At 37.0% G+C, this 144179-nt stretch overlaps 4 protein-coding genes and 1 long non-coding RNA gene across 5 annotated transcripts in view; 2 read left to right on the forward strand and 3 right to left on the reverse strand.

Moving 5' to 3' along the window:
• LOC141325134 (serine/threonine-protein kinase 32C-like) overlaps positions 1-45008 on the forward strand; it is a 219652-nt gene extending 174644 nt beyond the window's left edge. Inside the window, exons 4-12 of the mRNA XM_073833623.1 lie at positions 10199-10372; positions 24601-24638; positions 24896-24985; positions 26295-26398; positions 27833-27949; positions 35220-35345; positions 38247-38375; positions 38917-38984; positions 43966-45008. Of these exons, the coding sequence (XP_073689724.1) occupies positions 10199-10372; positions 24601-24638; positions 24896-24985; positions 26295-26398; positions 27833-27949; positions 35220-35345; positions 38247-38375; positions 38917-38984; positions 43966-44167 (1048 nt within the window). The 3' untranslated portion in view covers positions 44168-45008. The remainder of the gene's footprint in view (positions 1-10198; positions 10373-24600; positions 24639-24895; positions 24986-26294; positions 26399-27832; positions 27950-35219; positions 35346-38246; positions 38376-38916; positions 38985-43965) is intronic.
• LOC141325107 (uncharacterized) lies at positions 12334-13473 on the reverse strand. Its single transcript, XR_012353730.1, has 3 exons — positions 13077-13473; positions 12568-12601; positions 12334-12408 (listed from the first exon to the last, which is right to left on the reverse strand). It is a non-coding gene; the product is annotated as an uncharacterized lncRNA (long non-coding RNA).
• Positions 45009-51390: 6382 nt separating the features above from the next.
• On the reverse strand, positions 51391-65776 carry LOC141325110 (placenta-specific protein 9-like). Its single transcript, XM_073833607.1, has 5 exons — positions 65692-65776; positions 65546-65613; positions 57963-58033; positions 51945-52109; positions 51391-51612 (listed from the first exon to the last, which is right to left on the reverse strand). Exons 2-4 carry the CDS (start codon positions 65604-65606, stop codon positions 51972-51974), a joined length of 270 nt encoding a protein of 89 aa, XP_073689708.1. The 5' UTR covers positions 65607-65613; positions 65692-65776; the 3' UTR covers positions 51391-51612; positions 51945-51971.
• A 19529-nt stretch (positions 65777-85305) lies between these two features.
• On the forward strand, positions 85306-111552 carry LOC141325135 (L-threonine ammonia-lyase). The gene is made up of 11 exons (XM_073833624.1): positions 85306-85513; positions 89809-90163; positions 94584-94700; positions 98873-99114; positions 103032-103197; positions 103374-103473; positions 103549-103624; positions 106321-106446; positions 107415-107582; positions 109406-109463; positions 110779-111552. The coding sequence occupies exons 1-11, from the start codon at positions 85410-85412 to the stop codon at positions 110875-110877; spliced, it is 1611 nt and encodes a 536-aa protein (XP_073689725.1). The 5' UTR covers positions 85306-85409; the 3' UTR covers positions 110878-111552.
• Positions 111553-116108: 4556 nt separating this feature from the next.
• LOC141326092 (transmembrane protein 254-like) lies at positions 116109-120113 on the reverse strand. Its single transcript, XM_073834789.1, has 4 exons — positions 119932-120113; positions 117974-118077; positions 117841-117900; positions 116109-117292 (listed from the first exon to the last, which is right to left on the reverse strand). Exons 1-4 carry the CDS (start codon positions 120016-120018, stop codon positions 117169-117171), a joined length of 375 nt encoding a protein of 124 aa, XP_073690890.1. The 5' UTR covers positions 120019-120113; the 3' UTR covers positions 116109-117168.
• Positions 120114-144179: the final 24066 nt, after the last annotated feature.

Raw genomic sequence — 144179 nt, forward strand, 5'->3', positions numbered from 1 at the left:
TAGTTTTAGTTAACTATAATAACCCTTTATATACAATATTGCCATACCATGTACAAAACAATTTTTTATTTTTTTTTTTCGTTTTTTGGTTTTTTTGGACAAGAAAAAAAATTGTCTGAAACTTAATGACCATTTAATCAAAGAAATGTCAGTATTATTTCCGTTGGAATTAATGGAATTTCATCAAACTCATGATTGTATGAAGTTTGTACAACCTACATATTTATTTCTAACAAAACAACACAAATACTTCTAGAAGTTTTCAGATAAAATAAATTCATTTCATTGTCAGCTGCCGTTTTTCATGCTGCAATGGTTTGTCAGTAGACAAAAATGTTTATCAACACAGTTCAGTCCAAAAAGATATGGGGAAAAGGTGAAATATATATTTTTATAAACATTTTTTGACACTAATAAGACACAAAACTAATATGACACAAAACAAAACACCTAATGGGATTCCATATATACCTGGGTCAAAAATGACTGAACATGAAACCTCTATAATTTCTTGAAACAAAATTGTAAAATATAAAATATAGCTGCAAGGGGTTCAAGCACTTTAAGGCATTTAAGCACAAATGAAAAAAGACACCATGTAGAAGCCTTTTTTGCAAATCCAGGTAACTTACCATAGAAATATTATGTTTTTTAACATTTATGACTGTTTGGCGCCAGCTTTAAGTCATTTAACCCCTGTGCATTAATTTAAAAGAGTTACACAAAGGTTCATAAAGAAAAAAAATGTCCATGTTCAAAAACTGTCATTAAAAATTTGAAGCTTGGGAGTACAGACTGACTCCCTCATTTTAAAGAAGACCCTTGGCAGATTGTTGTTGAAGTAAAAAAAAAATTGTAAAAAATTTAAACCAAAAAAGATATGGAGGTTTAAGTTTATGAGCAATTTTTTATATAAAATATGTATTTTAGAAAACATTTTGAACTCAAAAATCAAAGCCATAAATCTAAACAAGCTGTGTTCCAAATTTGAGGTTGATATTTAAAAAAATTAGGTTTTAGTAACATTTTGTTTGGGAGCAGTACCAAACTTTTATATGCCAAACTTAAAAAAAAAAAAAAATGGCCCCATCTAGTAAAAAGTAGTCGACACTTACAGTTTGAAGCTAAAAAAATTGCATCATTTTATTGTTAAATGGCCCTAGGATTAAAAATCTCCCATTTAAATGGTTTCAATGAAGACATTTTTGTCCAAAAGGTGCTGAGAGGAACTATTTTTTGTACAGAGTGTAAAATAAATTTATTAAAGGAAATGAGGGTCAAATATTAAAAAAAAAAAATGAAATTGCCAAAAAAATAAATAAAAAAATGGCCATAAAAATGCCATAATGCATTTTTAACAAGTAGGCCATTTTCACGTTTTATATATTTTCACATTTAATATATTTCTGTATCTTTTATATATTTATAATTCTATAAAATTAAAAATGTTGGCAGCAATAAAATAAGTTTTAAATTATTAATATTTTACAATTAGCAACAACAATTCAAAGCAGTGTTACACTTATATATATTTCGTCACCTTAGAATTATAAGGTTCTATCTGCATTCTCAGCACTTTCGAGATATTGAGCTTCAAAGTTCTTGCATTCCATAGACTTCTGTAGATAGAACCATTTTTGTTTTCTAAAAAAAGGCTCAAAATTTACACAGCTTACAAAAGAAACATCAAATAATGTAAATAAATTGTCACAGAATAAGAATATGTGAATAACTAAATTTTGACAAAAATGTCAGATAGAACCTTATAATTCTAAGGTGACGATTTGTTCAGAGTTGTTTTGGATATTAAAGGAAATGAGGGTGAAATATTAAAATTCCAAAAAAAAAAAAAAAAAACAAACACCTGAGCCAAAGTGTATGCAGTTAGCATTAACACAGGCTAAACTATATAAAAAATAAAAAATAAACTAAAATGGAAAAAAATGTCCAAAAGGTTGCACAAGGGTTAAGCACATACACTTAACAATTATAATGCATTCAAAAAAGTAGGCCATTTTCACATTCTGGGTCTGTTTGGACCCGAAGAATCGTTTTATTATTTTTTTATTTTCACTTAATGTTTTTTGTGTATTTTTTTATGACTAGTAATGTGGTCAAACCTCTAGAACTAAGTATTACAGTTTGTGCATCATGGCCATTTTCTTTAGAAAATATAACAAAAAGCTATTAAAATAAGCTTTAAACAAGAGCAATAGATGTTCTGTCTTAGTTTAGAGAAGTGTGTGTGTTCTTGAAGGACAGTATCTCTTTTGTAAGTCAGTGGTGAGCAGTGAAGTATGTGACGTAGGGAAGGACAGTTTGACATTGACAGCTCCATCTCATATATATGTGTGTGTATATATATATAATTATTTTATTTGAAGCAGGGGGGGATTTTCTCTTTCTCTCAGAAGCTGCTTTCATGTGTCTCTCCTGAACACAAACTGAGCTTTGAAGAGCTGCGTCTCTGAAAGTCAGAGGAGCTTCTACTGCAGGCTGGAAATCAAGAGGGTTTCCTCTTCCTCCTCCTCCTCCTCCTCCTCCTCACAGGAAGCACAGAGTCTCTTTAAGCCTTTAAAATGTTCCGTCTGCACAAAGTTGTAATTACTGTATCCATTTACCCGCTCTGAGTCACGAAGCAGCAGGAGAAGGGCTCTGTCACATAAACACACACCGTCAGGAAAACACAATCAACACCTTCAAAACACTGACGACTCGCCAATGTCTCTATATCAACTAGTTCACTATTAAGTTATAGTACTTCATTGGCATGATTGTATTTAGCAGTGTTATCTCAGTATCATTTAGATATAGTTAGATTTTTTATTATTAATTTGTATATTTTTGGTTTTCATTTCAATTTTACTATAGTGATTTTATTGTGGTTTATTATTTCCTTTTAAAAAACGCCTATTTGATTTTCATTTTTGTATTAGTTTTAGTTGTAGTTATTTCAGTTCACCAGTTTAAACTAAATAAAAAGGATACATTTTGTGTTGGTAACTGGCAAAAAAAAAAAGGGGAGTTTTTATAAGTTTGAGATTTTATTTCAGTATTTTTCAGTTTTAATTTATTTAACCCTTTCTATACAATATTGCCATACCATGTAAATTTTATTTTATTTTTGTACATTTTAAAAATATAAATTTTAATATTTTATTTAATATTTTATATATTTTTTAATATTTTTTATTTTTTTATTTAATATTTAATATTTTTATATTTATTATATTTAATATTTTAAATTTAGCTAAAGTTTTAGTAATTTTGCTGCTTTTGTCACATATTATTTTTTTAATATTCCTATATAATTCTATAAAATTAAAAATGTTGGCAACTAGCTGCAATAAAATAAGTTTAAAATTATTAATATCTTACTATTAGTAAGTTTTAGTTATTTTGCATAATATCTTTAATTAGTCATTTTTATATTTTGGTTTTCATTTAAATTTTACTTAAAATGATAGTAATTAAAAAAAGTATTGTGATTTATTATTAACTTTTAAAATATGTCTAAATAATTTTCATTATTATACTAATAGTTCATCAGTTTAAACTTAATACAAATGAGAAATGCTGAAATAAAAATAAGTTTGAGTTTTTTTTTAGATATTTAATTTGTTGTTGTCTTTTATTTTAAGTAAATATTTCAAGTTTTCTTTTTACATTTAATTTTATTTTCAAAAAAATTATTAAAATAATTATTTTTTAAATATTTTATTAGATACAGTTCGATTTTTTTATTATTAATTTGTATATTTTTGGTTTTCATTTCAATTTTACTTATAGTAATTTTATTGTGTTTTATTATTTCCTTTTCAAAATATTTCTATATGGTTTTCATTTTTGTATTAGTTTGAGTTATTTCAGTTCATCAGTTTAAACTAAATAAATAAAAATTAGAAATTTTGTGTTGTCAACTGGCAAAAATAAAAATAAGTGAGTTTTTATAAGCTTGAGATTTTATTTCAGTTTCAAATTTCAGTTTCAAATTTAATAACCCCATACAATATTGCCATACCATGTAAAAAACCAAGTTTTTATTTTTTACATTGTTTTATTTTTGAACAAAATATTTTAAAAAAATGTATTTTAATATTTTATATTATTTTAATATTTTAAATTTAGGTAAAGTTTTAGTAATTTTGCTGCTTTTGTCACTTATGACATTTTTTTATATTCCTAGATAATTCTATAAAATTAAAAATGTTGACAACTAGCTGCAGTAAAATAAGTTTTAAATTCTTAATATTTTACAATAAATTTTACAATATTTTTACTATTTTTTTTAATTATTAGTAAGTTTTTGTAATTTTGAATTTTTATGTTTTTGGTTTTCATTTCAATTTTACTTAAAATTATAGTGATTTAAAAAATATATTGTTTTTTATTATTAACTTTTCAAAATATGTCTATATAATTTTCATTTTTATTGCAGTTTTAGTTATTTTAGTTCATCAGTTTAAACTAAATAAAAATGCTGAAATAAAAATAAGTTTGATTTTTTTTTTTAGATATTCAATTTGTTATAGTCTTTTATTTCAAGTAAGTATTTCAAGTTTCCTTTCTACATTTTTTTAAAATAGATTTTTAACTATTAATATATTATTAATTATATCTTTTATATCTAGAAGTTTTGTCACTTTTGTATTTTTTATTATAGTATGTTTATTTTTATATTTTTATATTACTATTTTTATTTTTTATTTCAGTTTGTTATTTTAGTACAAGTTAAAAGAAAATTGTTTTACTTTTTTAATTTTATTGTAGTTTTTATTCATTTTATTTTAGCTTTAGTTATTTTAGTTCATCTGTTTAAACTATAGATTTATTGATATATATTTTTAGATATTTTAATACAAGTAATAAAAAAACTATATTTTTTAAGGTTTTAGGTTTAGTTAACTATAATAACCCTTTATATAAAATATTGCCATACAATGTACAAAACAATTTTTTTTTTTTTTTTTTTTTCAAATTACATATTTTAAATTATTATTATTATATTACCTTTAAAGTTTTGTCACTTTTTTGTATTTTTTATTTTTTTTTATACAGTATGTGTATAGTTTTTATTTCTTTTTTATTTTAATTTTTTTAAATGATAAATGCTGTGTTGGCAACTGGCTGAAATAAAACTAAGTTTGAGGTTTTTTTTTAGATATTTTATTTCAGCTAATGTTTATATAATTTCAAGTAATGAAAAAGTTTAGTGTTTTTTTTTTTTTAACAGATTTTACAAAGTAGTTAAAGTTTTAGTAATTTTGCTGCTTTTATGTCCATAGAAAGCACATTAAATGTAAGTAAAGTCTACTTTTAAGGTTTCAAGTACGTTTTTGGAGGTTTAAATGTCAAAATTTGGTTGAAATAATGTTACAATCGTCATTCAGTGTAACAACTAATTAGTATTTGAGGTGAAAGTAATTCATCTTTTAATATGTCATACATTTATTTTCGTTGTAAATATGCCTTACAAGATTGACACTGAATGTCATTTTAGTGGTGTCTTCTGTAAATCAGGGAAAAATGTATTATATTTATTTTTTGCTCAGAAAAACAAAAATGCTCTTAAATTAAACAGAAAACGTTTTAATATTTGTTCGGAAAAACAACATTATTGTATTCATTTTTTCAGTTATTATTTATTTTATTAAAAGTAATGTATATTTTTTGATAGTTTTAGTTTTACTTAACTATAAATATAAGGTTTTACATAGAATATTGCCACACCATGCACAAAACATGTTTGTTTTTTTTCTTGTCACATTTTATTTTATGTACATATATATGTGGGTCAAAGACAAAAAAAAGAGTTTTTTAAAATATTTCCAACAGAATAAAAGATTACCATTTACAATTAGTTTAGAGCTGTTTTGGCTTGTAAATGGTAATCTTTTATTCTGTGGGAAATATTTAAAAAAACGTTGGGAACCAAACAACTTTGGACCCCATTGACTTTCATTGTGGACCAAGAGATTTCTCGAAATATCTGTTTTTATGTTATATTTCAGGGTGGACTGAGTTCAGGTTTTACTCAAAGCATTCAGCTCTTTATTTTCTCCTTGATTCTTTCACATGGAGAGACTTGATCTCGTCCAGCGTCTCTGTCGTAGAGGACGCTCGTCTCCTCTCTGCTGGAACTTTCCTCAACTTCACAGCTCAGGAAACTTGTGAAGTGCATTCGGGACGTTCCTTATGAAGGCACCTTGTGAAATAAGGCCAGCGTTGAGGCGTTGACTGTGGCACATTCAGGAGAAATACTCTGAGGAGCGAACCAAAGTGTGTGTGTCGCCTGGAGTCGCTCGTGAAGCGCAGACAAGCGCTCAGTTCTATTTGGGACACTGCGAAATTTTTGACGAAATGTTGTACTCCCTCTGTTTTCCTCTTTATGTGTTCCTCTCTCTCTCTCTCTCTCTCTCTCTGCATCCCTCGTCTCATTTGTCATCATGGCCTGATTATTTCAGCCTCTCGGACTCTTTCCAGTCTGCTAACCTTCCTCCTGGTGCTCCCGCTGTGGTGTGAGAGCGAATAAAGGCCGTCTCTCCCTTCGGTCCGGCTCGGGAACGCCTGTTCTCTTTGTAACACGCTGCAGGTTTAACCCACTTGACAACTATTGTCCTGTAGAGGCTTTTAGACCATACGTCTCCGGCTGAAACTTAAAGGAATAGTTCAGGCAGTGTGCTCAGATGAGTTTGTTTCATCATCAGATTTGTAGAAATGTGTCATTCCATCACTGTCTCACCAACGGATCCTTTGGAGTGAATGGGTGCCGTCAGAATGAGATTCAAAACAGCTGATAAATACATCACAATAATCCACAATAATTCACTCCAGTCCATCAGTTAACATCTTGAGAAGACAAGTGTTAAAACTTAAAGCTGTTTTGAGTTGTAAACGTTGCAGATGTCTCTCCTGATTCAGACCAGTCCACTTTTTCACTGGAGGAAGTGTTATTATGGATTATGGACTCAATGTAATTGAGTTAAAGTCATCTTAATGATGGATTTGTTTGAGCCTTTGTCTTCTCAAGATGTTAACTGATGGACTGGAGTGTTTTATTGTGGATTATTGTGATGTTTTTATCAGCTGTTTGGACTCTCATTCTGACGGCACCCATTCACTGCACACTCAAATGTACTCACCCTCAGATCATCCAAGATATAGATTAGTTTGTTTGTTCATCAGATTTGTATAAATGTGTCATTCCATCACTGTCTCACCTACGGATCCTTTGGAGTGAATGGGTGCCGTCAGAATGAGAGTCCAAACAGCTGATAAAAACATCACAGTAATCCACAATAATTCACTCCAGTCCATCAGTTAACATCTTGACAGGACAAAAGCTGAAACAAATTAATTACTAAGACTTTTTTAACTCAAATATGAGTCCTTAATCCATAATAACGCTTTCTCCAGTGAAAAATGGTCTGGTCTGAATCAGGAGAGAAATCTGCACCATTTACAAGCCAAAACAGCTCTAAATTTTAACACTTGTCTTCTCAAGATGTTAACTGATGGACCGGAGTGGGTTATTGTGGATTATTGTGAGGTTTTTATCAGCTGTTTGGACTCTCATTCTGACGGCACCCATTCACTCCAGAGGATCCATTGGTGAGACAGTCATGGAATGACACATTTCTACAAATCTGATGAACAAACAAACTCATCTACATCTTGGATAATCTGAGTGTGAATACATTTAAATGTGCAGTGAATGGGTGCCGTCAGAATGAGAGTCCAAACAGCTGATAAAAACATCACAATAATTCACTCCAGTCCATCAGTTAACATCTTGAGACATCAAAATTTGTTTAGAGCTGTTTTGGCTTGTAAACGGTGTTTGATCTGTGCAGATTTCTCTCCTGATTCAGACCAGACCACTTTTTCACTGGAGGAAGCATTATTATGGATTATGAACTGAATGTATTTGAGTTAAAAAACATCTTAATGATGCATTTGTTTCTTACAAACATGCTGCTTTTCACTTTAATATACATTAACTGACTGGTTTTGGCCATTTAGACCATAAAACAAAACTGGTTTGAGTCAGATTTGCTGATCGCTAAAAAAAAGTGTTGTCTAATCAGAGCCGTACTCTCAAAGAAAATAGGGTACAGTGTACTGTGTTAATATGAAAGAATTTTCCATACTGATTTTTCACAGATGTTTTATCCATGCGCGTGGCATTGCATTTTATTTTAGAAAAGTTAAAGGAAATGTCTGTAAATGGAAATGTAAAAAGCAGATAATGTCCTGGCAGAAAATGTCTCTGTTTTTCTACAGTTTTCCATTTTCTGCTTAAACCAGCAGGTTCTTAAAAACAATATTTGTCTTAATTCATGCAGAGGAGATCATTCTGTCATCATTTGCTCTCCTCATGTCTTCTTTAGCAGCACAACAGAAGATATTTTGAGAAATGCACTCTTAAAAATAAAGGTTCTTTATTGGCATCAATAGCTCCATAAAGACCTAGAACATCCATAACCTTTCAAATGCAAAAAAGGTTCTTTATAGAGGAAAAAAGTCCTTTAGATATTTAAAATGTTCTTCAAAATGAATCTTTTAAGAACTCTTCACTGAAAGGTTCTTTTGGGAACTAAAAATATTCTTCAGTGGCATCACTGCAAAAACAACCTTTTTCAACCTTTATTTTTAAGAGTGTCTTTGGTTTTATCCCAGTTTTGTGCCCATCCTTCTTCTAAACATCTTCTTTTCCAGAAGTCAGTGGATCGTACAGGTTTTGACTAACGTGAGGGTGAACAAATCATGATTTGTGTGTGAAATGCTCTCTTTAATCGGACTGATCTGTGCTTCTTAGACGTTAAAAAGTCTCAGAACGGCTCCTCATGCGTCTGTGGTCTCTGCGCTGACCCTGTGATCTTTAATATTCGCCGTCTGACTGAATGCACCGCTGTCTTTGTCAGAGTGAATGGAGAGCGGTGAGATCTATAATAGATGTGCTGATGATTGGCTCTCAGACCTGTGGCCTCTACCAGACGGGAAATGAGCTCTGAAGTACTCTGATAGGAGACTCTCTCTCTCTCTCACACACACACACACACACACACACACACACACACACACACACACACACACACACACACACACACAGTGCTCAAAGCATCTCATGAGTATATAATGAGAACGAGGGACACTCACAAATATTCAGTGTGAAATGGAAAATTCATTCCTGTGATCAGCAGCTGAGCCGAACCACTCGAGACGCTTCAGCACTGTTATTTCAGTAGCACTCGCATGCTATTGTACTTTTATTATATTTTCCAATATTCATATTTTGGATTTAAAAATATTTTAACTGTTTTCATTAATATTTTAGTTTTTAGATTTATTCATATTTTATTTTTAGAATTATTTTGCTATTTTTGTTTTGTTTTTGTTTGTTTTTAAATATGTATAGTTTTTATTAATTTATGTTTTTAATATCTGAATAAAGAATTACATTTTTAATTTTAATTTTTTAAATTTTTTTTAATTTCGGTTAAAAGTTGTAATAATTTTCTTTTTTATTATCATTTTTATTGTTTTATGTATATTTTTTAATATGTTGGTATAGCTTTTTTATTTCAATTTTAATTATGTTAAGAGTTTTAACTATTTTAAAATAATAAATGTCCATTTGGCATCCTAAATCAAAAAATATTTTTCTTTAGATTTAAGTTAACATTTATTTTATTTTAAGTAACATTTTTTTAGTGGTTTTAGTTTTGGTTAACTGTAATAAACACACCTATATACACACCTCTATATATATATATATATATATATATATATATATATATATATAGTTTTCATTTAGATTTCAATTAACATTATTTGGTTTCAAGTAACAGATTTTTTTTAATGGTTATAGTTAGTTAACTGATGAACCTGTGCTTCTCTGACTTTAGATGACAGAAGTGTATGTGTTAAACAATAGTTCATTATCAGCGTTAGAGCATCAGCATCTGCATACAGATGATTGACAGCTGATGTAGACTGTGACAACACTTCAATTAAAATCTCCTAATCAGATCATCTCTACGACTTTAATTAATAAACCTCAATCTGTAAAAGAAGAGCTGATGTGGTGATAGCCTATCTATCTCATAAACTTCTCCAGCTCATCAGGAGAGGGATTTGCATGAGAAATGTGAGCTGTGTGATGTCACTTCCTCTGACATGTGACCCTGTGCTTCAGGTACTCATTCCAGGATGAGGAGGACATGTTTATGGTGGTGGATCTGCTGCTGGGAGGAGATCTGCGTTATCACCTGCAGCAGAACGTTCAGTTCACGGAGGACGCCGTTAAACTCTACCTGTGCGAGATGACACTGGCACTAGACTACCTGCAGAGCCAACACATCATACACAGGTGTGTGTCAGCGTTAACAACATTAGCAACACTCCAGCTAGTGTTTACCTGATTTAACTCTATAATCCATCACCAGCCTCCAGTGTTTTACTTGTTTGCCACAATTACACAGATTTGACTTTTTGTTGAACACGAGCAACAGTTTATTTTAATTTAGTCAGTTGCTTCAGATTGGGACTTTGATGAGTGTTCCAGAATCGTTTGAATTGTTTGAATCATTTCGGTACTTTGCGTGTTCGCGAATCATTTGATTCATTTCGGGACTTTGATGAGCGTTTGCGAATCGTTTGATTCATTTCGGGACTTTGATGAGCGTTTGCGAATCGTTTGATTCATTTCGGGACTTTGATGAGCGTTTGCGAATCGTTTGATTCATTTCGGGACTTTGATGAGCGTTTGCGAATCGTTTGATTCATTTCGGGACTTTGATGAGCGTTTGCGAATCGTTTGATTCATTTCGGGACTTTGAGCATTCGCGAATCATTTGATTCATTTCGGGCTTTGATGCGTGGTTCGCGAATCATTTGATTCATCTCGGGACTTTGATGAGCGTTCGAGAATCGTTTGAATTGTTTGAATCATTTCGGGACTTTGCGTGTTCATGAATCATTTGATTTCGGGACTTTGATGCGTGTTTGCGAATCATTTGATTCATTTCGGGACTTTGATGTGTGGTTCGCGAATCGTTTGATTCATCTCGGGACTTTGATGAGCGTTTGCGAATCGTTTGATTCATCTCGGGACTTTGATGAGCGTTTGCGAATCGTTTGAATTGTTTGAATCATTTCGGGACTTTGCGTGTTCGCGAATCATTTGATTTCGGGACTTTGGCTGCGTCCGAAATCGCCTACTCAATGAGTAGGTACTTAATTTCAATAAGTACTTACTCAACGAGCGCTAAAAGAGTACCTACTCAACAGCCAAATCTCGTTGAGTATGGATGCGTTCCGCCATGTTGACGTTATCATGTGACCTATGACGTTATAAAAAGCGCAACATGAAATGATATGAGCGACGGAATTCATCTATCTGTAAACATTTTGATGTTGATGAAATTTGCTTATTTTGGATTGATTGAAGTTTTTATATTTTTAACAATACTAAAATGACTAAAACCCCCAAATTTGTTGTCTTGAATATGTTAATGGGCAAAATTGTGCAAAACTAGCTTAGATCTGATTTGTTTTCCTTTTTCTTGCTGAATTTCTCTGTCCTTTCATCCCTGAAACTTAAAATAATAATAAATAAATAACAAAAACAAATGCAATTTTTAATTCATTGCAATTTTATGAATATTCAAATATATTTAATATTTTTTTCTGTATCAAATCTTGTACTATGTACGCAAACCTTTTATAGTTATGTTTTCTGTCATGATTGTTCTTTGTTAAAGATACTTAAGTCTTTCCCTGAGTTTGTATGGAATTGTAAATTCTGCAGTAATAATAATACAAAAATTAGAGCGACAGCGACACCTCATGGCATCAGTAACATGACAACCCTACCTAGTACGCTCTCCTCCATGTTTACAACATCTGCACATAAGAGACGTCGATCAGTTGTTCAAAGATCTTACCTTTGGAGAAGACTGTTGATTTTACACTCGGAAAATTTAAGTATTACTATTTAGAAATTAAAATGACTTTAGAATGCATTGCTAGCCCACTCCAACACGTACCAACAATAATGATAAATGCTGACTAATAATTAATGATATTTTTAGTTAAACAAGCATAATGTTGTTGTTTTTTTCAATGAAATAATGAATAAATGCATACGCTTATGAAAATGTTATATTTTATTTACTGACAACATCAGGAAACATGAATAAATTAGTAAAATAATAAAAGTAACCATGAACATAAATAAATACACATGGAACAAAGCTTTATTAAACATATTGGTCTTCTAGTCTTTTTGATGAAGAGACCGCAGCAACATCTGGTCCAGATGAGACAAATGGCAGGTGGAGTGATGGAGGGTCTCATTTCCAGGATGCTGCTGTGGATTTCTCCTTTCTTACTGCACACACCAGTCTGCAGACATTTCAGATCATACAAAGATGCACAAATATAATACAAAAACTGTCATTTTAACAGCACAGAGTCATTAGATCTCTGTATTGGAAGTTACAAAATGATCAATCTTTATATTAAGTTTCAGATTTTACTTTTCCCCAAAAATGCTGCTGTCACCTTTCCTTTCAGGTCCTGCTCCACCACAAAACATCTGCAACAAAGTCACATAAATCAAGAATCAGAAAAGTTCTGTTATAGCTCTGTTTGAAATGAGTTTGAAGTTCGGTTAGGCCTACTATATGTATATGTGTTTATTTACATTACTTACATTAATGTAAAGCAGTGACAGTGAATTCTCACATAACGTCCATCACTCACTCAGATGTTTTGTGTTGTGTGTTACTCTAGTCTAGAACATTTTCCTGTCATTTGTTAAATAGACATTTATTAAACGTCTTTAAAATGTATATGTTTTATGTAAATCCGCTTTTAAAGACGTGCGTGTGCTACCTGAAGCTTAATGTTCGCTATACGTCATAAAACATGTTTTAACAGCGAAATCACAAATATACTATAGCATACTGTATAACATCTTGGCACCTTATGCAAATCAACAGTTTACGATAAAGTAGCTCAACAAATATGATTTTTAAGACAGGGAACCGTGTTTTGGTTGTAATACTCACATTTGTAAACACCCTCGTCGTGGTTCTCAATCACGTTCGATGATGACGTTTTGGCCTCCTGTGGACTCCTGGGATTGAAAAGTATCCATCGATGAAGACTTCAGGATCTGGGCTGAAGCAGTAGGACATCCGGGGATTTCTCGCCTACTCTTTTGTGAATACTGAGGTTTCGGACGTACTTCTTTCTTCACGTACTCTTTTTTTCCTACTATATAGTAGTTAAGTAGGCATATTCGGACGCACTTTAAGTAGACGTACACCCGAATCTCGCGAGAATTAGTGCATTCGCCTACTAATTCTCGCCTACTCTTTTATAAATACTTAGGATTCGGACATACTTATTTGCTCGCCTACTGCTTTTCCCTACTAAATAGTAGAGAAGTAGGCGATTTCGGACGCAGCCTTTGATGAGCGTTCGAGAATCGTTTGAATTGTTTGAATCATTTCGGGACTTTGCGTGTTCGCGAATCATTTGATTTCGGGACTTTGATGAGCGTTTGCGAATCGTTTGAATTGTTTGAATCATTTCGGGACTTTGCGTGTTCGCGAATCATTTGATTTCGGGACTTTGATGAGCGTTCGAGAATCGTTTGAATTGTTTGAATCATTTTGGTACTTTGCGTGTTCATGAATCATTCAGGGGCGTGTTTTGGGGGCCCTTAGCAAGTGGTCCCGGGTGGGCCCCCTAGGTGGATTTTGCAAATATTTCTATGGTAGGGATAAGTTTTGTTTGCATTTTATCACTACTGATAAAATACTTATTGATACCGTTATACTACTTTCTATAGGTTGGTGCAAAAATAATATAAAAGGATGTTGAAAATTTCAAGTTATTTTATTAAAGCAGTTTAAATCCCTCTAAACAAACAGAAAATGGCACATAAAGTACCTTTTTAAAATAAAATACTCTTCAAAGAGAGAGAGAGAGAAGAGAGAGAGAGGGGTTTCCTAAGAACAACCACAACATGTTTGAACATCATGCATAGGAGCACAACACAATGGAAAAGAGAATTATAGCATCCCTATTTATTTATAATAAAATTAACATATTGACTTCATCAGGAAGGAGGCCTGATTGCACCTAAATGTCCCGATTATAGGGACATTTTCATCTCTGGTTTTATATGATAAAAAGGCTTATTGTTAAAATCAAGAAGTATTTATACTGATACTCCCATAAGGATTTTTACAGACATTCATTCAGGACCTGAATTTCATTTTTGAAGCTTGTGTGAATACCCCTTTTACGTGACTCTTGTTGGAGGGAGGATTTTAAGCGGTTGAGGTTTTTTTTTTTTTTAATCTGTAATTAAATGTTTAATCATGCTGTGTACTTTTTGTTTTCACAATAGACCAATTATGAGCACGTCGTCTCTTGAGAGCGCAGATGTGCTGAATGGTTTAAATACTGGCCAAACTTTTTAAAAAATGCATATTATAAACTTTATTGACATGTAAACTGTGACAATTCCTGTTTAAACCGTGCTGTGTGCAGCTTGCTTATAGTGCAGACACGATGTGGTAGTCTAATTTAAAGCCATTTGCGCATTTTGAGAGGGAAAGACAAAGACCTTGCGGAGATTCACTCGTGCTGTTTGTAAAATAATGCTTGACAGAAAGTTTCTAATTATTTTGTAAGTTATTTAATAAAGAAATATGAATTGCACCTCACATTTGCCTTAAAATAATTTTACCTGCGCCGAACAGAGATTGAGACGGTGCCGGCGCACATGCCAAACCTCTCACGGCAGGCGCGTCCGGTTATGAGAACAGCTTCTAAATCGCAGTTAACACAGAAGTATACGGAGATAAAACAACGCAGGTATCGATAACAGTATTGCTTGTCCTTATCAGTAGTCCGATATTAAACCAATTACAAAAATGTCCGGTTATGGATTCCCATCGGAAGAAATCGCGTTCCGCGGAGGCCCCCTGAACCATGGGGCCCCACGCAATTGCGTGGGTTGCGAATCATTTGATTCATTTCGGGACTTTGATGCGTGTTCGCGAATCATTTGATTCATTTCGGGACTTTGATGCATGTTCGCAAATCGTTTGATTCATTTCGGGACTTTGATGCGTGTTCGCGAATCATTTGATTCATTTCGGGACTTTGATGCGTGTTCGCGAATCATTTGATTCATTTCGGGACTTTGATGCGTGTTCGCGAATCATTTGATTCATTTCGGGACTTTGATGCATGTTCGCGAATCGTTCAGACATCTTTTTTCACTCTGCCTTTGTGTGTGTGTGTGTGTGTGTGTGTGTGTGTGTGTGTGTGTGTGTGTGTGTGTGTGTGTGTGTGTGTGTGTTAGAGTGAGTGCAGGGGGAGGGGGAGGGGATGAGAGGGAGAGACAGAGAGAGAAAGAGGGAAAGGGGAGGGTGGTTTAAAGGTTACTGTGAATGCATGTGCCCACTGGCCACTGTTTTTCTGATGCTATCGGGATGGCGACTGTGCAGAAGGTGAGGGCCCGTTCATCGCTGCTTGCAGTTTTATTTATTGTTATACTTCTCCAAAATGAATCGCTTTTTTGAGGGCCTAAACATACCCGAAAACTCATGAAACTTTGCACACACATCAAACCTGGCGAAAATTTGTGTGGCAAAATGGCTCGATAGCGCCACCTTTACACGTTCAGTGGTGTGCGCTTTCAGCTGTGATTCACGTACATGCACGAAAATCGGTAAACATGTAACACACCAATACCTACAAGAAAGCCTCTTGGAGCGAAATCCAAAACCCAACAGGAAGTCGGTTATTAATGTTCTCAGCAAATTGTGTCATATTTGCCACTTTCAGGCGTCGTACTTGAACAAACTCCTCCAAGAGATTTATTCGGATCAACACCAAATTTGGTGAGTCTAATCTAAAGCCCTTTGTGACGTTAAATTGCGAAGATCTAGAGTTTTCATTGGAGGGCAAATTTCGATGCTATAACTCAGGCATACAATGTCCGATCTGCCCCAAACTTCAGATGTGTGATAACACTCCTGACCTGAAGACACCTACATATCCATATTCAGTTATAGTCGTAGCGCCACTTGCTGGCAACAGGAAGTGTCATGCTGTACTCTACAACAAACTCCTCCTAGAGATTTATACAGATCAACACAAAAATCGGTCAGTCTAATATAAAGGCTATAGTGATATTAATTGCGAAGATCTTGAGTTTTCGTTGAAGAGCGTGTCCGTGGCGGCCAGACAAATTTCGAGGTCTCGCCATGGATATAAAACTTTTTATGACTCAGCCATAAAATGTCCGATTTGCCTCAAACTTCACACGTTCAATAAAAGTCCTGGCCTGAACACATCTGAAGGCCAATATTCAGATATTATCATAGCACCACCTGTTGGCAGCAGGATATATCATATCTTTCACTAACTCAAACATACCAAGGTCAATCTCCACCAAACTTCATATGTTTGATAAAAGTGCTGGCCTGAACCAATCTACATGCCAATAATCAGTTATAGGTATAGCGCCACCAGCTGGCAGCAGGAAATTTGGCACATTTAAGTGACTTTGACAAATTTCTCCTATTTTTACTGTATTAAAAGCATACCGGCCACCGTTCGCTGTTTTCCTAAAGCCACCGGTCGGCGGTGAGCCCGGGTGCGAGGGCCCTATCATCGCTGCTTGCAGCTTTAATCATTTTACAATTTTTTTGTTACCATCTGTTTTTTTTTTTTTTATTACTTTATATTAGTGATGCGCGGGTCGGGTTTTTTTCAACCCGCGGTTCCCGCTTTTATGAAATTATTTGGCCCGCCCCAACCCGCTATTTTTACTATTTTTACAACCCGCCCCGCACCCGCTACCATTAAATAAACATACTAGGCATTGTAATCTGTAATCCAAATGAAAACAGCCTTTATTTCAGGCTAAAAGTGCTTGGCCACATCGCCCTGTAAACTTGCGACAACATACGATTATGAACCATAAATCATGTCATATTAATAACAAGATAATCGGTGTAACGTTAGTGGTGCCGGAAGAAAAGTGGGTATAGCCTACGCTTCATTTATGAATTTCGTTATGAACTTTCTATTTGAACGCATTCGTTTACTGGATCCTTGGACTGAAAAGTTTACAGGGGTTCACTGGTTTAAGGAATTTCTGATCGTAAAAACCTGCTTCTTTTTATTTGTAAGGTATTGTTTTCGTTATTATGTACTGTTTCGGGCACAGGCGCATCAGGCTTAATCATCAAATACATTTCAAAGCAAGCCGGCGCCACGGTCCTGACTGCATCATTACTGTCTTTATTGGGTGTTTTTAGCGAATATTTACATTTATTCACATATGACTGGATGTGGTTGACTGTCCTGATTTTGGCTAATGCAGCACACTACTGAATAATGCGCATCAGAGAAGATTTAAAAATAGGTATATGCATAGCCGCCTGATAAAGTGGGTATCCGACGTATACCCTCCACTACACCACTGTAGATAATGATAAACATTTTCAACATTTACAAAGCAGTGTTTGTATTCGTCTAGGCTAAACTTTTTTTTTATTTCAAATGTGTATAGGTTTACAGCCTACGCTAAATAACCACTAAACTTTTATTTAACAGACAAAAATGGTCATTTAGTGTTTTTACGTTCGCTGTGCAAAAAAAGACTGGCATCCACTGTACCGGGGTTTAATCTATTTCGCCTCGACTCCAGCACCAGGCCTGCAGAGCTGAATGTGTGCTCGCTTGAAGCGCTCATGGCTGGCAGCGGGAGCTGCTTAGAGCTTGCGTGTCGTGACGTGTTGATAACCTTATTAAAGAACTTAATAAAATAGGAAAATGGATATTCCCAAATATTAAATAAAGGCTATAGGGAATTGCACGCAACATACATAGATTTTTTTTTGTTTTTTTTTTGTTTTTAATGACCCGCCCCGCAAATAAAGTGACAATTTCTTTACCCGCCCCAACCCGGGGGTCCGCGGGTTATGAGACGCATCACTACTTTATATTGTATTAATTTGCAGTTTAAACTGTACAGATAAAAATGAATCCATTGTGACTGACATCCTTAATAGTCAAATTTATCTCTATAATTCACTTTAAAACAACAGAAGTGTATGCTGTGTGTGTGTACACTGGCTGCTCACAGGGATTTGTTGTGTAATTGCATGTTTAGTTCTGCGGGGCTCCTGAGGGAGACAAAGATCCTGTGCCAAATAAAATGTGTGCTTGTCTTGTTTTGGGCCTCTAGAACACAACTGACAGGGAACGCAGTGGACTGAATCTCTATCTAGCTGTGTGTGTGTGTGTGTGTGTGTGTGTGTGTGTGTGTGTGTGTCAGTCACATTGATTTCTATGTGGTGGATGTAGCTGTACATTTCTGTAGGAGCGTTTCCTGTCTATAGTATTATTTAGTTGCGCTAAGTTGGGCAGAAGTGTTTCCTAGCAACAGTGTGTCGTGTCATGCTGTCACCGCGGTAAAATTAGTCAGAGTGGAGGATTCCTGAACAGGAGGGTGAGCGGAGCATCTGGAAACATCTGACAGATCCTGCTCTGGTTAAACACTGATCAGAGCTCATGCTGCAGGGACACTGAGGTTTGTGCTCCAGATAGCACTGATTTCTTAAATGACATGTCTGTAGAGCTGCTGCTGGTTCTATGCGATGAACCCTTTTGACGAACCACCTAGCAACCGTACATAACACCCTAGCAACAACCCAATAATACGCTAGCATTCTAATGGCAACACACTAGAAACAACAGCTGCCTAGGAACACCATAGAAACGCCCTAGCAACAACCCACATTACCCTTGCATTCCCATGGCAACACACTAGAAACAACAGCTGCCTAGGAACACCATAGAAACACCCTAGCAACAACTCACAGTACCCTCGTATTTCAATAGCAAAACACTAGAAACAACAGCTGCCTAAAAACCACCAGAACACCATAGAAATGCTCTAGCAACTACCCACAATACCCTAGCATTCCCATGGCAACACACTAGAAACAACAGCTGCCTAGAAACCACCAGAACACCATAGAAACACCCTAGCAACAGCACTCAAGACACAACAGCTGCATAGAAACCACCAGGATACCATAGAAACTCCCTAGCAACAACAAACTAGAAACAAGAGCTACCTAGAGACCACCAAAACACCACATAAATGCTTTAGCAACAATCCACAATACCCTAGCATTCCCATAGCAACACAGTAGAAACATCAGCTGCCTAGAAACCACCAGAGCACCATAGAAACGCCCTAGCAACAACCCACAATACCCTGCCATTCCTATGGCGACACCATGCTGCCACCTTGTCGTGGTGGAGAGCCTTACGTGTTCCGATGAACCTGAGAGCAATGCCGTCTGGAGCTTAAGCTCCTGGTAGGGCCACCCATGGCGGTAAGGTCGAGAGGGAGGTTCCAGAAAAAGAGCGACCCAAGGGATGCACCATCATACCACTACAGAGAAGGAAAACTCTGCACAGAAACCCCTGTGAGCCACTGCCTTGTGGTTAGCTCCAGGGGAAGCAAAGGCTAAGGGAGTAAACCGCAACAGAAAATCAGGAGTGGAGCCCCTCAGGCGGATGGTGAAGGAACATGTCACCGTCCGGCAACTCCTGCAGCTGCGCTGACACTGACTGTATTGGCTCGCCTTTCCGTCAGACCCTGCCAGCAAAGCCGAGAGGGGGGTCCTGACGTCTGGGCAACCCAGGATCTCCATATGATTAGCCCAGCCCTGCACCTGGAGAGGTCACAACAGCTGCACTGTTTTCAGTGCAGAAACAACACGGGGAGCAGCAGTCTACCAGTGTTAAGTCATGGCTCATTTGGCGTCGAGCCGGGCGCTAGGGGTTGCTCCCGACGGTGGGAGGAATCGTGTTCCATTGGGTCATTACCGCCCGCCTTAACTCGGGCAGCCCCCGGGCAGTTAGGTACTACCCCGCCACAACCTGCTTGCTTCATCGGGTGCATGGAGCTTAGACAAAATCGACAGGCAGGTTGTAATACCCAGCACCAGGAAATAATCAAAAGACTAAAAAGCCATCAGCCCTGCGGCTGGCAACCTGGAACGTCAGAACATTGTGCCCTGGCCTTTGTGACGACCTTCAGCAAGTTGACGACGCTAGAAAAACGCTATCATCAACCATGAGCTGTTAAGGCTCAACATTGACGTTGCCGCCCTTCAAGAGACACGTCTTCCATCCAGTGAAAGTCTGAAAGAGAGAGATTACACTTTCTTCTTTGGATCAGAATTGATACTCAATGGGGTGTGCAGGAGGGAGAGGACGCTGGCGTTGATGTTCGCCGCTTCCCCACACTGTTTTAATGATTTTGTTTGACATTTATTTTTTGTTTTGTTTGAACTTTCAACAACCAGTCCCTGGTTCCAACGTGCATTGCAGCCGTAAAATGACTTGGACTCCTGCGTCGATCGCGGTATATTCACAGAAGTTGCAATCGAAAGTTTGTCTATCATCAGACGGACCACTCTGCCTCTGCCATTCCATCTATCTGGACCGATGCTGCATGTTTGTCACGTCATCAGAGTAATGCCGCTCAAGGTGTTAGTAATACGGGAAATATCGCGAGACTTCACAATGAAAACTGTACCTGTACGGGAAATAGCGCGAGATCGCATTACACTGAACAGGATACAAACCGTGGAGTGGATTTCAGTGTATTACGGCCCATGGAGAGATCTGTTAATCCATCAATGCTTAAAATTTAACTGTTTAATGCACAATCTCTTACAAATAAGTCGGCCTTTATACAGGAACATACTATGGAAAAGGACTTGGACTTTATGTGCTTAACAGAAACATGGCATCAGCCTGAGGTTTACTCAGTATTAAATGAAGTCTGTCCCCCTGGTTACAGTTACTTGGAGAAAGCCGTACCACTGGTCATGGTGGTGGCTTTGCTGTAATATATCGACGGCAAGTAGAGTTATGTCCACTCTCTTTACCAACACTGTCTTCATTTGAGTGTCTTGCATTTAAATGTAAACCTCCTTGCAAGAACAATGGCTGCCTTCAGAGAAGCACGTAACAACACCAAGAGAATTGCCCGAAAGTGTGCGAACGACTGCTGGCTGAAGTTGTGTAGCAATATTCAGACTTCGGCAGACTGTGGTAACATCCGAGCCATGTATGAGGGCATGAAGAAAGCGTTTGGTCCCAACGTCATCAAGACTGCTCCCCTAAAATCCACTTCCGGCGAGCTCATCACAGATCGCAGTAAGCAGATGGAGAGATGAGCTGAGCACTCCCAGGAACTGTACTCAAACGAGAACATTGTTGCTGACACAGCCATTAGAAATCCCAAGCCTCTGCCCACCATGGAGGAGCTTGACTCGCCACCCACCATAGAGGAACACGGGAAGGCCATCGACTCACTCGCCTGCGGGAAAGCACCAGGCAGTGACGGAATTCCACCAGAGATCATTAAGGCAGGAAAAGTGAGCTCTATTCTCGGCCACCTCCACAGCCTCTTGCTTAAATGCTGAGAAGGGGGCATCATACCCCAAGACATGCGAGACGCTAAGATTGTCACACTCTATAAGAACAAGGGTGATCGCAGTGACTGAAATAACTATAGTGGGATCTCCCTCCTCAGTGTTGTGGGAAAAGCACGTGTCATCCTTAACCGCCTACAACTGCTCACCGATCGTGTGTATCCGGAGTCGCAATGTGGGTTTCGAGCAAAATGTTCAACAGTTGACATGGTGTTCTCCCTTAGGCAGCTACAGGAGAAGTGCCATGAGCAGTGACGTCCCCTGTTCCTCGCCTTCATAGATCTGACCAAGGCGTTCGACGTGGTCAGTCGGACTGGCCTTTTCACTCTCCTGCACAGGATTGGATGCCCCCCCCCCCAAGCTCCTGAAGCTGATTATATCATTTCATGAGAACATGGTGGGCACAGTCCAGTATGGCGAGTCATCCTCAGACCCCTTCTCAATCAGGTGTGGTGTGGAGCAAGGGTGTGTCCTGGCGCCAAAACTCTTCGGCATGTTCTTCTCCCTGCTCCTGCGCTATGCCTTCTGCAACTCCGAAGACGGGATCTTCCTCCACACTAGGAGTGATGGGAACCTCTTCAACCTCGCCCGCCTCAGAGCAAAGACTAAGGTCCGCAGGGTACTCATACGGGAGATGCTGTTTGCAGATGACGCTGCTCTTGCTGCACACACTGAGAGTGCCCTACAGCGACTCAACACTTGCCTTCCAGATGCATGCACAGAGTTTGCCCTTACCATCAGCCTTAAGAAAACCAACATATTGGTTCAAGATGCCAGCTCCACTCCTGCAATCACTATCGGCGACCACACCCTGGAGGTAGTGGAAAACTTCACCTACCTTGGCTCCACCATCTGCAGCAACCTATCCCTGGATGCCGAGCTCAATATAAGGAAAGGCAAAGCAGCAACCGCCATGGCTCGGCTAGCAAAGAGGGCTTGGGACAACACTTTGCTGACACTCAAAACAAAATTGAAGGTATTCCAAGCATGCATCTTGAACACCCTCCTCTATGGCAGTGAAGCTTGGACTCTATATTCTCGCCAAGAGCAAAGATTGAATGCCTTTCATATGCGCTGCCTCAGACAACTCCTGAGCATCACCTGGCAGGACCATATCACAAACAGAGCCATTCTGTCTCAGGCAGGTATGCCAAGTATGTTCACCATCCTAACACAGAGGCGACTGCGCTGACTTGGCCACCTGTGCAGGATGGATGACGGTCGCATCCCAAAGGACGTTCTTTATGGGGAGCTTGCCACAGGAACACGACCAACTGGATGGCCAATCCTGCGCTACAAGGACGCTTGCAAACGAGACTTGAAAGCCTGCAGCATCTGCCCAGCTGATTTGGAAGCAGTGACATCGGACCGCGAGAATTGGCGATCCAGCCTTCAAGACTGGTGTCCTTCTAGCCGAAGAAAAAAAGAGTAATGCAGTGGGAGGAGAAGAGGACCCGCCGGCAGCAAAGCGCTCAGCCTGCCCCCACTGACTCCACCACTGCTAACACATGCAGCAAGTGCCAGCAGTGCTGTCGCTCCCGTATTGGACTCTACAGCCATAGCAGAGTCTGCAAATAAGCCACAGACTGACCTGGGTGCAGATTCTAAACCATTGTCTCTCAAGACATAAGGATGCCAACAAGAAACAACAGCTGCCTAGAAACCAACAGAACACCATAGAAACACCCTAGCAACAGCACTCAAGACACAACAGCTGCATAGAAACCACCAGAACACCATAGAAAGTCTTTAGCAACCACCCACAATACCCAAGCATTCCCATGGCAACACACTAGAAACAACAGCTGCCTAGAAACCACCAGAACACCATAGAAACACCCTAGCAACAGCACTCAAGATACAACAGCTACATAGAAACCACCAGAACACCATAGAAACTCCCTAGCAACAACAAACTAGAAACAAGAGCTACCTGGAGACCACCAAAACACCATAGAAATGCTCTAGCAACAACCCACAATACCCTAGCATTCCCATGGCAACACACTAGAAACAACAGCTGCCTATAAACCACCAGAACACCATAGAAACACCCTAGCAACAGCACTCAAGAAACAACAGCTGCATAGAAACCACCAAAACACCATATAAACTCCCTAGCAACAACAAACTAGAAACAAGAGCTACCTAGAGACCACCAAAACACCATAGAAATGCCCTAGCAACAACCCACAATACCCTAGCATTCCCATAACAACACAGTAGAAACATCAGCTGCCTAGAAACCACCAGAACACCATAGAAACGCCCTAGCGACAACTCGCAATACCCTACCATTCCCATGGCAACACCCTAGAAACAACAGGTGCCTAGAAACCTGCAGAGCACCATAGAAACCCCCTAGCAACAACCGATAATACCCTAGTAACATTTCAAACACAGTACTTATGTAATCGCACAGCAACTCACAGCTTCATAGCACTGTATTCAAAACCACTTAAAATACCTTGGCAACCACATAACAATTTTCTAAAATACTCAGATCATCTTAGCAACAGCATAGCAAAACCCTGGCGACCTGACATTGATGCACAGTACTCGCATAAGATTGAGAGAGATTCAGATGGGCTATAAAAGTGTCTGTGTGATGGAGTTTCCTCTTTAAGGATGCAGTAGTTTGTCTTGAAGAATGTGATGTGTTGTGATCACGTCACTGCTCTGTGTGTGTGTGTGTGTGTGTGTGTGTGTGTGTGTCACAGCTCTGTGTGAATTAATCTCATCATGCTCTCTGGAATCACGATGACAGCAGGGGAACGGCTCACTGTTAATTAGCTGTGAGGGAACAAGAATGCGGCTGTAGCTGGACGAGCCTTTATTCTTAAATAGAGTGTGTGTGCTCATTGTAATTAGTGAGTGTGTTGAAAGTGTGACGGCCCCCTGAGAACTGAACATTCACACAAAAGAAGGTGGCCAAAGCTTTCAAAAGAGAGGCTGCAGTCAGAGAGGATGTGACGTGTAAATGAAGTCCAGGCGTTGATGTCATTTGAACTGACGTGATGTTGTGATCTCTCCACAGGGACATCAAACCGGACAACATCCTCCTGGATGAGCAAGGTGAGAGACGTGTGTGTGAAGCTCTGAGAAATGGTTCAAGGAGATGTGTGTGTGAGACACGAGGACACGCTGTTCCACTAAACATCCCTATGATGGTGTCGCGTTCTCTGCACTCTATTCATAATGTTCCTTTTTTAGAAAGAGGGAATTATTGCCCTGGATTGCTCTAGCAGTTCTCACATCGGTGTGTTTGAGCTTCAGCTCCGCTTCCTGTCTGGTTGTCACTTGTCTCCTCTGTTCTCTCTGTTGTTCTTTAGGTCACGCCCATTTAACAGACTTTAACGTTGCTACTATAATCAAAGATGGCGAACGAGCCACGGCGTTAGCGGGTACAAAGCCTTACATGGGTGAGAAACGCCACATCATCTACATGAGAGATCTAGAACTGCACATTCATCTGTGACAATCAGTGCTTGATCCTTTTAGACAGAGAAATTATGATGATAAATCATGATATTTTTACAGACTGATATGTTGTTTTATCAACTATTTTAGTATTTTTACTATTTTAGTGGCTTGAAATGATTTAAAATAAGACAAAACCAGCATTGTAAAAAGCTAAGAGAAATAAAATAAAAAAATATCAGCTAGAAATTGAGTACAAAATATTTTTTGCAATTCTTATCCTTAAAGGGTTGGTCCACACAAAAATGAAAATTGCCCATGATTTACTCAACCTCAAGGCATCCTAGGTGTATGAGTGACTGACTTTTTTCTTTCAGTCGAATCCAATTGGACTTGCATTAAAAATGATCCTGGCTCTTCCAAGCTTTATAATGGCATGGGCGGGTGTTTCTCTTCATCAGTCCAAAACAAGTCCAATAAAGTGCATCCATCTATAATAAACATAACAAAAAGTGCCTCACATGGTTCCAGGGGGTGAATGAAGGCCTTCTATAGTAAGTTGATGCGTTTTTGTAAACCTAATAATCACTTTAATCTATTTGTGCTAATTTTCATACATGTAAGCCGTTGCTCGTAAAAAACAATGTTTAGTTTTACGTTTTATTCCTTTAGCAAAGGAAACCCGGTCTCTTCTTGGCTTATATCGAAATCCTCCATTTATCTTTCCAAGTTCTCCTTTTGTGCTCATAATTCATGACAATTTTTTGTCTTGTTCTCTCCTCTGCACTTCCGTGTTTGTCTTTTTTTTTCTCAGGGGCGCATGCATATAAAGCTTGAAGAGCCAGAATAATTTTTAATATAACTCTGAATGCATTTGTCTGAAAAAAGAAAGTCATATTACACCTTGAATGCCTTGAGGATGAGTAAATTATGGGCTAAATTTTATTTTTGGGTGAGCAAACCCTTTAATCCTGATCCAGTAAATCAGAAACATCTGCTGAAGTCATACAAGTTTAAAAAATTGCTTAAAAAGAGGAGCCATGAAGAACATTCCGCTCCTAAAATATCTGGGAAACTTAAAATGAAGTGTCTTTGAAAATGATTTTGGACTGTTAAGAGCCTTGGAGTCAGTAAGTTTGAGAACTGCTGATCTAACTAGGACATTAAACTAAAATTAACTTTCAGTCAGACTGTCTCTTCTTGTCATGTGTGGCAGTTCTTAGTCAGAATAAGTGGACCAGACTTTAGTTTGTTGGTCACATCCCATCATAATCATAATCATAATCTGAATGCATGCGTTTCTCTTCACAGCTCCAGAGATCTTCCAGTCGTTTGTGAGCGGAGGAACCGGTTATGCGTTCGAGGTGGACTGGTGGTCGCTGGGCGTGACGATCTTTGAGGTTCTGCGAAGCTGGGTATAATGATCAACTCTTTAGTTTTTGCAGATGACAGTGTAAAATATCCACTAACCAGGATTGTGATTTCCAAAAACCTGATCATAGAGAGCATCAGTGGCAATAGTTTCTATGATCTATTGATGCTTTTGGGAAACACAGCCCAGTATGATGAGTCACTAGTGAATCTTGTTTTGTACTGAAGTCTCCAGCAGGGGATGCTGGTGTTTAATCAGCTTAACTTAATGCCCTTAATCAACCATCTTTACCAGCTATGTTTTGCTGGTTTGCAACCATACCCCTATAAACCAGCTTGGACAACTGTGCAGAAACAAGTTTCAGCAGGGCTCCAGCTAACAGGGAACACTCTCACAATTTTCAAATTGTTTAAAGTTTTGTAAACGTTTTTTTATAAATAAGGGTTGAAATTGAGATTTGGATAAATAAGCTTTCCACTGATGTATGGTTTGTTGGGATAGGACAATATTTGGCTGAGATGCAACTATTTGAAAATCTGAGGGTGCAAAAAAATCAAAATTGAGAAAATCGCCTTTAAAGTTGTCCAAATAAAGTTCTTAGCAATGCATATTACTAATCAAAAATTACGTTTTAACATATTTGCAGTAGGAAATTTACAAAATATCTTCATGGAACATGATCGTAATAGGATTTTTGGCATAAAAGAAAAATCACAAATTTTCTGTTTCAACATTTCAGTGTTTTATAAAGCAATAAGCCCCAAGAAGCCGTGGTTTACATTCACTGAGGTGTTGTTAGGCACGACCCTTAGCTGTTATAAATTCACTGTAAACCACAACTTCACTGGGCTTATTACTTTTATAAAACGGGTATCCCATATACTTGGTAAGGTTTCACAAAATAAAACAGGAGCAAATAAAGTGTGAAGATGTTAATACAAACATTATTCTTCCGCCAAACGATGTAGTTCCTCAGAAACAGTTGTGGTTGCAAGAAAGTGGTTGCTGAGCAACACACAAACGTAAACAAAGGTGTATGTTTGTAGAGTAATTTACAACAGCTTTGAATGCAGCTCAACCAATCAGGATCGAGGACCGAAACTATCTGTTTTATAGACTTTATCCTGAACGTGGAATTCTTAACCCGAAGGATGCTTTGCCTTTCCGTTCTCCAGTGTTTCTAGTCAAATTAGTGTATATTCCAAGCTGACTTTTAATGTTAAATCTACGAAGCTGCTGACGTTAGCTACGTTAAAAACAGGTTCCTATGGAGATTGGAACAGAAGAGCATCCAATCTGAAGTTAGAATTTGTAATGGCGGCACTCTTCGTTTATTCAGGAAAAAGGTCTATAAGAAACATTTTAAAACAATGTTCCTACAACATTTTTATAACGTAGCTTTAGACTGACTTAAACCCATTTACGGATGTTTTTTCTCTCTCTTTTTGTCCTGTCTCTCTCTGTGTCTGTCTGTCAGAGGCCGTACGACATCCACGCCAGTAATTCTGTGGAGTCTCTCCTGCAGTTGTTCAGTACGGTCAGTGTGCAGTACAGCTCATCCTGGCACAAAGACCTTGTCTCGCTGCTGAGGAAGGTGAGACATCACAAGCAAATATTTACATTTATTAATTTAGCAGACACTTTTATCCAAAGCGACTTACAATTGGGAAATACAACAAGCGATTCATCCTAAGGGGGCAAAATACCATATGCCAGGCATTGTTAGATGAGTACAGGCTAGAAAGGGAAGATCAAGAAAGAAAGGAGAACAAAGTTTTTTTTTTTTTTTTTTTTTTTGAGTCAAATAGTGTTGAAAGAGGTTTTCAGCAGTCGCTTAAAAGCTGTCAAGGAGTCTGCATTCTGGATAGGGGTGGGAAGATCGTTCCACCAGGCAGGAACAGTGAATGAAAATGTTCTGGAGAGTGATTTCATGCCTCTCTGTGGTGGTACAATGAGGCGTCTTTCACTAGAGGATCTCAGACTTCTGGAGGGAGTGTAGATGCGTAGTAGTGAATGGAGGTAAGCAGGTGATGAGCCAGTGGCTGTCCTATAGGCCAGCATCAGAGAGGTGTGACATGGGCCTTTTTGGGATCATTTAAGACCAGCCGTGCTGCTGCATTCTGAATCATTTGTAGAGGTCGGATTGTGCATGTTGGTAGATCGGCCAAAAGAGCATTGCAGTAGTCCAGCCTAGAAATGACCAGGGCCTGGACGAGGACATGCACAACTCATGCTACAGATGGACAACAAACAGCCTAGCAACACCCTAACAACCACCCAGAACACCCTAGCATGGGGTCAAAGACATTGAAAGTCTTTCTGATCCCAAACTTTTGAGCGGCAGTGTATATTTATGACAGTGTAAATCTAGTAGGGTGTTGCCAGAGGGTTGCTAAGGTGTTCTAAGTGGTTGCCAGGGGGTTGCTAATGTGTTCTGAATGGTTACCAGTGGGTTGCTAAGGTGTTCTAGGTTCTTTGCTAGAGGGTTTGTGTAGTTGCGAAGATGTTTTAACTGGTTTCTTGGGTGTTTTGGGTGGTTGACAGATTTTTATGTGGTTGCTAAGGTGTTCTGAGTGGTTGACAGGGAGTTGCTTAGGTGTTTTCAGTGGTTGCCAGGGGGTTGCTAAGGTGTTCTGGGTTCTTTGCTAGAGGGTTTGTGGTAGTTCCGAAGATGTTTTAACTTATTCCTGGGGGGTTGACAGATTTTTATGTGGTTGCTAAGGTGTTCTGAGTGGTTTCCAAAGTGTTCTGAGTGGTTACCAGTGGGTTGCTAAGGTGTTCTAGGTTCTTTTCCAGAGGGTTTGTGGTAGTTGCGAAGATGATTTAACTAATTCCTTGGGTGTTTTGGGTGTTGACAGATTTTTATGTGGTTGCAAAGGTGTTCTGAGTGGTTGCCAAGGTGTTCTGAGTGGTTGCCAGGGGGTTGCTAAGGTGTTCTGAGTGGTTACCAGTGGGTTGCTGAGGTGTTCTAGGTTCTTTGCTAGAAGGTTTGTGTAGTTGCAAAGATGATTTAACTAATTCCTTGGGTGTTTTGGGTGTTGACAGATTTTTATGTGGTTGCTAAGGTGTTCTGAGTGGTTGCCAGGAAGTTGCTTAGGTGTTTTCAGTGGTTGCCAGGGTGTTTTCTAAGGTGTTCTGGGTTCTTTGCTAGAGGGTTTGTGGTAGATGCGAAGATGTTTTAACTCATTCCTGGGGGGTTGACAGATTTTTATGTGGTTGCTAAGGTGTTCTGAGTGGTTTCCAAAGTGTTTTCAGTGGTTACCAGTGGGTTGCTAAGGTGTTCTAGGTTCTTTTCCAGAGGGTTTGTGATAGTTGCGAAGATGATTTAACTAATTCCTTGGGTGTTTTGGGTGTTGACAGATTGTTATGTTGTTGCAAAGGTGTTCTGAGTGGTTGCCAGGGGGTTGTTAAGGTGTTCTGAGTTCTTTGCTAGAGTGTTTGTGCTAGTTGCGTATATGTTTTAATTGGTTCTTTGTGTGTTTTGGGTGGTTGACAGATTTTTTTATGTGGTTGCTAGGGTGTTTTTGTGTGGTTGCTAGGGCTTCTGCATGGTTGTAATGACTTTATTTGGTTTTTAATGTGTTCTGATTGTTTTTCTCATTAAGCATGAAACGGACGAAATATGTCGAGAGAGAAATGAAAACAGAAAGAATGCAGATGGAGTTGTAATGAACGAAGGGAGAAATAAAACAATCTAATGATGCAGGAGAGGATAACAGAGAAGAGAGAAAGAGGAGGAGATGATAATGAGCTGGAGAGATAATAAAAGAAGATGAATGAAGAAAACGCTGGAGAGAGAGAAGAAATATTATGAAAGAAGAATGATATTAGTGAAGAACCGAGGAGCGACGCGAGACATTAAAGTCATTTATTGGAGCTGAGGGATATGGAGAGATTACACTGTGCTTGAATTACTGGAGAAGGGCATTGTGGGTAGGATGAGCAGATGGACACACAGGAAGTGTGGTTCTTCCTCATTCAGATTAGCAGTTCTCAATGGTGTTTCATTAAAGTGTCAGTTTGATCTCAGATGTTTCTTGATTTGACGGACACAAATGAGTCAAGAATCTGATTTAATTTCTTAAGATCTCTTGCTTTTGGTATATCGGCCAGTTTGAATGCAGTTTGAGACATTCTTGATCTCTTCTAAAATCTCACATGAGATTCAGGGTTATGATAGTTAACTAATACTAAAACAAGAGCCATAAAATAACATTATTATTAAATGAAATCAACTGAAATAATGTTTACACTGCCACTCAAAAGTTTGGGATCAGTGAGATTTTTAATGCTTTTTAGACTTTTCTGCTCATCAAGGCTGCATTGATTTGACTAAAAATACAGAAATTTTAAATAGTGGTTTTCCATTTTAATATACCTTCAAATATAATTTATTCCTGTGATGCAAAGCTGAATTTTCAGCATCATTACTCCAGTCTTCAGTGTCACATGATCCTTCAGAAATCATTCTAATATACTGATTTATTATTCATTTGTTTTGAAACCTGAGATACTTTTTTGATGAAATATTAAAAATAACAGCATTTATTTAAAATAGAAAACTTTTAACAAACGCTTCTGAGTCTGTAATTTTTTCTTTTTCTCTTTGAAAAAATTAATACTTTTATTCAGCAAGGATGTGTTAAATTGATTTAAAAAGTGATAGTAAAGGTTTATATTGTTAGCAAAGATTTCTATTTTGAATAAATGCTGTACTTTTTAATTTTTTATTCATCAAAGAATCCTGAAAAAAGTATCACAGGATCCAAAAAAAATATTAAGCAGCACAAGTGTTTCCAATATTGATAATAAAAGTAATAAATCAGTATATTAGAATGATCTCTGAAGGAAATTTCTATATTTTTGATCAAATAAATGGAACTTTGATGAGCAAAAAACAACAAATGTTTTTTTTATTAGTTTAACTTTGTAATAAAATAACTACAACTAAAACTGAAATGTAAAAAAATATTTTGATATATTTAAAAACAAATGATAAAAAAATAAAAGGTATAAACATTATTAAAACTTTCAATTAAATTAAAATGAAAGCTAATTCAAACTATTAATAAAAGCCATAATAGTATCTCAATGATAAAACTAAGTAAATAACACTAATGAAATTACAAGGGACTTTTTCTCAAGAGCAACATCTGATGCGATTACTCTTTAGGAGAAACTGTGCAACATTGCTGAAATTAACAATTTTTATTCAGTTTATATTTGTGCATAAAACAAGTTTTGCAATATAGTGTAAGCGACTGAAGTTTTGCTGTTCTCATGACACACAGTAAACTGATCGGTTCACGCAGCGTTCTGAGTGTTCAGGCGTATCGTCTCATCAGAGTCTCAGCGGATCGATGGCTCGTGTCTGGGCTCCGTGGAGAGAGACGCAGACGCTGCACAGAGACCACCGGCAGATATGGTTTCCCTGACGACCGAGGGCCGGAACGCGTCCCGTCTGACACTCGGCTGTCAGCGCTTTATAAAATCATCCCTCGCTTGATGAGAATATAACGTCTGGAACAGCTCCCCGGCGTCTCATTGGCCCTCAGAGCAGCAGCGCCTCCTGTGGGCCGTTCACACCATACTCATGAGTTTACTAGCAAATAAAACTGGCGTTGACACTTTTTTAGCGGAGGACATGTCAAGTCACCTTTATAGACCAATTCAGAGTAGATGTCACAGTTGTGTCAATTGCAGCTGTGCGCGCAAAGTGGAGAAAAACACTGGTAACTAGTGGAGGTAAATGGGTAAAACATTTAGTCTGATGCTTTTTAATCTGAGTCCCTTTTGTCTGATGCCTTTTAAACCCGGCTCACACTACAGGAGTTAAAATTTACATATATTTATAAAGCACCGCGCCACTTAGTAAAAATCTGCCACCATCACATCCCTATTCAAAACTGAGATGATTTCACCTCAGCAGAGGTCCTCTTTATCCTTACGTTTGTGGTACGTTTTCGACACTATATACAGACAGACAGTGTTACTACAAAAACTCAAGAAGCAGTTTCCTCCATCTCCACTATCCAGCGGACCCGTACAGCTGCTGTTTTGCGGTCGCGCATTGGCTGTTGTGAAAGTAGCCTACTGATTTAAGCACAAAGCCGTCATCATCCCGATTTTGTGTGCTAGCAGATCGGGAGGTGCAAGATTCGATCTTTGAACGCCTCACATTACCAGATAATCTGCGCCGAACATCGGGCCGATCGAGGTGCTTGACAAGATTTTTGCTCTGATACTCGGGAGGGGAAAATCGGGGCAAAATCAGGCTAAAACTCCTGTAGTGTGAGCCGGGCTTTAATCTGAGTCTGTTTAGTCTGATGCCTTTTAATCTGAGTTCATTTAGTCTGATGCAGTTTAATCTAAATCCATTTAGTCTGATGCCTTTTAATCTGAGTCTGTTTAGTCTGATGCCTTTTTGTCTGATGCCTTTTAATCTGAGTCTGTTTAGTCTGATGCCTTTTAATCTGAGTTCATTTAGTCTGATGCAGTTTAATCTAAATCCATTTAGTCTGATGCCTTTTAATCTGAGTCTGTTTAGTCTGATGCCTTTTTGTCTGATGCCTTTTAATCTGAGTCTCCTTAGTCTGATGCCTTTTAATCTGAGTCCGTTTAGTCTGATGCCTTTTAATCTTGAGTCTGCTTAGTCTGATGCCTTTTAAACTGAGTCTCTTTAGTCTGATGCCTTTTAATCTGAGTCTGCTTAGTCTGATGCCTTTTAAACTGAGTCTCTTTAGTCTGATGCCTTTTAATCTGAGTCTGCTTAGTCTGATGCCTTTTAAACTGAGTCTCTTTAGTCTGATGCCTTTTAATCTGAGTCTCCTTAGTCTGATGCCTTTTAATCTGAGTCTCCTTAGTCTGATGCCTTTTAATCTGAGTCTCCTTAGTCTGATGCCTTTTAATCTGAGTCTCCTTAGTCTGATGCCTTTTAATCTGAGTCTCCTTAGTCTGATGCCTTTTAATCTTGAGTCTGCTTAGTCTGATGCCTTTTAATCTGAGTCTCCTTAGTCTGATGCCTTTTAATCTGAGTCCGTTTAGTCTGATGCCTTTTAATTTGAGTCAGTTTAGTCTGATGCCTTTTTGTCTGATGCCTTTTAATCTGAGTCTCCTTAGTCTAATGCGTTTTTGTTAGGGATGCACCGATCCGTATCGGCCGATCATGCTTGCGCGTTTTGTCAGTAAAGCCGGTTCTGTAATCAGCGGTAAATGCCATCAGGTGCGTGATTTCACGTTGAGCCGTATATACTACACACAGCCGTTGTTCACTGACGAGCTGCGCAAATCAATGTTCATTATCAGTGTGAAAGTGCGCAGCTCGTCAGTGAACAATGGCTGTGTGTAGTATATACGGCTCAACGTGAAATCACGCACCTGATGGCATTTACCGCTGATTACAGAACCGGCTTTACTGACAAAATGCGCAAGTGATCGGCCGATACATATCGGTGCATCCCTAGTTTTTGTCTGATGCCTTTTAGTCTGAGTTTCCTTAGTCTAATGCCTTTTAGTCTGAGTTTCCTTAGTCTAATGCCTTTTAAACTGAGTCTCTTTAGTCTGATGCCTTTTAATCTGAGTCTCCTTAGTCTGATGCCTTTTAAACTGAGTCTCTTTAGTCTGATGCCTTTTAATCTGAGTCTCCTTAGTCTGATGCCTTTTAATCTGAGTCTCCTTAGTCTGATGCCTTTTAATCTGAGTCTCCTTAGTCTAATGCTTTTTAGTCTGAGTCTACTTTTAAAGCATACGTTTTTTTTCCTTATTAGTATTGTGAAATATAATCTCAGAATTGTGAGAATAAATTCAGAATTTGGACATATAAAATCAATTGTACCTTTTTTTTTTTATTTTGTTCCATGGCTCCATAGGCTGCCACTTGAAAACCATAATTTTGTCACCAGATAGGCTCCGCCCACAAATAAGTCATTTCTGGTTTTCTGCAACCATGATGCGCATGCATCCCAAATGTTTACCAACCTGTAATTGGTCTATAGAGCTGTATACAATACACACTGTTTCAAATCAGTTTAAACAATACAGTATTAAACAGGAAAGGAAAAGAATCAGTGATGCAAACTTCAACAATGCGGCAGCTGGAGTGAGACATTAGTGCTGTTCTTCGGCTCCAGTCAGTTCAAACCGTGTCAAGGCTGCAAAATTCATCAATTATCAACAAATTCAATTCTGATCTGCGTGTAAAGATATAAATAATCTGTTTGTCACATCTATTACAACAGATTCAAAAATCTCAATAGTTCCTCCTAAATAGCATTAATACTAAATGCAGAGCACTTGTGATGAATTCCTTATGCTCCTGTAAGTTGCTGTGGATAAAAGCATCTGCTAAATGCATAAATGTAAATGATAAATGTGAAAGTTTCTGCTTCTCAAATGTTTCTCCTGAGAACAAGACTCCAGTTATCTCAGATGTGAGGGTTTTAGAAGTTTTAAACTAAGCTCAAACCAGTTGATGTACAAGTCTGCAATCAAAAGAGAGAGTTATAACGTTTGTAACTTGTCATAATGTGTACATTTCCTACTGTAAATATTTAAAAACTTAATTACTGATTAGTAATATGCATTGCTAAAAAAATCACATTTGGACAACTTTTTAGCAATTTTCTCAGTAATTAGATTTTTTTGCATCCTCAAATTCCAGATTTTCAGATATCGCCTTATCCTTACAAACCATACGTCAATGGAAAGCTTCTTTATTCAGAATTACAGAAGTCAAGTGTGGTGTGAATACATCTGTGAATATGAATGCCCATTAATGTTTGTGAGCGAGTAAGAATTGTTGTTTGTTTGTTTGAGTGTCCTGATGTTGTTCTTGCTGTATGTGCTTGTGTTTTGTGTTTCTGTAGTTATTGACTGTAAACCCAGAGCATCGCTTCTGTAGTCTGGCTCAAATGCAGACGGCGCCCTACCTCTCCGATGTCAACTGGGACGATGTTTATGAGAAGAAGATGGAGCCCGGATTTGTTCCCAATGTGAGATTGAGTTCAACCAGTGACAGCACACATATACACACACTGCTGCTCCAAAGTGGGATCAGTAAGATTTTTAATGCTTTTAAAGGACACTTTTCTGTTCATCAAGGCTGCGTTTGTTTGATTATAAGTACAGGAAAAAAAATTATATTTTGAAATGTTAATGCAGTTTAAAATAGTAGTTTTTTTTATTTAAATATAGCTTAAAATATATATTTCAGCATCATTACTGCAGTCTTCAGTGTCACATGATCCTCCAGAAATCATTCTAATATACTGATTTATTATCAGTGTTGGAAACAGTTGTGCTGCTTATTTTTTAGCATGTATTTAAAATAGAAAACGTTTGGGGTCAGTAAACCTTTTCTTTCTTTCTCTATTTGAAAGCAATTCATGCTTCTATTCAGCAAGGATGTGTTAAATTGATAAAACATGATAGTAAAGACTTGTATTGTTGTAAAATATTTCTATTTTGAATAAATGCTGTTCTTTTTAACTTTTTATTAATCGAAGAATCCTGAAAAAAGTATCACAGGTACCAAAAAAATATTAAGCAGCACAGTTTTCAACACTGATAATAAAAATAATAGGTCAGTATATAATGATTTCTGAAGGATCATGTGACACTGAAGACTGGAGTAATGATGCTGATGAAAAAAAACATTCTAAATCTTACTGATCCCAAACTTTTGAGCGGCCAATTTGGCCAAAATTATTAAAACACTAGTATTCTCACCAGCTTAAAAAAATGGTTTTAAGTCAGTTATTTCTGTGTTTTGCTGTAGTGTGTCAGTAGGAAATATCAGTTTACAATTACAAACATTCATTTTGCCAAAATGGCAAAGACTACAGATGCATTTAGTGTTTTTGTGTAATTTGAATGCATTAGAATTTACTGTCTTTCCCTTCATGGAAAAAAAAAAAAATCATCACCAAAAAAATATGAGATGGGAGGGAAAATGTATTTGTGTTGATTTGGAAAAAACGTTCCATTTGTTCCTGAGCAAATTCATGGTGAATTTCAGAAGTTTTGTAAGGAAATGCAAAAGCATTGACAATCCCCATCATAATGATATTTCAGGGGCTCCATACAGGGATGTGCCATGTACAGATTTTTGTCAAAAAAAAAAAAAAAAAAAAGTGGAGCAAAATGTCTGAAAAAAAATGTACTGAAAATGCGCTCATCTCCAGACCATCCAAGATATAGATGAGTTTGTTTCTTCATCAGATTTGAACAGCTAATAAAAAACATCACGATACTCCACAAAACCACTCCAGTCCATCAGTTAACATCTTGAGAAGACAAAAGATTTCAAGTTCAGAGCTGTTTTGGCTTGTAAACTGTGCTTGATCTGTGCAGATTTCTCTCCTGATTCAGACCACTTTTTCACTGGAGGAAGCATTATTATGGACTCAATGTCATTGAGTTAAAAATGTCTCAATTATAGATTTGTTTCAGCTTTTGTCTTCTCAAGATGTTAACTGATGGACTGGAGTGGTGTGGATTACTTGTGGATTATTGTGATGTTTTTATCAGCTGTTTGGACTCTCATTTTGACGGCACCCATTCACTGCACATTCAAATGTACTGTACTCAGCCATAGATCATCTAAGATGAGTTGTTCTTCATCAGATTTGTAGAAATGTATCATTCCATAACTTGCTCACCAATAGATCCACTGCAGTGAATGGGTGCCGTCAGAATGAGATTCAAAACGGCAGATAAAAACATCACAATAATCCACAAGTAATCCACACCACTCCAGTCCATCAGTTAACATCTTGAGAAGACAAGTGTTAAAATTTAGAGCTGTTTTGACTTGTAAACAGTGCAGATTTATCTCCTAAATTCAGACCAGACCACTTTTTCACTGGAGGAAGCAATATGGATTATGGATTAATTGAGTTAAAAACATCTTAATGATGGATTTGTTTCAGCTTTTGTCTTCTCAAGATGTTAACTGATGGACTGGAGTGGTGTGGATTACTTGTGGATTATTGTGATGTTTTTATCAGCTTTTTGGACTCTCATTCTGACGGCACCCATTCACTCCACACTCAAATGTACTCGCCCTTAGATCATACAGGATAAAGATGAGTTTGTTTCTTCATCAGGTTTGTATAAATGTGTCATTCCATCACTGTCTTACCAGTGGATCCTCTGGAGTGAGTGGGTGCCGTCAGAATGAGGGTCCAAACAGCTGATAAAAACATCACAATAATCCACACCACTCCAGTCCAACAGTTAACATCTTCAGAAGACACGTGTGTAGAGCTGTTTTGACTTGTAAACAGTGCAGATTTCTCTCCTGATTCAGACCAGCTTTTGTCTTCTCAAGATGTTAACTGATGGAGTGGAGTGGTGTGGATTATTGTGATGTTTTTATCAGCAGTTTGGACTCTCATTCTGACGGCACCCATTCACTCCACACTCAAATGTACTCGCCCTTAGATCATACAGGATAAAGATGAGTTTGTTTCTTCATCAGGTTTGTATAAATGTGTCATTCCATCACTGTCTCACCAATGGATCCTCTGGAGTGAGTGGGTGCCGTCAGAATGAGAGTCCAAACTGCTGAGGAAAAACATCACAATAATCCACACCACTCTAGTCCAACAGTTATGGATTCGTTTCAGCTTTTGTCTTCTCAAGATGTTAACTGATGGACTGGGGTGGATTACTTGTGGATTATTGTGATGCTTTTATCAGCTGTTTGGACTCTCATTCTGTCGGCACCCATTCACTCAAGAGGACAGTGATGGAATGACGCTTTTCTGCAAATCCATTCCCTTTAAGTTCTGCATTCAACTTCCTTGTGAACTCTGTTCACACATTGAGACACTTTTTGTGTTTGTTGAATATTTGTTATAAACCGTTTCATTACTCTGTTTCTCAAACAGAAAGGTCGTCTTCATTGCGATCCCACCTTTGAACTGGAGGAGATGATTCTGGAGTCTCGTCCTCTTCATAAGAAGAAGAAGCGACTGGCAAAAAACAGATCGAGAGACAACAGCAAAGATTCTCAGTCTGTGGGTGAAACACACACACAAACACACGTCTCAGAAATTACATTTCACTCTTCTAGTTGTGACATTTGAGAGTAATCCCTGAGATAACAGCGTCTCGGGCGACGGCCTGAAGACCTAAAGGCCGGCGCATTGATTGTGTTTATCCTCAGACTTTATTATACTGAGCCTGACTGACGTCTGCAGTCCGTGAGCCCGGCTTCTCTCACACACACACCATCCTCTCGGCACACGCCGTTCTCCAGATATTTTCTGTGTGTTTGCGTGATTACGGAGCGTGTCTCTAATCAGATCAGGATGAATCAGCTCGCTCCTCTCTCTCGAACACGAGAGGCCTGAAGACGAGCGCCTGTGGTCTGCAGATGCAGGAAGTGCAGGCATTATTACCTGGATGATTAAATTATGAAGCTTTCAGAGCTGGAGCTTCTCCTGAAGTACGGCAGGCTATTTTTGGTGTGTTCCAGCAGGAACTGTAGGAGGTTACTGCCGACTGACGGCTAGTTAGAGCTGATTAACGTGTTGTTTCTTTGTTTTTCTCCTTTAGGAGAACGAGTATCTTCAGGAGTGCCTTGAAGTCGTCCAGCAAGAGTTCATGATTTTCAACCGTGAAAAGTAAGAATATATATATATATTGAGTTTAAAATACTCCCTTAAAGTCACCCTGAGATTTTAAGTTATTATTTAAATTATTTGTTCATTTACGTTCATCATTCTCTGATGATGCGCTGCAAAAAATATTTTTTTACTTATATTTTTTTTTGTCTTGTTTTTACCAAAAATATCTCAAAATTCTTAAATCAAGAAGGATTTTCTAGACTGGTAAAAATTGTCTTGTTTTCAGAAAAGGTCAAAATTAAGTGCGTTTTTGCTTGAAACAAGCAAAATAATCTGCCAATGGGGTAAGAAAAATAATCATGTTTTCTGTTTGAAATATTATATTTTTGCTTATCCCTTTGGCAGATTATTTTGCTTGTTTTAATCAAAAACTCACTTAATTTGGACCTTTTCTGAAAACAAGAAAATTATTTTTACTCATCTAGAAAATCCTACTTGATTTAAGAATTTTTAGGTATTTTGGCTGGAAACAAGACAAAAAAATCTAAGTAAGAAAAGCATTTTTTGCAGTGTGGTCAAATGACATGCAGGCGAAACAAAAAACAAAAATCATTTAACATTTATGGTTTAAATAATTATTAGTCTTTTTATTCTTAGCCATATTTTGGGGATAAACAGGATGAACTAAATTTGATCTCCTCTTTGGTACATCCTTATGGAAGCCTGTTTCCACCACTGAATACATTTTCTTATCTCACTTTTTTCCCCAAAATTCACAATTTAGAATTCAGAGATATAAACTTGCAATTCTGAGAAATAGAGTCACAATTCCATAATATAAACTCGCAATTGCGAGATGTAAAGTCAGAATTCCGAGATATAAACGCACATTTCTGAAAAATAAAGTAGCAGTTGTGAGTTACAAAGTCAGAATTCCGAGATATAAACGCACAATTCTGAAAATAAAGTTATAGGTGCGTGATATAAACTTCCAATTGCAAGTTATAAAGTCAGAATTGTGAGAGATAAACTAAAGTGAATGAAATTTGATCACATCTCAGGGATGTTCTTATGGAAGCCCGTTTCTGCCACTGAATAAAAAAAATAAAGGTTATTGCGACTTATCTCACAATTCTGACTTTTTTTTTTTTTTTTTCAAAAAATTGTGAGTTATAAAGTAAATATTACAAGATTTAAACTTGCCATTCTGAGAAATAAAGTCACAATTGCATGATATAAATTGTGAGTTATAAAGTCAGAACTGCGAGATAGAAACTTGCAATTGTGCGAAAAATAGAATTGCGAGTTTACAATTCTGACTTTTCCCTTGGAATTGTGAGTTTATATCCCACAGTTCTGAGAAAAAAAGTCAGTATTGTAAGTTTATATGACACAATTCTAAGAAAAAAAGTCAGAAATGCGAGATGTAAACTCGCAATTGCAAGGAAAAAAAAGTCAGAACTGTAAGATAAAAAGTTGCAATTACCTTTTTTATTCAGTGGCAGAAATGGGCTTTCATTCGTCCTCATCTATAGAAACAGTATAAATATAAAGTAAATTTTAGCTTTTTTTTTATTGTAATTTTTTTTTTCTGTTAGTGTTAAGTTTGCGTTTATAACTGGCTGTGTATGAGGTTTCTGCAGGTCTTAAACAGTCTTAATTCACAAATTAAAGTCTTAAAATGTCTTAAATCAGAAGAGGAAGTCTTCAATTCATAAATTCATGGCATTAAATGTTGCATGCACTGCAAAATAATTTTCTTCCTCTGTATTTGTGTCTCGATATGCAGTATAAATATAGTTTATGATGAAAACAAGAACAAATATCTGTCGGTGGGGAATGAAAATTTACTTTTCGTTTGAATTAACATGATTCACAGATATTTGGTAGATATTTGTGCATTTTAATCATAAACTCACTTCATTTTGGTCAATTGATCAATCTCATAAAACATGATTCTTCTTTTGTCATTTTGCATCTTAAGTAAATGTATCTTGATTTAAGAATATTTAGACATTTGCACTGGAAAACAAGACATACTTATGAGCATGACTTTTTTTTCAGTGTGATCAGTGTGTTTTTGTAAAATGAATTAAAGTAATGCAGATCTGTTGGAAGTTATATTAGCAACACTTCAAAGTTTTAAAATGCATTTATACACTGCAAAAAAATTTTTTTTTTTTTTTTTTTTTTAAACTTGGTTTTTGTCTTGTTTCCAACCAAAATATCTAAAAACATTTTCTAGAAGAGTAGAAATTGTCTTGTTTTCAGAAAAAAGACATCAGAATTAAGCAAGCTAAATAATCGTATTTAAAGCAGAAAACTAAATTATTTCGCTTACCCCATTGGCAGATTATTTTGCTTGTTTCAAGCAAAACTCACTTAATTAGAACTTATTTTTCCTGATAACACAACAATCATTTTTACTCGTCTAGAAAATCCTTCTTGATTTAAGATTTTTTTAGATATTTTGGCTGGAAACAAGGCAAAAAATCTAAGTAAGAATCATTTTTGCAGTGTATTTAAAGACCATATTGGCATGTAGTATTCTGTTAAATGTATTCCTTAAATTGTATTTACTTGCTCTTAAAAAGGCCTTTAATAGACTTGGGCCTGATTTCATAGACAGGGTTTAGACTAAGCCAGGATTAGGCCATAGTTCAGTTAAGACATTTAAGTCATTTTTATAAACATGCCTTAAATCATTACTGGTGTGCATCTTGAGACAAAACAAAGGCACACATATATTTTACGTTTCTTTTAGTGGAAACAGTTTAGACTTACACATTTTAGTCATGTTTAGATGAAAAAACAATAGAAGTCTATGGAATGTCTCCACTGGATATCTAAGTAAACGTGTGTTTAAGTGTTTATCACACATTTTAGTTGCTTGTTTGTCTCTGATAGTGTGTCTAAGACACTGATGTTGACGGCAGAGCAGCGCTGCAGTTTTCTGGAGGTCTGATATCTCCACATCACCACCTCATTTATTATTGACCAGCGTCTGCATTACTGCACAAGCCCCTCTCTCTTCTGTCTCTATCTGCTGTAATTTACGTTTCTGATGCTATTTTTATAACCACTTCATTATTCATGAATCTGTCGCCTGATGACTGTAAGGCTGTGTTTAGTCAAGTATCACTAGTACTAGTGATCATTCCTCTAATGGCACGTTTACACTGCACTACAAACCACTACAAAGTCCTGATTACTTTTCTTTAAGCCTTGAGTTTGGGGGTGTTAGTGAGGAAAAAAAAAAAGTTGCATATACAAAGTACAATTATGACCCTGGACCACAAAACCAGTTAAGTAGCATGGGTATATTTGTAGCAATAGCCAAAAATACATTGTATGGGTCAAAATGATTGATTTTATGGCAAAAATTATTAGCATATTAAGTAAAGTTAAAAAATGTCCTACCGTAAATATATCACAACGTAATTTTTGATTAGTAATATGCATTGCTAAGGACTTCATTTGGACAACTTTAAAGGCGGTTTTCTCAATATTTTGATTTATTTATTTATTTTTGCACCCTCAGATTCCAGATTTTCTAATATTATCTTGGTCAAATATTGTCCTATCCTAACAAACCATACAACAATGGAAAGCTTGTTTATTTAGTTTTGATTTAATTTACAACACCTTCATAAACTGAGTAAAATAAAAAAAAAAACGCATCTAGTGCACACTCTTTATTATGGAAGATCGTTTCCGCCACTGAATTAAAAAAAAAAGGATTATTACAACTTATCTCACAATTTTGACCTTTTTTCTCAGAATTGCATGATATAAATTACAATTATGAGAAATAAAGTTGCAATCGCAAGTGCAATTCTGTGAACATCAGGTTTTTTTTCTTCTCAGTACTGGACATTATAACTCACAATTGTGAGTTTATATCACAATTCTGAGAGAAAAGGTCAGAATTGCCAGATACAAAGTTGCAATTCTAACTTTATTCCTTGCAATTGTGCATTTATATCTCACAGTTCTGAGAAAAAAGTCAGATTTGCGACTTTATGTAATTCAATTCTAAGAAAATATCTTGTTCTAAGCAAAAACTCACTTCATTTTGACTTGTTTTTTTCTGAAAACAAGACAATAGTTTTACTTGTCTAGAAAATCCTTTTTGATTTAAGAATTTTTTAGATATTTTTGCTTTTAGATATTTTTGGCAGTGAAGGCTTAATTATGATGTGCGTTTAAATCCTAGGACTTTTTAGATATCTGGGCTGGACACAAGACAAAAAACCTAATTAAGAAAGGCATTTTTTTGCAGTAAAGAGAATGTATAAGTTTACAGCACCTTTATAAATAGAAAACAATGCAAAAACACACCTAATGCGTTCTACATAAATTTGTTTTTGAGTTTAAAAAATCTTGTTTAGGTATTCTGCCATCATCCTCAAAAAAATGTGATTTAAATAAAATTTAAAATACTTTTTTTTTTTTTTTTTTTTGTCTTGTTTCCAGCAAAAATATCTAAAAAATCTGAAATCAGGAAGATTTTTAGACAAATAAAAAATCTTGTTTTCAGAAAAAATGTTTGCTTGGAACAAGCAAAATAATCTGTTTTCTGTTTGAAATAATACCCTATTGGCAGATTTTTCTGAAAACCATCATTTTTACTTAGAAATCCTTTTTGATTTAAGAATTTTTAGATATCTAGGCTGGAAACAAGTAAAAATGCAGTGCTGTAATTGCGCAATACTGTGTATTTTGTAAATTTACTGTAAAGTAAAAAAAGTTGCCATCAATGCAGACTTTGCATCTGACATTTATGAACCTAATTTAGAAATTCTATGCTTGAAATGTCACTTTTTATGGTGACATTTATGTGTGTTTAACTCATAAATAAGATCTTTCAGACAGGACTTGAATACGTAATTTCCCTGACCATCAGTTCCTCAATTAAAGCTTGTCTTCCATAAGATTGCATTTAAAAATCCGGTTTGCATCACATTATGTTCAGGAAATGTACACATCTAGTTGTAATTGATTAGTCCAGTGTGTTGATGTGATTTGTGTGTTTCAGGTTGAAGCGTCGGCAGGAGGAGGAGGGCTGTATGGGAGCAGACGGAGATGGGGATGGGGACGGAGCCGAGGGAGACGGCGACCCAGATGGAGACGCCGACGAGGCCGAGGGAGGAACGGAGGACGAAGAGACCGAGGCCGAACCCGAGACCTCCAAACTGAGCATGTGCGGTTCGGTCTGCTCGTCTCCAGGAAGCTGCTAGCGCCCCCTGCTGTCTATCTGAGCTGCTCACCATGCCTTTAAAAGCCCCTCGTGATCCGAGCCGTGAGCGAGCCGCGCGGCTTCCCTCGTCTCCGTCGCTCCTAGAGTAAGTTTGAACTTCTATGCAACGTAACTCTTCAGCATGATGTAAAATAGAGATTATAGAGGCAATTCTACAATGTAAGACTGTTCGCTTGAGTATGACGACATCACATGACGACGGAGGAGATCTTCATCTCGAGTCCACACGCGTCAAGCTGCTTGATGAGCAACCGATAATTGACTTTACTGCGTTTGTATGTTTACATCATGTGAGTTATTATTGATCACGGAAGCGTCTGGTGCCTCTTGAATTCATGTGTTGCTGGAAGTCAAACTAACTACATGACTAGTTAACAGGAATATGATCTTAAACACTTTTAAAAGCCACATAAGTATTAGAAATGCAGCGGATGTTCTTGTTCCTTGAAAAGTTAGTCATGCACTGCAAAAATTAGTCATGTTTATCAGTCTTGTTTTCTAAAATAGCTAGAAAATAGCTGTTTTCTCTGTGAATATCACATCCATAACACAAGTGAACATATACACTGCAAAAAATTGCAAGAAACTAAATTTGAGTCAACTTAAAATAATTGGATGACCTGCTGCCTTAATTAAGTTCAGTCAACTTAAATAAGTTTAGTCACCTTGAAATGTTAAGTTGTAGTAAGTTTAAGTTTAACAAACCAAATGTTGTTTATTCAACTCAAATATCTAAGGCAGCAGGGTAACAAACCCAGTTTTCAAATTGATTCAACTCAAATTTCTTTTTTAAGTTGACTCAAGTTTTTGGGTTGACTGAACTTAAAATTTTAAGGCAGCCAGGTAACAAATTATTTTTAGTTATTAGTCTTGTTTTCTACGGATTCCTAAATCAAGAAAGATTTACTATAGAAGCCAAATAACATAAGTCTTGTTTTCTAAAAAAAAAATGTCTGAAGTGAGTTTAAGCAAAACAACAAAATATCAATCAGTTTGTTCAGAAATATACTTATGTTTTGTTCTTTGAAGTTGTTTTTTTTTCTGAGCCGATTGGCAGATATTTGCTCGATTTTAATCATGTTTTCCAGATCTTTGCGTTTGAGATGTTTGACTTCTTCCAGCACTTTAGAGCAGAAGCTTGTCTGTTGAATTCAATGCAAGTCTCATTTGTTTTGTTTTTCTCTCGAAGAAATAAAAACACTTGGACCGATCTGTTTACAGTGAGACGAATCAGTTTAATTCTGCACAAAAACGATCACATGACTATTTCTGCAATGACATCATGTGAGTTATTATTGATCACGGAAGCGTCTGGTGCCTCTTGAATTCATGTGTTGCTGGAAGTCAAACTTAACTACATGACTAGTTAACAGGAATATGATCTTAAACAGTTAACGGTAATATGATCTTGAATACATTGAATACATAAGTATTAGAAATGCAGCGGATGTTTTTGTTCCTTGAAAAGTTAGTCATGCACTGCAAAAATTAGGCATGTTTAGTCTTGTTTTCTAAAATAGCTAGAAAATAGCTGTTTTCTCTGTGAATATCACATCTGTAACACAAGTGAACATATACACTGCAAAAAACAACACAATTTCTTGAGTCAACTTAAAATTTTAAAGGCAGCAGGTTAACAAATTATTTTCAGTTCAGTCAACTCAAATAAGTTTAGTCACCTTGAAATGTTAAGTTGAACTAAGTGAAACCAAATGTTTTTAGTCAACTCAAATATCTAAGGCAGCAGGCTAACAAACCCAGCTTTTAAGTTGATTCAACTCAAATTTCTAAGTTGTTACTTAGTACAACTTAATTTTAAGTTGAGTCAACTCAAAGTTGAGTCAACTTGAAATATTAAGGCAGACAGGTAACAAATTATTTTAAATTGTTAATTAGTCTTGTTTTCTATGTATTCTTAAATCAAGATAGATTTACTAGAAGCCAAATGACAGTCTTGTGTTCTAAAACGTCTAAATGAAGTGAGTTTGAGTAAAATGACAAATTCAAAGTTTTGTTCTTTGAAGTTGATTTTTTTCCGAGCCCATTGGCATATAATTGCTAGTTTTAATCATGTTCTGTGCGTTTGAGACGTTTGACTTCTTCCAGCACTTTAAAGCAGAAGATTGTCTGTTGAATTCAATTCAAGACTCATTTGTTTTGTTTTTCTCTCGAAGAAATGAAAACACTTGGACCGATCTGTTTACAGTGAGACGAATCTGTTTAATTTTACACAAAAACGATCACATGACTATTTCTGCAATGACATCATGTGAGTTATTATTGATCACGGAAGCGTCTGGTGCCTCTTGAATTCATGTGTTGCTGGAAGTCAAACTAACTACATGACTAGTTAGCGGTAATATGATCTTGAATACATTGAATACATAAGTATTAGAAATGCAGCAGATATTCGTGTTCCTTGAAAAATTAGTCATACACTGCAAAAATGAGTCCTGTTTATTAGTCTTGTGTTATAGTTGTGATTTTCATTTAGAAAACAAGTAAACATATACACTGCAAAAAATGTCAATTTCTTGGGTCAACTTAAAGTAATTTGTTAACCTGCTGCCTTTAAACTTATTTGAGTTGACTGAACTTAAAATTTTGTCACCTTGAAATACAATTTTAAGTTGTACAACATAAGTTTAACAAACCAAATGTTTTGTTTAGTCATCTCTAATATCTAAGGCAGCTGGGTAACAAACCCAGCTTTTAAGTTTATTCAACTCAAATTTCTAAGTTGTCACTCTGTACAACTTAAAATAATTTGTTACCTGGTCGCCTTAATATTTCAAGTTGACTCAACTTCTTTGAGTTGACTGAACTTAAAATTAAGTTGTTTATTAGTCTTGTTTTCTATGGATTCTTAAATGTAAATAGATTTACTAGAGAAGCCAAATAACAGATATGAAGTCTTGTTTTCTAAAAATGTCTTAATGAAGTGAGTTTGAGTAAAATGACAAATTATCAATTAGTTTGTTCAGAAATATACTTATGTTTTGTCCTTTTGAAGTTTATTTTTTCTGAGCCCATTGGCAGATATTTGCTTGTTTTAAAATAATTTGTTAACCTGCTGCCCTAAAATTTTAAGTTCAGTCAACTCAAATAAGTTTACTCACTTTGAAATGTTAAGTTGTACTATGTGACAACTTAAAATTAAATTTAACAAATCAAATGTTTTCTTTAGTCAACTCAAATATCTAAGGCAGCTGTGCAACAAACCCAGGTTTTAAGTTGATTCAACTCAAATTTCTAAGTTGTCACTTAGTGACAACATTTTTGACTTAACTTAAAATTTTAAGGCAGCCAGGTAACAAATTATTTTAACTTGTTTATTAGTCTTGTTTTCTACGGATTCTTAAATTAAGATATATTTACTAGAAAAGCCAAATGACAGATATGCAGTCTTGTTTTCTAAAAACGTCTAAATGAAGTGAGTTTGAGTAAAACGACAAATTATCAATAAGTTCATTCAGAAATATACTTATGTTTTGTCCTTTTGAAGTTTTTTTTTTTCAATTAGTTTGTTCAGAAATATACTCTTGTTTTGTCCTTTAGAACACTGTAAAAAAAAATTGAGTCAACTTAAAATAATTTATTACTTTAAGTTCAGTCAACTCAAAAAAAACTGACACTTGGTACAACTTAACATTTTCAAGTTGACAATTTTAAATTCAGTCAACTCAAATAAGCTTAAAGGCAGCAGGGTAACAAATTATTTTAAGTTGACCCAACTTTTTTTTTTTTTCTCGAGCCAATTGGCAGATATTTGCTTGTTTTGATCGTTTTCCAGATCTGTGTGTTTGAGACGTTTGACTTCTTTCAGCACTTTAAAGCAGAAGATTCTCTGTTGAATTCAATCGGATCTGAAGACTCATTTGTTTTGTTTTTCTCCTAAAGAAATGAAAACACTTGGACTGATCTGTTTACAGTGAGATGAATCTGTTTAATAAGAGGGTGATCACATGAACATTTCTTTAATGACATCAGTCTTTCCTTTAAAGACCTCATGAATTATTTATTTTCTATGTTGAAGTTGATGCATGATACTGAAGGGCTCATCACCCTTTTACTGTAAATATCCAGTAGTCTTTACTTTCTAGATCAACCATTTACTACTTACAGTTTAGAAGGAGCTTCAGTCTTACAGGATGTACAGTCCTGATTGAAACACATCTCTGTGCTGAGTATGTCAGCATATACACTACTAGTCAGATTTTTTTGTTTCTGAAAGAAGTCTCTTCTGCTCACTAGGGCTGCTTGTGTGATATAGACATTTCTGATCGAATACGTGAATGTACACAGCAGCAAAAAAAAAAAAAAAATCTTGAGTCAACTTTACATAATTTGTTAACCTGCTGCCTTAACATTTCAAGGTGACTAGACTTATTTGAGTTGACTGGACTTTATTTTAAGTTGTACTAAGTCACAAGTTGGTTTGTTAAACTTAAAATTTTTAGTCAACTCATATCTAAGGCAGCTGGGTAACAAACCCGGCTTTATGGTTAATTTAACTTAAATTTGTCATTTCGTAAAACTTAATATTTCAAGTTGACTCAACTTTTTTTTAAAATTGACTGAACTTAATTTTGAGGCAACCAGGTAACAAATTATTTTAAGCTGACTCAGCTGCCTTAACTTTTTTGAGTTGAATGAACTTAAAAAATTGTCAACTTTTAAATATTACGTTTTAAAATATTAAATTACAATTTTAAGGCAGCTGGGTAACAAACCAAGATGTAAACTACAATTTTGGAGGGAAAAATGTCATACATTTGCAAGATGTAAACTACAATTTTGGAGGGAAAAAAGTCAAAAACTACAAGTTGTAAACTCCGAATTTAGAGAGAAAAAATTCATACATTTGCAAGATGTAAACTACAATTTTGGAGGGAAAAAAGTCAAAAACTACAAGATGTAAACTCCGAATTTAGAGAGAAAAAGTAAAAAAAAAAAAAAACCTACAAGTTGTAAACTCTGAATTTAGAGAGAAAAAAGTCATACATTTGCAAAATGTAAACTACAATTTTGGAGGGAAAAATGTAAAAAACTACAAGATGTAAACTCCGAATTTAGAGGGAAAAAAATCTTAACTTTTTTGAGTTGAATGAACTTAAAAAAATTGTCAACTTTTAAATATTACGTTTTAAAATATTAAATTACAATTTTAAGGCAGCTGGGTAACAAACCCAGCTTTTAAGTTGATTCAACTTAAATTTCTGTTACCCAGCTGCCTTTCAATTTTAAGTTCAGTCAACTCAATATTTAAAAGTTGACTCAATTTTAAGTTGTACTAAGTGACAACTTAATATTTAAAGTTTGTGTTTGTGTTGTATGTGTTTTTGATATTCACTTTGAAAACAGCTGTTGAAATTATAATAATATTTCACATTTTTACTTTATTCTTGATCAAATAAATGCAGCCTCGGTGAGCAGAAGAGACGTATTTTTGACTAGTAGTGTAAATGAGCCACAATTTCTCGTTAAGGTGTGTTTAAAGATGGATGTGCTCAACTCGCATCACTACTAGTGATGATGATGAAGATTTATGATGCTGATGTTTCCTGTAGTATATTTGTCTCTGTTGTCGTTGCTTTAACCCTTCCTGCCCTGCGCTCACATGTTGCCAAACTCCTTTCTGACTGTTAGACTCTTAAACTCAGTGAAGGTTTGATGAGACGCCAATCCTTCATCTCTGCTGCTTATCGATCTCTATAGGACGCCCGATTAAGATTGATTTATAGCTCTGTGTGTGTGTGTGTGTGTGTGTGTGTGTGTGTGTGTGTGGCGTAGCATTAATTCAGTAAGTGACGTCGGCACACGTGTAGCGAATCACAAACTCACTGCTTCATCATGTAAACATGTACATAGTGAAAAAAGCGAGTATTTTCCACAGTTTTATGTGGATTTGCTGACATTAGCGAGTTTAAATATAGACTATACGATACCGAGAGGTTTTATGAAGCAACGTCTTGTTTAAAATCTCTCTCAAGTGTGCAGGCACAACTTGTAGGCAAAACGCCAAAGCTTTTGTACCATTTGCATAGCCATTTCTAATTGAAACGAGTGCCTGCGTGCGTGTGTGTGTGTGTGTGCGCGAGCGCGTGCATGTGTGTAAGAGAGATTTGTGAGCGTGTGTTTAGTGTGTAAAGCTCATAGAAACACCGTAACATTTGTAAAGAAGTATTTATTGTAAGTGAACTCCTGGAATGTTTAATCTGAAGTCATTCTGCGGTGTGAACGCTCAATCAGACTCTGACTGAATCTGGTTTCACATCACATGACGAGTCTAGGGAAAACCAGACGTATGACTTTAACCTTGTTTTCCATTGTAATGTGGATGGCATGATACTGTACGTATACACTTGAATATTTTGGCAACCCATAGATTTTGACGATCATTAAAGTATGAATAAAGTATTAATATGCTCTTGTGCCTCTTTATTTCTGAGCAAATCAAATATTTTTTGGTTTATATCTTTTATATATAAATATATTTTAATTGTACAAAAAAAATCTAAAATTAAATTACTATTATATAAATAACACGTCTATAGCATAAGTGAACATATGCTTCAAAAAACAACACAAGGCAGCCGGGTAACAAATTATTTTAAGTTGACTCATTTTTTTTTTTTTTACATTGTACTCTATAAGTTATTGCATCCCCTGTTATTTTAGTGTAATTTACAAAAAAAAAAATGTTAATAAAAAATCTAAATATTAATAAAAACTATTATAGTTTTTAGTATTATTTATATTTGTTTATTTTTGTATTTTGAATAACAGTCAAATTGAAGTGTATGTTTTTCTCTCTCATGGGGTTGAAAAAGTCAGCAAAGCAACAAGATGTTTGTTTCCTGCTTCTATGTAAACATGTTCTCCCTCCATCTGCTCAGATTATAACCATCTGCTGATGAACACGACACAAACACACAGAAGAAAGAAACATTTCACTACAAATCATTCAGAAAGTCACTAAAAGCTCATTCTCAGTTTTAGTTTCAGTAACATGACATCAGTCATGTCTTTATAGAAAACAAAACAAAGTTTCTTTTTCTCTCTGCCTCTGAATTTTTCTCTCACAATTTGTGTCAAGTTTTTCTCTTAAACTCTTTCTTTATTTTTTTTCTCTTCTCCCAAAAACAATAGGGAAAAGGTTTCTATGACCAAAACGTTTTTTTAGAAGTTTTTTTTGAAGGAAGAAGAGGAATTTTTAAAAGATCATTGATCATGTTAAAATCGTCTCCACTGGAATGAAACACTGACACTCAGATAAAAGGTATAAATGAGCTATTAAATTTTAATGTGAAAAGCTTTTAAGAAAAACCCTGTTTTGACTCATTATAGGAGCAGAACTATATGATCTGCTCCGTCCTGTAATTGTTGTGTGCGATCTCATCAATATCTGGACCATATTTCAACCTGAAATTAAAAGAAGAAAAAGTTAAGAAGTTACATTTTTCATATAAAAAAAATAGTTATTATTATTTGTATTGTAATGTTATTTTTATGATAAGCACATTTTATTCTATAAAGAAAATCTAGTTTTTTTTGGTAAAGTACTATATGAAAAAGTACTTAGTAAAATCATACATTCAGGTTCATCGAGATGAACAAGTATGCATCATCTATTTATGCAAAGCTCTAAAATATTTTATTGGGTGAAAATTGTGGTTTAAAAAAAAAAGAGTCCTTATTTGCTACATAAAAATTGAATAATCTTAACAGGTTACTGGTTAACATAACACACACACTCTCCTCTGATGATCATCAGCATCCTCTCATGAGTCTGGTGCCGGCGGCTCGTCCAGTATGTCGGTGATGGGTTTGTCCAGCAGGGGGCTCCACTCAGGGGCCTCGACGGCGTCCAGCAGAAAAGCCAGTTCAGCCTCCAGCTTCTGAAGAGTGTCCTCCACCCGCTGACCAAACACACACAAACAACCATGAGAGTGGACAGTGAAGACACTTCTACACATAAAACTGTTTACAGTGAAAAGAGCAAAATGTTGATCATAATGAAATTTCTCAGAAATTAAATGTCCATGTCATATTTCACCCAAAAGGGAAAATTAAACAAGAAAATATTTGGTTTAAAGAAAAGATTTATGTAAATATTTAAGTGAAAACTCAGATTTTTAAGCACATCCCTATGAAGCCATTTCATATCACGATGTAAACTCAGAAATTAGAGAACCAAAAAAAAAGTTCTGAGCTGTTACATGTAAACTCTGAATTCTGAGTTTAAATCTTGCAAATTAGTGACTTTTTCCCTCTGAATTCTGAGTTTACTTGTAGTTTTTTGACTTTTGCAAGATGTAAACTACAATTTTGGAGGGAAAAAAGTCATACGTTTGCAAGATGTAAACTCCAATTTTGGAGGGAAAAAAGTCAAAAACTACAAGTTGTAAACTCCGAATTTAGAGAGAAAAAGTAAAAAAAAACTACAAGTTGTAAACTCCGAATTTAGAGAGAGAAAAATAGAAAACTACAAGTTGTAAACTACAATTTTGAAGGGAAAAAAGTCATACATTTGCAAGATGTAAACTACAATTTTGGAGGGAAAAATGTAAAAAACTACAAGATGTAAACTCCGAATTTAGAGGGAAAAAATTCATACATTTGCAAGATGTAAACTACAATTTTGGAGGGAAAAAAGTCATACATTTGCAATTTGTAAACTCCGAATTTAGAGGGAAAAAAGTCATACATTTGCAAGATGTAAACTACAATTTTGGAGGAAAAAAAATTAATACATTTGCAAGATGTAAACTACAATTTTGGAGAAAAAAAACATTTGCAAGATGTAAACAACAATTTTTGTTGAGGGGAAAAAAGTCATACATTTGCAAGATGTAAACTACAATTTTGGAGGGGAAAAAGTCATACATTTGCAAGATGTAAACTACAATTTTGGAGAAAAAAAACATTTGCAAGATGTAAACTACAATTTTGGAGGGAAAAAAATTAATACATTTGCAAGATGTAAACTACAATTTTGGAGAAAAAAAAACATTTGCAAGATGTAAACTACAATTTTTTGAGGGAAAAAAGTCATACATTTGCAAGATTTAAACTACAATTTTGGAGGGAAAAAAGTAAAAAACTACAAGTTGTAAACTCCGAATTTAGAGAGAAAAAAGTCATATATTTGCAAGATGTAAACTCCAATTTTGGAGGGGGAAAAGTCATACATTTGCAAGAGTAAAAAACTACAAGTTGTAAACTCCAATTTTGGAGGGGAAAAAGTCATATATTTGCAAGATGTAAACTACAATTTTGGAGGGAAAAAAATACATTTGCAAGATGTAAACTCCAATTTTAGAGGGGAAAAAGTCATACATTTGCAAGATGTAAACTACAATTTTGGAGGGAAAAAAATACATTTGCAAGATGTAAACTACAATTTTGGAGGGGAAAAAGTCATACATTTGCAAGATGTAAACTACAATTTTGGAGGGAAAAATAAAAAAAAACGACACGTTCTAAACTCCGAATTTAGAGGGAAAAAAGTCATACATTTGCAAGATGTAAACTACAATTTTGGAGGGAAAAAAGTCATACATTTGCAAGATGTAAACTCCGAATTTTGGAGAGAAAAAAGTCATACATTTGCAAAAGTAAAAAACTACAAGTTGTAAACTCCGAATTTAGAGAGAAAAAAGTAGAAAACTACAAGTTGTAAACTGCATATTTAGAGGGAAAAAAGCCATACATTTGCAAGATGTAAACTACAATTTTGGAGGGAAAAAAGTCATACATTTGCAAGATGTAAACTCCGAATTTTGGAGGGAAAAAAGTCATACATTTGCAAGATGTAAACTACAATTTTGGAGAGAAAAAAGTCATACATTTGCAAGATGTAAACTCCAATTTTGGAGGGAAAAATGTAAAAACCTACAAGTTGTAAACTGAATTTAGAGAGAAAAAAGTAGAAAACTACAAGTTGTAAACTCCGAATTTAGAGGGAAAAAAGTCATACATTTGCAAGATGTAAACTACAATTTTGGAGGGAAAAAAGTCATACATTTGCAAGATGTAAACTCCAATTTTGGAGGGAAAAAAGTCATACATTTGCAAGATGTAAACTACAATTTTGGAGGGAAAAAAGTCATACATTTGCAAGATGTAAACTCCGAATTTTGGAGGGAAAAAAGTCATACATTTGCAAGATGTAAACTACAATTTTGGAGGGAAAAAAGTCATACATTTGCAAGATGTAAACTACAATTTTGGAGGGAAAAAAGTCATACATTTGCAAGTTGTAAACTGCAATTTTGAAGGGAAAAAAGTCATACATTTGCAAGATGTAAACTACAATTTTGGAGGGAAAAAAGTCATACATTTGCAAGATGTAAACTCCGAATTTTGGAGGAAAAAAAAAGTCATACATTTGCAAGAGTAAAAAACTACAAGTTGTAAACTCCAATTGTGGAGGGAAAAAAGTTATACATTTGCAAGAGTAAAAAACTACAAGTTGTAAACTCTGAATTTAGAGAGAAAAAAGTAAAAAACTACAAGTTGTAAACTCCGAATTTAGAGGGGAAAAAGTCATACATTTGCAAGATGTAAACTACAATTTTGGAGGGAAAAAAGTCATACATTTGCAAGATGTAAACTACAATTTTGGAGGGAAAAAAGTCATACATTTGCAAGATGTAAACTCCGAATTTTGGAGGAAAAAAAAGTCATACATTTGCAAGAGTAAAAAACTACAAGTTGTAAACTCCAATTGTGGAGGGAAAAAAGTTATACATTTGCAAGAGTAAAAAACTACAAGTTGTAAACTCTGAATTTAGAGAGAAAAAAGTAAAAAACTACAAGTTGTAAACTCCAATTTTGAAGGGAAAAAAGTCATACATTTGCAAGATGTAAACTACAATTTTGGAGGGAAAAAAGTCATACATTTGCAAGTTGTAAACTCCAATTTTGAAGGGAAAAAAGTCATACATTTGCAAGATGTAAACTACAATTTTGGAGGGAAAAAAGTCATACATTTGCAAGATGTAAACTCCGAATTTTGGAGGAAAAAAAAAGTCATACATTTGCAAGAGTAAAAAACTACAAGTTGTAAACTCCAATTGTGGAGGGAAAAAAGTTATACATTTGCAAGAGTAAAAAACTACAAGTTGTAAACTCTGAATTTAGAGAGAAAAAAGTAAAAAACTACAAGTTGTAAACTCCGAATTTAGAGGGGAAAAAGTCATACATTTGCAAGATGTAAACTACAATTTTGGAGGGAAAAAAGTCATACATTTGCAAGATGTAAACTACAATTTTGGAGGGAAAAAAGTCATACATTTGCAAGATGTAAACTCCGAATTTTGGAGGAAAAAAAAGTCATACATTTGCAAGAGTAAAAAACTACAAGTTGTAAACTCCAATTGTGGAGGGAAAAAAGTTATACATTTGCAAGAGTAAAAAACTACAAGTTGTAAACTCTGAATTTAGAGAGAAAAAAGTAAAAAACTACAAGTTGTAAACTCCAATTTTGAAGGGAAAAAAGTCATACATTTGCAAGATGTAAACTACAATTTTGGAGGGAAAAAAGTCATACATTTGCAAGTTGTAAACTCCAATTTTGAAGGGAAAAAAGTCATACATTTGCAAGATGTAAACTACAATTTTGGAGGGAAAAAAGTCATACATTTGCAAGATGTAAACTCCGAATTTTGGAGGAAAAAAAAAGTCATACATTTGCAAGAGTAAAAAACTACAAGTTGTAAACTCCAATTGTGGAGGGAAAAAAGTTATACATTTGCAAGAGTAAAAAACTACAAGTTGTAAACTCTGAATTTAGAGAGAAAAAAGTAAAAAACTACAAGTTGTAAACTCCGAATTTAGAGGGGAAAAAGTCATACATTTGCAAGATGTAAACTACAATTTTGGAGGGAAAAAAGTCATACATTTGCAAGATGTAAACTACAATTTTGGAGGGAAAAATGTCATACATTTGCAAGATGTAAACTCCGAATTTTGGAGGAAAAAAAAGTCATACATTTGCAAGAGTAAAAAACTACAAGTTGTAAACTCCAATTGTGGAGGGAAAAAAGTTATACATTTGCAAGAGTAAAAAACTACAAGTTGTAAACTCTGAATTTAGAGAGAAAAAAGTAAAAAACTACAAGTTGTAAACTCCGAATTTAGAGAGAAAAAAGTAAAAAACTACAAGTTGTAAACTCCAAATTTAGAGGGGAAAAAAGTCATACATTTGCAAGATGTAAACTACAATTTTGAAGGAAAAAAGTCAAAAACTACAAGTTGTAAACTCCGAATTTAGAGGGAAAAAAGCCATACATTTGCAAGATGTAAACTACAATTTTGAAGTAAAAAAAGTAAAAAACTACAAGTTGTAAACTCCGAATTTAGAGGGAAAAAAGACATTTGCAAGATGTAAACTCCAATTTTGGAGGTAAAAAAGTAAAAAACTACATGTTGTAAACTCCAAATTTAGAGAGAAAAAATTAAAAAACTACAAGTTTACATCTTGCAAATTTATGACATTTTCCTTCTAAATTCGGAGTTTACAACTAAGAATTTAGAGGAAAAAAAGTAATAAAAACTAAGAGTTTACATCTGGCAAATGTATGACTTTTTTGTCCTCTAAATTCTGAGTTTACAACTTTTTTACTTTTTTCCCTCAAAATTATGAGTTTACATCTTGCAAATTAGTGACTTTATCCCTCTGAATTCTGTGTCCAGTAGTTTTTTACTTTTTTGTCCTCTAAATTATGAGTTTACATCTCAGAATTTAGAAGAAAAAAAGTCATACATTTGCAAGATGTAAACTCAGAATTTAAAGGCAAAAAGGTCACAAATATGCAAGTAGAATTTAGTGCATGAAAAAAGTCAAAACCTAAAAGATGTAAGCTCAGAGTGTAGAGGGAAAAAACTCACAAGTTTGCAAGATTTAAAACTAAAAGGGGTAAAGTTAAAAACTACAAGTTGTAAAAAAAAAAAAAAGTCACAAATTTGCAAGATTTAAATTTAGAATTTAGAAGGAAAAAGGTTACAAATTTGCAATTCATAAACTTTAAAGACGTAAACTGAGAATTGATACTACAAAAATGTAAAATGTTTTCCACAAATTTGCAAGATGTAAACTCAGAATTTAGTGGGGAAAATTCTGAAACTACAAGATGTAAACTCAGAATTTAAAGGACAAAAAAGTCACAATTATTTAAGATATAAACTCATTTACATTTGCAAGATGTAAACGTAGAATTTAAAGGACGAAAAAGTCAAAGCTTAAAAGACTTCTACTAAAGAATTACGAGCGGAAAGTTAAAAACTACAAAATATAAACTCAGAATTTAGAGGGGAAAAAAGTCACAAACATCCAAGATGTAAGCTCAGAATTTAGAAGGAAAAAAGTCACAAATATGCAAGATTGTAAACTCTGATGTGAAGGACAAAAAAAGTGAAAAACTACAAGATGCAAACTTATAATTTAGAGTGAAAAGAAATATGATGAAGATGAAGACATAACAAAAAAATATACAATGAAACAATGAGGAAAAAAAAACTGAGGAGGAATAGACGATAAGATGAAGTCAAGAAGTAAAGTGAAGTGTTTGATTAATGCTGAAAGAAATCAGAAAGATTTCCAAGAGCGAGTGACCAGACACATGTGATCAGCCAGAGGTAAAGGACACGCCGGCATTAACAGAGCTCACGTGACGCGTGTCTTTCCTCAAATTGCCTTAAGAGAGACTTTGAGTCTGATTAAACGCTGATGGAGATCTGATGATGCTGAGCTGCTTCAGTGACGTCACCTTCTCTACGACGTCCATCCGGTCATGAAGAGCGTTCTGATCCTGACAGGCGTTTGAGCTGCTGCTCGTCTCTGTTACACACACACACACACACACACACACACACACACACACACACACACACACACACACACACACACACACACACACACACACACACACACACACACACACACCACACACACACACACACACACACACACACACAAGATATAAAGTCAGAATTTAGAGGGGGAAAAGTCACAAATTTGCAAGATATAACAGACAAAAAATATATATAAAAAAAATACAAGATGTAAACTAAGAATTTAGAGGACAAAAGTGTCAAAAACTACAAGATGCAAACTTATAAATTCTGAGTTTTTCAAATGTGACTTTCCTTTCTCTGAATTCTAAGAAAATTGTTTTTCAAGATATAAACTCAGAATTTAAAGGGGGAAAGTCAAAAATTTTAAATAAAAGTAAATAAACACATGCACACACAAATACACAGTAACACAAGATTTCAACTCTAAATTTAGAGTGGGAAAAGTTAAATAAATAAATAAATAAATAAAACAAGATTTAAACTCAGAAATTTGCAAGATGTAAACTGAGAATTTTGAGAACAAAAAAGTCACTAATTCTCAAGATATACACTCAGAATTTACAGGACAAAAAAGTCACAAATTTCAAAGATAAAAACTCAAACTTAGAATTTAAAGGGGAAAAAGTCAAACTACAAGTTGTAAACTCTGATTTTTTTCCCCCTGCAAGATGTCAAATTTGTAAGATGTAAACTAAAACACATGCACACATACACAGTCACACACAGGATATAAAAATTAGAGGGGGGGGGGGGAGGGGGTAAAAAAAACATTATTTAAAATGTGTATTTAAAGGGGGAAACTCAAACTACAAGTTGTAAACTCAGAATTTAGAGGACAAAAAAACTACAAGATGCAAACAGAATTCACACATTTGCAAGACAAACTCAGTTTAGAAGGAAAGAATTACAAAGTTGGAAGATGTAAACTCAGAATTTAACAAACAAAAATAATAAAGAATGCAACATGTAAACTCAATTTTTCAAGAAATAAACTCAGAATTTAGAAGGTGAAAGTCACAGATTTGCAAGATGTAAACTAAAACACATGCATACACACATAAACAGACACATACACAGTCACACACAAGATATAAACTCAGTAAAACAATATTTAAACTCAGAATTTAGAGCACAAAAGTGTCAAAAAACTACAAGATGCAAACTTGGAATTCAGAGGGGGAAAAGTCACACATTTGAAAAACAAACTCACATTTAGAAAGAAAAAAGTCATATTTGCAAGACGTAAACAGAATTTAGAGGGAAAAATCAAAAACTGCAAGATGTAAACTCAGAATTTATAGGACAAAAATGTCAAATGTTTTCCACAAATTTGCAAAATGTAAACTAAACACATGCACACATACACATACACAGTCATACACACAATATAAACTCAGAATTTAGTGGGGGAAAAGTAAAAAAAAAACTATTTAAACTCAGAATTATAGGGGAAAAAGTCACAAATTTGCAAGGTGTAAACAGAATTTAGAGGGGAAAAGTCACAAATTTGCAGGATGTAAACTCAGAATTTAACAGACAAAAAAATAATAAAAATACTCAGAATTTAGAACACAAAAGTGTCAAAAACTACAAGAGGCAAATTTAGAGGGGGAAAAGTCACACATTTGAAAAAAAAAAAACTCAGAATTTAAAAAACGTCACAGATTTTCAAGATATAAACTCACAAGTCACAAATAAGAAAGATGTAACCTAAAACACATGCACACAGTCACACACAGGATATAAAATCGGGATTTAGTGGGGGAAAGTAAAAAAAAAAAAAAAGTAAACTAAACTCAGAATTTAGAGGGGAAAAAGTCGCAAATTTGCAAGGTGTAAACTCAGAATTTAGAGGGTGAAAGTCACAAATAAGAAAGATGTAACCTAAAACACATGCACACAGTCACACACAGGATATAAAATCGGGATTTAGTGGGGGAAAGTAAAAAAAAAAAAAAAAAGTAAACTAAACTCAGAATTTAGAGGGGAAAAAGTCGCAAATTTGCAAGGTGTAAACTCAGAATTTAGAGGGTGAAAGTCACAAATTTGAAAGATGTAACCTAAAACACATGCACACAGTCACACACAGGATATAAACTCAGAATTTAGATGAGGAAAGCATCAAACGTTTTTCACAAATTTGCAAGATGTAAACTAAAAATTTAAAGGGAAAAAGTCAAAAACTGCAAGATGTAAACCTCATAGGGACCTAAAAAAATATCTCCACAAGGACAAAATTTACTGGTACTGCAATTCTATTACTATTTGGTTGCCCATAACATAGAGAATACCAGGTAAACACACACTTGCACACACACACACACACACACACACACACACACACACACACACACACGTGTCTCACGCAGCTTTTACAGGAGTGTTTCCGCTCTCAGGGCTCGTTATGTTTCATAACAGTTTTCCCGCAGGATTCCCACCTCCGCAGTCTTTGATGTTTTTGCATTTAACATCCTGTCGTGAGCAGCATTTTAATAGATCTTCTCTGTAAGTGCTGCAGGATGTTCGCTGTTAAACACACGCCTTTCTCCATCGGCCTCCAGCAGCTGATCTGACGTCAGTTCATCTGCTCTTCAAGGTTCACAAATCTGAGCTTCTCATGACTCACAGGCAGCTCAGAAAACACCATGAGAAATTCAGTTTAACTTGATGTGCTAAAATATTTTTATAGTTTTGGTTCATTCATGTCCATGTTGTCGTGTCTTCATGAAAGTTCACCCAAAAATCTATTATTTTCTGGCCTTCATGTCGTTTAAAACCCGTATGACTTTCTTCGTCTTCAGAACACAAAAGAAGCATCATTAAAATACCACCTGTGCACAAGTTCTGATATTTTGAGAACAATAATAGGTTTTATTTACAAAGCACCTTTCTAATCGTCAAAGTGCTACAACACAATTAAAATAAATAGTTAAAAACATCAAGTAAACAATTACATCAAGACCAATACAGTTTAATACAGTAAACAAAACGGTAACACTTTACAATAAGGTTCATTAATTAAACATTAGTTAATGTACTAACTAACATGAACTAACCATGAGCAATACATTTGTTACTGTATTTACTAATCTTCATTAACGTTAGTTAACGAAAATACAGTTGTTCATTGTTCATGTTAGTTCACGCTGCATTAACTAATGTTAACAAGATTTTAATAATGTATTAGTAAATGCTGAAATTAACATTAACAAAGATTAATAAATGCTGAATAAGTGCAGTTCATTATTAATTCATGTTAACTAATGTTTTAACTAATGTTAACTAATGAACCTTATTGTAAAGTGTTACCAACGAAACCTTAAAAATTATGATGTTTGTCATTAGAAATTTTATCAAATTTTTTTCCCATTGTTCATATAAAAACTACGAGTTTTAGTGCCACGTAATTTTTTTTTTTAAATTACGAGAATTCGAAATAATACAAGAATAAAGTCAAATTACTATAAGAATAAAGTCAAAATATTTCCAGAATAAAGACGAAATTGCGAGAATTAAGTTTAAATATTATGTGAATAAAGATGAAATGTTTCAAAAATAAAGTTTTAAATTACAAGAATAAAGTGTAAATGTTCCAAGAATAAAGTGTAAATGTTTCGAGAAGTCAAAACTATGATAATTAATTCGTAGCAATTACAAGATTAATTATATAATATTTTGAGAGTATATTCAACAATATTCAAATAAATTTAGGTGGCCTGGCAACTTCTCCCGGTGCTCTCAATCCGGGCCTTTGCATTCGCAATATACAGTAGGCTATACTCTCAAAATATTATAACTTTAATTTCTACGATTTAAACTCTTGAAACATTTAGACTTTATTCTTATAGTATCCGAGTTTATTCTCGCTGTATTTCGACGTATATCTCGTAGTAATGTGACTTTACTCTCGTAGTATTTTGACTTTACTCCCGTAGTATTTCAACTATACTCTCGTAGTATTGTGACTTTATTCTCTTTGTATTCCGACTTTATTCTCGTAGTATTCCGACTTTATTCTCATTCCGACTTTATTCTCATAATTTTCTGACTTTACACTGGTAGTATTTCGACTTCAATCTCGTAGTATTTCGACTTCAATCTCGTAGTATTTCAACGTCAATCTCGTAATATTCCGACTTTACTCTAGTAGTATTTCGACTTCAATCTCGTAGTATTTCGACGTCAATCTCGTAGTATTCCGACTTTACTCCCGCAGTATTTCGACTATACTCTCATAGTATTGTGACTTTATTCTCGTAGTATTTCGACGTCAATCTCGTAGTATTCCGACTTTACTCTAGTAGTATTTCGCTTTACTTTTGTAGTATTTCGACTTTATTCTCGTAGTATTTCGACTATACTCCCGCAGTATTTCGACTATACTCTCCTGGTATTGTGACTTTATTCTCGTAGAATTCCAACTTTATTCTCGTAATTTTCTGACTTTACACTGGTAGTATTTCGACTTCAATCTGAGTATTTCAACGTCAATCTCGTAGTATTCCGACTTTATTCGCGTAGTATTCCGACTTTACTCTCGTAGTATTCCGACTTTACTCTCGTAGAATTCCGACTTTATTCTCGTAATTTTATGACTTTACACTGGTAGTATTTTGACTTCAATCTGAGTATTTCAACGTCAATCTCGTAGTATTCCAACTTTATTCGCGTAGTATTCCGACTTTACTCTCGTAGTATTCCGACTTTACTCTCGTAGAATTCCGACTTTATTCTCGTAATTTTCTGACTTTACACTGGTAGTATTTCGACTTCAATCTCGTAGTATTTCGACGTCAATCTCGTAGTATTCCGACTTTACTCTAGTAGTATTCCGACTGTACTCTAGTAGTATTCCGACTTTACTCTCGTAGAATTCCAACTTTATTCTCGTAATTTTATGACTTTACACTGGTAGTATTTCGACTTCAATCTGAGTATTTCAACGTCAATCTCGTAGTATTCCGACTTTACTCTCGTAGTATTCCGACTGTACTCTAGTAGAATTCCGACTTTACTTTCGTAGAATTCCGACTTTATTCTCGTAATTTTATGACTTTACACTGGTAGTATTTTGACTTCAATCTGAGTATTTCAACGTCAATCTCGTAGTATTCCGACTTTACTCTCGTAGTATTCCGACTTTACTCTCGTAGTATTCCGACTTTACTCTCGTAGTATTCCGAATTTACTCTCGTAGTATTCCGACTTTATACTCTTGTAGTATTCCGACTTTATTCTCGTAATTTTCTGACTTTACTCTGATAGTATTTCAACGTCAATCTCGTAGTATTCCGACTTTATTCGCGTAGTATTCCGACTTTACTCTCGTAGTATTCCGACTTTACTCTCGTAGAATTCCGACTTTATTCTCGTAATTTTCTGACTTTACACTGGTAGTATTTCGACTTCAATCTGAGTATTTCAACGTCAATCTCGTAGTATTCCGACTTTACTCTCGTAGTATTCCGACTTTACTCTCGTAGTATTCCGACTGTACTCTAGTAGAATTCCGACTTTACTTTCGTAGAATTCCGACTTTATTCTCGTAATTTTATGACTTTACACTGGTAGTATTTTGACTTCAATCTGAGTATTTCAACGTAAATCTCGTAGTATTCCGACTTTACTCTCGTAGTATTCCGACTTTACTCTCGTAGAATTCCGACTTTACTTTCGTAGAATTCCGACTTTATTCTCGTAATTTTATGACTTTACACTGGTAGTATTTTGACTTCAATCTGAGTATTTCAACGTCAATCTCGTAGTATTCCGACTTTACTCTCGTAGTATTCCGACTTTATACTCTTGTAGTATTCCGACTTTATTCTCGTAATTTTCTGACTTTACTCTGATAGTATTTCGACGTCAATCTCGTAGTATTCCGACTTTACTCTCGTAGTATTCCGACTTTACTCTCGTAGTATTCCGACTTTACTCTTGTAGTATTCCGACTTTACTCTCGTAGTATTCCGACTTTACTCTTGTAGTATTCCAACTTTACTCTCGTAGTATTCCGACTTTATTCTCGTAGTATTCCGACTTTACTCTCGTAGTATTCTGACTTTACTCTTGTAGTGTTCCGACTTTACTCTCGTAGTATTCCGACTTTATTCTCGTAGTATTCCGACTTTACTCTTGTAGTATTCCGACTTTACTCTTGTAGTATTCCGACTTTACTCTCGTAGTATTCCGACTTTACTCTCGTAGTATTCCGACTTTACTCTTGTAGTATTCAGACTTTACTCTTGTAGTATTCCGACTTTATTCTCGTAATTTTCTGACTTTACTCTGATAGTATTTCGACGTCAATCTCGTAGTATTCCGACTTTACTCTCATAGTATTCCAACTTTATTCACGTAGTATTTTGACTTTACTCTTGTAGCATTTCGACTTTAATCTCATAATATTTCGACTTTATTCTCGTAATTTTCTGACTTTACTCTGGTAGTATTCCAACTTTACTCTCGTAGTATTCCGACTTTATTCTCGTAATTTTCTGACTTTACTCTGGTAGTATTTCGACGTCAATCTCGTAGTATTCTGACTATACTCTCTTGTATTTCGACTATACTCTCATAGTATTTCGACTTTATTCTCATAGTATTCTGACTTTACTCTCGTAGTATTCAGACTTATTCTCATAGTATTCCAACTTTATTCTCATAGTATTTCGACTATACTCTCGTAGTATTTTGACTTTACTCTCGTAGTATTTCGACTTTATTCTCATAGTATTTCGACTTTAATCTCATAATATTTCGACTTCATTCTGATAGTATTTCGCCTTTAGTCTTGTAATATTTCAACCTTATTCTCGTAATATTTCGACTTTATTCTTAAAATATTACGACTTTAATCTCATCTTTGATTTTTTTAACATGGCACTAAAACGCCATCGTGAAAAATTAATAAACATTGAAGAAGACTAAAGAAAGTCATACAGGTTTGAGTGACATCAGGAGAGTGAATGATGACAGAATGATGTTTTGAGGATGAACGGCCCCTTTAACTGCTGATGAAGCACTAATGCCACACATTCATTTAGTTCAACTCTGGGCTTGATGGAGAGTTTCCTGAGCCAATAAAAAGAGAAAACAAGAGCATGTGTGTGTGTGTTCATTCCACGAGCGTGAGATCACACACATCATGCTAATCACCTCTGCTGATCACGTCATCTCACACAAATGATCCTCCCTCACCGACACTGAAGATCCGCTGATACAGATGCGCCGCAGGGTTCTGGATGAACTCCAGCAGTTCATGTGTGAAATCTCATGTGTTTGTGGGGTTCTGTCAGTCTGAACACATGCCAAATCAGAACCAGATGTTCTAGTCACACACACACAGAGGCTCAGATTTACAAAAGTCCCTGAGAACCGTCTGAAAACACCATTAGATCCTCAAAGACAGTGACTGTGTATCAAACTCATAAACTACAGACAGTCCTCTATCAAACACGACTCACGATGACCTTCAGCCAATCCGGCGTCTTACCTGCGCAAATCTGACCAATGAGAAGCATCAGAAGAGCCGCACGTGTCGACCAGCGGCCCATGACAGACCTGCGGGAGAGAGACGTGACGTCTGTCACAAACACTGGTGAGAAACCAACAGAATGATCAGCAGAAGCTCACTCTCACCTTTGACTTCAGCTCTGGAGTGTCTGTGGAAGCGTCTCTTCTGTCACGCTGTCTCTCGCTCTCGATTTGCTAGACTCCTGATGAAAACACAGAACAAAAGTGTTCTGTATCTGGAGGAGGAGGGCTGTGTGTGTGTGTGTGTGTGTGTGTGTGTGTGTGTGTGTGTGTGTGTGTGTGTGTGTGTGTGTGTGTGTGTGTGTGTGTGTGAATGTGTGTGTGAGTGTGTGTGTGTGTGTGTGTGTGTGTGTGTGTGTGTGTGTGTGTGTGTGTGTGTGTGTGTGTGTGAATGTGTGTGTGAGCGGGTGGGTCTGCTTCACGCTCTCCAGCAGGACTGAAGCCAAACACACAGAAACATAAAGACACAAACTCAACCACAGACTGTGACTCATGACTCAGAAGCCAGCAATTCACAAACGTTTTCATCAGCTAAACTCATTTGAGCTTGACGCCTCAAAACATTTACTGAAATGAACAACATTTTCATATGTTTACGACTCTCTGATGTCACTTTATGGTCACATGCCATGCAGCTACACTTTCACAGTAAGTGTGTTTGTTTTAAATAATTTAAAAAAATTATGTAAGTTTAATTTTTTAAATAATTACAAATTAAATTTTTTTTTTAGGGCTGCCCCCTAATAGTCGACTAACTGTTGGTGGATGAGGAGAGGCTTGGTCAACCAAAATTATATTAGTTGTTTAGTCACAGAAAAAGAAAATCCACAGAAAGTGGCGATAAGGTCAATGTTAACGGCTGGTCTGTGTGGTAATATTGTAGTACATTGGGCAGGACATCTAAATGCTCACCTAGCATTCATTAACCTCAAATATGGCTTTTCATCTGAAAGATGTGAACTGCTGCTCAAAAGTTTAGTATCAGTATAACTTGTAATGTTTTTAAAGAAGTCTCTTATGCTCATCAAGCATTTATTTGATCAAAAAGTGTTGTTACAATATAAAATAATGGTTTTAATATACATTAAAATATTTTTTTCCTATGATGTAAAGCTGACTTTTCATCAGCCATTACTCTAGGCTTCAGTGTCTGATCCTTCAGAAATCATTCTAATATACTGATTTATTATTAGATTTATCAAAATTGAAAACAGTTGTGCTACCAAATATTTTTTTTGAACCTGTGATACTTTTTTCAGTATTCTCTGATGAATAAAATAATAACAGCATTTATTCAAAATCTAAATATTTTCTAACAATATCAATTTACAGGGTTTCTGCAGATATGAACAAGTGAAATTTAAGACTTTTTAAGACCTTTTTAATACCACCTTATATGAAATTTAAGACCGAAACCTGTAATGGAAATAGATATTATATTACATGCATATATGTAATATTTAATGTGTTTAATGTAAAAAGTAAACACAATTTCATGGCTGTCATAAATTACATTTATTACTACGATATACAGTGAACTTTTCATATCAGCAGATACTATTCCACACAAAATATCCCCATAAAAGTACCACTAGAAATATCTGATGTAAAAAAAAAATTCTGAAGCAATATTTTCATCAGTGCTCTATTAGCTTTTACATCTTAAATCTGCATATTTGATTTACCTTTATAAAGGCCTTTTTTTTACTTTTGAAATGTATGCATTACCTTTGAAATTTATTTTATGAATTTATCAATAAATTCTAAATGGCTGTTAGCAGTGAGATTACACAATTTACACTGCAAAATTAAAAGTGAGATTAATGTTTTAAATACATTTATTGATTTACAAATATATACATTAGAAATGTTGGGTGGAGGCATACTTTTAAACACACTAAACTACCAGCAGGTGGCGGTAAGTCACTTCATGAGCGAGTTATTTCAACTGATTCGATCAAAACGCTGAATCATAGCAAAATGTTGCTAGGAGAATGCTTCTGCTGCGATCCTTGTTTGGAACTATTTTTGTTGGTGAAACAGAACAAAACAGTGAAAATATTTTGTCTAATATGTAAGTAACTACTTGACTAACTACTTGTTTATTGAGCTAAAATTAATGTAACATTTGTAATTGTGAGAATATTCAGCAAAAAGCTCACTTGGTATATTACTGAACTATATCATGTTATAAATAAACTATACATTTGAAATTTTTACCTCAGTGTGTTTCTTTAGAGTGCTGTTACATTAATTTGTTTTAAAGTATGTCACAAATAGACCAGAAATACAAGATCCATTATCAATTTCTGTTTACGTTGAATGTATTAAAATATGAATCTTTCTTGCCTTTCGATGCTTGTTGTTTTCGTCACTTCAGTTTTAATCAGGCGGTTTGTTCGGTCGGGCAAGTAAAAAAAACATTTTAAAAGTATCTCCAAGGCTGGCGGTCAGCTAGCTTGACCTATATTTATTATTATTATTATTGAGAACATTATATACAGAAAAAGGTAGTTTGACCTGTATTCTGCTACTGCGATTCTGTCTGAAGACCCAGTAACTTCCGCAGGGGGAGAAAAAAATCTACAGTTGTTAGCAACTGGCCTTAGCCAAGCCCTATATTCAGTTTTTTCAAGCTAAGTATCGCTAAACTTGCACTTCCCCAAAGCTAAAAAGTTAAATCCATTTTACTTCTGCGGTGCAATCCGAGAGAGACTCGCGCCAATAACAGAAAGCTGATTGGCTATTGCATGTTGGTCTCATTTGTAGTTTAAATACAGCAAATTATATTTGGAATAGTGAAATAAAGAACTACAACACCACGGAAACAACAAAAAGAGAATTTAAATGAGCATTAGAGGTAGGTTACATGGACATCGGAAAAATAAGACCTATGTGAAATTATTTAAGACCTAGAACAGCGAATTTAAGACTTTTTAAGGCCCAAAATTTTGATTTTTAAATTTTAGACTTTTTAAGACTTTTTAAGACCCCGCGGAAACCCTGATTTAACACATCCTTGCTGAATAAAAAGTAATAATTTACTTTTTTTTTAAACTAACTTTTGAACAGTAATGTATATTGTTAGAGAAGATTGAGAAGATTTCTATTTTAAAAATAAATGCTGTTTTAAACTATTTATTCATCAAAGAATTCTGGAAAAAAAGTATCACAGGTTCCAAAAAAATACTAAGCAACACAACTGTTTCCAGGACTGATAATAAATCAGCATATTAGAATGATTTCTGGTCATACAGACAAAAGTAATACATCTTTTGAATCTGTGAGGATTTGTGTGCATTCATTATAACAACAAAACGTTGCGCTTTTGTAAAATAATTAAACCAAACAACATGTGCTTTCTGCCTTCTCGGTCTCAGTGAACATGAGCGTGAAACTTCAAAACTTCCTCAAATGTCTACTTTTACATAAACCAATTCAAATAGAAAACAAATATTCTCAGATTATGTAATCCATATGAAACGTGCATACAGGCGCATCATTACTGACGAGTCAGTGTTGCCGACTTCTTCTCTTAAGCCAAAAACAAAGAAAGCACTAGTTTATCAATATATTATTAAAACGTTAATGCAGTCTCCTTGCTGTTTTTCTCTGCTGGTGTGCTGTGGCAAGCTTGAGTGTGCTTGAGTGCTTGTTAGTGTAACAGATGTTATATTTATTAATTAATTTCACTCAAAATCTCCCTTTGTTATTATCATTTGTTATATTTCTTTCATTATTTTGCATTCTGGAATTTCATTTATACTTCAAATATTGATTTCTATTAATTGAGATGTCATATTTCTATGGTTGCACACTCATTTTTCAGTTTTGATTAATACGGTGCGTGGCTCCTTTAAGATTCTTTGCGATGTTCTTTCATGTTCCGGTTCTGGTTGCTCTCCTTCAGTTCGCGGTAAATGCGCCTGAAGAGAGGTGGGTTGTACTGACGCTCTGTCAGAAAAGTTTGAAATGAGTTTTTTTTTAATGTAGTATAACATGTAATTTGTTCTGAAATGCACTTTAATCGTATTCAAACATGTATGAAGTTTGTGTGAATTATGTTATGAGTTAAAGCGTGTATTGTTGGAGCGAATTCATGAATGTAAGCATGAGTGTGCAAGCTCTGTTGGCTAAAATAATGCCTTTTGCTAACAGGCTGATTGAGAGAAGGCCAGACTCGAGCTTGCAGTGATTTTTTCATTTTTATTCATACAGGTATGTTCACTTTCATGTTTCTGTTTATATTGTTTTTAATTTGTGTAAAATGCTTTATTTTTTTTGAAATGTTAAACAATATTGAGTTGTTTATTTGAGAAACTCAAATATGTGAAATGAGAAAAATGTTGTTCAGTTCGCGGTAAATGCGCCTGAAGAGAGGCTGATTGAGAGAAGGCCAGACTCGAGCTTGCAGTGATTTTTTCATTTTTATTCATACAGAATTAAAATCCGGCCTGTGAAATTTCTGTTGTCCGGTCTCCTTCAATGTCAACACACACAACGCAGAGTTCCAATAGAGACCGGTCACATTGGTGCCGTGACTTTTGTTTGATGCAAGTCATCGTGGATCCTCATCGATCAACGTCAGCTTGGTCGCCGGGGTTTGCTGCATTCTGGAACGTCCAAATTCTGCCTGTATTTGTGCCAAAGGAAACACAGGTTGGACATTAGACTGTATATAATTCAAAAAAGGTTGAAACTTCATATTTACAGAAAAAAAAAAAAAAAGACTTAGAAAACGTTTCATTTGAAAAAGAAGAATTTTTGTTTAATAATCTGATTTGTGTATTACTTTTAGGTGTGTACACATGTGAACAGTTTTTTTTCTGTGGTCATTATCTGTTTTAATTTATTTTTGTTGATCTGTGAAACTCAAGATGTCACAAAATAGTGAGAAGACAAGTTACTCCTCTAATGATGGGTTTGAATTGGGTTTTGCTAGGGGGCGTATATTTGGTGAACTTGAACAGACACCACTCAGAAGGACAGTTAATATTGGCTCTCCTGATTTCTGTTCTACCCGTAATCCCGGTAGAGTACATACTACTGAATCAGAAAAGTGCGAAGGTGCTGCTTCAGACAGCCGAGAACACAGTAATGCCGATTTGAGTAGTTTAATCACACAGCTTGCTCAACAAATAGGGCAGTCAATATCTGATCAGCTGAAGAAAAGCAGTGATAAAAAAGAGTGTCCTGACATTCAAACGCAGAGCATAGGGACCAGTCAGGTTCTCATGGGGTCACCTTCTCTTAATTTGACCGGCATGAAGTTTGTGATGAAGCCTGATGTTAAGGCGCCTCCCTGTTTCAGAGGGGATGGATCTGACAAATTATCAGTACACGAATGGGAAGAACTCATGGATGTTTATATGAGAAAGAAAGGTGTTCCTTTAGCCGATCAAGCGGATGAGATCATGTCGAACTTAATGGGAAGAGCCAAAGATGTAATCAAGATAGCACTACGCAGCAATCCATCGCTGAAGCCTAAAACAAACCCAAGAATTGTCACAGACATACTCAAACAACACTTCAGTGAATTGACATATTCATCTATGCCGCTTGCTGACTTTTATGGCACTTTACCTGTAGCAGGAGAGAATGCAATGGAATATTGGATTCGGCTTAACAAAGCTGTTGATGTTGCTGACGAGGGTTTGAGAAGGCAGGGTAGAAGTATTGAAGATCCTACTCGTGAGGTGACACAAATGTTTGTTAAACATTGCCCTGACCAGTCTCTGTCTGCTATCTTGAGGTTCAAGTCTGCTGATAGGTGGACAGCGGCTGAAATACAAGAACGTCTTGATGAATATCAAGCTGAGAAAAGAGCACAAATGAAGGCGCAGTCTAATCGTTCTGCCTTTGCGAAGCCTGTAGCTGCTAATGCCCAAATGTTGAATTTGGATGATGGAACACCTGGAAACGAGCTGAAAGTGTCAACAGGTCGAAGTGAGTTGCCAGTTACACCATCAGGTCAGACAGGTGACAGCTGCACTCAGTCTCTTATCAGTTTGCTCGATCGTGTGCTGAAACAAAGCATGCAAACCCCCTCTGTACCTGTAGATTCATTTAGGCATGGGAATGTGAGCAGGAAGTTTTGCAAAGTGTGCAGAGGCATGGACCACTCTACAGTTGCACATTGTAGAAGAGACGGTTTATGCTTGTTTTGTTTCGAACATGGACACAGGAAAAGAGAGTGCCCGAAGTGGAGTAGTCATGACAGCCTAGAGGCATACAACTCTCCACGAGGAGCTGGTCCTTTAAACCATTAGACCCACATTTGGAGAGGGGATGTGTGGGTGATGATCAAACCCTCATAAGTGATCTGGAGCTGCAGTATGAGAATGCATGCCATACAGCATTTGATGGTACTTGCGTGATATACGCACAAAATATGCAGACAATAAAGACTTTTGATGAGCTTTTCTATACTTCTGTGATTTTAAATGGCCAGTTCCACATGAGAGGAATGCTTGACACTGGCTCCATGTCTTGTACCCTCAGTGAGATAGCTGAACAAAAGTTGTTAGCTGAAAATGTTGTCTTGGACAAAAAATCACTACCTGAGAATATCATTCTTGTCGGTGTTGGGGGTAGGACCGCACAGCCAAAATGTTTGTACGAAGTTAGTATGAAAGTGTATGGCATCAGCTGTCAAGTTCCAGTTCTCGTTGTTCCAGGACAACATGATGATTTAATTCTTGGCTCCAACTTGATTAAACATGTTGTGAACAGAATGAAGAACACAGATGAGTATTGGGAATTCATATCGCAACGTGCTACACAGTTATCACCGGACGGTGAACACTTTTTGGATGTTATGTCTAATCTCACACGCTGGCGACATGATGAGATCCCTAGCAAAATCGGAACAGTTAAGCTACATCATGCTGTCACTCTTGCTGCTAACCAAGAGCATTTAGTTTGGGGAAGACTGCCCAGCAACACTCCATTGTCCCTTGGAAGCACCATTCTCGTTGAACCAACTGCTTCCAAGACTATGCCAAGAAACATCATGGTAGCTCGTGTGATAACATCTATGTGGGGTGATAGGTGGGTACCTATGAAGATAACCAATTTGTCTGACCAACCTGTCACGTTAAGAAAGAATCGGAAATTGGCAGATGTTTCACCTTGTCTGGCTGTAGAAGATTTCCCAGTTTTCCAGGGCACTGGAAAGCTAAAGGAAGGTAGTTCAGAGGTGGAAGTTACCCCAAGTTGTGCTTCAGATTTGAGATTGCAAGATGTTGGGTTAAGCGAAATTGACATCAGTCACTGCAAAGTTACTGAAGCATCCAAAGAGAAACTTGTGCAGTTGTTGGTGAATTACAATGATGTGTTCTCTAAACATCCCTTAGACTGTGGTGAGGCTAAGGAATTTGAACATCGCATCCGACTTACAGATGAGAGGCCATTCCGGTTGCCATATCGGAGGATCCCTCCTGCTCACTACCAGAAGTTGCGCGAGGTGTTAACCGAAATGGAGGAGCAAGAGATAATTAGAAAATCTGTAAGCGAATATGCATCGCCATTAGTACTGGTGTGGAAAAAGGATGGAAGCCTCCGCATTTGTACAGACTTCAGGTGGCTTAATGCGAGAACACTCAAAGATGCTCACCCACTCCCTCATCAGTCAGACTGCCTTGCTGCTTTAGGAGGTAACAATTTCTTCAGCACTTTGGACTTAACCTCTGGATTCTATAATTTGCCCATGCATGAACAAGACAAAAAATACACCGCTTTCATTACTCCTATGGGACTACATGAGTATAACCGCATGCCACAAGGCTTGTGCAACAGTCCAGCTTCATTCATGCGGATGATGCTTAGCATTTTTGGAGATATGAACTTTACCAGCTTACTGTGCTATTTGGACGATTTACTTGTGTTTGCGCCCACAGAACAAGAGGCCTTGAGCAGGCTTGAAATGGTTTTTCAGCGGCTTAGGTTACATCATTTGAAACTGAGTCCCAAAAAGTGTCATTTCTTGCGTGATTCAGTTAAGTTCTTGGGTCATACTATTTCTGGCCATGGAGTTTCCGTGGACTTCACGAAGGTGGATGTTATATCCAAAATGTCCAAAATGCAACTTATGGAGGAAGATGGTTGCACTCCATCAGCACGAAGAATCAAGTCATTTTTAGGAATGATTTTCTATTATCAACACTTTATTCCTAATTGTTCTTCAATTGCCAAGCCTCTCTTTGCTCTGACTGCGGGTCAGAAGAGACGGAGTAAAGCGAAAATTAGGAAGCCTGTGGGCACGTTTAGGAAGTTGAATCCAAATGATTGGACAGAAGAATGTGATATTGCTTTCAATACACTCAAGGAGAGGTTGCTGAACTGTGCTGTGCTTGCGCATCCTGATTTCTCCAGGCCTTTGATTCTTTCAATTGACGCGTCTCTGGATGGCTTAGGTGCTGTGCTATCCCAAGTTCCGTCAGGGGAAGAAATAGCTCGGCCAATTGCCTTCGCCAGTAAGACCCTAACCGTGTCACAGAAGAAGTACCCTGCACACAGGCTCGAGTTTTTGGCTTTGAAGTGGAGTGTGTGCGAAAAGTTCAGTCACTGGCTCAAGGGGCACACCTTCACAGTTTGGACTGACAACAATCCACTTACGCACATTATGACTAAGCCGAAACTCGATGCCTGTGAACAAAGGTGGGTTTCAAAATTAGCCCCTTATTCTTTTGACATAAAACATATTGCAGGAGTCAAGAACATTGTGGCTGATGCCTTAAGCAGAGATCCATTTGCAAGATCAATTAGTCATAGGCTCATGAATGAGAGTTACAACCGCTTACTTACCGAAGCTGATGCTGTAGGAGAAGAAGGGATACAGGATGTGTTTCGTCTGAAGGTTGATTGCCACAAGATAAGTGATCAGGTGGGATGTCAATCGAGCTGTCATGTGCAGTCATGTGATCCAGTTGCCGTCAAGACACTTTGCCATGTCCAAGATGACTGGGAAATGGCGACAGTGACACGAGCAGTTCAGCTGGTGCAGTCAGTTCAGCAGATTGCAGACATAAGCCATGGTGAACAACCTCTGCCTATGTTCTCTCATGACGAGTTGGAAAGAAGTCAAGAGCTCGACCTTACCATTTCCAAGGTTCTCCCTTTCGTGCTTCGTAAAAGACGCCCTTCAAGAAGAGAGAGGGAAAAACTCGACTATAGAGCTTTAGCCCTTGTCAAGCAATGGGATCACTTAAAAGTGTGTGATGGGATTCTGTACAGGGTGACTAAGGAACCTATAAGCAGACAAAAAAGACATCAGTATGTTCTGCCTCAGAGCATGGTAGAAAAAGCTTTACATGGCCTTCACGATCTTGCTGGTCACCAAGGACAGGCTAGAACAGTTCACTTGGCAAGACAGCGCTTCTTCTGGCCCAAGATGGAGCGTGAGATCAGAGAATATGTGAAGTGTTGCAGGCGGTGCATTCTGGCAAAAACACCTGAGCCAGCTGCTCGAGCTCCACTCGAAAGTATTCAGACTTCTGCACCTATGGAGTTGGTTTGTCTTGACTTTTGGAGTGCAGAAGATAACAAACAGCGTTCAGTGGATGTGTTGGTCCTGACGGATCATTTTACTAAACTTGCACACGCCTTTCCTTGCATCAATCAGACGGCTAAGCAAGTTGCTCGGAAGATATGGGACCATGTGTTCTGTGTGTATGGGTTTCCTGAGCGGATCCATACGGATCAAGGAACAAATTTTGAGAGTGAGCTCATTGCTGAACTGCTTGCACTTTCTGGGGTCTCCAAATCTCGTACAACGGCCTATCATCCTATGGGAAATGGCATCACAGAGCGGTTCAACCGAACATTAGGAAGTATGCTTCGCTCCTTGCCTCTGAGATCTAAGGATAAGTGGCCACAACAAATTCAGACTCTGACCTTCGCTTACAACTCAACAATACATGAGACGACAGGTTACGCACCTTTCCAACTCATGTTTGGCCGTGTCCCACGATTACCTGTGGACATAATGTTCAAGCAAGTATCAAAGGATCCAGTGATTGTTGATTATAGCAGTTATGTCGCCACTTTAATGTCTCATCTTCACGAAGCAGCTGAAATTGCTCAAAAACATGCTGTACAAGAACAGAGGAAACAGACCAAGATGTATAACCGCAAGATCAAGGGAGTACATTTGAACAATGGAGATAGAGTGCTCATTGCCAATAAAGGAGAAAGAGGAAAAAGGAAGTTGGCAGATAGATGGGAACCTACTGTGTACACCATTGTGGATAATGAACCCCAGACACACATATACAAAGTGAAGGATGACAAAGGACACATTAAAGTGGTACATCGAAACATGCTCTTAGATATCAGTTTCTTACCGGTGACATGTCCTGAGGATGACACATGTGGATCAACGGTTGCCGATTGCTCGAACGATTCTGAGTGTGAGAGCCAATCAACAAATTCCACTGATTCCTTGGAGGATGAAGATCCTGAAAACGAAGCGCATTCATTAGTATTGAGTGAAGATGTTTCAAAGAGTTCAGAAAGTTTTGATGTACAAATGGAACAGGATACAGAGGAAAGTGATGATACTTACTGTGTTAATTCTGGTCAAGACAGCCAAAACCGGATGCTCCCTGAAAAAACATTGAGCACAGGAACTTCTAATTGTGACAATGTAATGGCAACATTCGACTTTACTAATTCAGGTATTGTTAACTCCGACTTACCTGTACGTGATGATGTGTCAATGCCAGGTCCTGAACAAGCGCAAGGCACTATTACAACACGGGCTGGTAGAGTAGTAAAACAAGTCAACCGTCTGATTGAGACCATGGCTCAAAAGCCATTTAAAATGCCAAGTTTGTCAAACAGGTTCCAGAAAAAGTCACAGTCCCTTTTAAGCCTATTCTAATATCCGTGATTGGGTAGGAAGTTTATTTTCTATTTCTTTTTGGGATAAATTTTCATTGCCATGTGATATGAGAATAATGTGAATGAGGATTTGTTGCAAAGGTTAAGTGTGGTATGGTGTATTTGGCAACATACTTTACTAAGAGGTTTTGAGGCCTGATCACCCTCAAATTTCTCTGTATCTGTCAAGACAGATAGCTTTTATTGCTGTAACTGTGAAATTTTTGCATTGTGATTCTTTAGTAAGTCCTCTTTATGCACATGCATAATTTTGGTGAAATTAGGGGAGGTGAATGTAACAGATGTTATATTTATTAATTAATTTCACTCAAAATCTCCCTTTGTTATTATCATTTGTTATATTTCTTTCATTATTTTGCATTCTGGAATTTCATTTATACTTCAAATATTGATTTCTATTAATTGAGATGTCATATTTCTATGGTTGCACACTCATTTTTCAGTTTTGATTAATACGGTGCGTGGCTCCTTTAAGATTCTTTGCGATGTTCTTTCATGTTCCGGTTCTGGTTGCTCTCCTTCAGTTCGCGGTAAATGCGCCTGAAGAGAGGTGGGTTGTACTGACGCTCTGTCAGAAAAGTTTGAAATGAGTTTTTTTTTAATGTAGTATAACATGTAATTTGTTCTGAAATGCACTTTAATCGTATTCAAACATGTATGAAGTTTGTGTGAATTATGTTATGAGTTAAAGCGTGTATTGTTGGAGCGAATTCATGAATGTAAGCATGAGTGTGCAAGCTCTGTTGGCTAAAATAATGCCTTTTGCTAACAGGCTGATTGAGAGAAGGCCAGACTCGAGCTTGCAGTGATTTTTTCATTTTTATTCATACAGGTATGTTCACTTTCATGTTTCTGTTTATATTGTTTTTAATTTGTGTAAAATGCTTTATTTTTTTTGAAATGTTAAACAATATTGAGTTGTTTATTTGAGAAACTCAAATATGTGAAATGAGAAAAATGTTGTTCAGTTCGCGGTAAATGCGCCTGAAGAGAGGCTGATTGAGAGAAGGCCAGACTCGAGCTTGCAGTGATTTTTTCATTTTTATTCATACAGAATTAAAATCCGGCCTGTGAAATTTCTGTTGTCCGGTCTCCTTCAATGTCAACACACACAACGCAGAGTTCCAATAGAGACCGGTCACATTAGGCTCTGTAGGCAATTAAAGGCTCATTATTATGATTTATTAATAAATATGTGACTAATAGTCAGCTAATACTTAAAATGAACGACTACTAGTTGAACAGAAAAATCGTTAGTCGAGGGCATCCCTATTTATTTTTTTCATTAATTTCATTAATTATATTATTAATTATTAATAATATTAGCTTTTTATCAGCTTTTTTAAAATAAAACCACTAGGACAAAGATCTCAAAGTCATTTGACACAAATATTAGAGCACAGAATGACACCAATCATAATCCAGTATCACACAGAGACATGGAGGAAATTAGATTATGTACTAGAAGACAGATTTACTGAACATCAGAAAACATTTTTGCTGATGTATTCACAAATGATCATCCCCAGAGTGTCTGTGGAGAAAATAAATAGTGGTGAAACACAGCAAACACACACTCTCTCTCTCTCTCTCTCTCTCTCTCTCTCACACACACACACACACACACACACACACACACACACACACACAGGCCGTCATGATGATCCTAAGGCAGTGGATGATGATAGACATGTCCGTCTGGATTAGACTGGAGTGTCTGTGGTCAGCTGGTCAGGGACGTCTGTCTGAACCTAAGCAGCTCTAATGAGACACAAACACACAGAGAGAGAGAAAGGAAAGCGATTTCAATAACAGAATAAATAACTAAAATCAATCTACAATGCAATATATATATATATATATATATATATATATATATATATATATATATATATATATATATATATATATATTGTCAATTTTGAAACTGAGCCCTTCAAAAATAAAATAATGTGTGGAGTAAGAACATATAAGGTAGTTGAAGTGTTTCAAACATATAGCACAGTTCAGTTGAATGATAAGGTTTACCCTCTTTAACTTTATGTTGTTCTTCTGTTTTGTGTATCTGCTTCTCCTATTTGCTCTTTTTACATTGACTATCACTCTATATAGACTAATACAATCAGATACAACAATCATTTCCAGTGTTGGGGAAAGTTACTTTTAAAAGTAATGCATTACAATATTGAGTTACTCCCTAAAAAAGTAACTAATTATGTTACTTAGTTACTTTTAATGGAAAGGAATGAGTTACGTTATGTTTGTGTTACTTTTTAAATCTGGGCAGGGCTTGCTTGTTTGTTTTTTAAATAAAAAGTTCTATTTTTGTCAAATGTAAAAGCTTTTTCACACCAAAAGCTGTTCAGCGACAAATGTTAGATTATCCTGAGTAATTTTTGCTTATTAGTATGGTTGAATTGGATCATCGAAGGTCGGCAGCAAAGACATCGGTTAATAAAATGGGATTAAATACATAAAGGATATTTGTATTATTTCACATATTTAATTATTGCAGGTTTGCTTGAATTTGACTGTTTTTATTCATTTTGAGGAATACTGTATCTGTTTTTTAGTGAGTGAGATGAATTAATGCATGTTCACATTTATTCTAGAACTAAAGTAACATCTTACTCACAATTTCTCTCAACATGGGGACAGGAGAGCTTTTAATCAATAAATGGGGGAAATGTAATTGGCGTTACTTATTTGAAAAAGTAACTCAGATATTTTCTTGTCAATTAAAAAGTAATGCGTTACTTTACTAGTTACTTGAAAAAAGTAATATTATTATGTAACTTGCGTTACCAGCCATTACCCAACACTGATAATTTCTCAAATATTTATAACAATATATAGTGATAAAAGTAAGATTGACTTGAATGGTATGAGATGACTGGATGCTTTCAACTGGTTTCCTATTGAACTGTCAGCAACTGAACTGCAGCTCAAACTATTTCAAATCTAGTGAATTAAGCTACAAACTCCATCATAATGCACACTGTGAACATCTAACATGTATTTTGAGCTGCAGCTCATCATATTAATGGAGTGTTTCACTCGTTAGCAGTAAACCGCTTACCTCACCTCAATTTGTGTCAGATGTTATCATTGGAATGGAAATATGGATATTTTATTTGTAAACATCATAACTGTTTTACTTAAAGTCATAAAACTAGCGGGCTAAGCCAGTAGCAGTACTGACAGTGTCATGTAAACATGGCTGAAGACGCGAAAAGTCGAGGAACAGACAAACCGATTCAATTGAGTGAGTCATTTCAGCTGGAACCGCTCCGATTGATTCAAACTCGTCACTTTGATCATTCAGTTCAAGAGATTCACTAGCAAAAACCAGACCAAATGAGCCATTTGAACTTCGACATCCCAATCGGTTAACCACTGTGTCGCAAAATGATTCACTGTTTCGAAGCGTTCCGATCAGATCACTTTTCGCGAATCATTTGATTCAGATCGGAAGTTCAGAGTGGGTTTGCAAATCATTTGATTTAGTTTGGAACTTTGGAGTGGATTCGTGAATCATTTGATTCAAATCGGAAGTTCGGAGCACAGTTATAAAAACAAAACAGAGAAAAAATAAAGTATACACAAATACAAATTTAAAAAATGAACCACGGTTTTACTGAAGTAAAAGTGTAGTTAAAGTGTAGGTTACAAGGGTTTAACGTTTTTGTTTTTATTTATTTATTTATTTATTTAAGTTTGGGATGTGTTGCCAGGTTTACAAAAAAAAGTAGTAAATTTACACCTTAAGAAGATACAAGATCAACTTTGAAGAAAGAAAATAGAGGTTTAAAGCCAGATTTTTGTTTATGTAAATTAAATTTAGCAGGAAACACAATTCAGTTTATGTTTAAGTTTTATTTTTTATATGCTCTTTTGAGTAGTCAAACAATCCAAACATAACATCTTTAAAACAGAAAATCCAAATGAAATAAGATGAACATGAATAAATCTGATCAAAATGTCTCTGTGTGGTTCATTGGCAAACAAGTGAATGAACCTTCCTTTAGAAAAGTCAAACAGCAGCTCACTTTAATGTCTGCCTTACATTATAATACTATAAGCTTTCTGTGGAATTTGGATGAACACATGAATCTGTTGTTTGATCTCTTCATATTTAAGGAGAAAACTATAGTTTCTAAAGTCGAACGTTGCTTGTTATGATGTTCAAGGGTATAGAATTTAGTAGACACACTATGACATGTCCCTACTGATATCCACACACTAGGCTTCTAAATTACACCCTAGCAACCCTACACCCTAGCAACCACCCTGAACATCCTAGCAACACCCTAGAAACCAACATACACTCTAGCAACACCCTAGAAACCACACATACACCCTAGCAACCACCCTGAAAATCCTCGCAACACTCTAGAAAGCACACATACACCAGACATTCAATCTAACAACCACTCTGAACACCCTGGCAACACCCTAGAAACCACACATACATCCTAGCAACCACTTTGAACACCCTAGCAACACCCTAGAAACCACACATACACACTAGCAACACTCTAGAAACCACACATACACCCTAGCAACACTCTAGAAACCACACAAACACCAGACATTCAATCTAACAACCACCCTAAACACCCTGGCAACACCCTAGAAACCACACATACATCCTAGCAATCACTTTGAACACCCTAGCAACACCCTAGAAACCACAAATATGCACCCTAGCAACACCCTAGAAACCACACATACATCCTAGCAACCACTTTGAACACCCTAGCAACACCCTAGAAACCACACATATGCACCCTAGCAACACTCTAGTAACCACACATACACCCTAGCAACACTCTAGAAACCAGATATACACTCTAACAACCACCTTGAACACCCTAGCAATGCCATAAAAACCACACATACACATAGAAACCACATATGCACCCTAGCAACACCCAAAACCACACATATATCCTAGCAACCACCCTAAACACCGTAACAACACCACAGAAACCACACACACATCCTAGCAACCACACTAACCATCCTAGCAACACCCTAGAAACCACACATACACTTTAACAACCACCTTAAACACCCTAGACACCGCATATGCACCCTAGCAACACCCTAGAAACCACACATACATCCTAGCAACCACCCTGAACACCCTAACAACACCCTAGAAAACGCAAATACATCTCATGAATCTGTTGTTTGATCTCTTCATATTTAAAGAGAAACCAATAGTTTCCAAAGTCGGACATTGCTTGTTATGATTTTCAAGGGTATAGAATTTAGTAGAGATGCTATGACATATCCCTACTGATATCCACACACTAGGCTTCTAAATTGTCTCTAGCAATAATTTTGATCCAACAATTAAATGCCTGTTGTCTGCTGTTATGTCCCCACCAATGCCAAAATCAAACCTACACCCTTGCATCATTCTTGTTATGCACCAATTTAAGTTATGTGGGATGGCGGGACCTGCGCTATATTTTTTGACCGCCCACAGTAAAGATAAAATACCGCAATCCCAGTGCAGCCCTCTAGTCCACAAAACTGGAAGGCCTTCTGAATGTATATAATCAGTAGTTGATTCTAGAATAATAAGGAAGAATCTAAAAGAATAATTTATTGATATTGTGCAATATGTAATCAAGTTATCTTAAAAAAAAATAACTGATCTTATTCTGAGCATTTTAAAATGTAATATAATCAAATGACAAGTACTTAATTTTTGGAATCCGATTACGTAATCCAGATTACATGTACTGGGTTATTACTCAGCGCTGCACACAGAAACAGAGTGATAGTTCAGCCGCAGGTGCTCAAGGGTAAAGTTCACCATGTACAATGTGCAAAAGCTCCTTACGAGAGAAGGATCCACAACGGTGCTTACGCGACTGAAGATAACTCTAGCCATACACCAACCAGACAAACGCAGACTCACTGATAGCTGATCTTGTGGAGAGATTTGCTGCTCTTCTCTTTTATCTTCTCCTCTGTGTTTACAGCCACCTCTTTAACTGATTAACTGTGATTGGATCCTGCAAACACACAGATCTAATAATTCTCAAAGGAAGTCAGTTCCTTCAAATATTCAGAGTATTAAATGATTTGTGCCGTTCCTCCGCTAGAATCTGCTGGAAAGCGTTTCTTGGCTCTGTCTCAGAATTGACTTTCTCTTGGCTGGACTTCCATCCTTTTCTGTTTCCTGGAATGGTCATCAGGGGGATGGACATGGACAACAATGATCCTGCTTTGGGATCTTCTTCAGCCGTTGTTAGTTTTGTGTGATGTATTGGAGCTGTCAGGTGTGATGTCTGGGGTTAGTGCTTGTCTGTAAATCTCGTCTGCACATGTTTGTCTGCATCAAACTGGATATAAAGAGAAAGGAAACATTTTACTACAAGCTCCATAAAACATATTCTGTGGATGAATGATCGTATGCAGGAAAATTCTCTGGACAGTTATATGCCTGATTTTTTAAAATATTATTTTTATTACATTTAAACATTTATGTGAGAATTCTCTTATTTAATTATGCAACAGGGTCTGAAAGCAAACAGGTGAATGGGTTTACTAATACTAGTGCTGACAGTGAACACTAAGACATGACAGTGAGGACACCAGACAGGAAGCAAAACAGCTAGCAACCACACAAATCACCATACCAACCACATATCAACCACTCAGAACACCTTAGTAACCAAATAGACAACCTTAGCAATGACACAGAACAACTATGCAACATCCTAACAAGCACCTAGAAAACCCTAGTAACACCCTAGATACCACCCAGAACACCCTAACAATACCTAGCAACCACATAGCACACCAAATCAACCACCAAAACACCCTAGTAACACCCCAGAAGCTACTCAGAACAACCCAACAGCACACAGCAACCAACCAGAAGACCATAGCAACACCATAGAAGCAACATATTCACCCTTGCAACACCCTAGAAACCACACATACATCCTAGCAACCACTTTAAACATCCTAGCAACGCCCTAGAAACCACATTTTCACCATAACAACCTCATAGAAACCACACATAGACCCTAGCAACCACCCTGAACATCCTAGCAACACCCTAGAAACCACACATACACCCTAGCAACCACCCTGAACATCCTAGCAACACTCCAGAAAGCACACATACACAAGACATACACTCTAACAACCACCCTGAACACCCTAGCAACACCCAAAACCACACATATATCCTAGCAACCACCCTGAACACCGTAACAACAGCATAGAAACCACACATACATCCTAGCAACCACACTGAATATCAACACCCTAGAAAACACACATACACTTTAACAACCACCCTAAACACCACGTATGCACCCTAGCGACACCCTAGAAACCACACATACATCCTAGCAACCACCGTGAACACCCTAGAAAACACAAATACATCCAAGCAACCACCCTGAACATACTAGCAACACCCTAGAAACCACACATACATTCTAGCAACCACCCTGAACATCCCAGCAACACCCTAGAAACCACACATACACCCTAGCAACCACCCTGAACACCCTAGAAACCACACACACCCTAGCACCGCTCTAGAAACCAGACATACACTCTAACAACCACTCTAAAAACCCTAGCAACATCATAGGAACCACACATACACCCTAGCAACCACCTGAACACCCTGGCAACACCCTAGAAACCACACACACCCTAGCAACACTCTAGAAACAACCCTGAACACCATAGCAACACCCTAGAAACCACACACACCCTAGTAACGCTCTAGAAACCAGACATACATTCTAACAACCACTCTAAACACCCTAGCAACATTCTAGAAACCACACATACACCATAACAACCACCCTAAACATCCTAGCAACACCCTAGAAACAACATAAATACCCGATCAACCACACAGAACAGCACTGTGGTGGAGAGCGCTGCATGGGCAAACACATTTCCTTTAAAAAATTTACAAATCTGGTTAACCAATGTTATGTTATTTAAATGTGCTGAGATGATTACATTTAAAGCAGACGGTGAGTGTGTTTATGCTACAATAAATATGAATTGTATATATCATGGCTGTAGCATGTCTAGAGCAGTGTTTTTCAACCACTGTGCCGTGGTACAGTAGTGTGCCGTGGAAAATTATTCAATTTCACCTAATTGGTCTAAAACATTTTTTGAAAACTAAGTTATCAGCTCTGTGTTCATCCAAGCAGGCCCAGGTTTCACACTGAGTAGGTAGAAATATGTTTATTTGATTCCTATTCAAGACACTTTGATAAGAATGACTGTATATTGTTAATTGCACATTTATTTGAAAGAAGAATAAATATGAAAGATAAAATACTTTTTTCTTTGTGTTTATTTCAATACACTTCGATAAGAATGGCTGTATATTGTTAATATAGGCTACAGAGTTTAATTTTTTTTACAATTTCGATTGTTGGTGTGCCAGTTTTTCAATTAAAAATGTACCTTTGCTCAAAAAAGGTTGAAAAACACTGGTCTAGAGTCTGGAGCATCATAAATGATGAGTGTGAAGTCAGAGGTGATCTGTGATCCCGTCTGAGGAGGATTTGGCCTGTCCTGGAGGTCAGAGCTTGAGGTCTCATGGAGGACACTTTCTGCTGGACGACAGAGCCAGGTCATTATTGTGTGGGAAGCATTAAGTCCTCATCTATCCCTTTAGAGAGTCTGATTATACCACGTGAGAGGCGGGTTTAAACCGGGTCTGATACAGGAATAGAGCTGTAGGTGGAGTCCTGGAGGGCTGGAAGGGCCGGAGAGAGTCGAGCGTGTGATTATGCCTAATCCCTCTTTAAATAACCCTGAGCAGTAAGCTAATGTTGTGGAGGACACCTGAGTAAGAGGACAATACCACTGGACATAGAGAGCTTCGTATTTCATGTCAGCTTGAGTCCAGGATGAATTTCGCGGCACAGTTTTTTGCTAACTTTGTGAAAGACGGTTCGCAGGACACACGGAGAAGCTTTAATGACAGAGAGGAATATGATCCCTTCTGGCAAAGGTGGGAAACCGTAGCGTGTACATCTGAAACCCTTAGAGAGTCTCCAACACCTTCCCAGTGTCCTCCTGAGTCTGAGAGATGTGCTGTGCCTGGTGTGGAGTTTCATCAGCATGTAGCAGTTCCTCTGTGTGCTCCTTCCCATCCTGTGGTTCCTCCATCCACTGACTCACATTCAACCCTTGAGACACCCAAACCTGGAGCAGAACTCACACAGAGACACCAACATGCATCTCCATCACCTTCAGTAGCTCCTGTTCCTCAACCCACTGCAAGAAAACCCAGCAGGTCTCAGCTCAGGGCTTCAAAGAGGGTTGATGCTCCTCAACCTGCTTCCAAAGCTCCTAGTCCTTCTCCTGTAGAAGCAGCAGAACCATCCTCATCTATAGCTCTCCCTCCGTTCCCACAGCTCACTGAGAACTCCACTTTCCTGTCGCTCTTCCAAGCTTTAGTGCACATCCTTCTCAGACTCTTCCTCACCTTCATCCTCCTCTTCCTGCCACGGTAAACATGTTTAGAGAGAATGAAAGCTGAAAGGATTGTTTAAACAAACAGTAATTTATGCATGACATTAACCCTGTAAAGACTAATATGTGACCCTGGATAACAAAACCAGTCTTAAGTAGCACAGATATATTTGTAGCAATAGCCAACAATATATTGCATGGGTCAAAATTATTGATTTTTCTTTTATGCCAAAAATTATTTGATATTAAGATCATGTCAATCATATTAAAACTTAATTTTTGATTAGTAATATGCATTGCTAAAATCTTAATTTGGACAACTTTAAAGGCGATTTTCTCAATATTTTGATTTTTTTGCAATCTCAGATTCCAGATTTTCAGCCAAATATTGTCCTATCCTAGCTTATTTCAGATGATGCATAAATCTCATTTTTGAAAATTTGACTTATGACTGGTTTTGTGGTCCAAGGTCACATATATAAAATAACATCCAGGAAAAATCTTTTTTTTTTTTTTTAAATGACAGACAAAACAAGTTTGCATATGTGTTTGATGTTGAGTATTATATTTGAACATCAGGCTTTTATGGCTCATATAGTCTGACATAGTGAGTATACAATCTACTCAAAGTCTGAAACTGTGCAAAAATATGAATTTTCTGCAGATGCTGATATTTATATTGTGAAATTGCAGTAGAAAAACAGTAGAGCAGATACTGACATAAAATAAGGCAAATATGAGTGTTCACTCTATATCTCCAATAATAGTAAAAGTCTTAGTAAAATGAGATTGAAATGATCCAAACATATAATGCAATGGAATCCAATGATGATTGAGAGATGAACAAATATATGTTCCTCAAAAGATATGTGAGATGTTTTGGAGGCTTGAGAAGATCATTCCTTCACTGAGAAACAGTGAAAGTAAAGCTTTTGGTAACAAATGTCCCTGAAAAGATCCTGATGATCAGATTTGAGAATAAAAAAAATATTAATGAAGAATCAAGTAAAGCCAAGCTGCTTCAGTCCAGTGTTCACCTGGAAATATTACTGCAGTTATTCTGACGTTTGCTTGATCAAAATCAGTCAAGATTTGACAGCAAAAACATGTGAAGCACCAGTTGAAGGTGGATGTTTGTGGAGCTTTCATTTCATGATCATTTACAGCCTTAGAAATGTCCATATCAAATATGAAACAGTAGCTTTTGATCAGAGGGTGTTTCTCTATAACAGAGAGACACTGTGACGTAGGAATGAGGCAAGAGGTCAGACCTGCAGAGCTCAGATATTAATAGACTTCAATGCTGGACACACGTCAGCGGACACTGAAATACTATTAACTTCAGTTTACACAGCTGAGATAAGGCTGCTTACAAATCAGTGTTAAACCAGACTAAATCAAACCAGCTCAGATCCACTGCAGCAACCAAAGGCCATTCATTTCTGCAATTATAATTGCTGTGTAAATTTAACTAAATGCCTATTCGGATGCTGCTTCTGTGCCACTTTTGCAATGTAAATGTGGCTCTAGTGATGTTGTCACCTTGATGGAAGCATTCAGTGTATTTAATATGCTGGAATATACATATTAATATGTATGAATCACAGTAAAGCGCCAGCACTGGTTCTGTGTTTTATTGTTGATTCACTCTGGTGTTTATTTGAGCTGAGCACAGAGTAAACCTCTTCCATATCCACAGAAACTATACCGCACCTGCTGTCTGTAACTGTCTGAAGCCACTGGAGGGAAACACATGAACAGATGTAAACTGTCTTTTGTGTCATGAGCGTCTTCAGGCGGCGCGTGGTTTGTTCAGGTCCTTTGATGGTCCTGCGTTTGTTGAGAGTCTCGCTGTTTGTGTTCTTCCAGCTTCAACTCTGCGACTCTGACATAACACTAGATATTATAACAACAGCTCTCGAGAATGTACAGAATTCTTTACATTTTTTTTAAATAAAAATATAGGGAAATACAGAAATGTAACACTTAAACTAGATGAGTGAAGTTCATAGACGAACTTTGAAGTTGGCTTGAGAAAGCCTTGTCTGAAAGTTTGAAATAACTTTGAAAAGCTTAAAGTTTGAATTTAATTGTTGACATTGAAGTTTGGGACAGAGTGCGAACACACGTTTCTAGCATGAATCAGCATGTTGCTAACATGATTTAAGATGGTTTAACCATGCTGCTAGCATGATTTATCATACTTTAACCATGTTGCGCATGATTTAACATGAATTAGCATGTTTCTAGCATGATTTAACATGAATTAGCATGTTTCTTCCATGATTAGCAAGTTAGTAGCATGTTGTTAGCATGCTTAGCATGTTATTAGCATGATTAACATGTTTCTAGCATTAGCAAGTTATTAACATGTTGCTTGAATGACTCAGCATGATTAGCAAGCTACTAGCATGTTGTTAGCTTGATTCCAACATGATTACCATTTTATAAGCATTTTGTTAACACGTTTCTAGCATGATTAGCAAGTTACTAGCATGATTCGAGCATGATTAACATGTTACTAGCATGTTGTTTACATGATTTAAGCATGGTTAGCAGGTTACTAGCATGTTCGTAACATGATTAGCAAGCTACTAACGTGTTGCTAGCATGCTTAGCATGTTATTACCATGTTTGTAACATGATTAGCATGTTGCTAACATGTTTCTAGCATGATCAACAAGTTACTAGCATGCTGTTAACATGATTCTTACATGATTACCATTTTATAAGCATGTTGCTAACATGTTTCTAGCATGATTAGCAAATTACTAGAATGTTGCTAGCATGATTTGAGCATGATTAGCATGTTACTAGCATTTTGCTAACATGATTAGCAACTTACTATCATATTACTAGCATGCGTAATATTACTAGCATGTTTTTTGCATGTTTTTTTGCATGATTTGCAAATTACTAGTATGTTGCTAGCATGTTTGTAACACGATTAACATGTTGCTAGCATGTTATTAACATGATTCAAACATGATTACCATTTTATAAGCATGTTGCTAACATGTTTAGCAAGTTACTAGAATGTTGCTAGCATGCTTAGAATGTTTTTAACATAGTTAGAATGTTGCTAACATGTTTCTAGCATGATTATCAAATTACTATAATGTTGCTAGCATGATTTGAGCATGATTAGCATGTTACTAGCATGTTGCTAACATGATCAGCAACTTACTATCATGTTACTAGTATGCGTAATGTTACTAGCATGTTTTTTGCATGATTAGCAAATTACTAGTATGTTGCTAGCATGTTATTAACATGATTCTAACATGATTACCATTTTATAAGCATGTTGCTAACATGTTTAGCAAGTTACTAGAATGTTGCTAGCATGCTTAGAATGTTATTAACATGATTAGAATGTTGATAGCATGTTTCATGATTAGCAAGTTACTAACATGTTGTTAGCATGATTCGAGCATGATTAGCATGTTACTAGCATGTTTCTAACATGATTAGCCAGCTACTAGCATTTTGCTAGCATGATAAGCAAGTTACTAGCATGTTGTTAGCATGATCAGAATATTGCTAGCATGATTTAAATTGCTCTAAGAGGAGATATTTAAAAAAAAATTCAAATAATAATAAATGATTAAAAAAATTAAAATATATATTTTATTTCAAGTAGCATTATTTTGATGGTTTTAATTTTAATTGTTTTCATTTTAGCTTGAGTTTTGATTTTAGATAACTATGACTTGACAAGTTGTCATAAAAGTCATTAGAGATTAGTAAACAAGCGAGAGCACCGGAGAAATGCAGAGAATAAGAGAAAAGAGAATAAATAGTATTTACTCTTGATTTTTCCTCTGACAGCGCGGAACAGCGCAGAAGTTCCTCCAAACCCGACTGCTCCTTCCACAGCGGGCCGTGCTCTAAAGACGCCTACATCGCTAACGGCCGCGTGGGTCGCCGCTCAACCCTCATCTGCCCAGAACGCCTGAAAGACTTCGGAGCCGAGGAGTACCTCAATGGAGACGTGAAAGTCTTCCAGACCAGTGTTTCGGAACCAGCGGAGGTGCAGTTGATGTCCACACCCAAATCTAACGTGAAGAAAGTAGGCGAGAGCAAGACAGCAGCCAAAGCTCCTCCTGATCATCTGCGCTTCGAGGACATCAGCGCCGCCGCCTTCAAACTCCAGCAGGCCGGCATTCAGAAAACACCCTGTACGGTACGACACACACACACCTTACACACTGTCTGTAGTGTGTTTTAGACAAGCAATACTGCCCTCCAAAGGCAAAGCGCAGTAACTACACGTTTGGTCAAAATTGAATTAAGGCTTCAAATGTACTTTGTAACAACTGTTTTGTCTTGTGGCAAAGTCTCCTGGTTCAGAGAAACGAGAGCGTCAACATGTTTGACTAGCTGGTGTAAAAACTTTAAATGCATTTTTCTCAGTTTCAGTGTTGGCGTAGTTACTGCACTTTGCCTTTGGAGGGCAAAATAGCCATCTTCCATTTTAAAATTCCATACTATTCCAGACTCAGATTTCCAAACCTCTCAGTAGATTTTGTGAACGTATATAAAACAGTCAATATTTTTGTTTTCTAAGGGTTTTTTAGGGGCCAAGTCCAAAGGGCTGTATCTCCTATTATATCTGTATGTTTTCTTGTTATTTTCGTCCAATGGGAGTCTATGGCAGCCCTATGAACGGAACATCAGAAAATGGTGAAACTTGGCACACTTGTAGTGAAGACCATGAATAGTGATCTGACCAACTTTGGGGTCTCTAGGACAAACTCTATAGCGCCACCACTAGTTCAAACACTCAACGTTAAAATTGTAATAACTGGGGGCGTATTACAGAAAGATCCTAACTTTAAAATCCTATCCTATTTATTTAGTAGCCATGGTAATTTCAGTTAGGACCATATTTAGGACAAAAGCTATTACAGAACAGCATTTCCTTAGTGTGTTATCTTAACTACAGATAGTAAAGGGGTATTACAAAAAACGCCCAACTTGACAAAAAATCCTGTAGGGCAACAGCTGGCCTAACTTCAAAATTATTTGAAAGCTAACAGAAAAACACACAATTGCGCTGTGTAACAATGGCATTACATTTATTAATAACTCAATATGAAGAACAGAGATGTTTAATGGCAGAAAGAATCTTGGAGGACCCAAAACATGTATAAGTAATTACTACCATTTTCCATTACAAAATTCCATACTATTCCGGACACAAATTTCCAAACCTCTCAGTAGATTTTGAGAACATATTGAACATAAATGGTTCATAGAGCATGTTTTCAGCTTTATATTTTATTTGGCATATAAAACAGTCAATATTTTTGTTTTCTCAGGGTTTTTTAGGGGCCAAGCCCGAAGGGCTGTATCTCCTATTGTATCTGTGTGTTTTCTTATTATTTTCGTCCAATGGGAGTCTATGGCAGTCCTATGAATAGAACGTCGGAAAAAGGTGAAATTTGGCACACTTGTAGTGATAGCCATTAATAGTGATCTGACCAACTTTGGGGTCTCTAGGATCAACTCTATGGCACCACCACTAGTTCAAAAACTCAACATTAAAATGGTAATAACCCTGGGGGCTGTAGATTGTAAAGCACCAGAGCTTGACAGTGATTGACGGTGAGGAAAGAACAGCTGAAAAAAGCAATCACTGAGAGAATATATTGAGTGCCATATTAAGTCTATGGCAGCCCTATGAACAGAAAGTTAGAAAATGACAAAATTTGGCACACTTGTTGTCAGTGTTGGGGGTAACGCATTACAAATAAGGCAAGTTATGTAATAAAACTACTTTTTCCAAGTAACAAGTAAAGTAACACCTTACTTTTTAATTGACAAGAAAATATCTGATTTACTTTTTCAAATAAGTAACGCCAGTTACATTTTTCCACCATTTATTCATTAAAAGCTCTCCTGTCCTCATGTTGAGAGAAATTGTGAGTAAGATGTTACTTTAGTTCTAGAATAAATGTGAACATGCATTAATTCATCTCACTCACTAAAAAACAGATCCAGTGTTCTTCAAAATGAATAAAAACAGTCAAATTCAAGCAAACCTGCAATAATTAAATATGTTAAATAATACAAATATCCTTTATGTATTTAATCCAATTTTATTAACTGATGTCTTTGCTGCCTTCGATGATCCGATTCATCCATACTAATAAACAAAAATGACTCAAGATAATCTAACATTTGTTTTCCTTTTTTTTATTGCTGTAGAGTTGACATTTTTTCTTCTGTGGTCTACTGTACAGACGTACATTTACTTTTCTCTAAACCTAAGGCTTTTGCTGTAAAAAAAAAAAGGCTTTTATATTTGCCAAAAATAAAACTTTTTATATTAAAAACAAGTAAGCCCTGCCCAGATTTAAAAAGTAACGCAAAAGTAACGTAACGCATTACTTTCCAAAATAAAGTAACTAAGTAATGTAATTAGTTACTTTTTGGGGGGAGTAACTCAATATTGTAACGCATTACTTGGTAAAAAGTAACTTTCCTCAACACTTGTTGTAGTGATAGCCATGAATAGTGATCTGACCAACTTTGGGGTCTCTAGGACCAACTCTTTAGCACCACCACTAGTTAAAAAATTCAACATTAAAATGGTAATAACTCCTGTACCCCTAATTCTATATAAATGAAACTTAGTACATTTGATTCCTCTCTTCATGCTCATCACATTTGATAGCTTACATTAAGACTCCACCAATTACAGTAGCAGCCATTTTGAAAAGTACAGTACAGTTTTTGCTACTCCTCCTTGTATTTTGATCCAATTCTTGTCATTTTCCATGAATGTGCCTGTCAGCCATATTGAAGTAAATAAAAAACACTGTTTTTGCTACTCTTCCTACAAATTTTGTTAAATTTTGTCCAAAATCTGATCAGAGGATCTTTGGACCAAGCCGCACAGAAATAACTGAACAGATTTTTAATATTTACTACCGTTTCTGAGAAATACCTCCAGTGTTCTCCAGACCTGGAAAATACTTAAATCAAATTCCATACTTTTCCAAACCCCGTAGGAACCCTGAATAGATGAAGATTTATCAAAATGTTTTCGGTCAATATTGAGCTAAAATGACTTTAGATTTTACAAAAGGAACAAAAATGGCTGAAGTACTTATTAATTTTAAGAGAAAGAGGATAAAAAAAAATGTCTTATTTAAATATAAAAATATATTGTTTTGGTAATTGTTGTTCAAAATTAACCCAATAACTCGGATAATGTTATTTAATGGGGCAAAACTAAATCTAACTATCATCGAAATTAAATGTTTAAAAAAATGTACATCAATAAATTACATTTTACATTTTAATATATATATATATATATATATATATATATATATATATATATATATATATATACAGAAAACTGTTCTTCTGTATTTTCTTTTATCAAATAAATGCAGCATATATAAGAAATGTCTTTAAAACATTAAAAATCTGAATTTTGAATTGCAATGTATATATAATAAATTATATGTTTTAGTTTACTATTAATTTTTCTTTAACATTTTGTATTTTCAAGGATTTTACAATACTACACACTACTAACTATTTACATTTTATTTTGTTTATTGATCATTTTTACTTCTATTAGGCTTTTGAAATATATTTGATATATAAGTAGACATTATCAAATATTATGCCTTTCTAAAAGTTGTGTTTTAATGGTGTTTTAAGTGTCAATTTTATTTTTGTTCAGTCAAACAATCAACAAACAATCAAAATAAATATTAATTAATCAGGGCAATATTTTAAAATATATAACTGAATTTAACAAATTTAGATTAAAGTATAAATTTTTTGGCTTGGTAAACAGGCTGTAGATTGTAAAGCACCAGAGCTTGACAGTGACTGACACTGAGTAAAGAACAGCTGAAAAAAACAATCACTGAGAGAATATTTTGAGTGACATATTAATTCATTTAGGGCAGATAATGAATATTTTAGGGGCTAGAGCAGATCCAACATCAACATTCAATCAGAGCGAAACATCTGCGCCTGATCAAACTGCAGATAGTGATATTGAGTTCTACAGGAATGATTTAATGAAATGCTAAAGCCATCTTTGAACGAGTGCATTCACGCCGTATGAGGAGAAATAGAGTTCTGTGTGAATTTAGACAGCTTTGTTTAAGGCCGTTCCTCTGCATCAGTCAGTTTAGATTCATATAAAAGCCTGTTTCCACCACTGAATAAAAATAAAAAGGTATTTGTGACTTTTTTATCTCACAATTCAGACTTTTTTCTCAGAATTGCATCATATAATCTTGCAATTATGACCTTTTTTCTCAGAATTGTGAGATATAAACTTGCAAATGCGAGTTATAAAGTCCAGTTCTGAGGAGAAAAAAGACTATGTTCACAGAATTGCGAGTTCATATCTTGCAATTCTGACTTTATAACTCGCAATTATGAGTTTGCATCATGCAATTCTGAGAAAAAAAGTCAGATTTGTGAGATAACAAGTCGCAATAACCTATGTTTTTATTTTTTATTCAGTGGCAGAAACGGGCTTCCATAGATTCATGACCTGCTAAAAACGAGAAGCATTTTCTAGATTTACAAACAGCAACTCATGAACGTGTGTGTTCTGCCCACAGTACTCCAGACTGTCCAAACAGTACGGCATGGAGATCTACCTGAAGAAGGAGCTTCTGCATTACACAGGTTCAGTGAAGGAGAGAGGAGTGCTGTACCTGCTGTCCTCACTCAAACAGGTCAGATCAGATCTGCTGCCTTCATGTGATATGGGAAAGATGATGCTTTCCACTTGTGAAGTGGAAATTACCAGTGTGTCGTGTTCAGGTGATTTTGTTGTCGTACTGAAGAGAAACATGGCGGACTCGGAATTTGTCCTCACATGCTATTTGGGTAAAAGTTTTAAAACGGTTATAAACTCCCTAATGCATCTGCTACAGGAAGAAGAGGATGCATCAAAACGCAAACGATAAATGATAGGCTGTATATCTTATTGATCATGAATAGTATAGTTTTTTTAAAGACAATACTAACTAATGGTTCTGTTTTAGCTAGCCTATATAAGTTTTTATATAAGCCTATATAAGTATATATATTTTATACGGCCTATATAAGTTTTTTTAACTTTTAACATCATGCAATGTTTACCATTCAGTATAGTTTCGTTGCTGTCCGCCATGTTGAAAGGTCAAAGTTTATCCCATCTCGGCAACTCGGGTATCATAAAAAATTTCGAGCTTTCCAGTGGAAATTACAACGTGAGTGGGTGTTCATGTGCAATTTCGATGTCGGATTTTGGTATTTACCATAATTACGATAGCACATGAAGGCAGCATAAGACTAATAAATGATTTTACTAAGCTTAGTGAAAAATTAATGCTTTCTTAGTTCAAAAAAAAAAAAAAAAAAACACAGGAGAAAAACACATGCAACACTTGAAATAAAATAGCTTAATTAAAAAAAAAATAGCACAGGGAGAATAACTGTTATTATTATAATTCTCTATGTTATTTATTTATTCATATATTTTTTTTGTAGGATTCATGCTGTCCTAAGGCATAGCAGGGCTTGAAATTAACTTTTTTTTACAGTGCTACCACGTAAAAAAAAGTTTGAGCACAAAAAAAATATAGGAGCACCCAATTTATTTTTAGTAATGTGTCGATCTTGATTCTTCATGGCTGATTCTGGTTGCAGATGTTTTACAAGCAAATGGGCTGATTCTGAAAGCCTTTTTTATATTTATTTTACGCCTTAAGCAAGGGACAGGAATTAATTAAAATATGAGTACATGAAGAAGATGTTTATTTTCTCTATTTTTAAAGAATCTACAGTATAAATAGCAAAACATAAACAACACAGTTCTTTCTTAGTCTTGTAGACAATAAATGCAGCTTTGAAGCCCTGCATTGAGTTTTTGAATGACCAGCCCCTGCCTGGGTCTGTGCTAATTCATCTATGGTTTTCTCTTCTCTTTCACACACCGATCCATCTCCCGTTCATTACGTCCTTTGGCTGTTTACGTTTATTTTTCTGCTGATGGCCCGCGCCCCCCCCCCTGCAATACTCATGCGCCCCCCACTTTGAGAACCACTGCATTATGGGTTATCTCTAGCTGTTGAGTGTTCATCGGTTGTACACTCGTTTTTGCAATGCGTTGTGGGATTGAACGAGTGCACTCAAGAATGCCCCCCCCCCCTAAAAAAAATATGTTCAGGCTCAGGATTTTTATTTACTTTAACCCCTGCAAACATGCTAACAGCATGCTAAAAATGTGTCAATCATGCAAGCAACAAGCTAATCATGCTAACAACATGCTAGTAACTGGTTAATCATACTAGCAACATACAAGCAACTTGCTAATCATGTTAGAAACATGGTAGCAACTTACTAATCAAGCTAGAAACATGGTAGCAACTTGTTAATAATGCTAGAAATAGGCTAGCAACTTGCTAGCCAGGCTAGAAACATGGACATAACTTTGATAATCATGCTAGAAACATGCTAGCAACTTGTTGATCATGCTAGAAATAGGCTAGAAACCTGCTAGCCAGGCTAGAAACATGCTAGAAACATGGACATAACTTGCTAATCATGCTAGAAACACACTAGCAACTTGCTAATCGGCTATAAACATGCTAGCAAGATGTTAATCATGCTAGAAACATGCTAGCAGCTTGCTAAAAATTATCATGCAAGCAACTTGCTAGTAACTGGTTAATCATACTAGCAACATACAAACAACTTGCTAATCATGTTAGAAACATGGTAGCAACTTGTTAATAATGCTAGAAATAGGCTAGCAACTTGCTAGCCAGGCTAGAAACATGGACATAACTTTGATAATCATGCTAGAAACATGCTAGCAACTTGTTGATCATGCTAGAAATAGGCTAGAAACCTGCTAGCCAGGCTAGAAACATGCTAGAAACATGGACATAACTTGCTAATCATGCTAGAAACACACTAGCAACTTGCTAATCGGCTATAAACATGCTAGCAAGATGTTAATCATGCTAGAAACATGCTAGCAGCTTGCTAAAAATTATCATGCAAGCAACTTGCTAGTAACTGGTTAATCATACTAGCAACATACAAACAACTTGCTAATCATGTTAGAAACATGGTAGCAACTTGTTAATAATGCTAGAAATAGGCTAGCAACTTGCTAGCCAGGCTAGAAACATGGACATAACTTTGATAATCATGCTAGAAACATGCTAGCAACTTGTTGATCATGCTAGAAATAGGCTAGAAACCTGCTAGCCAGGCTAGAAACATGGACATAACTTGCTAATCATGCTAGAAACACACTAGCAACTTGCTAATCGGCTATAAACATGCTAGCAAGATGTTAATCATGTTAGAAACATGCTAGCAGCTTGCTAAAAATTATCATGCAAACAACTTGCTAGTATCTGGTTAATCATACTAGCAACATACAAACAACTTGCTAATCATGTTAGAAACATGGTAGCAACTTGTTAATAATGCTAGAAATAGGCTAGCAACTTGCTAGCCAGGCTAGAAACATGGACATAACTTTGATAATCATGCTATAAACATGCTAGCAACTTGTTGATCATGCTAGAAATAGGCTAGAAACCTGCTAGCCAGGCTAGAAACATGGACATAACTTGCTAATCATGCTAGAAACACACTAGCAACTTGCTAATCGGCTATAAACATGCTAGCAAGATGTTAATCATGCTAGAAACATGCTAGCAGCTTGCTAAAAATTATCATGCAAACAACTTGCTAGTAACTGGTTAATCATACTAGCAACATACAAACAACTTGCTAATCATGTTAGAAACTTGTTAATAATGCTAGAAATAGGCTAGCAACTTGCTAGCCAGGCTAGAAACATGCTAGAAACATGTGAATAACTTGCTAATCATGTTAGAAACATGGTAGCAACTTGTTAATAATGCTAGAAATAGGCTAGCAACTTGCTAGCCAGGCTAGAAACATGGACATAACTTTGATAATCATGCTAGAAACATGCTAGCAACTTGTTGATCATGCTAGAAATAGGCTAGAAACCTGCTAGCCAGGCTAGAAACATGGACATAACTTGCTAATCATGCTAGAAACACACTAGCAACTTGCTAATCGGCTATAAACATGCTAGCAAGATGTTAATCATGTTAGAAACATGCTAGCAGCTTGCTAAAAATTATCATGCAAACAACTTGCTAGTAACTGGTTAATCATACTAGCAACATACAAACAACTTGCTAATCATGTTAGAAACATGGTAGCAACTTGTTAATAATGCTAGAAATAGGCTAGCAACTTGCTAGCCAGGCTAGAAACATGGACATAACTTTGATAATCATGCTATAAACATGCTAGCAACTTGTTGATCATGCTAGAAATAGGCTAGAAACCTGCTAGCCAGGCTAGAAACATGGACATAACTTGCTAATCATGCTAGAAACACACTAGCAACTTGCTAATCGGCTATAAACATGCTAGCAAGATGTTAATCATGCTAGAAACATGCTAGCAGCTTGCTAAAAATTATCATGCAAACAACTTGCTAGTAACTGGTTAATCATACTAGCAACATACAAACAACTTGCTAATCATGTTAGAAACTTGTTAATAATGCTAGAAATAGGCTAGCAACTTGCTAGCCAGGCTAGAAACATGCTAGAAACATGTGAATAACTTGCTAATCATGCTAGAAACAGGCTAGCAACTTGTTGATCATGCTAGAAATAGGCTAGAAACCCTCAGATTATAGATTTTCAAATAGATGTATCTCAGCCAAATATTGTCCTATCCTAACAAACCAGACATCAATGGAAAGCTTATTTAAATGTCAAAATGTTTGCCCTCATGACTGTTTTGTAGTCCGGGGTCACAAATATGAAACATGATTGTTACTCTGTGGCTGTTCCAGGATCAGCAGAGGAAGGGTGTGATCGTGGCCACGGACTGTAACTTCTCGATGGCGGTGGCGTATCACGCGGTGGAGATGCGGATCCCGGTGTTCGTCATCATGCCGGCGTACAGCTCTCCTCCTCGCCTGCGCATGTACAGAGACTACGGCGCCATGGTCATCTCGTACGGCAGCACGGCCCGAGACTCCGTCAACCACGCCAGACACCTGGCCCGAGAGAACGGATACCTGTGTCTGGAGGAGTGAGTCTGGCTCAACATCCCACAGTCGAGATCAGATATAGCCAATGTTTATGATACAAAACAACCAGTCTTATGGTGAGACACTGCAGGTGAATAGGGGAAAAAAATAACTAATAGTTAACACCTTACTTACCCAGTTGATTGATTACATTGATAATTGCCAACATTTTTTGTATTACAAGTTTTCTAAAATGTTAGGTTTTAATATGCATTCATTATTTAATGAAATATGCAGTAATTTGCATACATTTCTAGCACAGAAATCTAAACACTGGATGAAGTCAAAATTATTGTTTATTTTTTTGACATATTAGAGTCTAATGTTATTACAGAGGGGATTTTGGCTCATTTTTGTCACTCCATAATTTAGAAAATGCTTAGAACAGACAGAAAACAAGGGGTGAACAAAGTGTTGTAGAAAATCAAGCAAATTATATCTGAACAATCCCTCTGTAAAAACCTTCAGGATGTAGACTATAAGAATAAAAAAGTTAAGTGTGGTGTGTGTAAGTGCTACTGAAGTGGAGATTTATGGCTCAGTGTAGAAGAAAAAATTCATTTTGAGAAAACATCCTTTAAAAATATGCATTGTAATTGAAATCTATTGACACAAATAGATAAACTGTAAAGTGTTTCTTTTATATTAATTAATCTATTTGTGTCAATAGATTTCAATTGCAATGCATATTTTTAAAGTATTTTTTCTCAAATTGATTTTTATCTCCTACACTGAGCCATAAATCTCATGTAAAAACATTAATGTCAAAAAAATTAAACAATAATTTTGAAACTGACTTCATCCAGTGTTTAGATTTTTGTACTAGAAATGTATGCAAATTAGTGCATATTTCATTAAATAATGCTCATTTGCATATTTAAACCTAACATTTTAGAAAACTTGTAATACAAAACATGTTTGCAATTATCAATCATCTGGGTAAGTAAGGTGATAACTATTAGTTATTTTTTTTTTCCCTACTCACCTGCAGTGTCTCGGCTTAGTAGCGCGGGTATATTTGTAGCAATAGCCAACAATACATTGTATGGGTCAAAATTATTGATTTTTCTTTAATGCAAAAAATCATTAGGATATTAAGATCATGTTCCATGAAAATATTTTGTAAATCTCCTACCATAAATATATCAAAACTTAATTTTTGATTAGTAATATGCATTGCTAAGAACTTCATTTGGACAACTTTAAATGCGATTTTATTAGTATTTAGATTTTTTTTGCACCCCTTCCAGATTTTTAAATAGTTGTATCTCAGCCAAATATTGTCCTATTAAACCATACATCAATGGAAAGCTTATTTATTCAGGTTTCAGATGATGTATTATCATCAAATCTCAAATAATTGACCGTTGTGAATTTTTGTAAATTTCCTATCACATTTTTGATGCACTACTAAGAACTTCATTTAAAAAAAAAAAAAAAAAAAAAAAAACATTTTTTTTTTGCACCATCAGATTCCAGATTTTTAAATACTGTCTTTCAGATTATGTATAAATCTAAATTTCAGAAAAAACTGACCCTTTATGACTGGTTTTAAGGGCCAGGGTCACATATATCGTCATGCATTATAGTTGCATTGAGCAGATTAGAGCTACAGTGTATAAATAATATGAACATATTAAGATACCTGTTAGACAACAGTCTGTTGATGACTTCAGAGCAGACAGACAGACAACATCCTCTTTATTTAGACTCTGACTTATTCAAGAGGCTCTTTGTGTGTTTGTGTCTATCATTTATCATGTGATTCTACTCTCTGAATCCTACAGTGACATCTACCGTTCGGACTCATAATCCTAAAAACCCCAGAAGAGACCAAAAATAGTCTATATACTCTAAACTACTGATTTTTTTATTCATAATTACGTTTTTTCAGTGTCTTCTGCTCACCAAGGCTGTAGTTATTTAATCAAAACCCAGTAAAAATTATGAAATATTATTACAATTTCAAATAGCTGTTTTCTATGTGAATATCTGGTAAACTGGAATTGATTTATGGGATCAAAGCTGAATTTTTTATTATTACTCGCCTTCAGTGTCACATGATTCTTTAGAAATCATTCTAATATACTGATCTGCTGCTCAACAAACATTTCTGATTATTATCAATGTTGAAAACAGCACAATATTTTTGTGGAAACGGTCATACATTTTATTTTTCAGGATTCACAGATAAATAGAAAGTTCAAAAGTGAAGCATTTGTTACAAATAGAAATCTTTTGTAACATTATAAATGTCTGTACTGGCACCTTTGATCAATTTAATGCTTCCTTTATGACTAAAAGTATTAATTTCTTATTAATACTTATCTTATTAACTAAATATAAAATTCTTTCCTGAGTTGCAAATCAGCATATTAGAATGATTTCTGAAGAACATGTGACACTGAAAATGCAGCTTTGATCACAGAAATCAATTACATTTTAACAGATATTCACATAGAAAACTGATTTTTTTAAACTGTAATAATATTTCTAATTTTTACTGTATTTTTGATCAGATAAAGGCAGCCTTTGTGAGAAGAAGAGACTTTTCCAAAACTTTGACAGGTACTAGTACTAGTAAAGACGGGTTAGTTAGTAAAGTGCAGTGTTGAAGGTAACGCATTACAAGTAAAGCATGTTGCGTAATAATATAACTTTTTCCAAGTAACTAGTAAAAATTACTTTTTAATTGACAAGAAAATATCTGAGTTACTTTCCACCATTTATTGATTAAAAGCTCTCCTGTCCCCATGTTGAGAGAAATTGTGAGTAAGATGTGACTTTAGTTCTAGAATAAATGTGAACATGCATTAATTCATCTCACTCACTAAAAAATTTATGAAAACCTGCAACCTGCAATAATTAAATATGTTCAATAATACAAATATCCTTTATGTATTTAATCCCATTTTATTGACCGATGTCTTTGCTGCCTTTGATGATCCAATTCATCCATACTAATAAGCAAAAATGACTCAAAATAATTTAAAATTTGTTTTCCTTTTTTTTATTGCTGAAGAGTTGAAATTGTTTTCTTCTGTGGTCTACTGTACAGACGTCAATTTATTGTTCTCTAAGCCTGAGGCTTTTGGTGTGAAAAGGCTTTTACATTTGACAAAAATAGAACTTTTTATATTAAACACAAACAAGCCCTGCCCAGATTTAAAAAGTAACCAAAAGTAACGTAACGCATTACTTTCCATAAAAAGTAACTAAGTAATGTTATTAGTTACTTTTTTGGGGGAGTAACTCAATATTGTAATGCATTACTTTTAAAAGTAACTTTCCCCAACACTGATGTATCAGTAAAAGTGCGTTGTCTAAAGTTGAAATTTATCCAAAGAATAAACCCACAATAAGACCACAAAACCAGTCATAACGGTCAATTATTTGAGATTTGATGATGATACATCATCTGAAACCTGAATAAATAAGCTTTCCATTGACGTATGGTTTGTTGGGAAAATATTTGGCTGAGGTACAACTATTTAAAAATGGAAAAAGGTGCAAAAAAATCTAAATACTAAAAAAAATCACCTTTAAAGTTGTTAGCAATCCAAGTTTTGATATATTTACGGTAGGAAATTTACAAAATATCTTCATGGAACATGATTTTAATATCCTAATGATTTTTGGCATAAAAGAAAAATGGGTCATTTTGACCCATACAGTGTATTGTTGGCTATTGCTAAAAATATACTCCTGCTACTTAAGACTGGGTCACATATGATTTGGTCTCTAAATCACTCTCAGAGTGTATTATTCTAACACATAAATAAGACTTGTCCAAACAATGAACACAAACCTGAAAGCAAAGCGGTGATTTGGCAGAGTTTGTCAGTCTGTCTGTCACGAGGGCAGTTGGACAGGTATGACGGATCCATCTCTCACCCATCTGCCTCTCATCCGCCCGCAGGGACGACAGCGCCGTGTATCTGGCAGGTCTGGGAACGGTGGGTCTGGAGATCTACGAGCAGGTGCCCAAGCTGGACGCGGTTATCGTGCCTGCGGGCGGACACTGTGGCCTCCTGGCGGGAACCGCAGCTGCCATCAAACACCTGAACCCTCGCATCTCTGTCATAGTGAGTCCAGTCTGACGGAAACGCGGCGTTACGGCTCCGGGTGCACGCTCCACTTGGCTGAATGAACTCATGCATATCATCAGATCTGTGAACAATTCATATACTGTTAGATCTCAAATGCATTAACCATCTGGAGAATCGCCAGTCGTGTTGAATGCATGCTGTGTTTGTAACAGGGTGTTGAACCGGAGGAGTTTCCTCTGCTACTGCAGTCGCTCAAAACAGACTCTCCCATTAAAGATCTCTACTGCAACCCCAACAAGAAACTCTACAGAGGTAAATCTAATGCTTTAGCACTAAAACTAACCTGTGAGCAGCTCTGATGGGTCTGTGCTCTGCTTGGTCACACAGATTTGGTGGATCACTCTCTGGGAACACACACCTTTCAGCTGGCCAAGAAAATGGTGGACAAAGTCATTTCTGTCAGGTATCTTGAAGATCACTTGCTCTGTTCACAAAGGTGTTGATTTGGGTCATCAGATGTCCAGCATCTACAGATAAATTGTTTAACTCACTGCAAAAAATGCTTTGTTACTTAGATTTTTTTGTCCTGCTTCCAGCCAGAATATCTAAAAAAGAAGGATTTTCTAGACGAGTGAAAAATATTATCTTGTCAAAATGAAGTGAGTTTTTGCTTAGAACAAGCAAAATAATCTGCCAATGGGGTAAGCAAAAATAATCATGTTTCAAACAAAAAACAAGATCATTTTTTTACCCCATTGGCAGATTATTTTGCTTGTTTAATTTTGAGTTTTTTTCTGAAAACAAGACAATTTTTATTAGTAATTTTTATTTTTATTTATAAGAATTTTTAGATATTTGGGCTAGAAACAAGACAAAAAAATTCTAAGTAAGAACAGCATTTTTTATTAGAGATTTGCAATAAAATTTTACATTTTTGCATTTTGGGAGACATGGTTATTCAAAGCATTTTACAGGTTTACACTTTTATCAGTTAAGCGCATTTCTTAATGGAAGGAATGCTTATATATTTCATTCCAGGTGAATTTGACCCACATCACATAACATTTTTAGTTGACAGATAAACCAAGGATGTTTTTCTTGAAATTGTGACTATTTCCTGGAGTCATGAACGTGCCTGCAAAGTTTCAATACTCTGAAGTTTTGTGAAATATGCCTGTGAAATTTCTATTAATTTATGGATGTTAGGGACAATTTTACATGCAAATTTCATGGTTAAAGGCAGGTGCACAGACCAAAATATATATATTTTTAATATCTCAACTGACCTCTGGGGGTGTTTATTTTTATGCATTTGGCAGACACTTTTAGTGTAAATTTGAAAGTGTACATTTTTCAGTTCTTGCATGTGAATTTTGTGAATTGAACCCATGATCTTGGCATTGCGACTTGCGAATGCTGTATTCTACTGTTTGAGCTTCTGGAGAGCTCACAAAAAAAAAAAAAAATTATATATATATATATATAGCTGGGTTACCAGGGTTCAAGCGCTTTAAGTGCTTGCACATATGCAAAAAGATTATGTAGCCAGGCTTTTTTTGCAAATCCAGGTAATTTACCACAGAAATACTATGTTTTGTAACGCTTATGACTGTTATAGCGCCAGCTGTGGTTTGATCTTTTTAAAACTTTGCATGCTTGTTTAGAATCACCTGTCTTGTGTGCTCACCAGGTTTTGTGAAGTTTCGAGTTTTAGGCTTTACAGGATGTTGGGTAAATTCGGATAGACCTCTTTCGTAAACGACCCTGTTATAGCTTCCCAAAGGGTAAATGCAATCATTTTTGAAAAAAAAAACGTGCAATGCATAATCGTTTACGCCCTTGGAAAATGCAATATCGCCCCACAGTGGCTGATTTCTTTCAGTCAAAGATTTCAGTGAGTCAAACAGGCCCACCAAGGTTTGTTTCCGACCGGCCTCCGTTAACCATGTCTAATAGGTGCATTGCCCAATGTAGCCATGTTTTTTTGAGATACGCAAATGTCCTTATAGACACTTGTGGTACTTTGGACCAAGACTGTGCGCACCAATTTTCATGTTGAAAGGACAAATGGTTGCGCAATTATAGCCATTTATGTGTGTTTTTCCCTCTTACAATGCCAACAAGTGGCTAAGTTCTTTGATTTTTGTCCTGTGACCTCAGCTCTTACATACATGTTCTGAGTTTGGTGAAGATATCCCATTCCGTTCAGGAGTTATAGGCATTTTACTAAAAGTGGCCCTGCCCCTTTCCAACGTTTTGGCATCCCTTTGCGACGGTGAGTCGAAAGTTAGACTTTTTTTTGATAATTATTGATATTTGTTTTCCGATCTTTCTGTATTGGTTGTTTCTGCAAAAGTAGGTTTAGCAAAAAATCCAAAACACTCCAAAATGTCAAATTAATCCAACATGAGCCAAGGATTTCAATGACATATGACACTTAAGCCTGCGATTGACAGTTTAGGAGTTATGAGCGATTTCATACTTTTGATGGCTGTAGCGCCCCCGTCAGGCCGATTGGGGCGAGACTTGGTGACGTTGTCGGCGCTGTGAGTACTACCATCCCTCCAAGTTTCAAGTCTCTATGACTTACGGTTTGGTCTGCACCATCACTTTTACGTGGAGATCGCTGATCTGTGACCATTCTAACAATTACAATAGGGTTTCAGCGTTACACGCTTGAACCTAAAAAAATGTAAAGCAAAAAATTGGTTTTAAAACATTTTAATACTTCAAATTTTAATACTCCAAGTTAATATTTAAATCTTTTTTCATGTTTGAAACAGTTTATATAATATTAATATTTTGTGATAAACGTTTAAAAAATAGTTCTCATAGATGTTCTCATGTTTACCTTTTTTTCTTGCAATGTGTGAAGAGTATTAATGTTAAAAAAATTAACTTGTATTTTTTGTTGAACTGTACTGAATCCATTGACCTGGAAAATCAATCATTCCCATAATTTTAACATAATGAAAAGGAATAATTGCATTGATATTCTGGGCTCTTCTGCTGGCCTATATATAGTCAGCATCATCAATAATACATTAGGGCACGTTAAGTGTTTTCTAATGTCTCCAGTGGTGAACTGAGGAGCGCTATGTGTGTGTTCTGCAGTTATATATTAATACGCTCTGTTTCTGATGTTTTCTCTCTCTGAAGGGAGGCGGACGCTCTGGTGGCCATGCTGCGCTTTCAGGAGTACGAGCGCTCGACCGTGGACACAGAAGGAGCCATGGGCTTGGCTGCCATCTTAGCAGGACAACTGCCAGAGCTTAAAGGAAAAAGGTGGTTAAAGCCCCTCACTTCATTAACATCCTAACTGGGTCTGTGTTTACCTAGACTCTTTCTGATGAGCCACAGTGAAGGATTTCATCATGTTTGTGTTGGTAAACACTTGACTGAAAACACTTGAACTGAATCGCCTTCAGAAAACAAACTCTGGCTCTGAATGCATGAGCTGCACTTGGAGTTGCTGTGAAATGCAGATGCATCAGGTTTATATGCTGCCGTGCATCTCTAAGCAGTCTATGCATGTGCTAATGAACTAGATTTATTTTTTTCTAGAATAAATTGTTTAATTGAATTACTTAAGTTCTCATTTTTCAATTTAACGCATTAGCTAACTAACAATGAGCATGCATTTCTTACAGCATGTATTAATCTTTGATTTTAAAAATAACATTGTTCAATGTTCATGTTAACTTTCAATTAAAAATGCATTAGTAAATGTTGCAATTAATGTAAATTTAATCATTTACATCTATGCATTTGACAGACACTTGTGCTCTAGTGAAAGCATGAAGTTTTCAGTTCATGCATGTACATTTTTCTAAGAATCAAACCCATAAACTCGGCATTTGAGCAGCATGCTTTACTGTGTGAACCTCAGGAAGGTATGCATAAACAAATAAATAAATATTATTATTGAAGTTAAAGTTAATATTAAAATATTTTAAAAGTTATTTTAAAATATTTAATAATGTTAATATTATTACTTTAATAATATTTTATGTCAAAAATATATTTTAAAAATAGTTGTACAAATCATATATTCTCATGTTTATATTTTGTTTCATTTTTGGTGAATTATATTAATGACAGTTATGCAACAACAATATGACAAAATGTCTCCCCTTTTTTTAGATTAACTAACTATTAACTAAAAAAATTGTTAAAACAGAACAAATCTACACAGAAAATGTGACATTAAAATATAAGTAAGGGTCCTGTGTAAAGGTTGTATTGTACTGTAGGGTGGCGGTGGTGGTGAGCAGTGCAAACATGGAACTGGACCTGGTTCTGCAGTGTGTGGAACGGGCTCTGGTTCTGGACGACAGAGTCAGTCGCTTCACGGTGCAGCTGGCCGACTGGCCCGGAGACATGGCCAAACTACTGGACCTGCTGGCCAGAGAGGACGTCAGGTGAGCAAACAACACATCGACTGCTGAATGGACAAATGCATCCTATCAGCTGCGATTCAATGACACAAAGCCAACTAAAGCATTATTTACATTCATGCATATTCTTTCATCCAAAGTGACTTGCATTGCATTCAAGCTGTACATGTTATCAGTGCATCCATTCCCTAAGATTAAAACTCATGACTTCTACTGCTTAAGCTTCTGTTGCACAAGCATATACATCTTGAAAGCAATGTCCGATCTCTTTAAAACTTTGCATGCTTGTTTAGAATTACCTCTCGCATATGCTCACCAGCTTTCGTGAAGTTTTGAGATTTCCTTTAGGCTTTATAGGATTTGGGGTAAATTTGGACAGGCCCCTTTTCTAAACGACCCCGTTAATGCTTCCCAAAGGGTCAATTTCTACTTTTATTTTTTTTTATAATTATTGACCTAGAGTCCAGAGAATTGTATTACAGTGTTTTTTCCAGATTGAGTGAAAAACCTAGAACTAGTTCAAAAAGTAGGTTTTTACACTGCAAAAAAATTCTTTACTTACTTAGACTGTCTTGTTTCCAGCCAAAATATCTAAAATTCTTAAATCAAGAAGGATTTTCTAGATGAGTAAAAACTATTTTCTCATTTTCAGAAAAAAAAAAAAAACAAGTCAAAAGAGTTTTTGCTTAGAACAAGACAAATAATCTGCCAATGGGGTAAAAAAAATAGTATAATAATATTAATATTTCAAACAAAACAAAATTGTTTTGCTACCCCATTGGCAGATTATTTAGCTTAATTTTGACTCGGTTTTTTTTTTTAAATCCTTCTTGATTTAAGAATTTTTTGATATTTTGGCTGGAAACAAGACAACAAATCTAAGTATGAAAAGCATTTTTTGCAGTGTAACATCATCTCAATCATTTTACAAACAATTAGATTGACAGCAGTGGTTTTAGAAGCAAAGTTGTCCAGAATGAGGAGTTCTATCATATGATACAAATATCGTGTGTATGTGTGAAAAACCATGCAATGCACAATCATTTACATGAAATATTTCTCACAGACCTTTGGGGCCATGAGTCAAACAGACCCACCAAGTTTCGTTCCAATTGGCCTCCGTTAACCTTGTCTAATAGGTGCTCAAACTTCATCGCCCAATGGCGGCAGTGTTTTTTGAGATACGCAAATGTCCTTATAGACACTTGTGGCACTTTGGACCAAGACCGTGCACAGCGAATGGTTGCACAGTTATAACCATTTTTTTTTTTTTGCTTTTATAGTGCCACCAAATGGCCAAGCTCTGCGATTTTTGTCCTGCGACCTCTGATTGAACTTTCACATAAGTGTTTTGAGTTTGGCGAACATATCTAATTGCGTTCAGGAGTTATAGGCATTTTACTAAAAGTGCCCCTTTTTAAACGTTTTGGTGTCCCTTTGAGACGGTGAGTCAAAAGTTGGACTTTTTTGGACAGTTATTGATATTCGCTCTCCAGAGAATCTTTCTGCAATGGTTTGATTCTAATTGGGGGAAAACCCTGATGTGAGCCAAAAATTCCAATGACAGAAGACACTTGAGCCTGCGATTGATGGTTTAGGAGTTATGAGCGTTTTTGTACTTTTGATCGCTGTAGCACCGCCGTCAGGCCGATTGGAGCGAGTGAGTCATTCGAATGAAAGCATCTGCCAAATGCATCAATGTAAATATAAGCTACAGGTCATTTCAATTTCAGCTTGTAAATGTTCAGTGAGTTTGTGTCACTGACTGCTTCAATGCAATCACAGCACTGTCAGCTTTTCTCCAAAACTCTTTCACCAACTCAGTCTCATTTCTTTGCTTCTGTCAGGTTGCTGGATGTTTGTCACAGACGGTACAGTGATAAAGCCGAACTCTTCAAAGCACAGGTCAGAGGACATTTGATTTACACACTAACAAACAAACAAAACATGTTCATTTTCATTTTGCACCATGGTACCATGGTATATAACAGCAACTCCCAGGCGTTTTTAATCAGCTGAATGTGTTTGAGCTGAGATTTTATGCTATATTTCACTAATTTAACAACACACTCCGATCTCAGTTAAAGGATCACTCCACTTCCAGAATAAACATATTACCTAATAATTTACTCACCCCGTTGTCATCCAAGATATTCATGTTTTTTTTTTTTTCAGTCAAAGTAATTAAGTTTTTTTGAGAAAAACATTCCAGGAGTTATCTCCATATAGTGGACTTCAATGGTGCTCAACGGATTAAAGATTAAAAATGCAGTTTAAATGCAGCTTACAAAAGGCTCTAATCAATCCCAGCCGAGGAATAAGGGTCTTATCTAGCAAAACGATCGGCCATTTTCTTAAAAAAAGTAATATTTATACACTTTTTAACCACAAATGCTTGTCTTGTCTAGCTCTGCCTGAACTCTGTTCACTCCGGTTCAAGACAGTTAGGGTATGTCTAAAAACTCCCATCTCATTTTCTCCTCCAACTTTAAAATCGTCCTCCATTGCTGTTTTATTTTACGAATGCCTTTTTTTGTAAAGGACGTTTGATCTTTGCACGCTCACTTTGTAAACACTGGGTCGGTTCTTCTGCAGCGATGGAGGACGATTTTGAAGTTGGAGGAGAAAATGAGATGAGAGTTTTTAGACATACCCTAACTGTCTTGAAGTTAAAAAGAATATAAATTGTAATTTTTTAAAAAAAATAACCAATCATTTCGATAGATAAGTCACTTTTTCCTCAGCTGGGATCGTTGAGAGTCCTTCCTTTTAAACTGCATTTTAACCTTGAATCCATTAAGCCCCATAGAAGTCCACTATATGGAGAAAAATCCTAGAATGTTTTCCACAAAAAACTTAATTTCTATGCGACTGAAGAAAGCAAGACATGGGGGTGAGTACATTATCAGGACATTTATGTTTTTTTATATAGAAAATATTTTATTCAAATTATATTTTTAGTATGTGTTTTATTCATTTTAATTGTGCATTTTTATTATTTAAATAATTTCTAGCTTTTCATGATCTGCAGTTTGGGAAATCCTGCCATATATTAAAATATTTAATATGGTATTATCATCATATACTGTACCATGAGGAGTTCCCCGTCTCCTCCTTGTAAAGACAGAGGGTTTGCATTTCATCTGTGGAAACACAATCAGACAGAATTAGACATTAGTGTGTTTGAGAAGCTGTTTGACTGATGTGATTGTGTTCACAGGTGGAGTGTGTCGTTGAAATGAGGGATAAAAGTCAAAACTCACAGCTGCGGCGGACTCTGTCAGACCGATACCCGTCAATGCGCTGGCTGGAGCGATGATCAGCACACACACAAATCTACACACACAAACTAGTGTTTTTGTCATGTTTTTTTTCAGTAAAATATGTATGAACTCACTTGTGATAATCTTCAGAAAACAAGACTTAGTATCTTAAGTCTTTTTGCATGTTGATTTTTCCTGGAAAACAAGACAAAATCATGGAAATATTTTTTTTCTGACAGTTGTTTGACTAAACACACAGATAGAGCATTTAGAAGAAAAGACAATGTCATAAATACTCTTAGTGTCAAAAAAATTCTTTTCTTGTCTTGTTTCCAGCAAAAACATCTAAAAATTCTTAAATCAGGAAGGATTTTCTAGACCAGGAAAAAATAATGTCTTGTTTTCAGAAAAAAAAAAGAAGTTAAAATTAAGTGAGTTTTTGCTTGAAACAAGCTAAATAATCTGCCAATGGGGTTAGAAAAATAATCTAGTTGTCTGCTTGAAATAAGATTATTTTTCTTATTATTTTTCTCTCTGTGTGCTGTTAAATCTAGCTGTATTCGGTTTCTGAATATAAAGGCTCATCCTGTATATAATTACACTTTGACTGCTGTATTTTATGAAGATCATAAGATTAGATGTTATGTGTGTCTGTATGAATCTGCACATCATTGCAGCCCAGAATCCTGATGCTACAGACGTGAGATGAGCTAAATAAAGAGTTTAGATGACTTCCTCTTGATTGACAGAGAGAAAGAGAGAGAGAGCAGTGATTAGAGTTTAAATCTTTAAGTCTATTAGCTGAGGACACCTTGACCAACATCAACCAAACTCCTGCAGGAACATCCATTCAGACTAGAACTGTCGATTTAACATCTTCATTTCGTGCGATTTAGGCATTTAACACACCTGCCCCATCCAGACCTGTCTGTCATCTTCCACGTACTGATGCTGTGTCTGATGAACATGATGCAGGACGATTTACTGCACTGACTGTCGTGTTAACATGACTGAAGACGCGAACAGAGGAACGGACAAACCGATTCAACTGAGTCATTTACGCTGGAACCGATCTGATTGATTCAAACTCGTGACTTTGATCATTCACTTCTAGCGATTCACTAGCAAAAACATCAAAAGAGCTATTCATTTTTAATTTCGACATCGCTTGTAATGATTTTAAAAAGCACATAGCGGTGATGAAACAGAGCTGTTCGAAACTCTGAATCAGTTGATTCGCAAAATGATTCACGAATCGCTCAAATCGGTTCGCGAATCGTTTTATTCAGATCAGGACTTCAAGGCGCATATCGCAAATCATTTGATTCATATTGGAATGTCAGAGCGGGTTCGCGAATTATTTAGCGAATTAAAAGATTCGTGATACGCGCTCCGATCCGATCTGAAATGACTGGCGGGTTCGCGAATCATGTGATTCAGGTCTTTGGCCGGGATTCGCGAATCTTTTGCTTCAGATCGGGATTCGGAGCGTGTATCGCGAATCATTTAATTCGGATCTTAGTAGTGGGTTCGCGAATCATTTGCTTCGCGTCTTTGGCAAGAGTTTGCGAATCATTTGATTCAGATCGGGATTCGGGGCGTGTATCGTGAGTCATTTGATTCGGATCTTCGTAGTGGTTCGCGAATCATTTGATCATTTGATTCGCGAATCATTTGCTTCGCGTCTTTGGCACGAGTTTGCGAATCATTTGATTCAGATCGGGATTCGGAGCGTGAATCGCGATCATTTGCTTCGCGTCTTTGGCGCCAGTTCGCGAATCATTTGATTCAGATCGGGATTCGGGGCGTGTATTGTGAGTCATTTGATTCGGATCTTCGTAGTGGTTCGCGAATCATTTGATTTGCGAATCATTTGCTTTGCGTCTTTGGCAAGAGTTTGTGAACCGTTTGATTCAGATCGGGATTCAGAGCGTGTATCGTGAATCATTTGATGTGGATCTTCGTAGTGGTTCGCGAATCATTTGATCATTTGATTCGCGAATCATTTGCTTCGTGTCTTTGGCAAGAGTTTGTGAATCGTTTGATTCAGATCGGGATTCGGAGCGTGTATCGTGAATCATTTGATTCGGATCTTCGTAGTGGTTCGCGAATCATTTGATCATTTGATTCGCGAATCATTTGCTTCGCGTCTTTGGCGCCAGTTCGCGAATCATTTGATGCAGATCGGGATTCGGAGCATGTATCGTGAATCATTTGATTCGGATCTTCGTAGTGGTTCACGAATCATTTGATCATTTGATTCGCGAATCATTTGCTTCACGTCTTTGGCAAGAGTTTGTGAATCGTTTGATTCAGATCGGGATTTGGAGCGTGTATCATGAATCATTTGATTCGGATCTTCGTAGTGGTTCGCGAATCATTTGATCATTTGATTCGCGAATCATTTGCTTCGCGTCTTTGGCGCCAGTTCGCGAATCATTTGATTCAGATCGGGATTCGGAGCGTGTATCGTGAATCATTTGATTCGGATCTTCGTAGTGGTTCGCAAATCATTTGATCATTTGATTCGCGAATCATTTGCTTCGCGTCTTTGGCGCCAGTTCGTGAATCATTTGATTCAGATCGGGATTCGGAGCGTGTATCGTGAATCATTTGATTCGGATCTTCGTAGTGGTTCGCAAATCATTTGATCATTTGATTCGCGAATCATTTGCTTCGCGTCTTTGGCGCCAGTTCGTGAATCATTTGATTCAGATCGGGATTCGGAGCGTGTATCGTGAATCATTTGATTCGGATCTTCGTAGTGGTTCGCGAATCATTTGATCATTTGATTCGCGAATCATTTGCTTCGTGAATCATTTGCTTCGCGTCTTTGGCGCCAGTTCACGAATCATTTGATTCAGATCGGGATTCGGAGCGTGTATCGTGAATCATTTGATGCGGATCTTCGTAGTGGTTATATATATATATATATATATATATATATATATATATATATATATATATATATATATGTATATGTTTGTATAACCACAGTTCTATCACAAATACCATGATTAAACCATGGTGGTTATCATGTGAGTTTTTTTTAACCATCCGAGGACTTTTGGCATACTCAATTCATCATACTATGCTTAAGTACACTTACTCACATACTATTTGGGATGATTGAATGAATGAGTCATTCATTAAGACAGTGACTCACTACCACCTATTGGCGCTTTTATTTAAAAGATAAACATTAATACCCATTTATTATCATTATGTATGCAATATTGAATCAAAATATTTCTTTCTAAAGCCACGTTTGTAGTCTATTCAACACCATTCTGATTTTAACGCAAAAATGATCTTTTGTGGGTAATTTCTTTAAAATTGACATGTGCTTAATTTGATTAATCAATCGACACAACAATTGCATCAAATATTAATCACTTGAGATCCCTAATTCAAACACCTGCTGAGTGCAAACGCATCCTGTAAAGAACAGATTGTGATGTGACTCACGTGAATGATTGCACAACTCTCTCTCTCTCTCTCTCTCTCTCTCTCTCTCTCTCTCTCTCTCTGCCGTATGTGTGTTTGAATTCAGTTTGAAGGGCGAATCAGAATCATTCATCCGCAGATTTATCAATATTGAGTTTCTGTCAAAACCTGAACTGAACTGCACAAGAAGCTTCATATCTGTATTACAGCATTTATGATGTGATTGTACATCGACTGACAGATGACACAAAACAAACATGTCAAATCAGTTTATTTCAATTTGATTCAAACACTGCGTGGTCTTGATGTGTAAATCAGGTCATAATCACACACTCCAGCAGTGAAACACAGAGACTGGAGTCTGCAGTTCTTCCTCAGGAATGTGTTTGAGTCCAACAATCTACTGAGCCAAAAATAACCAACTGCACTTACAGCAGTGTTTCTAAACCTGCAGCAGAACACAAACACTCTGTGAGGAATCTTCTGTGTTCACTACATGTTCATCATCACAGAAAATCATCAGAATCTTGTTTCCAGCAGCACTACAGTAAATACAACTGTACACTTTTGTTTGTTTTTGTTCAAGCCCATGAATTCTTACTTTAAAATGTATTTAAGCTTTAAAGGCCTCAGCATGACTTAATTATTACAATTTTAATAAATTAATTATTTTTATATAATTTAATATGTGACCCTGGAGCACAAAACCAGTCTTAAGTAGCACAGATATATTTGTAGCAATAGCCAAAAATACACTGTATGGATCAAAATGATCCATTTTTCTTTTATGCCAAAAATCATTAGGATATTCATTAAAGATCGTGTTCCATGAAGATATTTTTTAAGTTTCCTACCTTAAATATATCAAAACTTATTTTTTGATTAGTGATATGCATTGCTAAGAACTTCATTTGGACAACTTTAAAGGTGATTTTCTCAATATTTAGATTTTTTTGCACCCTCAGATTCCAGATTCAAATATAGTCCTATCATAACAAACCATACATCAATGCAAAGCTATTTATTTATTCAGAAATCTACATTTAAAAAAAGACCCTTATGACTGGTTTGTGGTCCAGGGTCACAAATATATATTTTTTTATTCCCCCCCCCCCCTCATTAGAGCAGAATACAATCTATACACTGTAAATATAAGTTGAAAATAAAACATATTATTGAAATTATTATTAAATTAAATTATTAGTATTATTATTAAGTACTTTTTATAAATTAACACAAACACATTTTATTTTTTTATATAATGCATCGTAATAGTATTATTAATGCATTAATAATTATGCCTTATAATGTACCTTGTAATGCACTGTATGATCCTATGAATAATTGTAACCACAGTTATAATCCATATAACACCTACTGTTACACCTTTAGAAAGAACAGTGCATAAAAACACGACTAGCCACCAATTTGAGATGTAACAAGAAATCTGCAAATGTTATAATGCATTTTTAATTAGGTTACAATTATTTATGCAAAGATTTAATGCAAAGTACAAAGTACATTATTAATATTTTTATAATGCACTATGCATAAAAGCTTAAAATGTTGGCGAAAATTAGTTTTTCAACTTCCAAGAAAATTTCAGTTTTAATTTCAGTTTAGCAGTTTTTGAGTGAAAATTGAGTTATTATTAATTATGGACTTTATGCATTTAAGTTAAAAACATCTTAAATGATAGATTTGTTTCAGCTTTTGTCTTCTCCAGATGTTAACTGCTGGACTGGAGTGGGTTCTTGTGGATTATTGTGATGTTTTTATCAGCAGTTTGGACTCTCATTCTGACGGCACCCATTCACTCCAGAGTAATAAATATTGCGCATTTCACAGTAAATCCAAACCCATTTTTATTATTCAGTGTACCACAATAAATTATACCCAGCTCTGGGTAGATTACTTACAAATTGTAGTCCGCTACTGATGACAGATTAAATTTAGTAATGTAATCTAGTTAATGTATTCTACTTTTTAGATTACTTCTGGTCTAACTTGTTTTAAACTTACCATTCATTAACCAATAATACATTTCATAATGATTTGTTTCATAAATAGTGTTATTTTCCCCAAATTCATAAGCATGGATTACAAAGTTATTTGCATGACATTTACACGACCATTATTGTGAATTAGTCAAATCTAAATACTATGAAAGTTAGTAGGATTTTTAAAAAAGGACATAAAAAAAGAAGAATTAAGGTGAATCAATATATTTTAAATGATTTTCCGCCATTGTGTAAATAATATGTAATCATGTAATTCATAAAGAATTAACTGTAATCTGATTATGAGCATTTTAAAATCGAACATACTCTAATTAAGAGTGCTTCATTTTTGTAATCTAATGATATAATCCAGATTATGCGTAATCAATAACCCAGCTCTGATTAGATTTTATGTGGAGGTGTCTCTGAGTATTCTGTTGTACAGTGGTTAGTTTAGCCTACTTCATCATGGCAATTGAGGTTTAGACAGATTCATTTCTAATTATTGATCACCCATGAAATGCTGGATTTTTCCCACTGTGTAAAAGTTACCATGTTTACTGGATGTACATGGTCATTTCAGGAGGTGTGACATTAGATATTTATACCAGTCAAGGTTAGTAAGTGTGTATCAGTGTGTATTTCCATGTTTATTGCTTTTATTGTGCACTGTACCAGCTGAAGTGATTTTCTGTGGTGACAGACCTGATGTCTCTAATGCTGCTGATGGAGCTTAAGATCATGTAAACAAGGCCTCGGATGTGACGTTTAGCCTTGAGCGTAAGGCTGTTCCAGAATCAGTGGCTGTTCAAATATAACCTGCTGCTTGATATATCCTCTGGAATATAAAGATCAGCGTCCTGCTGGGAAATGAGCTCCGGCGTCAGGCTGCGCTTTCCGTCAGTGGCGTTTGGATCGGCCGTCGGGCTTGTATTTGAGCAGAAGACCCAGAGACGCGAAACCAAACAGGAAGGTCTGAGCGAACCACAGCAAACGTGTGGAGCTGCTGTCGATGCCTTTATCACTGCAGACGCAAACACAAACACTGATCAACACACTCCTGCATTTGATTAACACAAACATCTGGCTCACATTGGTGTTTTTAAACTCTAGCTCAGCCAAAAATGAAAATATGAGGAAAATGTGCTCATTATCAGGACATTCGAGATCTAGATGATTTTGTAGAAAGTTTTCATGGCAAAGAAGGACTGTGCAATCCATCTGATCACTCTTCATAACATTCTGGACTATATGCAAATTGCTATTATAAAAACTTAAGCAGCAACTTTTCCAATTTCCAATATTTATGTCATTCTCAAAACTTTTGGCCACGACTGTACAATTCAGATGAACTCAGATTTTTGACTGAACTATTCCTTTAATCTTCCTCTACCCTTTATATAAATTATATATAAAGTAAATTCACATAATGCACATAGTATATCAGTCACAGCAGGTATACTGTTGTAACTGAACAACATCCAGATATCTGATGGTCTCTACTGCCATCATGTGGTTGAAAAGATGAAACACTGACAGTGTAAACTATCATAAAAACTCAAAGGATCTTACCTGCAGATCTTCATTGCAAAAAAAGCCTCACACAAATGGATGACCCACAATAGAAACCATCTGAAACACAAAAATATCAAACATCATCAGCGTCAGCTCTGAACTCAGTGTATGAATAACGGCTCTTACTCACCCGTAATACAGCAAAGCATAATGATAGTCCACGAAATGCTTGGCCAGAGCGCCGAGAGGACCCAGACTGCCATACGGGACGTCCTGAGGCCAAAACACCATCCACTGAAAGCCAATAAAACCACAATGACTGCAGAAGCACTGGTACAGCTGCTGTGTGTGAGAACCAGAGCCATGAAACAACTCAGAATCAGTTGTTCTGGGCTCCTCAGGACAGACGTTTGATCAGAGTTTTTCCTAAAGGTCCATCACAATCACAGTGTGTGTCTAGCAGAAGACCAGATCATCTGAGATTCATCAAGCTTTCAGCTGAGGACCACATGATTTCAGAAGACATTAGAGTTTATTTGAAGTTTATCTTGTTATTCTCAGTCATTATCATTGGGGTTAATTTCTCACTTGAACTCAGATCAGCGTGAAGCGGTGAAAATGATCAGACTCACTATTATACTGACACACGTTCACACTCAATGGCCTCATTCAACAAACAGCAGCAGACTGATTTCTCTGAAAATCTTCTTAAACGTGAATGAATCTGAAGGATTTCCACAGACAACTGTGCCGCTCCTGATTTAACCCGTTTAATCCACACCAGAAAAAAAAAAATCATTTTAAAAGCTCTAAACACTTTTTTGGCTGGTGTTTTAGTGCACTTCCTGTAAATATGGACAAACTAAAGGGTCTCAATTAAATATAGTTTCACAAGATTAATGCAAATTGTCACATGACTAGAACATTTATGAGATGATGATGGCTGCATAAAAGCTCCAAAACATAAGGCTAGGAAGGTATGTAACAAAGTATGTTAACATAAAGATATGACAGATTTTCGCTACACATTATCTCTAAGGTGTCTAGTATTAATATATAAATTCACATATATTCAGTTGTGTTGAGTGTGGTCATCATAGGATGAGTGAACATGTGATAATAGTGAACTTATGCAGTATAAATCCAATGCAGCTGTTAGTAGAGATTGCACTCAAATGTTGCAATGATCAAAATCAAAAGTTCAAATGTTACAAATTAGTTACAATATTAATGTTGCACTGGTGGCTCTAATATAACAATTTGATAATATATTTTACAATAAAGTAACAATTTTGAAATATGTTAATGATTATATTTTTTATCTTGTATCTCAGTATTCCTATCAATGTTGTATAAGGGCTTTTTATGCATAATAGTAAACCTAGAATGTGATCAAAGAGTTTAAATTAGCTGGGCTAAGATATATTTTTAGATAACTATTTTTATGAGTGCAGAAATATGTTAATTTGGTATACACATTATCCCACCGCTCACAATTGTGACCAACTATAAAACACAATCTTTTACACACTTTTAAAAAAAAAAATATTGATAATTTCAAAGTACTACTAATGACACATGATTTGGATATATTCATGTCTGGAAAAGATGCGGGATTAAACGGGTTAATATTGTGTGTGGGTGCTATAGTGGTAAAGCCATGGTTGTTTTTTCTGCTAATATGAAATTAAATGATACATTCACGAACAACTTCTGTTTAAAAATGTATTAGTTGTCTAGTCTGATTTCATGTTTCTTAATGTGTTTACCCTTTTTATTCCATAACATACAAATACAAACATGAATAGGGAGATCACATTCATATGATACAATGATACTTTATAACACATTAAATATTTACGAGACAAGAAAACATTAAATGATGTGTTTAGTGAAGGTTGTAATAATGACAGCAGACTTTGCTCAGTTGATGTAGTAAAACACTGAGGTAAAGTTCACTCTGCTGTTTAGTTACTGTTCATTATGAGTTTGCATGTTTCCACGTGGAGAATCGTTCATTTAATTTCATTCAGAAATCAAACAGCTGTTCTGAAAGTCATATCAAACATTACTGTGAAAAGATTCTGAAATTCTCCTCAGGTGCTTCATCATGACTGAATAAAGTTAATCATTAAAGTTTCATCTTACCGTGAAAAACAACACATAAACTGTCACAACCACCATCCAGAGCAGACTGGTTCTCCTGAAATACGATTTAATGTCACCTTTGGCCATGATGAGTAGACTAATCACTCACTAACTAAATAACTGAACTACTGTAGACTAGTCTCCTCTCAGCCTGTCTGTCAGTCAGACTCAGAATAGAGATCATTCAGCACAGGAAGTGACAGAGTAAAGGTCACTCTTTTTAAAGAAAAAAAAAAAACTTTGATGATGTGTTGTTAAAAGCACTATAAATATAAAGGTGACTTGACTTGACTATTAAAATATTGGAAAAACCCCACTAAATTTGACTATGGCTTATTATTTGTGCAAATAATATTTTTTCAGTGAGTTTATGAATACAGTTAACGAGAAGTAATAATAACAACAATAAAATCTATTTACATCCACATCTTTAATGATTCGCGAACCCTCTCTGAACTCCCGAACTGAATCAAATGATTCACAAACTCAATCCGAAGTCCTGAACTGAATTAAATGATCCGCAAATCCTGTCCGAAGTTCTAAACTGAATCAAATGATTCACAAACTCAATCCGAAGTCCTGAACTGAATCAAATGATCCGCAAATCCTCTCCGAAGTTCTAAACTGAATCAAATGATTCACAAACTCAATCCGAAGTCCTGAACTGAATCAAATAATTCACAAACTCAATCCGAAGTTCCGAACTGAATCAAATGATTCACAAACTCAATCCTAAATTCCGAACTGAATCAAATGATTCACAAACTCAATCCGAAGTTCTGAACTGAATCAAATGATTCACAAACTCAATCCGAAGTTCTGAACTGAATCAAATGATTAGCGAACCCTCTCCGAAGTCCTGAACTGAATCAGATGATTCACAAACTCAATCCGAAGTTCCGAACTGAATCAAATGATTCACAAACTCAATCCGAAGTTCCGAACTGAATCAAATGATTCACAAACTCAATCCGAAGTTCCGAACTGAATCAAATGATTCACAAACTCAATCCGAAGTTCTGAACTGAATCAAATGATTAGCGAACCCTCTCCGAAGTTCCGAACTGAATCAAATGATTAGCGAACCCTCTCCGAAGTTCCGAACTGAATCAAATGATTCACAAACTCAGTCCGAAGTTCTGAACTGAATCAAATGATTAGCGAACCCTCTCCAAAGTCCGGAACTGAATAAAATGATTCTCAAACTCAATCTGAAGCTCCGAACTGGATCAAATGATTAGCGAAAACACTACAAAGTCCCGCAAACTTACTCCAAAGTCCCAATCTGAATCAAATAATTAGCAAAGTCAAATCTGAAGTCCTGAACTGAATTAAATGATTCAAGAAACCCTCTCCAAAGTTCTAAACAGAATCAAATGTTTCTCGAACCTCCTCCGAAGTCCCGAACTGAATCAAATGATTTGCAAACCCTCTTCGTAGTTCTAAACTGAATCAAATGATTCACAAACTCAATCCGAAGTCCTGAACTGAAAAGATTTGCTAATCCTCTCCGAAGTTCAAATGATTCAAATGATTTGCAAACACACTACAAAGTCCCGCAGTGTCCATCCAAAGTTCCAATCTGAATCAAATCATTTGCAAAGTCAATCCCAATTTCTAAACTGAATCAAATGATTCACAAACTCAATCCAAAGTCCTGAAATTAATCAAATGATTAATGAACCCTCTGCAAAGTTCCAAACTGATTAAAATGATTTGCGAACACACTACAAAGTCCCGCAAACTCACTCCACAGTCCAAATCCGAATCAAATCATTTAAGTCAATCCAAAGTCTCGAACTGAATTAAATGATTCAAGAAACCCTCTCCGAAGTTCTAAACTGAATCAAATGTTATACAAACCTGCTTCGAAGTCCTGAACTGAAAAGATTTGCTAATCCTCTCCAAAGTTCAAATGATTCGCGAAATCACTCCAAAGTCCCAATCTGAATCAAATCATTTGAAAAGTCAATCTGAAGTCCTGAACTGAATCAAATGATTTGAGAACCCTCTCCAAAGTCCCTGACTTCTGAATAAAATGATTCTGAATCAAATGATTCTGTTCCCATCTGGTGGAACAACCTGCCTATCTTAATTCGAGGAGCTGAGTTTTTGATTCAGATCAAAACTTCAGAGCTCATTTATATTTTTTCAGATTTCCTTTTTCAATAAATAGTACAAAACATAAAACCATTAAGCCAGTGTAGTTATAAAAACAAAACAAAGTAAGTAAACATAGAAACTCAATGCCTACAAATTCCTTCAAAAAATCAACCATGGTTTTAAAATATGTTATATTAAATATATACCATGGTGGTTACCATGTTGTTGTTGTTGTTTTGTTTTTAGTCTCTGATCCACACACAGCAGTGATTCTGATTTAATAAATCCACATTGATTCAAGGACTCATTCTTAAAGACAGTCACTTGGGAACACATGGATGGTGTGTTAACTCTCTCTCTCTCTCTCTCTCTCTCTCTCTGCCGTATGTGTGTTTGAATTCAGTTTGAAGGGCGAATCAGATTCATTCATCCGCAGATTTATCAATATTGAGTTTCTGTCAAAACCTGAACTGAACTGCACAAGAAGCTTCATATCTGTATTACAGCATTTATGATGTGATTGTACATCGAATGACAGAAGACACAAAACAAACATGTCAAATCAGTTTATTTCAATTTGATTCAAACACTGCGTGGTCTTGATGTGTAAATCAGGTCATAATCACACACTCCAGCAGTGAAACACAGAGACTGGAGTCTGAATGCTGTAGACACTGTAAAAAAAAAAAAAGCCGTACAATTTGCGGGAAAACCCTGGCAGCTGTGGTTACCAGAGTTTTACTGTAAAAAATACGGTAGCAATATTTTACATTTTACGGTTTTCACTTAAATATACAGGTAAATACCGTAATTTCAGATTTTTTTTCTGATATAATGGTGATGTACCAACCTTTTGAAACACAGGGAATTCTGGGAATGTTAGTTTATGGTTATTCACTGTAAATTTTACGTTCTTTTTCCTCTTCAAAAAACGGTATACTGCCGTAAAATTACATGCAATGTCCAACACAGTTTTTCACCATATATAGAAGGGGAACTTACCGTTAACCATATCACAGGTTTTTACCGTAGCATTTTTACAGTTTTTTACCGTTAAATTCACAGTCATTTTTTACAGTGATGCAGTTCTTCCTCAGGAATGTGTTTGAGTCCAACAATCTACTGAGCCAAAAATAACCAACTGCACTTACAGCAGTGTTTCTAACCCTGCAGCAGTCCACAAACACTCTGTGTTCACTACTTCTTCAGCTCTAGAAGCACCACAGAAAATCAGTAAAACTATTTCAAAGTTAAAAACAAAAGTAACGCTTTACTTAAAGCTTTTCCATATAATGCAATGTAAAGGTATTCTTTATGCCTTATGCACCTTATAATGCATTGTAACATAGATATGATTAATTGTAACCACCAGTGCTGGGGAAGGTTACTTTTAAAAGTAATGCATTACTCCCAGAAAAAGTAAATAATTCCATTACTTAGCTACTTTTTACAGAAATTAATGTTAGGTTACTAACATAACATAACATAACATAGGTTACTATATATATTTTTTAAATCTGGACAGTGTTAGGTTCATGTCTGTTTTGTACTTGGTTTTTCCCCATTGTCTCCCCCTGTCATTTTGTGATCATTTGGTTTAGTCCTCGTTTGTGTCATCACCATCACCTGTGTTCAATGATTAGTCACCATTTATAAGTCTGTCTGTTTCTTGAGTATTATTGTTGTATGTTGTCTGAAGTGTGTGAAGATCTCTGTTCCTGCCTTGTTCCTCTTGAAGATTGATATTAAATATAGTTGTTTGTTTAAATACTGTTTATCGTCTCGTCTCATCCTGCACACACCCATAACAGACAGAACTTCTTTGTTTGTTTTAATATAAAAAGTTCTATTTTTTTTTTAGAAAACTGTTACACCCCTGCCTGTTTTTTTGTGTGTGTGTGTGTGTTTGGTTGTTTTTGGTGAGAGTTTAGGCCGGAGACTCCTCCTTTGTGGGCGGGCCTGATGTGCTGGGAAGGAGTAACACCTGTGGCGCCCTATTAAAGGAGTTCCTGGTTTTTGCCTCACTCTCTCATTTTTGTTTCTTTGTTTGAAGAGTGAGATAGGGTTTTTGTGTTCCCATTTTTCTTCCACACTTTCACAGCTTTTTGAGGATCCCATTTCCAATCATTTATTGATTTGGTTTTGTGTTGCTTTCCCTAGACTTGTTTTGTTTTCAAATAAATACAAATACACTTTTTTTGATTCAACTGTGGTCTGCATCCTCTTTATGTTGCGATTTTGAGCCAGGTCATAACATAAATTGGGGTCTCGTCCAGGATCAATTATGTTTTGGAGTTGGGATTTTATTTATGGTTTCAAGAGTGGAGTGTGGAAGAAGTTTGCAACCATCAAGTTATTAGAGAGCCCCTGGTTAGGTAGAGTGATGCAGCTGGGTTGCTAGTCAATCCTTCCAACGGAGCACTGTTTGTTTTGTTAGTTTGTTATTTTTGAAGGTTTCCTGGGTGGAGATTTAATCTCTGTTGGGGGTACGCTATTCAGGGCCTGGTTTTTGCCAGGTGACATGATGTTGGCGTTTAAAGTGGCCCGATTAGATAGTTTATTATTATTATTATTATTATTATTATTATTATTATCGTACCAGGGATGTTCTCTAATATATCTGTTCTTGTTGGCCTGAGATCTAGTAATAATGATCAGTTTGGGAACTTGTGAAGTCTGTTTGTTTTTGAGGAAGCAAGTTTTTTCCCCTTTCTCATCTTCAAGTTTGGTAAGTTTGTAGTTTTTGGTTACATTTTTTGTTGTTTACACCAGTAATTGAAGTAGTTGGGTTAAAAGTGCAGGCAAGGTGCAGATTTTGTGTAGCATGCTAGAATTTTGAGGGTCAGCAATTTGGCTGTGATCGGGTGACTAATGTTGGTTTGCCTGCAATTTGCATGAATGCTGTAGTTGATACACTGTCTGAGTGGGTTTTGTTAAACCTTTTTGAGTTGGCTCTCTATGGAGGAGTTTATGTCTTGTTAACTGGTGTATTTTTAGTAGTTTTGTGGAAATTGAGTTTTGTATAAGCTTAAATCCTTTTAAGGTTTCTAAGGATGATATGCTATTTTGTTAACTCTTCGGGTGGCTACTGTTTTGGAGGGCAAGGGTTTAGCAATGGCTTCCAGTGTGAAAGAGTTTCTTAAAGAACCTTCTGAAGATGCACTTGAAAAGTGCACTAAGGAGCAGCTGTTGTTGGTTGCTGCTCATTATAATATAGAGCTCACTAGTCATGATAAAAAAATGTCTGTATTAAAGAGTTTAAAGGGTTCTTTGGAAGAGAAAGGAGTTTTTTGTGCTAAGCCAGAAGTACCATCTATGGGTGTTGACAGTGAAGTAAAGTTAAAGGAGTTGGGTTTGCAAGAAAAGCAGTTAGATCTGGAGGCAGCCAAATGTCACTTAGAACGTGAAAGAATTGTTCTAAAAGAGAAAGAGTTGCAAAAAGAATTTGAGATGAAGAGAATGGAAGGGCAGGAAAGGGTGCGTGAACACGCTTTTGTTCTTAGGAAAATGGAGTTAAAGCGTCAGCAACCTATGTCACTCTCACTTAGTTTAGAGCAGAGTGTTGTTTATGATACAGTTAAAACTTCCATTCTTCATGCTTTTGAGTTAGTGCCTGAGGCATACCGTCAGCGCTTCAGAAGCTACTTTAAGAGTGATAAGCAGACATTTGTAGAGTTTGCTAGAGAAAAGGAGAACATGTTTGATAGGTGGTGTACTTCTAAGCAGGTTGAGACTAAAGAGCAACTTAGAGATTTGATTCTTTTAGAGGAATTTAAGTGGGTCAAGAAGAAGTTCTTGTCAGGGCCGAAGTAAGCTGACTTTAGTGGAAACTAGTTCAATTTATACCTCCTGTGGTAAACCTAGTACTTTTCCTGCTAAGGCAAATATCATTTGTTTTTACTGTAAAAAGCCAGGGCATACATTTTCTGAGTGCTTTGTTCTCAGCAAGAAAGCAAAGATTACCAAACCAGATGGGTTGTCTACTGCGTTCCCATAATGAAAAGTGCTGAAACTGTTGAGTTCCAGTTATCTAAGCCTGTAAGTGTGGAGAGTAGTGGTAGCTCAACAGATTATGCCCCTTTTCTTACAACTTGGGTGGTTTCTCTCCCTGGTCAAAACAGTTGTGTTCCGGTCCGTATTCTTAGGGACCGGATCGCTACAGGAGCCCAAGTGTTAGTAAGAGCTCTTGAAATGGGTTGTACCTCGGTACCACAACATTGCATCGTGATAAACTCACTGTTGGTCTCTGGTCAGGTAGTGGTATAGGTGTACAGCCCTGTTTACCAATTGAGGGAGTTTCTATCATTTTGGGCAATGATTTAGCTGGGGAGGAGACAAAGTTTTACCTAACCTTCAAGTGACTTAAGTGCCTAGGCCTGGTGAGAGTTTCAATGAACTGTCTCAGTCTTTTCCTGATGTTTTTCCAGTATGTGCTGTGACTCGTGCAATGGCTAAACAGAAACAGAAATCCAAGTCCATAGATGAAAGGAATGTGTAGGTTTTACCCTAGCAGATACCTTTTTAGTGGGGTCTGAGGGGAGAGATCCAGTTCTCGAGGGGGTTGTTGAATCTTCGGTAGCAGCAGTTAAGGGAGAGTTAGAAACATCTAAGGAGGATCCTTTAATTGAGATCCCGATTACAAGGAATCAACAGTTGTGGAGCAGAGTAAAGATCCTACTATAACAACTTTGTTCGATGAATTGAGCACTAAACAGGGGTTGAAGGACTTGGCTTCGGCGTATTTTCTAAAAGAAGGGGTCTTGATGCGAAAATGGCGTCCTCCTTAGTCCAGGCAAGAGGACTGGGGTGATGTTTTTCAGATTGTGGTTCCTCAGGTTTTTCGTGAAGAGATTCTTAAATTAGCAGATCATAAACTTTTATTACAGAGATTAAGTTATAGGATTTAGTTTAATGACTCTAAATTGGCTCAATAATTATCTAACAGAAAGAACTCAATGTGTCTCGGTCGAAAACTTTACTTCAAATGAATTAAAACTAATAAAAGGTGTTCCACAGGGTTCGATTTTAGCCCCAGTTTTATTTTCTATTTATATTAATGACCTTGGTTATGGGATAACCTCAGCTAGAATTAATTTATATGCTGATGACACAATTATATATATACAGTAGCACTGTCACGATTTGAGTCGTCCTGTCATCACTAACTCTTGCACTACACTTCATGGACTTCAGCCCCCACAAGCCACTGCACCAATCACTGCATTCACCTGCAGCTCATTCTCACACACACACAACTTCAGCTCATCACACGGACAACATTTACAGTTTTTCTCAATTGCTAAAACACTATAACCAGTCTTTTGAACTAAAATTTCAAAACTATAACGCCATTTTTGAAAAAGCACACCCATTTCCCTAAACTATAAACACTATTCCCTGCTTTGACACATGAGTTATATTTGGTGAACTGTTACTTCAAAACTCTACACACAAATACCTACATTTCTCAGTGCTTACACCATGAGGTCATTTAGAAAGCACAAGCATTCAATATTGTTCACTCAAGTCTGTGAAGTTTGAGCTCAATTAGCACACAATTACACTGCAAAAAATGCTTTTCTTACTTAGATCTTTTGTCTTGTTTCCAGCCAAAATATCTAAAAATTCTTAAATCAAGAAGGATTTTCTAGATGAGTAAAAATTATTGTCTTGTTTTCAGAAAAAACAAGCCAAAATTAAGTGATTTTTTCTTAGAACCAGCAAAATAATCTGCCAATGGGGTAAGAAAAAAAATCTTATTTCAAACAGAAAACAAGATTATTTTTCTTACCCCATTGGCAGATTATTTAGCTTGTTTCAAGCAAAAACACACTTAATTTTGACTTGTTTTTTCTGAAAATAAGACATTAATTTTTACTCGTCTAGAAAATCCTTTTTGATTTAAGAATTTTTAGATATTTTTGCTGCAAACAAGACAAAAAATCTTAGTAAGAAAAGCATTTTTTGCAGTGTACCCAACTGGGAACACTAGGAGTCAAAATTTAGCACACACCAATCAGAACCTTCGATGGAGATAAAAGGATAAAAGTTTTTCTCAGTCACTTTGGTGCATTTCTCAGATCAGAAATGAAATATACATTTGCCTGCAATTTCAGTTGCTATTGTCATGTTGCTCAAAATGTATTATATACTGTAGTTCTCTGTGCAATAGTCTTACCCCTCAAAACATCAAGTCATTAGTTCATCGTATAAATCATTACCTAAATGCTAAATTTTTGATCTAGTTGTCCTAAACTGTCAATCATATATTCTACACATTTCTATTAGACTTTTTGTGAATTTGCCATGAATTATTCAAGTGAATCTTGACTTTCACTAATGAAGATAATAAAGATCAACCAATGATAAAGCAGTTCTCTGAAATAGATCAAAGGTACATCTCATGAACCTTCCATTGGAAAGCATATAGAGAGAGGACAACACAGGAGTTACAAATTCTGACAGTGGACTTTCTTATTTTTATTTACAACTTTGTGCCCATATTTCTTTTTTTTTCTGTTTCACAATGGCGTTGTGTGCTTTTATTTTATTTTTTTATTTTTTGTCAGACCACTAGTACAAGTGTAACTGTGAATCCTATCCAGTCTTTTTCAATCAATATCCCACATACAGTAATGTGTAATTTTGAAGAGGAAGAGTAGGAGGTGAAAGAGGAAGAGGAGGAGGAGAAGGAGGACGATGACGACAACTACAAAAGACAAGAGGAAGAGCAAGGGCAAGAAGACAAGCAGTCTCCTATATTTTAGTTGATGAGTGCCAGGGTTGGATCAGGCATGCAAGAGGATTTTACCCCTGCTGCCTGGCCAGGGCTAATTTAGCCTGTGATGCTGAAGAGGTTCTTTGGCCTGTCCCAGACCAAAGACAGGATGCTGGGCAGAATAATTATTTTGTTGTTTTTTGCTGTTTTGTACTGTACTCTACAGTACTTAAGGAATAAAACACTTGCAAAGGAATAGATTTGTTGTGTTCATCATGTGAAAAGTTCTTTATTTCTATTGTTTTTGTAGTATTGTTTTGAATTTATCTCTTCAGTGTGTAAAACTGTGTTGTAGTGTGTTTGTTTTTGAGGATTTGTGTGTCATGTCTGAAAGCAAAGTTTGGTTTTTCAGCAAGATTGAATTGTTTTGAGTGGAGAGCTTCATTTTGACCTCAATATAGGAAGTTTGGGGAAATGAGTTAGGAGTTGTGGATTTGTGTTTAGAGTTTCGCAAATAAGAGGCATAATTTCAAGAAATGTGTTTAAGCAATTGAGAAAAACTGTAAGCCACTCTCACACTCAGCTTCTTCGCGAAGTCTTATTGTTCCTAATGGTCGTAATTCTGAGCGTTCCTTCCCGTGTTTGTTTTCCCGTGTGTTTGATTTCTGGACTCCCTCCCGTGTTTGATTCTCGCTGCCAGCCCCGACCTTTCTGCCTGTTTTTTGACGACGAAGTCTTCTGTCACAGGGAGGGTTAGAGACGTTCGGATCCATTGACAGCTTTATTCACCAGCATCACAATATGGACCCAATCGACCAGCTTCTGCTCCTACGACAGAGAAATCTCCCCATTGAGGAATATGCTGCAAATGGATCTGAACGTCTCTGACCCTCCCTGTGACAGAAGACTTCGTTGTCAAAAAACAGGCAGAAAGGTCGGGGCTGGCAGCGAGAATCAAACACGGGAGGGAGTCCAGGAATCAAACACACGGGAAAACAAACACGGGAAGGAACGCTCAGAATTACGACCATTAGGAACAATAAGACTTCGCGAAGAAGCTGAGTGTGAGAGTGGCTTAAATGCTGTCCGTGTGATGAGCTGCAGCTGTGTGTGTGTGTGTGAGAATGAGCTGCAGGTGAATGCAGTGATTGGTGCAGTGGCTTGTGGGGGCTGAAGTCCATGAAGTGTAGTGCAAGAGTGTGATGACAGGACAACTCAAATCGTGACAAGCACATTAGGCGAATCAAGCCATTGGATCTTTTCAGTTATTGCAATTATCATTATCCAACTTAAAATTGGTTTTAAACTCAAAGAAAACAAAATACATGCTTTTCACTCGTCGCACTGAAACAGTTCATCCTATTTTAACTTTATTATTGAAAGAGTAAATTGTTATAAATACTTGGGTATATGGTTGGATGACAAATTAGGATTTCAGATACGTGTCGAAAAACTTTTAAAAAAGCTTAGATTAAAGTTTGGTTTTCTTTTTCGTTTAAAGATATGTTTTCCTTTTAAAGCAAGAAAAATAATTATACAGAGTTGTTTCCTTTCAGTGTTAGATTATGGAGATGTGATCTATATGCATGCAAGTTTATCTTCACTTAAAAAGTTGGATTATGTATATCATGCTGCTTTACGTTTTGTGACGAATGCCTCCTCACGCACCCATTATTGTATATTGTGTGAATTGGTGGGATGGTCCTCTTTGTTTCAAAGAAGGAAAGTGCACATGTTGCTGTTTATTGTTAAGGCATATGTTTTATCTTTTTACACTTGTAATTACAGTACTAGATTCTCTGCTAAACTTATTTTAAATGTTCCACGAGTACATTCTGAGTTAGGCAAAACTGCTTTCTCTTTTTTTGCTCCTTCGTTATGGAACGAGCTGCAGAGTATTACTATGCTGGAAACACTTCCTTCTGTAAATATCTTGAAAACCTTTTATGGTCTACTCTGAAGGAAACATGTACTTGCTGTAAGTAAATTACATATTTGTAATTATCTGGATATAGGGCACATGATTGTGTTTGTGTTTGTGTTTGTGTTTATGTTTTTGAAATTGTTTTTGTGACGTGCGGATAAAGATGAGGAAGCAAATGCAGGATGAAGTGAATGACAGTTTATTGGTATGAAATACAAACAGAGTGATGATGGTGCGATCTCTCAGCTGGGTGACACAGGGGTTAGATGGCTGGTGATGGTGGTGAGAGAGTCCGTTGGTGCTGTGGTGAATCCAGTGAAAACACGAAGACAGCGACAACATCCACGACAGAACAATCCAACACTCGAACCAGACAGAGCAAGACGAACCAACACGACGAGGGATTCGGGAAAACTATCAGGCGAGGGAGAGAGAATGCTGTGAGTATAAATAGGCAGTGGTGATGAGAGACACCTGTGGCGGGCTGATTGGCAACTCAGCTGAGCGAGCGTGACAATCACATGACAAACGAACAAATCACAAGACCTGAGAAGACAGCGGATACATGAACCGTGACAGTTTTATTGTGAAACTTTTTGTGCTGCCATACTTGTCCAGGACTCCCTGGAAGAAGAGATTTTGTATCTCAATGGGACTTTCCTTGTAAAATAAAGGATAAATAAATAAAAAAAATAGTATGATTAGCATGTTACTAACATGTTGCTAGCTTGATTCTTCTGTGATTAGCATCTTATTAACGTTGTAGCATGATTAACAATTTACTACCATGTTTCTAAAATGATTAGCAAGTAACTAGCATAATTAGCATGTTACTAACATGTTGCTGGTATGTTTCTAACATGATTAAGTTACATGTTGTTGGTATGATTAACAAGTTACTAATATGATTCTTGCATGATTAGCACGTTACTAGTTTGTTGCTAGTGTGATTCTAGCATGATTGACATGTTACAAACATGTTGCTAGCTTGATTCCTCCATGATTAGCAAATTATTAACATGTTGTTAGCATGATTAACAAGTTACTAGCATGACTCTAACATGATTAGCAAGTAAGTAGTATGTTGTTAGCATGATTAATAAGTAACTAGCATGACTTTAACATGATTAGCAAGTAACTAGTATGTTGCTGGCATTCTTACATAATTAGCAAATTACTACCATGTATTGAACATAAAATGGTACTAGCATTATTCTAGCATAGCATGTTACTAACATATTGCTAGCATGTTACTAGCATGAATAGCAGGTTACTAGTATGTTGCTAGGGTGATTCTTACATAACTAGCAAATTACTACCATGTATCTAACATAACATGTTACTAGCATTATTCTAACATGATACTAGCATATTGGTAGCATGTTACTAGCATGATTAGCAAGTTACTAGTATGTTGCTAGCATGATTCCCAGCTAACACAATTACGTCGTGACGACGTTACTGGACCGGACCATATTCGTCGCAGCGACGTACCAAATAACTTTGTGATTCCCATACTCGTCGTAGCGACGCTATTTTGTACGTCGCTGAAACGTGGTGAGTACGTCTCCACGACCAAACTGGCACGCCGTGAGGACGTGACTATAAAGGACCACATTGGTAGCGGCAACGTTCCAAATAACGTACCAGCGACGTAACTTTGTGATTCCCATATTCGTCGTAGCAACGTTACTGTGTTACGTTTATACAGAGCGTCTGGAAGCCGCTCCTTGGGGAGGGGCTATGTCACGATTCTGTGTCTGCCACTATTTATGCACAGAGCATGGGCAATGAACTAATTGGTAACCATAGAAACTAACAAGGAGTGGGTGTGGTAAAATGAGTGTCCATGGTGACAAACAAGGGAGCAGAGTGGCAGGTAAGCAAACAACAATGAGAGACAAAGACTACAAACTAAAATTCCTCAAACACAGACACAGAAACACAGACCAGAATCGTGACATAGCCCCTCCCCAAGGAGCGGCTTCCAGACGCTCTAACCAACTTATACAACCTGGAGGGTGGTGGAGCGGAGGCGGAACAGGGGGAGGGATGGAGGGCCAGGTCCATGTAGGGGTACTGGAACCACGAACTGTGGTGGAGCCGACGGAGGTAGAAGCCATGGCGGAGGAAGGGTAGGCTCCTGCATGGGGCCGACCAATGGAGGTGGAGCCGGTGGAGCCCGAGGCGGAACCGGAGAGTCGATGGTCCTGGGCAACACAGAGGATCCGGAGGGCCAAGGCGGAAGCCAAGGCTCTGGCAACCCCGGCGGAGATGGAGGTCCGGAGGTGCGCAGCGGAGCCGGAGTGACAGAGGATCGAGGGTGTGCCCACGGGAGGGAGGAGGTCCACAGAGCCGGCAGGACGGAGTGACGAGGCGCAGCCGGAGGAGTAGAGTCCAGAGGCGAAGGTGGGGCGACGACTGACCGGGGCGGAGCCGGAGAGACGATGGAGCCCGGAGGAGCTGGTGGGCCGACGGCCGACAACGGAGACGAGGGAGCACAGAGCTGGGGTGGAGCCGCAGGGTCGGAGGGCCGAGGTGGAGTCCAGGACTCTGAGACTGGAAGTGATGGTGAGGGATCCTTCAGTCTGGACACCGATGGAGACTGGCAGTCCCACGGCAAGTCCTCTTCAACGAAGGTGGGATGTGGGTGAGCAGAGGGACTGTCAGGAGACAGAGGTGGCGTGACTGGAGCAGCAGGGAGGGTGGGTGGGAACCCACACAGTCCATGCATGGCCTCCGTGACCAGAACCAGGCAGACAGGAATCTCAGGACAACTGGATGGAACCAGCGGAGGCTCTGGAAGACTGGGCTGAACCAGCGGAGGCTCTGGAAGGCTGGGCGGAACCAGCGGAGGCTCTGGAAGGCCGGGCGGGACCAGCGGAGGCTCTGGAAGGCCGGGCGGGACCAGCGGAGGCTCTGGAAGGCCGGGCGGGACCAGCGGAGGCTCTGGAAGGCCGGGCGGAACCAGCGGAGGCTCTGGAAGGCTCTCTTGAGGAGAGGGCTCTGGACGGCGCTCTTGAGGAGCGGGCTCTGGAGAACTGGACGACTCCAACGGAGACTCTGGAGGGCTGGGCGTCTCCAGCGGAGTCTCTGGAAGAGCAGGCTCTGGTGTGGCAGCCATCTTTGCAGCAGGCTCTGGCGTGGCGGCCATCTTTGCAGCAGGCTCTGGCGTGGCGGCCATCTTTGCAGCAGGCTCAGGGATGGTAGCCATCTTGTGAAGGGGCTCTGGGCTAGCAGACATCTTGTGAGGAGACACGGGAAGGACGACCATCTTGTGAACAGGCTCTGGAGGGGCTGCCATACCCACAGTAAACCGAGATTTACAATGTGACATGACGAAGGTGATGAATTGTGAGAGAGTCCAACTGGGGTCCTCTTCAGGTAAGTTGAAACTGACCTCTGGGTCGAGTCCACTCCAGAAACACTCCTTCAGCATAGTATCATCACACAGTGCCAGATGGCCGGTCAGTCGTCGCCCCACCTTCGCCTCTGGACTCTACTCCTCCGGCTGCGCCTCGTCACTCCGTCCTGCCGGCTCTGTGGACCTCCTCCCTCCCGTGGGCACAGCCTCGATCCTCTGTCACTCCGGCTCTGCTGCGCACCTCCGGACCTCCATCTCCGCCGGGGTCGCCAGAGCCTTGGGTTCCGCCTTGGCCCTCCGGATCCTCTATGTCGCCCAGGACCATCGACTCTCTGGTTCCGCCTCGGGCTCCACCGGCTCCACCTCCGTCGGTCGGCCCTATGCAGGAGCCAACCCTTCCTCCGCCATTGCTTCTCCCTCCGTCGGCTCCGCCTCAGTTCATAGTTCCAGTTCCCCTACATGGACCTGGCCCTCCATCCCTCCCCCTATTCCGCCTCCGCTCCATCACCCTCCAGGTTGTATTAGGTGGTTAGAGCGTCTGGAAGCCGCTCCTTGGGGGGGGGGGGCTCTATCACATATCTGCTTGATCCTGTCATCATGAACTCTTGCACACACACATCATGGACTTCATTCCCCACAAGCCACTGCACTAATCACTGCATTCACCTGCTCGTTGTTTCTCACTGCACTGATTACCGCTCACAGCTGCACCTAATCACACTGACTGTATTTAAGCTTCTCACACACACAGCCACCTTGCAAAGTCTTATTGTTCCATCTGGTCTTTATTTCCGAGCCTTTCTTTCCGTGTTTGTTTTCCCTGTGTTTGATTCCTGGACTACTCCCCGTGTTTTGATTCTCGCTGCCAGCCCCGACCTTTCTGCCTGTTTTTTGACGACGATTTCTGCCTGCCCCTTTGTGTTTGTTTGTTTGAATAAAATGCTGCAAATGGATCCGCACGTCTCTGACCCTCCTTGTGACAGAGGTTTAGTTTTTTACCGAGGATTTGCTGGGTTCTTTTGAACACAGTCTTCATGATGGATGATCTCTTGATCCTTTCTGCCATACACTTAGAGATGGTTTGTATGTCATGTGGTTGTGTCTAAAATACAAATAGCAGCACCATTAGTCCTGTTGCTTTATAGATATTTTTTGGCACTGAACAAGTCAGGAACCAAATCAGTAAGTTACCTGTACTTGATACCCATCCCTAATCATAATCATGGTTGTCATGTTGCTGCTGCCCAGACTCTCTCTCCACCTGTTATTTAAAAAAGTATGTTAGTTTTGAATAAAAAACATTTAATAAAACAATGAACAATGAACAAAGAATTCAAACTACTACTTAAAAAAATAGGCTCAATACATTTAGTGCAATAATATGAAAACTTATCCAGAGACCAGCTTTGAGGACGTTCCCACGACGTTTCTGGGACCTTAGCCAAAATCCTTAAACTACTACATAGTAACATTGAACATCATTTCTAATAAGCAACTCACTGAATGACTCAACTGGTTCACTGGCAGTAGGGACATACAATAGTGAACTATTTGTTGGATACATATTTGTTAAAACTAAAGTATCAGACCTGTTTGTCAATGAAAAGTCACTAGCATAAAAATGATGCAAGTTATGTATGTAAAAATGTTGTATGTAAAAACCAATAACATGTAACGAGCAAATTACACCATTTACAGGCCTGTTAATCGACAGGAAAGCAGGACATTATTAATCCCACATACACTGAATGGGATTTCGGCAGCCTTGGTCTAATTAAAAGTTTATATAACATCAGTGGTTTATATTTAAGTTTACAATACGGCTAAGCTAGCATGAGCATAGTCAGATGTGAACGACAAGCAGTCAACGTTACTATGGTAGAAGTTAAAATAATAAAAAAAAATGAATACTGTATAGTTTATCGTGGGTAAATTTCAAACTAGACTAAAAATAAGGTATAACATTTTAATTTAGGATTTTAAAAGTTAACTTAACGTTACAGACCGCCTCCAGAACTAAGTTAAATTAACTTTAACATTAACCAAACAGGGCCTTTATTTATTAAATTAATATAGAAAACCTCCAAAAACACAAAACACTACTTATCTTACGTGTCATCTAACGTTATATCAGCAAAAAAATATGAATAACAGAAGATTTTAAGCGCTTACCTTTTTCTTCTCGTCTGTCTTCTGGAAGTTGACCGTTAATGACGGGCACGCGCACGGGGCACTTAGGCCGCGATCACACCGAACGCGTTTTAGCAGTTGGAGGCGCCTCTTTTGAATGGTTTTCTGTTGGCAGTGAGCGTTCTGCGCGCTGCTTATGCGCACCGGGCCCCTCGCGTTTTCGCCGCCTGCTGCGCCTCGCGTTTTTGCAGAAGCGCTCTGAGCGCCTGAAGTTGAAAAAAAATTAACTCTGAGCGGAAAAACGCCCAACGTCATTCGCGTTCTTTTCCATTGACCAATCGAATGAATGGAGAGGCGGGCCTTCTGTTGTGGTGATGAAAGTTTACCGTTACTTAAAAAGTCCGGAGACTGCAAGAAATAGAGGAGAAACCTTTGGTGTCTATCGTGGGTAACCCGGAGCTGTATTATTTAGGCTTTCTGCTAATATGACAGTTTACTTAACAGCAAAAAACTAAGATTTTAGAGCGCTCGCGCTATAATCCTTTGATTTGACTGACAGGACAGCTGTTTAGGTCGTTGCTAAGCAACATAAAAAAACCGCAGCACACTGCTCTTTTATTAAAAGTCACTAAACAAGGCAGTGCTGTGCGCCTCGCGTTTTTAGAACTAAAAGATGCATTCTGTGTGATCGGGGCCTTACGCAGCACTCAGAAAGTGACGTGCACTGGTTTTAACCATGGTTTTAACCTTAACATTTGTCCCGTTCTCCCTTTCAATAAACCATTCACAACCATAAATTATCACCATTTGCTAAGCAAACTATTTGGTTTTTGTTTTTCCATTAATTTGATGACAAACATTTCTATATTTTAAATGACGGGTTATACTTATATAATAATTCATTCCATCATGCAAAATGCTTGACGAATTCAGTATATTCCCCATATTATTGGCTATTAAAACGGTTTACATCTTTAAAAATAAGCTTAATACATGCAGTGCAATAATATGAAAAGTTAGTTGGAGACCTGCTGACCACGTCGCTATAACGTTTCCTACGCGACCAACCAGCGACGTCTTTTAAGGACGTGCCTACAACGTTTCTGGGACATTAGCCAAAATTCAAAAATATGGAACCTTACCACAACGTCCTCACGAAGTTGTCATAAAGTAATGTCACGCTGACCAAATGACGACCAACTGGCGACGTCCTCACAACGTACTGTGTTTGCTGGGTTCTAACAAGATAAGCATGTTACTAGCATATTGCTAGCATGTTACTAACATGGTTAGCATGTTGCTAGCATGATTCTAGCAAGATAAGCATGTTACTAGCATGTTGCAAGCATGATTAGCAAATTACTAGTATGTTGCTAGCATTATTCTAGCAAGATAAGCATGTTACTAGCATGTTGCTAGCATGATTAACATGTTACTAGCATGTTGCTAGCATGATTAGCAAGTTACAAGTATGTTGCTAGCATGATTCTAGCAAGATTGGAATGTTACTAGCATATTGCTAACATGATTAACATGTTAGTAGCATTGTTGCCCGCATGATTCTAACAAGATAAGCATGTTACTAGCATATTGCTAGCATGTTACTAGCATGATTAGCAAATTACTAGTATGTTGCTAGCATTATTCTAGCAAGATAAGCATGTTACTAGCATGTTGCTAGCATGATTAACATGTTACTAGCATGTTGCTAGCATGATTAGCAAGTTACAAGTATGTTGCTAGCATGATTCTAGCAAGATTGGAATGTTACTAGCATATTGCTAACATGATTATGACAAAACTCCACAGGTGACAGAAATGGAGAAAAAAACCTTGGAAGAAACCAGGCTCAGTCGGGGGACCAGTTCTCCTCTGGCCAGAAGGAACCAGCAGTTTGTACCGATGTCTAATTGTAGAGAACTCATCAGGTTCCTGTGGTGTAACGCCGATGGCTATCTAGGTCTTGGCTGACGAGATCTTCATTGATGATCGGTCTCTGGAGCTCATCTGGTTGAAATCCACGGCTATTGAAGTCATCTCCAGGTGGTGATCCATGATCTAAGCTGGTGCGGACTGGATCCTGGGGACTGCAGTGACCATCTGATCCGGATACAGGCTGGGTCTGGTGGCTACGGTGACCTCGGAATAAGAATGAAACAGACTAATATTAGCGTAGATGCCATTCTTTTTACGATGCAACGAGTGCATCAGGTGTTATGGAAGGTGTTTTCGGTTCCGGCTGACCTAATTAAAGCAGCCTAACAATCCTTTAACGGATTTGAATTATAGGAATGTATTAATGTTTTATGTGTGAGCCAGGTTAAAGAGATGTGTCTTTAATCTAGATTTAAACTGACAGAGTGTGTCTGCCTCCCTAACAGTGTTAGGTAGATTGTTCCAGAGTTTAGGCGCTAGATAAGAAAATGATCTGCCGCCCGCAGTTGATTTTGATATTCTAGGTATTATCAAATTGACAGAATTTTGAGAACGCAGCGGACGTGAGGGACTATAATGCGATAGGAGCTCGCTCAAGTACTGAGGAGCTAAACCATTGAGGGCTTTATAAGTAATTAGCAAGATTTTAAAATCTATACGATGTTTTATAGGGAGCCAATGCAGTGCTGACAGAACCGGGCTAATATGGTCATACTTTCTAGTTCTAGTAAGAACTCTAGCTGCTGCATTTTGGACCAGCTGGAGTTTGTTTATTAAGCGTGCAGAACAACCACCCAATAAAGCATTACAATAATCTACCCTTGATGTCATGAACGCATGAATTAATGTTTCAGCATTTGACATTGATAGCATTGGTCGTAATTTCGATATATTTTTAAGATGGAAAAATGCCGTTTTGCAAATGCTAGAAAAGTGGCTTTCAAAGGAGTGATTGCTATCGAATAGGACGCCTAGGTTCCTAACTGATGACGACGAATTTACAGAGCAGCCATCTAGTATTAGACTGTGTTTTAGGTCATTACTTGTCGAGGTTTTAGGTCCAATAATTAACACCTCTGTTTTTTTAGGATTTAACAGTAAGAAGTTATTCACCATCCAGTTTTTAATATCAGCTATGCATTCTGTTAGTTTTTCGAATTGATATGTTTTGCCGGGCTGCGAAGAAATATAGAGCTGAGTATCATCAGCGTAACAATGAAAGCTAACACCATGTTTCCTTATGATATCTCCCAAGGGTAACATGTAAAGCGTAAAAAGTAATGGCCCTAGTACTGAGCCTTGAGGTACTCCATACTGCACTTGCGATTTAAATGATACCTCTTCATTTATTGCCACAAACTGATGACAAGTGACAAGTGATAAGTGATGGCTAGTGACTTGCTAGTCATGCTAGAATCATGCTAGTGACTTGCTAGTTATGCTAGAATCATGCTAGTGACTTGCTAGTCATGCCAAATCATGCTAGTCATGCTAGGATCATGCTAGTGACTTGCTAGTCATGCTAAATTTATGCTAGTGACTTGCTAGTCATGCTAGAATCATGCTAGTGACTTGCTAGTTATGCTAGAATCATGCTAGTGACTTGCTAGTCATGTCAAATCATGCTAGTCATGCTAGAATCATGCTAGGGACTCGCCAGTCATGCTAAATCATGCTAGTAACTTGCCAGTCATGCTAGAATCATGCTAGTGACTTGCTAGTCATGCTAGAAACATGCTAGTGACTTGCTAGTCATGTTAAAGCATGCTAGTAACATGCTAGTCATGCTAGTGACTTGCTAGTCATGATAAAATCATGCTAGTAACTTGCTAGTCATGCTAAAATCATGCTAATGACTTGCTAGTCAATGCTAAAATCATGCTAGCAACTTACTAATCATGCTAGAAACATGTTAGGGATTTGCTTATCATGCTACAAACACGCGAACAACTTGCTAATCATGTTAGAAACATGCTAGCGACTTTGCTAATCATGCTAGCAATATGCTAGAAAAATGCTAGTTACCACCCTGGGTACCCTAGTAACCGCATAGCAACACCTTAGCAACCACCCCATGCACCATAGCAACCACATAGCAACTCCTTAGCAAACACTCCAGTACTCTAGCAACGACATAGCAACACCCTAGCAACCACCCTAGGCACCATAGCAACCACATAGCAACACCTTAGCAACCACCCGGGTACCCTAGCAACGCCATAGCAACACCTTAGCAACCACCCTGGGCATTCAAACGGTTTATGAATTATTTACCAACACTTTCTAAATGATCTCATGAACCAATTCTAACTATTAAATAACTGGTTTGTAAATAATGTAATGCTTAATTTAGAAATGATTAACTGATCCTTAATAAAGTATGAAAATACAATTATTAAGCAAATTATACAGATGCTTATAAAACAAGATTAGAGCATTTATAGCTGTATTTATAAACTGCTTACAAATGTGTATTAATGTAGGAATAATGCTTTATAAATGATTAATTAACTATTTACCAATGCTTAACTAATGACTCATAGTGTGTAGTTATTATAAAGTGTTACCAGAATTAAAGTTAAGCATTGACTCGAATTATGCAGAGGTCTTTTTGGCGGGAGCTGTTGTCATGGTGAATTATAATTTCGGAGCTCCATTGATCAGGGCTTTTCATAGTCATGGTGCAAGCACTAAACTCAGAGTAAACCTACTCAGAGTGGATTGAACTAATTTAGTTCAGCTGTTCTGAAACCAAAAACTCAGAGTTTCCCATCTCAGGGTAAGTCAATTCAGACTTCAAGTTTAAACTCAGAGTTGGTTGAACCTCCTTATTGAAACAGGCCCCAGATAAGATGCTTCTTCCTTGGCTGCGATAGCCTTTTGAAGCTGCACTTAAACTGCATTTTGGAAGTTCATTTTGGGGCGCCATACATATCCATTATAAAGAGAGAAATCCTCAAATGTTTCCCTACAAAAAAAAAAAAACATAATTTCTTCACGACTGAGGAAAGAAAGACATGAACATATTGGATGACAAGGGGGTGAGTACATTATCTGTATATATATGTTATGAAAGTAAACTATGGGTGTGTCGATTTTTCTTTTTTCATTTTTGTTTCTCAGTTAATTAAGAACAATTGAATAACATGGAAACAAATACTTTGTAAGTCAATGGTTACCGGCAATCTGCGTCACACATTGATATTGCTTTCGTCACGAGTTGTCAAGCAGACGCACAACTGGTCTATTCAAAAACATGGTTATCAGTGGATTTATCCCAGTGATTTTATTTCATTTCTGCGCTGATGTCCGAATGATTTTCTGTAGGAATATTTTTTATTTAATGATGCATTTGTGCTGATTGCTCACAAGAAGTTCTTTTACTAAGATGTTTTTGACACTTAATTCAGTTTAAGACTATTTTTAATAGCATTTCTGAGATGTTTTAAACATACGGGCTCTGGCATTTATTTATTTGTGCAGGTGTTAAAAATGTTCAGTTAGATTTTAAAAAACTCACTCTATTTGTTTTATCTAATTTTATAATTTTTATTTTATTTCTGAGTGATTTTCTGTAGGAATATGATTTATTTGAAGATGCAGCAGTGCTGATCATTTAAGTTTTGGGTAGAGTGGGGAATCGAAAATCTATTCCGATTCTGGAATCGGATACTTAAGATAAAGAATCGGATACTTGTTATAAAATAAAAATTTAGATTCCTCGTTTCGATTCCTGTGTGCATTTTTACATCTAGCAATCTGCCTGGACCCTATGTGGTAATGTAAACTTCAGTCTACAAGATGGACAGCAGGAAGTGTTTAAAAGTGTGGCTAAGCTTTGTAAACACCGAAGACAAAGCTACCGCTGCACTCAAACTGTCAGAGGTGCGTGCAGGATTAGACGAGACGATATATACAAAATACAATATATTTGATATAAATCTCCAAGTGGAACAAGGCAGGAACAAGGCAGGAATATTCACACACATCTTTCACAAAAGGACCGACAGGGAACTGAAATCAAAGACAGACTTTTAAAGACAGACTAATTAACAAACACAGGTGACACAGATGACTAATAATTACAAGGACAGGTGCAGGGAATCACAATGACGAAGGCCTAAACCAAATGACAGATCAACCGGGGGAAGACAAATGGGAAAAACCAAAGACAAGACAGACAGAACTGTGACATTACGCTCCCCTCCGGAAAGGCGCATCCTCGCGCCGTGGAAAAAAAGAAAAAAACGAGAGGGGCGGAAAACCAGGAAACCAGAGTCAATGAGGGAGGGGGCTCCAGCGGAGGACGCAACCCCCGGAGGAGGACCAGAACAAAAGTCCAGGTGACAAAAAAGACAGTCCAAGGGGGCGACGACGGTGGGAGGAGCCAGGGAGGAAACAGGAGGGACCTGAAGCAGGAGAGCAGGACCCAGATCGCAGCCAGGATGACGGCCCATGGAGGAGCCGACGGAGGGAGGAGCCATGGTGGAGGAAGGACCGCCGACTCCGTGGGGCCGACCGACAGAGGCAGAGCAGCTGGCAGAGGAACCCAAAGCGGAGATGGAGAGCCGAAGATCCAGGGAGACACCGCGGATCCGGAGGGCCAAGGCGGAACAGGAGGCTCTGGCGGCGGAGGCGGAGATCCGGAGGTCCGTGGCGGAGCCGGAGCGACAGAGGACGAAGGCGACGGCTGGGCGGAACCAGCGGGGACTCAGGACGGCTGGGCGGAACCAGCGGGGACCAGGCGGATTCAGACAGACGAGGGCGGGTGGGAGGGAAGTCTATGCAGGTCAGTGGCTCAGAGAAAAAGTCTATTAAGTCATTTGATTTTGTATCCTCAACTTCGGAGAAGTCGATCAGGTCCCCAGAGTGTTCCATCTCACCCCCAGCGGAGTTGCAGTGGGCAGGGCTCTCCATTTCCCTCACTTGCTCCACGTCGCAATCCACCGTCACAGACGTAGAATCCAGCTCACGCACCTGGTCAGCCGGAGAGGGCTCTGGCTCTGTCGCTCGCGGCTCTAGTCCCTCATCCGCGGTGCGCTCGGATTCCCGCTCTGCATGTCGGGGCGATGATTGGCTGCTCTCTGGGTCGTGAGTGGGGCTGACGTCCTCCTCAACGAAGCCGACAGTCCAGGAAGATCCACTGGACGCCAGCACCCACTCGATGTATCCGGCAAGGCTCTCTCGAGGACCCTCCCCGGACAGCTGCGTCTTGATGTTATCACTTAGCCCGTTGCGGAAGAAAGTGCACAAGCAGCTGTCTGGGTAGTGTGTTGATGGCACGAGGAACAGAAAGTCTCTGATGTGGTCCTCGAGAGAGCGGTTCCCCTGCTTCAGGAAGATGATGAAGACGTTGGGGTCATCCATAAGGGTAAAAAAATAAAACACTGATACAAAAAACGGAAAATAAACGCAGGGAGAGGTGCCGGGTAAACTGTATTTGGTCGGTCCTTATGTCAGAGGTGCGTGCAGGATTAGACGAGACGATAGACGATATATACAAAATACAATATATTTAATATAAATCTCCAAGTGGAACAAGGCAGGAATATTCACACACATCTTTCACAAAAGGACCGACAGGGAACTGAAATCAAAGACAGACTTTTAAAGACAGACTAATTAACAAACACAGGTGACACAGATGACTAATAATTACAAGGACAGGTGCAGGGAATCACAATGACGAAGGCCTAAACCAAATGACAGATCAACCGGGGGAAGACAAATGGGAAAAACCAAAGACAAGACAGACAGAACTGTGACATTACGCCCCCCTCCGGAAAGGCGCATCCTCGCGCCGTGGAAAAAAAGAAAAAAACGAGAGGGGCGGAAAACCAGGAAACCAGAGTCAATGAGGGAGGGGGCTCCAGCGGAGGACGCAACCCCCGGAGGAGGACCAGAACAAAAGTCCAGGTGACAAAAAAAACAGTCCAAGGGGGCGACGACGGTGGGAGGAGCCAGGGAGGAAACAGGAGGGACCTGAAGCAGGAGAGCAGGACCCAGATCGCAGCCAGGATGACGGCCCATGGAGGAGCCGACGGAGGGAGGAGCCATGGTGGAGGAAGGACCGC

The sequence above is a fragment of the Garra rufa genome, chromosome 2, assembly GCF_049309525.1.
Source record: "Garra rufa chromosome 2, GarRuf1.0, whole genome shotgun sequence".
In the NCBI taxonomy this organism is placed as follows: domain Eukaryota; kingdom Metazoa; phylum Chordata; class Actinopteri; order Cypriniformes; family Cyprinidae; genus Garra; species Garra rufa.

Bases quoted from the DNA above. Each gene is read 5' to 3' on its own strand.
- LOC141325135 (XM_073833624.1), top strand. From the start codon at position 85,410: ATGAATTTCGCGGCACAGTTTTTTGCTAACTTTGTGAAAGACGGTTCG. The intron at 90,164-94,583 runs GTACGACACACA...TTCTGCCCACAG, and splicing joins TTCAGAAAACACCCTGTACG to TACTCCAGACTGTCCAAACA. The intron at 99,115-103,031 runs GTGAGTCTGGCT...ATCCGCCCGCAG, and splicing joins GGATACCTGTGTCTGGAGGA to GGACGACAGCGCCGTGTATC.
- LOC141325110 (XM_073833607.1), bottom strand. From the start codon at position 65,606: ATGGGCCGCTGGTCGACACGTGCGGCTCTTCTGATGCTTCTCATTGGT. The intron at 58,034-65,545 runs GTAAGACGCCGG...TGTGTGTAACAG, and splicing joins CATTGGTCAGATTTGCGCAG to AGACGAGCAGCAGCTCAAAC. The intron at 52,110-57,962 runs GTGACGTCACTG...GTGTTTGGTCAG, and splicing joins GGATGGACGTCGTAGAGAAG to CGGGTGGAGGACACTCTTCA.
- LOC141326092 (XM_073834789.1), bottom strand. From the start codon at position 120,018: ATGGCCAAAGGTGACATTAAATCGTATTTCAGGAGAACCAGTCTGCTC. The intron at 118,078-119,931 runs GTAAGATGAAAC...ATTGGCTTTCAG, and splicing joins TTTATGTGTTGTTTTTCACG to TGGATGGTGTTTTGGCCTCA. The intron at 117,901-117,973 runs GTGAGTAAGAGC...TTTGTGTTTCAG, and splicing joins TATGCTTTGCTGTATTACGG to ATGGTTTCTATTGTGGGTCA.